Here is a 119,504-nt window from a genome sequence, read left to right on the forward strand (position 1 = left end):
TCCCCAATTTGCTGTTATCTGGGGTAGGCTGGGATGCAGGGGTGGTACAGGCTAGCCTCCAGCCTCTGTGCCAGTCAATCTGTAAATTAGGCTGTACTTTCTGGATGTCACTGAGTTGTGACTATTTTGTATCTGCTTATTGGGCCCCAAGCAGAGGCTTGGTTTAGCCCCAGTAGCTCCTGCCAGTTGTCTCTGTACCAGAAGCAGCTGACTAATGTCACTATGGCACAGGTTTTGTCCAAATCCCAGCTGTTCTCTTCCAGACCTCTCTGTGACAAGAACACCAGGACAGCAGGTCTGCCCAAATCCAAAATGTCTTCCACTAGTTCTCTGTATGATGCTGAAGTAAGCATGGCATCAGGCTCTGCCCAATTTCAAGATGTCTTCCACCAGACCTCCCTACAGGGGGACTTGGCGATGTCACCGAGCTGTAAGTTCTGCCCAACTCTAAGATGTCTGCCACCAGACTCTTTGTGCTATTGATGTCCCCGTGGTGGTGGGCACTGCCCAGTTCCAAGATGTTCTCTGGCCAATCCCAGCAGCCGCAGGGTTCCCAGTACTCACCAGGGTTCGGTGCAGGTCCTCCTCTTGGGTCTACTGCACACCATGCCGCTCACCCTCCCTGCGCTCTCAGCACAGCATGGAATGGTCAGAAAACTGCACAGCGTTCAGCTTCGGAGCTCCAGAGCCTTTCACAATTTCCTCTGGTGCAGTGGGGCAGTCCTGGCTGCTTCTCGGGGTCCCGGGTCTCAGTTTCCAGCAGTCACCAAAAGCCAACTCAGCTTTTCCTGTTGGGTCCACTGGTCAGTTTGCTGATTTAAAGGCGCAGGATTTGCAGCCTCCCGTAATCAGCCTTCACAGTCTCAGCATGACTTTAAATCCTCCAGCTGCGCTGTCTTGGTTAATAAGAATCATTATCCATTTGTCTGGTCCTCTCCATGTTGTCATATTCTTGCTTCTAATATGATTTCTCCGGAGAGACTCTCCACCCGATCCTCTAGCAAGCCGCCATTTTTCAAGCTCTGCTGGTTCATTTCTATCAATCAATGAGAAGCTAGAGAACAATGTGCTTTTCTTGGAACAGCAACTGTTGTAATAAAGGGGTAATAGAATGAGGATCAGGTTTAGCATACCAAAGGGGGAAAGTTAAAGTCCTTCAACATAGCCAGATGCACTTTGTACACCTCTTCAGAAGATATTTTCTTGTCTCAGGAGGCTATGAATATGAGCTTTCCCAACACAACCAGAGAACATACAGCTATTTGGGAGCTCTCTTGTGCCTGAGACTAATCTCACAGCCCATGTAGTCTGTTCCCCACAATAGTAAACTATTATTTCAAATCTCCTGTTCCCAACACAGAACTATATAATGAAGTTATCCTACTTCTGTGTATATACCTAAAGAGCTGAAATCAGGATCTCCTAGGCATATTTATTGGTACACTCATATTTGCATTGGATTTTAAGTATGCCAGGTATACAAAGAAATGAAAAGCATTACACGTGCTAGAACTGGCATCTCGATATTGCATTAGGAGCTTTGTGACTTAGGCACCTTATTTTTTGTCTAAGAAATGGAGATATGTTGATGGCAGCTACACCAAAGAAGTGAAGAAACTGAAGGAGAATTTTGAAAAGCATCAGTTGGACTATATCCCATAGTAAAGTCTCAAAATCTAACCAAATTTGGACCTTTGTTTTCCTTTAGGATACACTTTATATTCTTCATCTAATATTTAGATATCCTCTGAAGAGTTGGACAAAGAAAGATGTTTCCTGTTACTAGCATTCTTCCTCCAGCACTCTTGAAAATCTCAGGGACAGAGCTCAAAGGAGCCCCAGCTTCAGGAAAACTGGTGTTTCATTGCTGGACAGCAGCCAAGGGGCTGGAGGAGTCCAGGGAAAAGGAAGTATTTTAAAAGAGTTGGAGGCTCCCAGTGGGAATTCTTTGCAAAAGGCAATACTCTCTGTGCCTCTTGTTGTCTTTAATTTCCTGTGCCTCTTTTGTTTCTCCTGAAACATCCTGTACAAATTCTCTTTCTTTTGGGTGAAGAAATACTGCACCAGGACATGACTCTCAGAGAAAGTAAGAAATATGATTTAGAGAAAATATCAAGGCTGACCAGGAGACAGATGGGATGATGGAATCACAAGGCCTGGGGTACCAGAAAAGAGCACTTAAATCCTTAACCAACCTGTGAAGGGCTGCTCAGGTCTGGGGCATATTGCTGACATCAGAAGGTCCTTCTGGAGATGACAAGAAGATGGAGCATGTGGGAGAGGTTTTGGGAAGGTAGGACTACTTTGGTTCAAAGCAGCAAGATGAATAAGTTCAGTGTGGGGATTGGAGTGGACAGTTTTCAGGAGCCACGCAGAGTTATGAGAAAGCAGCAAGCAGTAGCACTGATTGTGCACTAGAGAGGGGGAGCATTCAGGGACACAGGATTATCATAAACTGACGATTCAAGAGAATTCTGCACTAATTCTTTATCGCTTAAAATAATTTTAATTTGAGTTGTGAATTTCTCCCCCTGTAATGAGGAGAAATGTCTTCTGATTTTGTTATTGCTATTAAATGACTTGCCTGACCCATATATATGTGTCATAGGAGAGTCTAGTTAGAGCTTTCTGAGGAGTACTACTCAAAAGTCTGGAAGCAATTGTGTTTGCATCAACACCCGGGCAGTACTTATGTGGATGTGTTTGTGTATTGACAATGTAAAGTTTAGAATGCTGTGCACCTTAATTTTGCATTGTTTGGTATGTGTATTATATTTTAATCAAACACGCAACCAAAAACTGAAGAAGTAGATGGTGCTGCTAAAACATGTCACTGGATGAAGAAGAGATGTTTGTTTTCTTTTTTTGGTTTCTTTGAGATAGGGTCTCAATCTGTAGTCTAGGCTGGCCTTGAACTCACCATGTAGCATAGGCTGCCCTTGAACTTGCAGCAATTCTCCTGCCTCAGGCTCCCAATTACTGGAATTACAAGCATTTACCACCATTTCAGGCTGAGATTTTTTTTTCTTAATCTAGAAATATTTTTCTCTTCCTTTGAAAGAGAAATATGACATGAATGAATCAAGCACTTTATATGTTAGAAAACTAAATGACAAAAGTTCCAACAGAATTTGATCACTGTTACTAGCAGTGGATACTAGCAGTTAGTAAAATTACATACATTAAAGGTAAGAAGCATTGTATTTTAATACATTTTCTGCAAGGATCAAAGAAATTTTAGTATATTCTGAAAAAGAAGAATTTTATGGTTTCTATTTAATTATTCCTGGATGGCACCACTCAACAAGTTCTGAGATCGAGTATTGTATAAACAAGGAAAGGTGGTTCACTTATTTATATCAAAATGGTAATTTCCTAGTAGTTCATAAGGTGAAATCATATTTGTTTACTTTTTAAAAAATTTAAAATGGGTATGCTGTAGCATTTGAAAATGTCAGTTAGAAAAGCAATTTTTTTCTCTGATAAACTGTGAGAAAAATAAAATGCAAATTATATAGTAAAGACCAATGAGAACTGTTTTCAAAAGGAAGACATATAAGGTTATAGATTACAAGAAATTACTATTCATACAATAAAAACTGTCTCTTTGATGCTTACCAGAGGCCAAATTTTGTTCTATAAATTTAAGATATATCAGGTTGAAAAAGAAAAAGGAAATTTTTATTAAAAAAGTAAGAAAGAACTAAATATCATTTGAGACAAAGGAGCACATTAGGACAAGAATGAAGTCACAGAATGGAAAATGTTCAATTTTAAATGACTTATAATTCCTCTCAGTTAACAAGAGATCTGCTAAGTCTTGCTGGCAGGCTACATAATTTCTAGGGAACTACTTGTGTTGAGCACCTCCAGGACAAAGGCAAAAATCATAGCCACGGGAGACACACTGGTGGGGAGATGGGCAGAAAGTGGTGAGCTCCCACCCTGCACCTGGAGCCTCCACACATGATCCTTTTGCACAGTGTTCGTCTCTCCGCTCATGCCCCAGCTTCTCCTCTGAGGGCATGTTCCCTGATTCACTGTCTCCCCCCCCCCCCCCCGCTCAAGTAATATGAGCTCTGGAAAAAAGATCCTTCTCAAGATGGCCTCAATCTATAGCATCCAAGAGTTCTCTGAGAGAACAGGTGTTTGATGGAGAACCCTGTTAACCTTTGGAATAAAATGCTCAGCAGTGATAGGTTGAGTAAAATGACAGTTTTCTGAAAAGGAGACAAGTAGCCAAAGCAAACTTGATTTTCTTCAAAATGACTAAAAACATATGGAAAACTCTAGCAATGCTGATCCAGAAAGAAAACAGGTGGGCAACCAGCTTTCTGAAGATCCTGAAATGTATGAGTTGAGGTTGCCGTGGCTGGATAAAGGGAGTATGGGGTAGGTCTAAAGGGAAGCTGCCCCTGAAGAAAGAGGGTTTACCCAGGAGGGGAAGGAGGGACCTGAAAATACTGGGGTAGCACACATCCTGGATCCTCTGTTCTTCTTTAGCTCTTTAGGCAGCAACTCTCTGCCTTACATCTGTGGCATCCAGAACAAGTACACAGCCTTAGGAATATCCAGATATTTTTCATTTCTTAGCACTGCTCCACTTGCAAAGTTTCCCCTGACCTCTCTTGGTCCTGTCACTGCAGATGCCTCACTCTGTGACTACATAGCAAGGATCTTATAATTTATGATGTGAACCTTTCTACTTTATTTTTCCCATTGTATCATGCAGAATTTTTGTTCCTATTTTTTTTTATTTTTGTCTTGTTTGCTTCAGTAAAGATGACACCTTACAACCAGGTTTTAGGCATTTGGTTTTTTAGAAAACTTCTGAAGATTCCCCTCAGTCTGCTATGGCACCTGGGTGTGGAGTCAATCAGTGCTTAGCTTTCCAGGAAGCAAATGCAAGGTAAAATTGTCATATGGTCAGGATGCAGAAGCAAGTGGATGTTTGTCTAGTGTTCACTAAATAAGAGATGGGATGCTGAGCACATAATGCTATCATTGTGGTCTATACAATTCCTCAGGTCTCTGAAAAGCAATTAAAATGGAATAAAAAAGGATAGCATCAAAGGTAAGGTTATGGCATTAGGGCTAGTGATTCATTTCCAATGGGGCAATAAAAGCATGCACAATTTTTGTGATATATTATGAGACACCAAGGGTTCCTAAAAGATGCACAACCACTATCTTCAAGATTGAGTGACACTAGTGAATGAACAAGGGCCCTTTTAAGGAGTGTTCTTGGAGGGCGGGAAATATACACATGCCCACGCTCCACATGAAATCATGGAAACCAACAAATGTAAAGGGAAAGGAACTAAAGAATGTCACAAAGAATGCAATGGTTGGTATTGCTGATACCTTTTGTCACGGTCACCTACTAGGGCATTATACTTTCGATCTGGCAACAATTAGATGAGGCCTATCCAGGGAAAAGATAGTAACACAGAAATCACCAGGGTGAATGTTAGCTCCTGGATATGAGGATTAGGGGCTACATTGTCTTATCTAAACTGCATAAGGGAAACATTAACAGTTTTTTGTATGTATGCATAATTATTTTCTTGACTATAATGGAAGGTTGGATCAACTCCTGGTAATTATAGTTAGAGACATGGGCTTAAATCTTGAATGTACCCAACACTTGCTTTGTGATGTTAGATGAAATATTTTATTTCATTTAGGTTATATAAATTATCCTCTCTGGACATTTTTGTGGATTGCAAACACTGAAATTGTCAGATTTTAAACAGTATGCTTCAACTATTTCTGGTACATGGGATGGTTACATAAAAGTGCTTTGCTTTTTTGTAATGGATGAACTTCTTTGTTTTGTGGAATGAGTTGGTAGTTTAAAATGAAAAAGAACAGATATATTGAGGAGTTGTAATAATATATGTTTGCAATGCATCTATAATGCAGCCTCAAAACCTTATGTGTAATTATATATTAACTGACTCTAAGTTCAGTAGGAAATCAAGGCTGACAATCAGGAAACACTGTATTTTCTGTTACCAAATGAGATAATGTTCTTTAATGACCTTATACTTCTGAACTCCCTAGTGAAGTTTTGCAATAATAACAATGTTCCTTCTTGTTTAGGTACTGTACAAAGGATACAAAATGTGACATGTTTGATGTAAAATAACTCACTTTTATTCAACAGTTAAATTTTATTACTTAAATATAGAGATTTATCACTCATTCTGTGGAAACAGTAAACTATAATGAGAAAATGTATCTTCCTTTAATGAAATCATGTTAAGTGTTGCATAGTTGGTATATATATATATATATATAGCCATGAATGTGAGGCCTGCACTTGAGTGTGATCAATGAATTTATAGGTAGACTACTGGAATAAAGTTTAGGTGTCTCAGAGATCAGATGAACAGATTTCTTGAAAGACTCATAAGGATGGTAATATGCTCACATGAAATGATAGATGACAGAGTGCAGAGGAAACTTCCTAAGGGAGAAAAACCATGAATGGATCCTTGAACAATGAACAGACATGAGTAAGGCAAGTAAACTTTAGGGTGGACATTACAGCAAGATAGGTTAATCACAGGCTACCTCTGGTCCTGAGAATAGCACAGGTTGAACACTCCCCCCACATTTATCCACAGCACATATAAGAAAAAATACAGGACGGCATGAACTATTTCATTATTTTTTAATCTTAAAGAAGACAATCTCATCAAAGATGCTCGAGCCACCCTACAACCATACAGTGGAAAATCCTGCCTCCTTCTTAATTGTGGAAATTCCAGGTTTGCAGTCCTTACATCTTTGGATGGCTGCCTCATGATTGTCATGTACATCATACCCTGCTACAAAACACTCTCATCATGACTGTAATTTTCATGGATTCCATTCTCCACGAGCCTATGTATTGCTTCCTGTGTATTCTGGCTGCTGTGGACATTGCTATGGCTTCCTCCATGGTACCCAAGATGCTGAGCATCTTTTGCTCAGGAAATGGCTCCATCAGCTTCAATGCTTGCTTTGCTCAAATGTATTTTGTCCATGCAGCCACGGCTGTAGAGATGGGGCTGCTGCTAGCAATGGCTTTTGATTGCTATGTAGCCATCTGCAAACCACTACAAGAGAATTCTCATACCTAAAGTGATTTTTGTAATCAGTGTGTCCACTGTATTCTGAGGTATTATATCTAAGACTCCACTGAGTTGGATGTTGAGTCTTCTACCTTTTTGTGGCTCTAGTGTGGTTCTCCATTCTTACTGTGAGCATATGGCTATGACCACGTTGGCATGTGCTGATTCCATGACCATCAGTCTCTATAGTTAAATTGCTACCTCCATTATTGTAGGCTCTAATATGGCCTTCATTGCTGCTTCCTATATCTTGATTCTCAGGGCATTGTTCAATCTTTCCTCAAAGAATGTTCAGAGGAAGGCATTAAGCACATGTGGCTCCCATGTGGGTGTCATGACCCTGTACTATTTTCCTGGTTTGGCATCTATCTATGTAGCCTGGGTAGTACAGGACACAGTGCCCTTGCATAGTCAAGTACTGTTAGCTGACTTGTACCTGATTATTCCACCCACTCTAAACCCCACCATTTATGGTATCAGGACTAAACAAATACATAAGAAAGTATGGAATTTGCTGATGTTCCCCTTTTAGCACTCTTAACAAGTTTAATGACCACAAATCTGTTCAATCTTTTAGCTTTCTAGCCAGATATAAGGATGGTTTAGCAATATATGGAATTGGGATTGTTTTGCTTAACACTAAAGAAATTTAGGGTGAAGGTGTATGAGATAAACTTTTATAGTTTCTCTGTATCATGCAGTGAAGAGGCTGATTCTTATATTGTAACATTTTTGATAATTTCAACTTTATCTGAATAAGGCGTAAGTATATAGACTTGAGAGTTTTTTCTCCTTAATTTTTTTATCCATTTTTCCAACACTTGTTGCCAAGTAGTACTTAGAAATTAATTGTTTGAAATCTTAGTTTGGCCTTCCCTGTACCAATCCCTCACTTACCCAGTTTATTAACAATTTTTTCCATTTATGATGTGCTTATATAGAAGCTATGAGTCTCTAAGCTTGCTTTCTGAGTAAATGATGAATCCTTTTTTGATCACATGTTCACAAGTAGACCACAATTATTATCCAGCCACAATATACGTCAGTTTGTCTCTGCAGATATAAACTTCTGATCAATTATAATACACATTTTGTACCATGCAGACTTGGAAGAGATATCTGAACTATAGTCATGAAGACATTTAAGTGCAGTGATGAGATTGTTCTCCTGTTTCACCTGGAGAACCAGTTTTTCTTGTTATTGTGATCTACAAGACAACCTTTAAATTTACCTACTATTGTAAACTAATTTGAGTCCATATACCAATTACCATCTCTTGTTTTTAAGCAACAGAATCTAAATCAATGTTATGTGGGCTTTAGACATCCTTCTTTTGCTTATTATGTGTAGATCAGTCTTTTTTATTTTTATTATTCTTTTTTATGTGTAGCTCAGTCTTAAGACACAAATGGGAGAGATGCAGTATAACAGAGATCCTTCTTGTGAGTACTATTGACAATTGTCCTAGGATATAAAGCTTAATGAGTAATAAATGTAATAAATTAAAATTGCAACATGTTTTTCCAGGTTCTCTGATCATAAATTTTTTTTCTTTCTATTTCCATCGCTTTGAAAATATTTTTACATTCCTTGTTTGCTGCTGTAACACAGACAACACTGTCTGATTCGTTTTCTCATCTTTCTTCTTCTCTCTCTGCCTCCCCCCATGCCACAATGCCCTTCTCATTAGAGAAAGAAGCATGTACCTACTTCTTACCATGTGTCCTTTATTTTGGTGTTTACTCATATTTTGAGTTTCTCATGTAAGAGAAAACATATGAGAGTCAAGCAGTCTCTTATTTCACTTAACATTATAATCTCAAGGCACATCCATTTTCCTACAACTGACTCAACCTCATATTTCTTTATGGCAGAATAATAGTCTGTTGTGTATAAATGCAACATCATCTTTAACCAGTTTTGGAGACATTTTATTGCCTTGTCTTCTCATAATGCTATTTGTTTGTTTTTGTGCTGAGTTTTTTTTATAGTGGAAGAATTTGTTGCTTTAGTTAATGTCTGCTTTTCAGTGATGAATTCTGAATATATCTAACTGTAGGCCTTTGACTCTGTCCTAGAATTCAATCACTTTGGTTTTACAGTAAAGAGGCTGCAGTGTTGGGTCACTATCAAGTTCTGTGACCATGAGGTATAAGATTTTTGATCACACAAAAGCTGTCTAGGTATTTGCCTATAGAGAAAACCAGTAAACAGCCACAATTAAATCATCTTAGATATAGTATTACATTCAGCAAAATTAATAGCACCAAAGACAAACTGGATATTGACATATCCTCAGAATCAATTGTACAATCTATAATTGTAATATTGCTCTAAGACAATATAAATACTGACCCACAAGTAAGTATTTATCAAATGGAACAACTTAATCTCCACTAACAGTAGAACAGTATTCGACACTAACAGCCCATAGCTGACTCTGAAAGTTCATAGCGATTAAAGGTTATATGAATAAAGGGGATGGGGACCAGGACTTGAGGAAGTGAAAAGTAAAGTTTGAAATATTAATCAATAGAAGATGAATGAGGGAGAGAAGCATGATCTTAGGAGAAAAACAAGATTAACAATATTAGATAAGAGTAACAGAAAAAAATGAATAAGCAAAAAGAAAGAAAGAAGTAAAATAAATCAACAAGGAAAAATATAAAGAAAAACACTGAAAAAAAAGAAAGACACAAAGGTAAAAAAGAAAAACTGAGACTAAATTTAAAGCTCTAAAATACAAAAAAAAAAAAAAAAAAAAAAAAAAAAAAAAAAAACCCAAAACAAATTAAGAGGAAAAAAAAAATGAAATCACTAAAGTAAAAATGCATTTTTTGTTTTTCAGTGAGTGGTTTTTTCCCAAGATGTGTGGTCTTGGAATATATGACATCACAGATTTTTTCCTTGGGCTCTTCTTGTGGCTTGTGCTGCAGGCCACATTTGTTATTTCTCCCTGGAGCTGTCAACTCTCCTGGCTTACCTTCTTTCCTGGGGTAATGTCTTCATCTATGATCCGGGTGGTTAATTGATCTGTGCCTCTAATGCCAATAGAAAATGAAATACATAATGAGCTTGGAGTTTGTGGGTGTTTTGGCCAGTAATGGAATCTGTCACCTCACAATTGGCCAGGGGTAAATGCTATGGTAGGGTGGGCTCCTTCTTAGCAGCCTTGTAGCACTGAAGACTGTAATTTAATGTACCTAATAGCTAAAGAGAATTTTCTTTCTGTTTCTGCTGTTGTTGTGAAATAAAATATGTTTTGGTGTTGCTGATTCAGTACGTATCTCAACATACTATAGAATACACAATGATTGATAAAATCTAATAGAATCAGGCCTATTCTCTAAGGTGTCAATATCTCTGCTCCTTGCCCTTGAACAGTTTAACTGGACTGTTGCATTAGACAATGTTATGTTCCTCAGTTTATAAAACAATCAAGGGAATATGACAACACATGTTTACGCTATAATATGCTCAAGCTAATTCAGTGGGCAGCTACTTTTAACTTGGCATTAGTGCACCTTCTTTCAATCTGGGGAACTGGGCTGCCAGAGGTGAGTTCCTGCACATCAGCTTGGCCCCGGTAAGTTTAATATCATGGCTCCCAGTGGTTAAGGACCCGCCCAACTTCCAGCCACACTAGACTAGCCTTGGGAGGTTTTGCGGCCTGACTAGACCATGCACAGTGAACTTCTTCAATCAAGGGAGCTGAGGGCATGGCAAGTGAGTTCCAGCACAATGATGCTTGCCCAGGGAGATCTTTGGACCATCATCCACAGTGGTTGGGTGCCCACCCAGCTTCCTAGAACATTGGAGGTGGCACAGGAGGTCCTGTGGGCCTGATTGGACCATTCTCAGCAACATCTATTCAGTGTTAGGAGCTGAGGGCGTAGGAGATGACTTCCAACCACCCAGGGGAGGCTTCAGAACATCACTTGAAACACAGAAACATAGGAAAATGACAAAACAAAAGACCAAAATGCAACCTCAAACTTCCAGCCCATCCCAACAAACCTTAGGAGTTATGTACATAGAAGAAAATATATACCATACACCTGAAACACCTGAAATAATAGCAACTAAAATAAAGAAGCAACTCCAGGAAGCTTTAAAGGAATTCAAATTAGAAATAATATCCCAGGTAAAAGAAGAAATGATAAAAGTAATGAAAGTGATGCTGAATACCTCTAAAGAAGACACAGTTAAAAAATTAGAGGAACAAAACAAAAAGATAGAATCCCTGTATGCACAATATAAGAAACAAATAGAATACATGAAGCAGATTCAAAGACATACACAAGAAATCAAAATTCCATTGAAAGTTGGCAAATCTGCCTCAACAAAAGTGAAGATAGAATTTTAGACATCAAGGACAAGATTGCAGCTAGTGAAGAGGAAAGGAAAGATCTTTTAAAAGTAACAGGGAATCAGGAAATAACAATTCAACAGCTGCAAGATGATGCAAAGAAAAACAACATAAGATTGATAGGGATAAATGAAAAAGAAAGAGACAACATAAAGGATGTCAAGAGGATATTTAGAGAAGTAATCACTGAGAATTTCCCAAACATGAGAATGGAAACTGACATCAGGATCAGTGAAGCATATAGAACTCCAAATACCCATAACCAAAATAAAACTACACCCAGACATATAATAATCACCATCCCAGAAATCCAACATAAGTGTGGAATATTAAAAGCTGTTAGAGAGAAAAGACAGATCACCTATAAAGGAAAACCTATCAGAATCATAGCAGACTTCTCAATACAAACAATGAAGTCAAGAAGAGCATGGAGTGAAGTATTTCAGATCCTAAAGGAAAATGATTTCAACCTAGATTGATGTACCCTGCAAAATTGTCCTTCAAAATTGATGGAGAAATAAGATACTTCCATGACAAAGAACAGCTGAAGAACTTTATGATCACCAAGCCAACCCTGCAAAGAATACTGAAAGACAGTCTAGATACACATAAGGAAAAAAAAAACACTAAGCAAGGCAGACAATTAAACAGAATGGAAAGATAAAGATTCAACAGCAGAAAGATAACTTGTCAGCAATAAATCAATATGTAACAGTTGTAACCATTAATGTAAATGGTCTCAAGTCACCAATTAAATGAAACAGACTGGCAGGATGGATGAAGAAACAACATCCAACCATATGCTGTCTACAAGAAACCTATCTAACCCAAAAGGATACTCATAGACTGAAAGCCAAAAGATGGAAAACAATACTTTATGCAACTGGACCCCCCCCCCCGCCAAAAAAAGTGGGGATAGATATTCTGTTTGCACATAATGTGAACTTCAAACCAAGAATGATCCAAAGAGATAAAGAAGATCATTACATACTAGTTAGTTGAAAACTTCAAGAGGAAGACATCACAATCTTAAATATATAGGCACCAAATTCCAGAGCACCTAGCTATACAAAGCAAGTATTAACAGAAATGAAAAATCAAATTAGCAATGACACAATTGTAATAGGAGACCTTAACACACCATTGACACCAAGGGACAGATCTACCAGACAGAAAATCAGCAAAGAAATAACAGAACTGAATTACACCTGTGAACAAATGGACTTGATAGACATATACAGAGTGTTCCATCTAACAACATCAGAATATACATTCTTCTCAGCAGAACATGGGACATTTTCCAAAATAGACCATACACTAGTCCACAGATCATATTTAAGTAAATGCAAAAGAGTTGAAATTATCCCATGAATGTTATCAGATCATAGCACCATGAAACTAGAAATTAATAACAAAAACTGCAAAACCCCACAAACACATGGAAATTGAATGATACACTCTTCAGCAATCAGTGGGTCACAGGGGAAATTAAAAAGGAAATTAAACAATTCCTACAAGAAAATGAAAATATAAATACAGCTTACCAGAATCTGTGGGATGCAATGAAAGTGGTCCTCAGAGGAAAATTTATTGCACTGCGTTCCCACATCAGGAAAACAGAATGAATACAAATAAACAATCTGGTGCTACACCTCAAACATCTAAAAAATGAAGAGCAAGTCAATTTCAAATCCAAAAGAAGAGAGGAAATTATAAAAATTAGGGCAGAAATTAATGCAATAGAGACTAAGAAAACAATGCAAAGAATTGATGAATCAAAGAGTTGGTTCTTTGAAAGAATAAATAAAATTGATAAGCCCCTAGCCAACCTTATTTAAAAAGGAAAGAAAAAACTCAAATTCATGCAATAAGGAATGAAAAAGGCAAAATCACTACAGACTTTGTGGAAATATAGAAGATCATAAACACCTGTTTCAAAAACCTCTAATCTCATAGGTTCGATAACACAGAAAAAATGGACAGATTCTTAGAAACATAAGAGTACAAAGCTCGGTCCAGAACATTCAAAATTGCTGAATAAACCAATTTCTATTAATGAAATTGAAAATGTAATTCAGTCCTTACCTACAAAGAAGAGCCCAGGCCCAGGCAGATTCACTGCGGAATTCTAGAAGGAATACAAAGAAGACTTAATGCCTCAAACTCTTCAATGAAATCAGAAGGGAAGCAATTCTTCCTAATTAATTTCTGGAAGCAAATATTACTGTAGTACCAAAACCTGACAAAGACCCAACTAAAAAAAAGAACTATAGACCAATCTCCCTAATGAACACAGATGCAAAAATCCTCAGTAAAATATTGGTTAAACAGAATGTAGCAAATCATCAAGAAGATTATACACAACTACCAAATGGGATTCATCCTAGGCATGCAGGGATTTTTGGCATATGTAAATCAATAAATGTAACCCACTGAAGTTAGGGACAACTATTTGTAAGAAGCTAGAGGCAGTTAGATAAGGTAGATCTCCAGTGGACTTGCTTTGAAATCTGTATTTCTCTAAATTGTTTTTTATTTTTTTTTAAAATGTTCTGTTCTGTTTTGATATGGTTAACCTTATCCTCTTAGAGATGTAAAACAAATAGGTGGGACTGATAATCATATTACGGAGCTTTTGTTCGGCCATAGAGCAGAATGGTTTGTAGGGTCATTTTTTTTTTGAATGTCATTCTATATACTTTAATTCTATAACCTGAACAGCCATTTCGAAGATGACAATTTGTAACTTATCAACTGGCAATTTCTTACCTTTTGTTTGTCTGTAATTTAGAATTATTTCTACCCCTTTTTTTTTAAAATCTCCATGTATTTTTTTTCGTTTCCATTTCTTTAAATAAAAAAAAAATAAATAAATGTAACCCACCATATCAATAGGGCAAAAAGTAAGAATCACATGATCATTCCTATACATGCAGAAAAAGCTTTTGATAAGGTCCAACACTCATTCATGATAAAAACCTTACAGAGAATTGGTTTAGATAGCCTTTACCTAAATATGATAAAAATCATCTATGACAAACCAGCAGCCAGCATCATATTAAATGGCCAAAAACTGAAAGCCTTTACCTTAAAATCAGGCACAAGACAAGGATGTCCCTTATCACTGCTCCTATTCAGCATAGTACTTGAAATACTAGCTAAAGTAATAGACAATAGAGAGAAATGAAAGGAGTAAAGATATGAAAGAGAAAGTTAAATTATCATTATTTGCAGATGACAAGATACTCTACATAGAAGAACCCCAAAACTCCATTGAAAGACTCCTAGCTATAATAAATAAATTCAGCAATATAGCTGGATACAAAGTCAATACTCAAAAATCAATAGCACACCTATACACTATCAACAAAATTACTGAGAGAGAAATAAGAGAAGCCACACCCTTCACACTAGCATCCAAAAAATGAAATACTTAGGAATTAATCTCATAAAAAAGTAAAAAATCTATACAGGGAACATTATAATACCCTGAAAAAGAAATGAAAGAGGATCCCAGAAAATGGAAAGACATCCTTTGTTCACGGAGAGGAAGAATAAATATTTTGAAAATGGCCATTCTACCCTGTTATACAGATTCAATGCAATCCCAATGAAAATACCATCAACATACCTCACAGATCTAGAGAAATGACTCCTAAAATTCATCTGGAATCAGAAGAGTCCTAGAATAGTAAAGGCTTAGAATTCTAAGCAGCAAAGGCAAAACAGGAGGCATTACAATCCCTGACTTGAAGTTATACTACAAAACTACTGTAATAAAATCAACATGGTACTGGAATAAAAACAGATCTGAAGATCAATGTAATAGATTAGAAGATACAACCACAACTATCAACACACTCAACCACCTTATCTTTGATAAAAGGGCCAAACACGTTCACTGGAAGAACGACAGTCTCTTTAATAAATGTTGCTGGAAAAACTGGCTCTCTATATGCTGAAAATTAAAACTATACCCATGCCTATCACCACACACTAAACTACAATCTAAATGGATCAAAGATCTGAATATTACAGCAGAAACACTAAATCTGTTGGAAGACAAATTAGGTAAAAATCTTGATGACACTGGGGTAAGTAGAGAATTCATAAATGGGAATCAAACTGCATGGGAAATACTTCCCAGAATCAATAACTGGGATCATGTCTTATTAAAAAGTTTCCACATGTCAAAAGAAATCTCCAGTGTAGTGAAAAGAAAACCCACAAACTGGCAAAAAATCTCAGTGAACTGTCCCTCAGACAAAGAACTTCTGTCTAGAACATATAAAGAACTAAAAAAAATCAGACCCCCAAAATTCAAATACCCAATTCAAAAATGGGTATCTCAGATGAATACAGAGTTCTCAGATGAAGAAATACAAATGGCAAATAAATACATGAAAAAATGTTCATCATCATTAGTCATTAGAGAATGCAAATTAAAACCACACTGAGATTCCATCTCACTCCTGGAAGAATGGCCAGGATCAAGAAAACTACTAACAACAAATGCTGGAGAGGCTGTGGGGAAAAAGGAACTCTCCTGCACTGTTGGTGGGAGTGTAGACTAGTGCAACTATTGTGGAGGTCAGTTTGGATATTTCTCAACAAGCTGGGATTGGAAGTTCCATTTGGTCCAGCTATTGCACTTCTAGGCATATTCCCAGAAGAACTGAAAATATCATACCACAGTGATATATGTGCACCTATGTTTATAGAAGCACAATTTGTAATAGCCAGATCTTGGAAATAACCTAAGTGTCCATCAACTGAGGAATGGATAAAAAGTTGTGTTATTTTTATACAATGGGTTACTACTCAGCTATAAAGAATGATCACATTGAGATATTTGTAAATAAATGGATGGAACTTGAGACCATATTCATAAGCAAAATAAATCACATACACATTTATAAATATGGTATAGTCTTCCTAGTGTAAGAAATGGTAAGAGTACTCCAAGTTTATGGTAATCATGATTCCCCATTACATTGCTTTGAAGGCTTATAATGTTTTCATTTATTAGTGGGAATGGTTTTATCCTGTTTTGTTTGATTTTATTATTTGTGGTGGTATGAACAGCTATTTTGAAAAAAAATAAGACATCATAATATCCAGTGCTGATTTAATATCATCTTGCTTTGAAGTCCTACTATGCTTTTGTTCTTCTGTTTCCATTGGTTTTATCATGTTGTATCTTATTGGATTTTATTATGTGTAACAGTATAAACAAATTTTTATGGAAAATGAAATAATATAGTAGCCATTGTCCATTTTCTGTTATTTGGTTCTGAATGACCTGTAATACTTTCCTTTTCTTGAATAGCTTTATACTATTTTGTTACATTTGATACTATTGTATATGAAGTATGCTCAACTATTTCAAAGAAAGAGACATTGTGGTAGCTACTGTTACATTGGGTTGTCTTGTGTTGAAATACTGTGTTGCTTAAATTGTTTGGTTATGATCTGCTTTGTTATGTACTCTTTTGTCTTAATGTCTTTAAAATAAAAAAATAAAAAAAGAACTTGGCTTTAATGTCTTAGGAGAAATGGCAGCAACATTTAATTGGTATTGAAATATTATATCTTTTCCTGGGCTGGTGTGATTCAAACTGTGTGTGCATATTTTCATATTCCACATGGTCAACCCCAAGTCATGTTCTAAAAGTTATTCAGTGAATTCTCCATTGTTAATTACTTTTAAAATTCAATTGTATATGTTCCCATCTGCTATTAAAATAACACTCAGGAGTTCATTTTGGGGGACATCAGAGTTATGCTGGGTTTCATGGTGCAATCACTCTCAACTTTATAACCTAACTTTTTGAAGGCATGGTTATGATAAGCAAAATGCTAAAGTAATTAAAATGAGCATTATCTTTACAAAAAGCACAATGTTTTGTGTCTTGGTAAAGTATAAACGAACTGTCAACATTTACAATTACAGCTCACTTGCATGGTGTCCATCAATTTGCACCATTCATGGAATGATACACTGCAAGTTGTAGCATTCAAAATACCCTACATAAAAACATACCATACAAATAGTACATTGTACTCAACATCATCCTTCAGGAGAGAAAATAAACCATGGCTGAAAACGTGAATAATTTATGCTGAGTCTATTTGACACTAAACACAGTGTGAGAAAGACTTCTAGAAAATGGTGGCATAGTAGACAACTGATTCTCTCTGAGATTCAGAATTAACACCAAAAAATAACACCTTATGTAAGAAAGAGAGAGGAGAGAGAGAGGGACAGACAGGCAGACACAGATAGACAGAGACAGAGACAGAGACAGAGACAGAGACAGAGACAGAGACAGAGACAGAAACAGAGACAGAAACAGAAACAGATAGAAGGGAGAAAGACACACACGTGGTTCTTGACAAAGAAGCTAAAAATCATACACCGGAGAAAAGACAGCTTATTCAATAAATGGTGTTGGGAAAACTGGAGGTTCACCTATAAAAGATTTTGTGTGGAACCAGATCACTATCTCTGATGCTGTACAAAAACCAAATCAAAATATATGAAAGACTCTACTGTAAATAAAATTTGAAAATTTTGAAACTACTAGAGGTAAACATAGGGGAAACACCACCTGATCTTGAAACATAAGAGGAAACACCACAAGATACTGAGGAAATGTAGGGAAAACTCTGTGAGATATTGGCATGGGCAATCGCTTTCTGAAAAGGACTCTATGACAGGAACATTGACAAATGTGATGGCATCAAATTAAAAAGCTTCTGCACAGTAAAAGAAACAATCAGCAGTGGAAAGAGCCTGATGAGTGGGATAAAATCTTTGCCTGCTATTCATCAGAGGAATCATATCCTGAATATAAAATGAACTAAAAAAAAAAAACCCAACAAAACACACACACAAATTCCTGCTCACACTCACATACCAATAAACAAGTACTCCAATCTGTAAAGGGGTCAAATGAGTAAACAGACATTGTTTTTAGAAAGATATACAAAATGTCAATCACTACAGAAAATATGCCCAACATTTTTAGTCATGAGGGAAACGCAGAAAGAAATATAATATAAATATAAATATATCTAAGAAATATAAATATAAATATAAAAACTACATTGAAATACTATTTTACTCCGGTTACAATGGCCCTTAACAAGAAAACAGCAACAACCACGAAGACAGCAAAATAAAAACTGGCAAGATTGCAGGGGAAATGAAACCTTCTTACACTGTTGTTGGAAACATAAATTAGTAACATCATTGTGCAAAAGAGATGGAAGTTAAAATTAAAAGAAATAATCACCTAAAAGTACTGCGAAGCTACCAAATTATACAGGTATTTCACTCCTAGGTACATGCTTGAAGGAAATGAAGTCAACCTAGAATAGAGATAACTGTATACCTATAATTATAACACCATTATTCACAGTAGCCAACTGATAGAATTAGCATAACTAGCCATTATCAGATGAATGAATAAAGAAAAACATAGGATATATACACAATGTGGTATTATTTCACCAGCAAGAAGAATGAAATCATAACATTCTGAAGGAAATGAATGGAAGTGGAGATCATCATGTTAAGTGAAATAAAACAAACTCAAAAGGACAAGCATCACCCACTTTTTTTCTCATATGTTGTGTCTAGACAAAAAGAGCAGATTAAGGTAGAAGTTGGAGTATTAGGGAGGAGAAATGCAAGCATGAGGAGGGAAAAGTTAACGGGGGATAGACATGGTATAGTACATTAGAGGTATGTGCAGAGGTGTCATGTTGAAATAGATAATTTGGTACAATATACGCAATTACAATGAAAATAAATTTAATTTAAAAGATGATATGTAAAACTAAGAAGCACATGAAAAGAAGCTCATTTGAGCTAACTGTGAGAAAAAAACAAATTAAAACTACAGTACGATACTAATTCATAGTGGAATAGCAACTTCACAAAATGGAAAAGAAGGGACAAAACCAAAACAACTGTGGATGAGAATATGGAACCAAACATCTGTGGACAGTTGGTAAGGATGTGGGATAGCATGCTTACTATGAAAGGGGCAACAAAATACTTTTGACAAAACCACAGATCAGAACTAACAGGGGCTAATCAGACCCCTGGATACCTCTGGGGGTGGAGAATTCAAAAAGACAGAAGACAGTATTCAGGGTTCAAATGGGAGTTTCCTTTTAGTTTACTAAATAGCTCCCTGATCTCTCTGCTGGACCAGTTCTATTAATCAGTGAGAAGCTAGGGGGTGATGTGCTTTTTCTTGGAACAGGAGCTGTTGTAATAATGGGATAAAAAAGGGGGATCAGGCTTAGCATACCAAAGGAAGCAAGTAAAATATCTTCAGCAGATATTTTCTTGTCTCTGGAGACTGTGAACATGAGCTTTCCCAATACAGTCAGAAAGCATATAGCTATTTGCAAGCTCTTATGCCTGAGGCAAGTCTCACTGACCAGTAGTGTGTTCCCCACAACAATAAAGTATTATTTCAAATTTTGTGTCTTCAACACAACTGTATACTGTACCCATCCCACTTCTGCTGTGTATATATCTAAACAGCTGAAATCAGGATCTCCTAGGCATAATTATTGGTACACTCATATTCACTCATATTCATGGGATTTATGTATGCTAGTTGTACTAAAAACTGAAAACCTTATGTTTCCTGGAATTGGAATCTCAACATTGGAGTACCAGCTTTGTTATTTAGGTACCTTATTTTTCTCTAAGAGAAGTAGATATGATGATGGCAGGTGTGTCAAAGGGTTAAAGAAACTGAAGGAGAGTTTTGAAAAATATCAATTGGAGCATATCCCATAGTAAGGTCTCAAAAATCTAACCATGTTTGTTTTTTGTTGTTGTTGTTGTTGTTGTTGTTTTTTCCTTTCAAGATGCACTCTATATTCTTCATCTAATGTTTATGTATCCTCTGAAGAGTTGAAGAGATGAAGAAGTTTCCAGTTACTATAATTTCTTCTTCTAGAACTCTGGAAGCCCCAGGGACAGGTCACAAAGGAGCACTGGTCTGGGAAAATTACTGTGTTTTATTGCTGGACAGCGGCCAAGAGGAGGTGAGGTGTCCAGGGTATAGGAAATATTTCAAGGTGTTAGAGGCTTCACTGGAAACTCTTTGCAGAAGACAATAATCACTGCTGCTCTACATGGTTATCTTTAAAAGTCGTGTCTCTTTTGTTCTTTCTCAAAGATTCTGTGTAAACTCCTATTATTTTGGATAAAGAAAAACCGTGCACCAGGCCATGACTCTCAGAGAAAGTTGAAAGCATCATCTAAGTAAAGTACTAGGGCTGTATAGGTAACTGACCAGGAGACAGATGGGATGATGGAATCACAAGGCCTGGGGTACCAGAAAAGAGCACTTAAATTCTCAACCAACCTGGGAAGGGCTGCTCAGGTCTGGGGCATATTGATAATATCAAGAGGTTCTTCTGGAAAGGATGAGAGGATGGAGCATGTAGGAGTGGTTTTGAGAATGTAGGACTACTTTGGTCCAAAGCAGCAAGATGGGTAAGTTCAGTGTGGGGATGGCAGGGGCAGGTGGCTGTTCGGCTGGAGAGGGGGAGCACTCAGGGGCATAGGATTATCACAAATTAACCAAATTCAAGAGAATTCTGCACTAGTTCTTTACCATTTAAGACTATTCTGAAATATGAATTCCTTCTCCTGTAAGGAGGAATGGAAATTCTTCAGGTGTTCTACGATTTCATTATTGCTATTAAATGAATTGCCCAAGCTACATGGATGTGTCTTAACAGAGTTTATCTACAGCCTTTTGAGGAGTCAGGCAGCAGCTGTGGGGCATCATAATCCTGGGTAGTGATTATGTGGATGTATTTGTGAATTGACAGTATAACGTTTATAATGCTGTGCACAGTAATTTCTGTAGTGGTCAGCATGCACCTTATATTTCAGTCAAACAATCAAAAATGAAGAAGCAGCCAGCACTGCTAAAACATGTCTCTGGCTGGACAAGAGGGTCTCAGTCTATAGTTTAGCCTGGCCTTGAACTCACTATGTAGCCTGGGCTGCCCTTGGACTTGCAGCAATCCTCCTGCCTCAGATTCCAAAGTGCTGTGACCTCAGGTATGCATCACCACCACAGGCTGAGCTTTATTTTCTTAATCTAGAAATATTTTTCTCTTTCTTTTATTGATTGTGTATAAGATGTGAATGTATCAAGCATCTCCTATGTTGGAAAAATTAAATCATAAAAGTTCCAACAGAATTTGGTCATGTTTTTAAGCATACAATTACTAACTAAAAAAGCATTGTATTTTAAAATATTTTCTGCCAAAATCAAAGAATTTTGCTCATGTCCCATGATTTAGTATATCCTGAAAAAGAATAATTTCATGTTTTCTATTTAATTATGCCTGGATTACATCACGCAAGTAATAAATTCTGACACCGAGTTCTGTCAGGTATAAACAAGGATAGATTATTTATTTATTTATTTATTTAATTTTAAAGACAGCAATTTCCTGGTAGTTTATAGGTAAAACCATATCACTTGTGTGCTTATTTACTTTTAAATTTAAAATGGTTGTGGAGTAGTATTTGAAAATGTGAGTTGGAGAAGCAAGTAGTTTCTGAGATACACAGTGAGAAAAATACAGTGCAATTAAATAGCGAAGACCAATGGAAAGAACAACTATTTTTAAGAGGAAGACGTATACACATGTGATAGTCCCTTTACACATTTGGATTATTAGAAATTATGGCTCATTCTATAAAAATTGTTTCTCATATGCTTACCAGAGGACAAATCACGTTTTATGAATTTAAGATCTATCAGAATAGAAAAAGAAAACGAAAAAGAAAAAGGAAACTTTGATTAAGAAAGTAACAAAGTACTGAGAGTCATTTGAGATAGAGGAGGAAATCAGGACAAGAATGAAGTCATAAGGGAAAATATTCAATTTTAAATAACTCATAGTTGTTCTCAGTTAACAAGTGATCTTCTAAGCCTTGCTGAGCTGGCCACATAATTTCTTGGGGTCTACTTAGGCTGAGCATCTTCCAAACACAGACAAAAATCATACCCACAGGAGGCATCCTGTGGAGGAAAGAGGGGCAGAAAGTGGTGATCTCTCACCCTGCACCCGGAACCTCCAGACATGATCCTTTTGCACACTGGCATCTCCCCGCCCATGCCCCAGCTTCTCCTCAGAGGGCATGTTCCCTGATTCACTCTTTTGTTTTTTTTTTCCCCCAAGTAATATGAGCTCTGGAAAAAAAAAGATGGCCTCAATCTATAGCAGCCAAGAGTTCTCTGAGAGAACAGGTGTTTGATGGAGAATTCTGTTAAACTTTGGAATGAAGTTCTCAGTAGCGATAGGTGGCATAAAAGGACAACTTTCTGAAAAGGAGACAAGTAGCCAAAGCAAGTGTCATTTTCTGCAAAAAAGACTAAAAATATATGGAAAGCTCTAGCAACGCTGATAGAGAAAGAAAACACGTGGGGAACCAGCATTCTGAAGATCATGAAATGTATGAGTTGATGTTGCCACGGGTGGAGAACGGGAGTGTGGAGTAGATCTAAAGGGAAGCTGTCCCCTGAAGAAAGAGGGATTTACTCAGGGCAGCCAGGAGAGGAAGGTGTGAGACCTGAGGATACTGGGGTCACACACATTCTGGATCCCCTGCTCTTCTTTAGCTCATTAGGCAGCAGCGCTCTGCCTTGAATCTGTGGCATCCAGAACATGTACACAGCTCTAGGAATATCCAGATAGTTTTTCACTCTTAACACCATTGCAAAGCTTCCCCAGCCTCTGTTAGTCCTGTCACTGAAGATGCTTCACTCTGTGGCTACACAGCAAGGTTCTTTTAATCTATGATGTGATACTTTCTACTTTATCTTGTCCATTGTATTTGCAGCATTTTTGTTCCTGTGTTGTTTTTTTTTTGTTGTTGTTGTTGCTGTTATTGTCTTGTTTGTTTCAGTAAAGATGACAGCTTCTAACCAGGTTTTAGGCATTTAGTTTTTTAGAAAACTCCTGAGGATTCCCCTCCAGCCTCCTATGGCACCTGGGTATGGAGTCAACCAGTGCTTAGCTTTCCAGGAAGAAAGTGCAAGGGAAAATTATTTGTCATACGGTCCTGATGCAGAAGCAAGTGAATGTCTGTCTAGTGTCACTAAAGAAGAGATGGGATGCTGAGCACATAACACCATCATTGTGGTCTATACAATTCCTCAGGTCGCTGAAAAGCAATTAAAATGGAATAAGAAAGGATAGCATCAAAGGGTAGGTTATGGCATTAGGGCCAATGACTCATTTCCAATGAGGCAGTAAAAGTATGCACAATTTTTGTGATATATTTTGAGATACCAAGGGTTTCTAGAAGATGAACAGATTTGTAGAATATCTTCAAGGTTGAGTGATAGCACTGAATGAACAATAGCCCTTTTAGTGTTCTCAGGGGACTGGGGAATATACACACGCCCGTGCACCACATGAAATCCTGGAAACCAAGAAATCTAAAGAGTAAGGAACTAAAGGATGTCACACAAGTATGTGACGACTTGTATCAGGTTCCTCCTCCTGGGACATTACATGTGTGATGTGGCAACAACTGGATGAGGCACTTGCAGGGAAAAGTCAGTAACAGAGATCATCAGGGGAAGCTCAGGTCCTGGCATGGAGATTAGGGGCTACACTTGTGTTATTTAAATTGTTCAAATGAAGCATCGACAGTTTTTTTTTGTCTGTATGTATAATTATTTTTCTGACTATTGATGGTACATTGGTTCAATTCCTGGTAATCATAGTTAAGAGAGAAATGAAGTTGAATCTTGAATATACTGAATACTTGCTATGTGATACAGAGTGAAATATTTTATTTCACTTGTTATATAAATTATCTTGTTTGGACACTTTTGTAGATTATAAATGGAGAAACTGTCATATTTTACTCTTTTCAACTATTCTTTGTTTTAAGGAATGAGTTGGTAGCTTAAAATGAAAAAGGACTTAGATACATTGAGGAGTCATAATGACATATGTTTGCAATGTATCTATAATGCAGCCTCAAAATCTTATGTGTAATTGTTTATTCACTGACTCTAGTTCAGTAGGAAATCAAGGCTGACAATCAGGAAATATTGATTATCTGTTAGCAAATGAGATAATGCTCTTTAGTGACTTTATATTTCTGAACTCATTAGTGAAATTTGGATTAATAATAATAATAATGTTTGTTCCTTCTTGTTTAGGTATGGTACAAAGGATACAAAATGTGACGTTTGATCTAAAAAACTCACTGTTTTATTCAACAATTAAGTTCTATTAACTAACTATAGAGATGAAATACAAACTATTATCTCTGATTTATCACTCATTCTTTGGAAATGGTAAACTATAATGAACAAATATATCTTCCTTTAATGAACTTGTGCATCGTAGCTAAGTGTTGCTTAGTTGGTATATATACGGCCATGAATGTGAGGCCTGCACTTGAGTGTGAACAATGAACTCATAGGTAGACTACTGGAATTATAAACTTAGGTGTCTCAGAGATCAGATGAACAGATTTCTTGAAAGGCTCATAAGGATGCTGTTGTGGCTCAACATGCAATGGTGGAGGACAGAGTGCAGAGGAAGTTTCCTAAATGAGGAAATCTATGAGATGATCCTTGAACAATGAACAGACATGAGTAAGGCAAGTAAACTTTAGAGTGGAAGTTACAGCAAGACGGGTTAATCACAGGCTACCTTTGGTCCTGAGAATAGCACAAGTTGAACATTCCCCCACGATTTACCAACAGCACATATAAGTATAAAACAGAGAGAACTGCATCAACTATTTCACTACATTTTAATCTTAAAGAAGATAATCTCATCTGTGATGCTGGAGTCACCCTACAACCACACAATGGAAAATCCTGCCACCTTCTTTCTTGTGGGAATTCCAGGTTTGCTGTCTTCACATCTTTGGATGGCTGTCTCACTGAGTGTCATGTACACGATGGCCTTTCTGGGAAACACCCTCCTTATGAGTATAATCTGCATGGATTCCACTCTCCACGAGCCTATGTATTGCTTCCTGTGTATTCTGGCTGCTGTGGACATTGTTATGGCTTCCTCCGTGGTACCCAAGATGCTGAGCATCTTTTGCTCAGGAAATGGCTCCATCAGCTTCCATGCATGCTTTGCTCAAATGTATTTTGTCCATGCAGCCACGGCTATAGAGACAGGGCTGCTGCTGGCCATGGCTTTTGATCGCTATGTAGCTATCTGCAAACCACTACATTACAAGAGAATTCTCACACCTAAAGTGGTGCTTGTAATCAGTGTCAGCACTGTATCCCGAGGTATTATATCTATGACTCCACTGAGTTGGATGTTGAGTCATTTACCATTCTGTGGCTCCAATGTGGTTTCCCATTCCTACTGTGAGCTAATGGCTGTGGCCAAGTTGGCATGTGCTAGTCGCATGCCCAGCCGTCTCTATAGTTTAACTGTTACCTCCATTATTGTGGGTTTTGATGTGGCCTTCGTTGCTGCTTCCTACATCTTGATTCTCAGGGCAGTGTTCAATCTTTCCTCAAAGATTGCTCAGCGGAAGGCATTAAGCACCTGTGGCTCCCATGTGGGTGTCATGGCCCTGTACTATTTTCCTGGTTTGGCATCTATCTATGTAGCCTGGGTAGCACAGGACACAGTGCCCTTGCATAGTCAAGTACTATTAGCTGACTTGTACCTGATTCTTCCACCCACTTTAAACCCCATCATTTATGGTATCAGGACTAAACAAATACGTAAGAAAGTATGGAATTTGCTGATGTTCTTCTTTTAGCACTGTTAACAACTTATGACCACAAATCTCTTCGAAGTAAAGATGGTTTAGCAATCTACAGAATTGGGATTGTTTTGCTTAACACCACTGCAATTTAGGATGAAGGTGTGTAGGATAAACTTATGGTTTCTCTGTATCAAGCAATGAAGTGAAGATGTTGATTCTTATACTGTAATTGTAATCTTAGTTTGACCTTCCTCATACTACTCCCTCACCCACCCAGTTTATTAACAGGTTTTCTTTTCTGATGTGCTTTTATCTCGATTCTCAGGGGATTATTTAATATTTTCTCAAAGAAGACTCAGCAGAAGGCATTAAGTACATGTGGAACCCATATAGGTGTCATGGCTCTATTCTGTCTCCCTGAGATGGCACTTATTTATGTAGGCTGGTTAAGGCAGAACACAGGACCTTTGCACACCCGATTGCTGTTACCTGACTTATACCTGATGGTCCCTCCACCTTTAAACCCTGTTATTTATCATAATAGAACCAAACAAATACAAGACATAGAGCATTAGCCAATGTTCTTTTTCTACCAGTCTTACAAGGTTTCTTGAATATAAAACCTTTCAGACCTTTACCCTTCCAGCCAACTTCAAGGGTCACCTAGATTTCTATGGAGCTTGACTGATGTTCTCAGGAGTTCAGACATTCTGAATTTCTATGTTGAAGTTGTCCAGAGTATCATTGGAAACTTTTCCAGCAAGAAAGTGAATCTGATTATTCTGATATTCTTAAAACATTTTTAATGGCTTGATTCAATCTATATGTATATAAAAAATAAAATGTTTGGACACATTATAGATTGAAGAATGTTCTTTGCTTAGCTTCTGATATCTATTTTATCACTAAATTCTACAAGTGTTTTGTTCTAGTAACAGACTGCTTGGTACTTCCCTTACTATACACTCATCTGAATGATTTTCTTAGAACTGTCCCTCCTTACATGTGTTTATATGGAAGATGTTGTGACCATGACCCTGCCCTCCCCTCTAGTCGATTGATAAGCCACATATTTTTGTCATTTGTTGACATCCAGACCACAGTGTCCTTTCCTAGCAGAAACGATTGTGGTTTGTCTGAGGAGACAGCCATTTTCCAACAGATGAATTTGAAAAGGGAAATATGTACTACAGCAACAGAAATATATATGCAGATCCGATGAAGAGATTGTCATCCGTCTAATTCACTTCGGATACTTAGTGATATCTTTTCCATTATTGAGTTCTATAAAATATTCCTATATGTTTTAAACTATATATTGTAAAACTGGTTTGAGTGCTAAGGCAATGTAAGTTTGTGTGATAGCTTTTATCTAGATGTCCCCGCAAGCCTCATGCACTCAAAGGTGGGGATTTTCAGAGGTAACTAGATCATGGTTGTGTGATATTGGGTCACAGGTGATACTGAATTAACCCACTAATTGGGTTTATAGTTGGCTGTGAAGACTGGTGGGAAGAGGTGGGCCATTGCGGGCATGAGCTAAGGGTATGTATCCCTCTTTCTGCTTTGATGGCTGCGGCTTCTTGCTTGCTATGCCGTGGACTCTTCTCTCTCTGCCATGCTACTCTGCCTTGGAGAAAAAGCCTACTAGACTGAAACCCCTACAAACTGTGAATCAAAATATTCCTCTTCCTTTAACTAGTGAGTGTCAGGTATTTTTTTTCCCAGAAAAAAGAAAATTAATTAAAATGTTCATATATAAGAAGGAGGGTCATTGCTGTGACTTCACCTGCTTATGTGGCTAAGAAGCCTTTTGAAGTGGGTTATTGAGTTTCAAACTGTTTGCAGAAGCTGAGGAAGTAGTCCTAGAATGTTGTAACGTAAAATTGACTGGAGATTCTGTTCAGAGCATAGAAGACCAGAATACTGATAGAATAACAGGCAGTAAAGACCAGGTTCCAGAACTGTCAGTTGGGAAGAAGTACACCAGCAGTTGGACTCTGGGCCATGTGTGTTATGTTCTGATTTATTTCCAGAGACTTGGTGGGAGACTGAGATTAAGAGCCATAATCTATTTTTTTGAGCCATAATCTATTTTGTGTAATTATGGGCTCGAACTCATAGAGATCCTTCTGTCTCAGTCTCCTGATTGCTGGGATTAAATTTTCAAGCCCAGCTGTACTAATCTTGAGGAAGAAATTTCAAGGTAGTCTAATGTTGAGGCAGTCACATGGCTATTGTTGGGGGCTTTTATCCCCCAATAGCTCTGCCTTGAGAATCAGCAGCATATAGCCCAGTTTTGAATTTGGCCAGAAAGGAATCTTTGGTAGAGTTGAGACTTATAAAGATAGAGCAGAGGAAAACTTGGTTGCTGAAAAGATTAGAATTGAAAACTACATATATTAAAGCCTTGGTTTGCGAAAATTCACTCAGTCTTCTCATAATCCAAAGCACTTAACTATCAAAGGAGTGGAAAAGAAAGAACTGGTTGTGATCATGTGATATACTACTACTCATACTGCAAGACATCATTTGTTTATCAAGCTGAATCTTATAAACATTTGCTTATCCTGTGGAACACTTGCACAAGTTACTTGCAATCAAATGTTTGACCGTACTTTGGAACAAGACAATAGCAAAATGGCCTGAGAGCATCATAAGAACCAACAGGACCTCATTCTTTGCAGCCTCAAAATTGCAAAGGTGAATTTACCTTAAGAAGAGAGCCCCAGGACACCGTGTTCCAGAATAGTAGCTGCGTAAGGAAGTTGTTCTTCAGGATTGGGCTTAGCCATCCAAGCACTTACCCTTTATAGCCAAGATATAAGGAAGCCTGGCTACTGCTCAAACTTGTGGCAGATCTTTATATCATCCAGATGGCTGGATTTAGGCACATGCAAAATGCAAAAATTGTGGATTAAGGAAGGCTTCCACGCAAACCTCAGGGAGGTCAGGCAGGGTACCTGTGAGAAGGCAGTGTGGAAATCTGTTAAAGCCAGAAGTGCAGTACAGGTCCCAAGCCAGAATCATGGATCATCTGAGGAAAGCTGCAAGTAATGAGCAGAGCCAGCCCCCGAGAGGGCATGATGGCTATAATCACTGGTAGTGCCAAAGTAACAGAGTCACCTATGCCATTTGGAGCTCACGTATTGTCATAGATTGCCCTGGGTGCTGAACAGGGAAGTGCAGGATTTAACGTTTGTCCTGCTGGATTTTGGCTTTCTTTGGTTCCATTTATTTCTATCCTCCATTTCTAGTTTTTGGAATGGGAATGTTTATCTTGTGACATTTTGTTTGCAGTGATTAACTTTCTTTTCATTTTTATAGAGATTCCAGCTAGGAGTTTGTCTTAAATATAAGAGAATTTGGACTTGGGCTTTTAAGTATTGCTGAAATATTGGGACTTTGGAAACTCTTAGAGATGGAGTAAATATATTTTGCATTATAGGATGAACATGAATCTTTTGGGAGCCAGGGTGGAATATTATGGTTTATATCTCAATGCTTCCCTAAGCTTCATGTGCTCATAAGTGGGGCTTTTGAAGGTGATTGGGTCATGGATATATAATACTAGACCAGTCCACTAACTGGGTTTATAGCAGGTTATGAAGTTAGAAGTGAAGCCTGGGGGAAAGAGGTGGGCCATTGTGGGTGTGATTAAAGGTGAGTATCCCTCTGCCTCCCTTGATGACTGCGTCCTACCTGCTATGTTGTGAACTCTCTCTCAGCCATGCTGCTCTGTCTTGGAACCAGTCAACTATGAACTGAGCATTTTATCCCATCAATAAAGAATGTAAATAAGACAGTTCGGTTTTGGACATCGTTCTTTTTCCTTCCCTGTTCTATCCTGTGTGGCTCAATATTAAGACACCGCTGAGAGAATTCAAACATAACATGTCGTTCCTGTTACAGCAGGGATTAAATATAACTCAGGCTCTTCTTGTTGGTACTACTCAGCAGATGTGTGCTAGGATGAAATGCTCCATAGATAATAACATTATAGAGAAACAAGTTAAAATGTCACTACTACTATTCTCCAGGTTCTCCAATTCTATAATTTTACCCTTTCAGAACATATTAAACTGAGGAATTCACATTTGTTAGAAGAGAAAGGTTACATATATTTGGTTATGCTACATTTGAAAACGTCAATACAAATTTTTAAATTGTGTTAAATTCAAAGTACAAAGAATGTACATATAAGAAGTTATTATATCTGAGTCTGATGGCTCTTTTTACTGAAGGTAGAAGTAATATTTACTCATATTTATGAAGAATCAGTGAAACAGGAATGGGAAGCATGCAAGGAAACATCTGACATGGTGTATATACTTAGAATATATTCCCAACACATTCCTAATTCTATAATTTTAAGAGAATTCTAGGTGCTAAGTACTATAATCCTGTGTGATTTAGTACTGATATGTAAAGTTTCAATTAGAACTACTAGTTCACTTTTTGCTAATAGCAGGCCTGTTTACATACTAAGTACATTCTATTTTTGAATATCAATTGAGTAGAAATCAGCCTCTTGAAAGTCTGTTAATAATGTGCTGACGTTCAAAAGAACAGTAAAAATAAATTTCTTATTACAACTCCCTACCATAAGAACAAGAACATAAAATAGCAAAAATTTTTCGACAAAATATTCATTTGAAAAAGTCATACTATTTTTTTCTACATTAACAGCCTGAAGAAATGAGTATGTCCATTAAACCAAGGAATATTTTATGTTTTATGTAATTTGATATAAAGTAATAGAGGTATAGCTTAGCCTGTATCCAAAACAGAAATTTCTTTCAAGAATTTCCATTAAGATGGCTGCCCTGGCAGCTTAATATTTCCTTCATGATGGTATTCCCTGAAATTATGGTGACCCACTTTTAAAAAAATTTATTTTAAAGAGAATAAAACCAAACAAAATAAAACAGAATAAAGCCAATCAAAACAAGACAGTGTGACACAGCATTTCAAAACAAGACAACAAGAAATCAAGGTTTACTATAATGCCTCTTCTTGTCTTCAAAATAGCTGCTCATACCCTCAGACACAGTAAAATCAAACAAAACAGAAACAGAACAGAGCCAATAAAACAAAAACAATGAATGAAATACAAAACTTCAAAACAAGATAGTTGTAAATCCAAAATGGCTGCCATAGTATATCGTGTTATCTTTGAAATAGCTGTCCATGCCATCAGATTATAATAAGATCAAACAAGATAAAACAGAATAAAACCCAACCAAACAAAACAATAAGAATGGTACAGGATTTCAAAACAAGATAATAGGGAATTAACAATGGCCACCACCTTTAGAACGAGATCCCTGCTGCATTGTGTATTGTTATCCTCTGAATGTATGATCAGACTACCAGCTTAAGCCTGTAATCAGTGAAACACTAAACACTGCAAGCATTAAGTTGTATTTTACTTCGTGAGCAATCATCACAGCCTGGTGCTTGTTGGGGAGAGGAATGTTGGCTCTTCTGGTCTTCCTGCCCACATACCAGAAGGGGCTGGCACCTGGCTCTCCCCGTCAGCCCACACATGGTGCTGACTCACAGGAGGTCTTAGCTTCTTTTTTACTTCTTGTTCTCCTTCCTCATTTGGGACCTACTGTTTATTGAACTGCATACTTCTCCAAGCATACTGGTTTCTTGCCATGGCTACTTCCAAACAGAAAATGCTGTGCCTCTCACAATACATGTAGATATGAGTCCTCTCTTATTATGTGAAGTAGCTGCTGTTTATTTAACTTGTACCTGGGATACATAGTAAACTCTCAATGTGTCAATTTTAAGAGATGATTAACTAGTTTCTAAAACAGTCAATTTATTTCTTGTGGCTATTTTCAAACCTGAGGATTTGCTTTGCTGTGTCACCCTTTAGAAGGGCTCAAGCCATTTTAACTTTCAGCCCCTTAAAGCTCAGGTAGTGCATCTCTCAGTCTATAAAACAAGGCTGGACAAAGCTGGCCGCAGCCTTGTGAATATTGGCCATATCGAGGTGAAGATGTCTCCCTACCATGGCCGGGAGCAGCACTGGCACTTTACCCTCATCTTGATGATTTGCCTCCTGATTTGGAGCACTTTTGAAAGTAACGATGAAAAAATTATCAAATTTGTTTCTGATCAGAAGTATAATTCAGTACCATCTAGCTTTTACTGCTCCTTTGAGCACCATTTGAGTCAGAAAATGGCTTACTTTTATCGTGATTCTAGGCACCTAAAAATTCCCTTACTTACTTAGATGTTACACACACACACACACACACACACACACACACACACACACACACAACACAGAATGAGTTACAATGGGTTAAACTACCCCACAGAGAAGTGTTTCCATTCCACGGGAATTTCAATGTTTTCACCTGGTCTTAAAAATAAGACAATGTAAAATAAACAAAATGGTATCATTTGACCTTACAATTTCTGGTTAAATGATTATTTAAACAAATAATCATTGCCATGAAATCAGTTTATAAAATGCAAAACACAAACCCCAAAAGGGAGGTTATTACTTTCTTAATTTATTCCAGCTTTAAATAAATGTATCATCCCCAATTATTTTATGTCTTCCAAGATTTGTCCTAATCATTTCATGGTAAAATAACAACATTGATTTGTCTCACCCTCTCCTTCTACTGCTAATGCTTAAGAAGAAACAACATGGGAGCAGGGTGGCAGAATGAATTTTATTTCACTCATTTTACCTCCCTCAAATGTAAACAGTGAATGCAATTAAAACAGAAAGATGATTTTTAATATTTGTTATTATGACCAACTGGAAGTCACTGTGTGTCTGTTACCTCACATACTATCTATTTTTCTGCTCCATCCTAACTTAATGATCATTATCTTCCAGTACCCATGGTGCCAGAAGCTGTCTTACATTGCATTCTGGGGAAACAACATGAAATTGGTATGTATCGTAGTCCATTGCAATAAGCAGAAACAATAATTCTCATATGCCTGCTTTGAAGCTTATTTCTAACACAATTACTTCCACAGCATAACCTTATGACTTGCAGTGGCTTATGTTAGTATAGCCTTGCGGCCACACACACCTACTCTACAGTCAGTAAGTCCAACATACAGTCTTAATTCTCTTCATTATCACATTTGATCCAATTCTATTTCTCACACACATGGCATTTAAAAATTTCTTTTCCTTTTCCTACATTTCTCTCCTCCACAGATTTAGAGAAGAGAAAAGCAAAGAAGATATTAAGTAGTTACAAGTACTGTGAAGATTCCCTTGGTGATTCAAAAGGTCTTTTAGCCTAACTGGTTGGTGGATAAGCATCCTTCTTGGTTAGCTGTTTTGCATTTTTTTCTTTAGTTTCTATCCTGAAGTTATAGCCTCTATTGTAATCCAGAGATAAAGCCATGCAAGAAGTTGCATAATATTCTCCTGTGGCTCATAGTGTGCCTCTGGCATGACACTTTTCCACCTGAAGGGCTCTAGACTGTCAGGAAAGGACCTAACAAAGTAAGGCATTACTGAGAAGAGACTAGTCATAACACCGTGAGGTGGGGAGGTTATCCATGGTTACCTTCCTATATCCCTGAGAAATGAGCAAAGTATGGCATGGGTCATGGATTTTACACCAATCTAAGAGGTAAGAGGTAACAATACATTGTTTTAGGACAAACTGCATCCAGTTTGCCAACAAAGATACCTTTAACCTCTTAAAGATGGGAGTGGTTCACATTTGACTTACGGAGCAATTTTTTTCAATCTTGCTTCAGTTGAATGCGAAAATGAGTTCACACTTTTTATAATCTTTCAAAGCTAAGAAGTAATTTGTTTCCTTAAGCCCATTTCAGTTATGTTATCCATAGAATGAAAATAAGAACAGGTTTTCTGCTTTTGCCACTTAGAGGTCTGAGACAGTGAACTATCCAGCCTGCACCCAAGGAGGTGATGCAGAGTGGCCTGCGAAAGTCCCGTGTCCCTAATCAGGAGGACAGAGTAAGGTCAATACAGGTTATATTCCAGTGAACCTTAGATGAAGCATCTTGACTGGCATCAGCATGGAAACCAGCTGTGGATATGGCCTTTATTTCTATGGCTCACTGGTTAGCTCTAATTGAAAAGTTCCCTGAAGAGTGTCTGTTTTATTTTTCTCATTGCCTTAATTATGGCACTGAGTGAGAACAAGGGAAGAGAGGTGTGAGAGGAATGCAGAGTAGATCTTCATACCAACAAGTTATCTTACCACTGTTCTGAGCTTAATTCACTGGTGCAATGCTCATTTGACTGAGTCATTTTATATGGGTCATTCAGTGACAACGGCCTAACAGCAAGAGACCATAGAGACAGGGAAAGGAGTAAATGGATTCTTTGGCCACATTCTTCAACTCACTTGTGGGCCAGGCCAAATTCTAAGGGCTCTGGTTGGGAAGGGAGCTCTCTTAGTCCTCACCACCCAGGGAACAGATGATCAGAGGAGCGGTGTGCTTGGCACCATGCTGTAGCAAAGACTAAAACATGGCAGGAGATGCCCAGGAAAAAGACAGGGGAGGAAAGTGAAAATGTGAGAGCCATCATCAGTCACATTATAGAAGGAGATATAATGGGACTTGTAATCTAGGAAGACTCCCACCCGCCACGGAGGGACTTGCAAGGACAGGAGATGGAATTCATCGGTGTCCCAGGTATTCAGTTTCCTTTCTCAGCCTTATCACCCAGAATCCACAGTAGGGAGATAAGAAGGGCACCTCCTTTTGGTCTATATTTTCGTTATACATTCTCAAGCCACATTCAGTCTCATCTTCCACCTCCACTTCCCAGGACCGCTAGCCTGAGGAGATGTACTGGTTTCCCAGGACAGGGTTATAGTAGTGATGTTTCTCAAGACTGTCAGGTAGCTTCTGCTGAGTGTATCCATACTGTACGCACTTTGTGTCCTTGGATATGATGAGGTAAGAGTAAGCAGCATCCGGATCCAAGTATACATTAGCTAAGAAAAGAAGATCCTGGTTGGCAACACTGATACAGAGAAGGGATACGAGTGGTCTCCTGATACAAACAGCCACAGGTTTCTCAGTGATGGACTGGGGTGGATTGGGCATTCAGAGGGCATCGAGCCATTTTATTTTTGTGGGACAGGTCCCTCCCTCTGCCTATCACAGTCTCTCCCAGCATGTATTACCTGCATATTTCTTCAGAACCTCTCTTAGCCCTAGCACATGGCAATCTGTCTTCAGCTTCAAGGAGACTGATTCTGGCAGCTGTAGGCTCCAAGACTTGGCCCCGGTAGAAGACAGTGAGTGATGGGCCCAACTCCTGTCTCGGCCACATGGGCCTTCCCTTAACACAGGGAAGAGGGGCATTGTCAGGAAAGCCTGTCAGGGGTTCCTCCCCAGCAAAGACTCAAGATGCTGATTGTTTGGCTGAGCCTCACTGCCTGTGACACAGGGATAAGGACTTTCCCGTCCCCATGTTGTGGGGTTAGGTGTGCACCTGATGCTGGGAGAGGAGGTGTGCTGCAAAGAAGAAAAGCTGACACTCAGAGCTGGGTGCCTCTGGGAAGGATTCTTTTCTTATTGGTAATACCTGAAATGAGTTTTCTCAAGTACAAAAAAGAAACAGGAAATAAGCAACAAAGCTTCTCTAGCCAATATAGTATAATGGGGAGGGTGCTGTGGATTAGCATCTTCTTTGTACAGGTATTGAGTCTGTGTTTCATTTCTGGCTCTGGCCATGTCACTCTATTCCTTACAGGGCTGTCTAGAAGCTCCAATAATGAAAACATACCTGGTTAGGACTCGCTGAATACCCTAGAAAGAGAAAAAACACAGCACATAAATATGTGCTCTTTCTCAGGAAGGGATCAGATGGATGCCAGGCTCTGGGATGCAGTTTCTCAAACAAAAAGGAGACAACATCAAGGCTGGAGTGAAATTGTATGAGGCTACGGAAGAGAAGCTTGTGAAAGGGTAGCGGAGCAAATCAGCTAGATGGCGGACTTCAGGTTTCACAGTGGGGGAGGATCTGAATGATGTCAGACTGTCTGAATGCCTGTGGCTCTCCTATTCCTGGCTGGCTGGATGGCCTCATCTACGAGACTACATCTGATCAGTTTAGCCACCAACTAGGACAGGAAAAAAACCGGCATTAGCTGGGGGCATACGGGATCCCTTGCTGGTAGGGAATAGGCCAACAGGCCTTGTACGGAACTAGCCAATACTGTCCTGGCTACTCCAAGTGCAGCTCTCACACAGACTTCCCAGGAAAGCCTGTTGCATGGCTGCAGGATCCAGTGGACAGGCATCCAAGATCTCTCTTTCAGCTCTGTGATCATCCTACACAGAACCCAGTTCTGACAGACAAGGTCTTCGTAATTCAGTTCTAGCTTATGCAACATTTCCCCATTCTCCTATTCCAGCTGGCCAGACCTGTAGCTACCTCCATGTCTAGCTGCCGACTTTGGAGACCTTTTTTGTTTAGCAACTGCTGGTACTTAAACTCTAATATGGTATCCCACTTTGGGTTTCCACCTGCATCTACAGAGTCAAGATTGCAATCAGCACTGATATTTTTAATGTAAGGGCTACCCACAATTGAAAACACTGGCCTGTGCATACATATACCCTGTGGAATGGTTTGGTGTATGTATGCACAGGCCAGTGGTTTTAAATACATTTTTGTATCATGCCTGTATTTTCAGTGCGATTTACCCCATGAGGTCAGGGGTAGAATTTTCTATTTGTGGCATCATGCTGGTGCTCAAAAAAGTTTGGATTTTATAGCATTTCACATTTCAGATTTTTGGATTAGGAATATTCAACATGTACTACTCTTTCTGACCAGGAGGATCCAGATTATCTTGGTACTATGAACACTAGACTATTTTTCCTTTTAAGAATAACCAGATGGGTTATACTTATAAAAGCAATGTAAGTTAACTGTATTGCTAGATGCTTTTTCTTCTTGCTGGTGTTGTATCTGTTTAAAGCACTATATTAGATTGCTTCAATATTATTCTGTTGATCAAAAGCTGCAAAGTTTCATAATTACTGGCTTCAAATGTATTGCAGAAATGATTTTCTAGTATTTTCATAACTGAAGTTAGGAAATACCCCTTGACTGGGAAAGTGAAGCAAAAAACTATGTTTTATTAGCATTGTACAAGAATGGTATCATAAATTAATGTGCATTATGAGGCGCATACTTTTCCTTTCTCATGTACGAGGACATCAGATCAGAGGTATCCCTATATCATAATCAAGAAACCAAAACTGTGAAGTTTCATGGCCCACTGAGGGCCATAAACCTGGTAAAAGTGTTAGGGTCCCAGGCTCTCTGACTTAAAGCCTTATGTTCTACCTCCCAGAGATGAGAAAGCCACAGAACAGAGGTGATGTAAACTCCTTGCCCAGGTGGCCACTTGCCTTCCAGTCATCAGTTTGTTTCTCTTCATTAACTTCCAGCACACAGGCCCCTCTTTCTGTCCTTTCCTCAGATGTTACAGAGACTCAAGGAGTTTCCAGTGCAAGAGGTAAACATGGGCCTAATGAGGAGAACTCAGGCAGCCTAGGCTGATAAGAAGCCCTCACACTGGTAAGTGATGGGAAAATCAGGGTCCGTCTGGCAACAGAGAATGACTGTAGAGAGGAGAGGAATGTAGGGGCAGATCTGCCCAGATGGCCCCCAGGGTAGTTCTCTGAGCTGAGAATCATGGTAACCCCCATAGTCCCTAAGTGTGAAGTGGAAGAAATGTCGATTTCCAAAATGTTTTAGAACAAAGTCCCTTGAACCCTGCTGCTCATTCATGTCTGTTTTTGGTCTTAAAGTAGGAAGCAGGGTCCTAGAATAGTGACACAAGGGATTTCCACTGGAACGCATAACATGTTTCTGTATCACTTATAATTCTAATCATGGTAATCATTTTATGAAAGAATAACTAAAAAAAGAATAACTAAGTACCAAACATGGTGTAAGCACTATACATGCATTAATAGAGTCCTCATCTATTGACCTTTATCCCATTTTACAGATTAAAACAATTGAGACATAGAAAGTCAACTATCTAAAGTCATGTAACTAGTAAATGGTTTGGCTGGGATTTAAACATGTTAGGATGTTAAAACCTCTCTACTACTCCAATATTTTCAGAACAAAATGAGTAAGTGTATACTTTTTTTTTTTTTTTAAGAGACAGGGTTTTACTATGTAGTTCAGGTTGGCTTTAAACTCATTTTGTAGCTCAGACTGGCCTTGAACTTGCAGCAATTCTTCTGCCTCTGCCTCCCAAGTGCTGGGATTATAGGCATGTGCCACAATGCCTGGCTAAGTGCGTACTTTTAATGCTTTAGAAACTTTTACTATGGATGAAAAAAGCTAATTTAGCAGATTTATCTTACATTTTTATTGCCTAATTTCAACTCTCCAAAGAAGAATTTAAGACCAGAACAGGGTCACTGATCACCAAATACTGGAATAATGGATCTTACAAAGATATGACAGCATAGACATCTGAGAAAAGAGCAAACAGGAACCTGAAGACAAATTCTCTGACCGAGTAAAAAAAAAAAAACAGCAGGTGCATAAACAAAGATGGCTTGTCCCAGAGAAAGGATACAAAACAAACAAACAAACAAACAAACAACATGAAAGGATTTGGGAGAGATAAAGAAGACTGGCCAAAGAGGAAAAAATGCCTAGCCTTTGATTTTCCTTTACCTAAACCCAAAGTCAGAAGGGACCTGAAAATATTGTATTAGGTACTGTGTGTATTAATGCATGTTTAGTGCATAAGTCACATCTGGCACTTCGCAAATCAGTCCCAAGGAACTCACTCAGGGTCCTTTACAGATCTAAAAATAAATTATGAACCCAAGTTTCTAAGCCATAGTTTTAAAGGAGTTTGACTCACACAATGTCAAGTGACTACTTGTTGTGCTGCTAGGAGAGGTTAGAAGGTTCTGATAGGTTAGTCTTGATTAGTGAATCTCAACCTCACACCCAAATTTAACCAAGCCATTAAGAATTCCAATAGAATCCAAACTGAGCTCCTTCCAAGTCTCATAACTAAAATCAGCTTTGGGTTACATTAAAACACGTTGGGACTTAGGGTGGAAAGTGAGGGAAGTTGGAAATAAGGAAATCAACAAAGTCTTGAAAAGAAAAAGTGTAACTCAGCATAACACACCTCAGGGCCCTGTGGGTGTTAGGAGCCAAAGAAATCAGCTCATAGGCTCTGGGGCTGGTATCTGGCCCTTGATATAGAGATAGCCAAATGAAGGGCAGAGGAGTGATCTTCCACCTTGTATTCCCAGGCAATGTCCTCCAAGGGCACAGCACAGTGGGCCTCATTCTCTGAGGCTCAGCTGTAGGCCTCACACACCATATAAGCCATCCTCTTTGCAGAAGACCTTTAACTGTGTCCCATGGAACTCACACATGTCATCTTTCAGTTTTATTCCTAGACATGGCCTTAGCAAATTGGCTTTTTTTACAACACTGGCCAGCTGCCAATTAACTCATAGGTTCTTTGGTTAAAGGGGACAGGAATAATTGCAGTTCTGGGATTCTCTTGAAACCTCCCAGAGTCCTGAGAGAGAGAGAGAGCTGTGATGTCCACAGTCAATGCTCAAGGGCTCCTTCAGGAAAGTCGTACAGATGGGACAGGCCACCTCTTCCTCAATAGCTTCCACTAAGACTGCCAGACTCACGGTTCCTCTCACATCTTCCTTGGAACATGAATAAAAGCAAGGAAAGGTAATGAAGGCTATAAAGAGTGAAGGAAAATATATGAGAGGAAAAAAAGTAAACATACAGGTCAATTAAATGTTAAGTAGTGACTGAAAAACAAACCTATCATTAGGATCATTTACTGATCTGCTGAATAAGCTTAGGCCTTCTCAATTGAACCTTTGGGTTATTTTACTCACACCATGGAAGGGATGTGTAGGGACACCCAAGTGAGTGGTGTTGGAAGTTCTGAGTTTTCATTTATTGGGGAAACTCTGATTCTTCTGTGTTTGCTCTACCAGACTATTCTCACTCCTATCATACTCTGTAAGTCAACATAGTTTCTCTTCAACTAGAGCAAGGTCACATAAAATGTGGTGTTTCTGCATCCAGAACAAGGTCCTAAATACCTCTAGCCTCATTCTCTGATATGTTTATGAGTACATTTAGGGTGAAAGGTAAATGCCAGAAGCCCATTGCCTATATGCAGTTTCCTTATGTTATACAAAACAGTGTAAAATGTAAGAGAAACAGGAGTGTTTTTCCTTGTGCTTGTAATTCTTACTCTCTTCTCTGGTGCTAACATACATATGCCAAGACATGCTCCTCAGTGGTATGTTAAAAGAAGAGATGAAATAATATCCCTTAGAAGATAAAAAACACACACACACACACACACAAAAAAAAACAAAGACCATGATCAAAATGATGAGTGGAGGAACTCATCATTCCAGAGAAACAACCAACCAACCAACCAGCCAATCCCTGGAACTTTTGTCAGTATCACATATGGATATGGAACATGAATGGTCAATGGCAGGCACTTGATGCATTTGGCAATATTTATGCATTCACTTTGTAAATTTATGTTACTAGACTGGCAAGTGTGAGATCTCAAGTTCAGTTCCCTGTATCAAAGACAACAATGACAGCAACAAAACCCCCCAAAAAACAAAAACAGTGCTTTAATGTTTGGTGAATACCTGAGAATTAAATGTAAACGCTGAGGTATAGCTGATGGCAGGCTGAAAGTGGAAGTTTTAATGTCCTCATTTAAAGTAGTGTGAGTGTAAGGGCCCCAGAAGCACTGCCTAATGCTCATGGAACAACAAACAGGGTGATATCTATCATTTAAAGTTCCAAAGATCAACACAGGAACAAAAATAGCAATTGCAAATGGAGAAGCTAGAGAAAAGCAAGGTAAGGAAATATAAAAAAGCTAAAGAAATGCAGTGGAAATATATTATTTTGATTTAGGGTCATACAAAGAGCTACATACGGAAAAATTAAAAGCAGTGATCTCCAGCTGATCAAGGTGGTACATGGCTGTAATGCTAGCTGCTCCAGATGAGACAGGAGGACAGGGAGTTCGAGGGCAGCCAGGGACTCTTCAAATAAAAAATAAAAAGGGCAGGCAATGTAGTTCAATGCAAAATCTTAGATTCAATGTTGGGTGCCTGGGGATCGAGGTGGTGGCTTCTGCAAAGATGATTGGGGATGAACAACTATTGCTCCTCAATAGAAGACCTGCTTTAATGTTTTTGATTACACAGAAATTACTTTAGTACAATTTAATCTGTTAGATTCTTGCTTGTGTCTTTGGCGGAGCGGCTAAAGGTTTGGGAAAGACTGTTGGGGAAGAAGACAGACGGGGAAGGACCCTGGAAGTAAAAGCAGAAGAGGGCAAAGGAAGCAGCAAACTCCCAGGACCAGAAAGAGCACCAGGATGTCACCTCTGTGCCACAGGGCGGGTCGTCCTGAAGACATGGGTGAGCGGGGTCTGGTAAGGTTAAAACGGAAAAGCCCTTTCACTCTATTTTTATTTTCCTAACCTACCCCATAAAATATGGCCTCCTTACTTGTTCGCGGATGCCCGTGCTTCACTTCCGAGTTCTTCATCCACGGCGACCTCTAGGGTACCGTTTTACTTCCTGTTCCATTCACATGTTCCCTAAAGTCACGGGAGCTGCCCCGCCCTATCAGAAACCCACAGTCCTGACTCAGTATTTCTTTCCTAGAAAAACCCCAAAGACCAGAAAGCAGGGCCTGGCTCTCTTTGTTGTTGGGAAGGAGTCCGCCAGCGCCACCAGTGTAAAATAAAAGCTGTTCACCGCTTCCAAATCCTGGGTGTCGCTTTGGTGTTTCTGCTTGCCGCGCCAAGGTGAGCTGACAGGACCTTTGCCTTTCAGCTGGGCTCGGGTCCCCATCCCCTCCTCGCGCAGGACAAGCACTGCGCGCAGGGAACTGGCAGTGGAGACCTCTGCAGTCTGCGGCTCAGGGTCGCAGCACCAGAAGCAAGTGGCCCCGCACATACCTGCCCGCCGGGCGCACAAACCCAGGACACTACCAAAGACTCGGGCTACACACAGCTTCTCTGCCTGGCTCAGACCGGCTCAGATCTCACCCACAGACCCGGAGCCCCCGAGCCGCAGGCAGAGTTCTCGCGGCGGCTCCGCCCACCTGGGCATGTCTTTGCAGGAACAGCCAATCACAGGCAGGTATCAAGACAACCGCGACAGACGGCAATGAAGTCTGAAGCAGTGAAACCTGCTCGCGTTTTCTCGCCGTACTGACTTTTCTGGTTTTTCAGCACACCCCCCCCCCCACCTTTTCGATTGTAAAAGGCGCTTAAGACTCAGTTTCAGGAACCATCAAAAAGTAGAAGTTCTCCAAATGCTCATGCTCAGCATTGAGAGGTACTTTTGGCAATCTTCATTTGCCAGGAAACTGCAGCTGTGAAAGAAACCGGATCTGAGTCTGACTCACTTTGGCGCTGGTCTAGGAAATCCCTTGCAAAACGTGCGACCTCTCCTGGCTGCAGGCTACACTTACTGGGTCACATTCAACTAGCCTCCTGTTTTTCCTGGCAAGCTTCAGTGCTCTGTTGCTCATCACTATTGAGACAACGCAACTTTGGAGTTAGAAGCAGGTACTGATGGAGGAGCCCCGGTTGCCCATGGTGATAACCTGTTCGAAAATGCAAACTTCTTTCTCCTCCTTCCCTCCCCCTCCTTGCCTTTTCTACTCCCTTGTTAGTTCATAACATCCCAAATAAACAACTTACTTCAGATCTACATTTTAGTCATTTCAGTTGTGTTTCTTGGGTACCCAGCCCAGGAAAAGTTCAATGACATACTAGGAACGTTACAGACAACTTAATGACACTTTATTCCCTTCTATACTATTGTCTTTGTACACCAGTGGGTATAGTCTTTCCCGATATTGTGGTATGTTTTGTGGCTTTTGCCAGTAGTTTAATAAGTAGTTTACGTTACTAATTCCTTGACATTATAGCTGTAATTTGGGATTACGATGGGTTATAGAATACAGACTCAGAATACTAAAACTTCTCTGGCCATGGAATTGATTTATCTAAACATGTAATTTGATTTCTTTAAAGTATATAAACATTTAACCCTAAAATTATATATGAACATTAGACACTCAAAAGGTAGCTATTGTTATTGGTTGTGCACCAGTTACTTTATGAATTTGTGTCAGTTAATTTTAATTATCAACTTGACTGGATTAAGAGACTCCTTGAAAGGAGATAGGATTATGCAAGTCTTACACTATTCGTGGATTCGCCCACTGATTTAATAGGAAGTGGGGCCTGGTGATACTCTCACTGGTCCTCTCTTCTGTGCTTTGATTTCTGACTTGTTCTACCATGACCTTTCACAATGATGTTCCTTCATTGGGGGCAGCTGAGCATGACCTTAACACATTCATGATGGAGGAGTAATTCATATGTCTTGCTGCTGGGTGGGTCTAATTTGAATTTGATTGTTCCTGCCAACGTGAGCCACTGGTGGTACTGCATGGCTGTCTCATCAGACAACTTGTGCAGCTTCTCAGGAGTCTTTGATTATAATAATGCAAAGAGAGATTGTGAGTTAGCAGACCAGCTGTCATCATAATGTAGTTCCTTAACACATTAAAATGGTATAAAAAATTGTAACAGCTAATTTGTGATACAGCAGTTATAAATGCATATTATATAATCAGTAATGGGATACTTAGTTGTAAGATTTTCATGTTAAAATTTAGAGAATTAATTATTGATAAACTTTACAAATATAAATAAGCTTCTTTTAAATTAATGAAATAACCTTGCTGATGGTTCTAATAATTTTTAGAATATTTGGGCAATAATTACTCAAATTTAAGCAGCTAACTAGACTCAGCCCATTTATAGATGTTTTATTAATTGTATTAGTAAAAGGATTGATAGAATGATTAGATTGTTTGTGCCACCAGTGCTACAAGCCACCCAATGAGCCAATCATGCATGAACCACTAGTGGTTTCAGCTGGCAGGAACATGTTAAATCTCTGAAACTGTGAGCCAAATTAAACCACTCTTCCTTTAAGTTGAGAGTGTCAGGTATTTTGTCCAAGCAATGAGAAAGCTGACTAATGTAGCATTCCAAATTTTACAACATCTATGTTATTTTCATCTACAAATGAAAATCCTAGAATGCAGATGTACCCAAGAGCCTAAGCTGAGATCGGAACCTGAGTGTTTATAAGTTTTTGTGAAAGTAATCACTATTTTCTTCAACTTTTTAAATGTGGCATCCACTTTGCTACAGCTGAGATCCAAACCCTTGCATTAGGAGTATTGATGAAAGTCTTCACTTTTTATTTCCATTTTATTTTCCTTCCACCGTAGTGTCTGCTTCACTCAGAGGTTTTGGAACATTTTATTTTTGATTATTCTGACTGAGTGTTCTCCTCAGTTATTTGCAGAATAGTATGAATACTCATCTTTTAGGCTGAAAGATGAATGTACACACAAACACAATAGTATGTGTGTATAAATATATGCACTTATACACATAAAGTATATGGTACATATATAAATATATGTCTTTAAATGCAAACTAAAATATAACAGTATGATTTACAGCAACTTCATTGGACTCATCTTGATTAGTCCTTTGCTTATTTGTAGATTTTAAGTGACTTGATGAGAGATGATCAGCTGTGTTTCAGGTTGGCAACCTCTATTTCTAGGACTGCTTCCCATCTTTAAATTGGAGATAACTATGTCTAGCTCATAAAATTAGTTTTGTACTAATTAAATTAAAAATTAAAAATGGTGGAGTAGAGATAAACAGCAAAATAAAACCGCTCCAGGATCTGAAATCAAGATATTTGGAAAACAAGTTGGTAAAGAGAAAAAAAGTAGTATATCTTTGGGAGATGGGAGAGAGCTAGTAGAAAACTACTACAGAGAAGTTGGAGAAATGGAGAACACAGGGGAAACAAACAAGCAGTCTGGAGAGCTGACCCCCGTTCCCAGGGAGAGGGACTGGTCTCTGCTGACACAAGGTAAACCTGGAGAGGTTTGAAAGTTCCAGGGAAAAACAGCCAACCAAGCTGGCAGTGATGGTCACATGAAAAGTCTACAGATATTGTAAAATGCAAAAAAAGTGCATAGTTTTACCCTGAAAGTGACACCTTATACATGGTGGGGTAAGTTGGAAGAAATCCAGTGTAGTGACCACCCTATTTGAAAGGATACAATTAAATAATTTTGGTAAAGTGTTAATTGTTCACCACGGAGCCACAGAACAAGTACAGAACAATGACATTTCAGTATTTCTGGGGTCACTGTAACATAGTGTCTGTGTGAGAGAGGGAAACAAGACACAGAAAAATAGAAACATGAGAAAACAAACAAGCAAAATGTCTCCAAAATTCCCATTGTGCCCACAGCTGATTCATGGGTATTGAGGGTGAGGAAAAAAAAAGCCACACGATTGACTTATTCAAAATGGTAAAAAGAGGAGGTTCTTGGGCAGCTCACAGAAGAAACAGATAAAGGACTTAGGAAATAAAAGAATCAGTGAGTTTACAGATGACACTAAGAAAAACATAGCTGAGTTTAACAAAATGGCACAAAACATGAATGACCAGTTTAGCAAAGATTAGAGTCCCTAAAAACGTCAGAAATCTAGGAGATTAAAAATTCTATTAAAAATATGGGCCACAGAAGTGATCAAGTGAAGATGGAGTGTCAGAACTAGAATATAGGACAATTTCTGGTGACCAACAACTTAAAAATAACAAGAACAATAAAAGCATGGAAAATCATATCCAACAGCTGCTGATCTTAGAAGACAAATGTAAGATCAATTAGAATTAGTGAAAAAACAGTACAGATGGTGTAAAATTTTGTTTACTGAAATAATAGCAGAAAACTTTCAAACATGGAAAATTTAAAATAAAGACAAGTAGAGCATATTAAACTCTGATAAAACCGTGATCAAAAGAACTTCAAATTTCAGAATTCCAACACAAGGGCAGAATCTTAATTCTGTTAGAGAAAAGCAGTGAATTACTTACAAAGTAAACCATTAAAATTACAGCAGATTTCAACAAAAATCTTAAAGGCTAGGAGAGCATGGAATGAAATGTTCAAGTCCTAACAGAAAACAACTTCCAACCCAGACTGATTTCATATATCCTAATATAACTATCTTTCATAATTGATAGATATATGATCTTTTCATGACAAGGAGCACTTTGAGGAATTCATGTTCCCCAAGCCAGTTCCAAAAAACTCTCAAGAGTATCCTAGAAAGAGACAATGAAAGCAATATGATAAAAATTCTAATGAAATGAAAGCATCAGATAAGGTGCATGGTTAAACAGAGATGAACAAAGGGAATAATCCACAGGATAATAAAGTATGAATGGTGATTAGCACACGTCAGTAATAATTTTTGATGTGAAGGGTTTCAATTCTCCAATCAACAGACACAGACTAGATGGATATGTCAAGAAACAAAACCAGTATGGTTTAATCCAAATAGAAATTCATAGGTTAAAAACAAAAAAGATGGAAAACTATTCTAGGCAAGAGAATCCTGAAAACAAGTAAGAGTAGCTATCCCATTTTAAGTCAAAGTGGACTTCAAGTCAAAATTGACCAGAAAAGGCAAAGGTCATCAATATTGGTTAAGGGAACAATTCAGCAGGAAGAGAATAATTATAAACATACAGAAACTGAACACAAGCACATTCAATTTCTTAAAACAAACAGTACCATATCCAAACATCAGAAAAACATCAACACAATTATAGTAGGGGGACCTCATTATTCCACTGTTGCAAGTATATCAGCTACACAAAAACTTAACAATGAAATGTCAGAGTTGAGCCATACCTTTTAAACAGAAGGACTTAATAGACATCTTCAGAGTGTTCCTTTCACCCAACAACACAATGCACATTCTTGTCAGTACCACATGGACTTTTCTGCATAATAGGCCATAAAAGCATGCTTAAATAAGTGCCAAAGAAGCAAAATTACTCATATATATTATTAGATCATAATGCAATAAAACTAGAAATCAATGGTAAAAGAAATCACAGAAATTATTCAATCATTTGGAAATTAAACAATATAAGCAATAAGTCACAGAAGAAATCAAGAGAGAAATTAGATCAGTGATGACAAACCTTTTAGAGATTTCAGTGATACAGTCTGCTGTGACATACATGCCACAGATTTGCTGCCACTTAGAGAGTTCCTAGAATAAAACAATAATGCAGGTACAAAGTAGTATCTATGAAACACAATTAAAGCAGTCTAAAGAGGAAAGTTTATAGGTGTGGATGATCACAGCAGAAAACTAGTCCAAATAAATAACATAACAATGCACCTCAAAATCCTGTAAAAACAAGAATAATCCAAATCCAAAGCTAGTATGAGGGAGGAAATCATAAAGATTTGAGCAGAAATTAATGAAATTGAGACTAAAACAATACTAAGAACCAATGGTTTGAAGAGCTGGTCCTTCAAAAGAGATGTAAAATAGACAAATCCTTAGTCAGTCTCACCAAAAAAAAAAAAAAAGCGGGGGGGGGGAGACCATATCAAAGTAATTAGAAATCAAAAAGGAAAATCACAACAGACATCACCAAAATCCAGATTATATTCCTACTTCAAAAGCATGTACTCCAATAAATTAGAGAATATAGAGGAAATGGATAGATTACTAGATGCATATGTATTGACAAAACTGAATCAAGAAGATTTAAAAGTCTTGAATGATCCAATAACAGGTAATGAAGCAGTAACAAAAAACTTACCAACTGAAAGAAAGTTCAAGATCTGATGGAGTCACCATTTAAGTCCTCAATAACATGATTTTTAAATTGCATGTATTTTCAATACACAATATGATAATTCAATACATGTGTACAATATCAACCCTTTTGCTCTTAAAGTTATTCTCAGTTTTGAGTGTGCATCACAATAACAAGTAGTTCAGCATTTTGATATACCACTACAAGTGATTGTTATGGTTTGCATCCAAGGTCTCATGGGGCTTTGGAAGGTAATTGCACGATAGGGACACTATACTTATCAGTGGATTGATCCATTGATAAATTCATATCTAAATGTGCTGTTAGAATGTGGGTCCTGGTTGTAAGAGATGTATTACTGAGGGCATGCCTTTGGAGGCAACTGTCCCTGAGAAACAACATCAATGATCAGCTAAACCCAGTGATCTATCAATCCACCATTCATAACCATAAGAAAAAAAAAATGAAAGCTGGTAATGTAAAAAGAAAAATCCACGAAAACCAAAAATCTAGGACTTGGAAATGGGGGACACATCTGAGAAACTAGGCTAAAAATGGCAAAAAAGAACTTTTGCAAAACAGATTCATACCTTATGAGAGCTGAGAAAATGTTATTGCCTTAAAGCGAGCACAAGTTGATACAGAAGAACAGGGAAAGAGAAATGAACCATTAGAGATAATGATAACAAGACAGAGTGTACAAATTTTATGTGGAAAATTCTTTTCTCCCTGACTTCATTTCCATGTAGAAGAATTTCCATTACAATAGAGATCTTGGCTTCATTGCCTCTCCTCTGCCGCTGAGTGATATTGTAAGTAAATTCTGGAGAAGGAAGAAGCCCTTGTAGCTTGGTGCCTCTTCCCAGTTTTGGCTGGCTCTGCCTGGCTTCAGAACATACACACTCTCATCTGCTGTCTGCCGTTCCAGGAGAAATCCACCTGCAGAAAGTAGGGAAGTCTGTGGTCTTGCAACTTGGAATGTAATTAATTGGATAAATTTAATTCAGGGTTGAAGAACAGGAAGTCACAATAGGTCACATATCAAAGCCCTAAGCATTTTTTTTCAGTAAGAACATCTATATTTTGATCTTTATTTGCCTAACTCTTGCATCAATTGCCAAGAGAGGAAACACACAGACTATTTGCTTGAATTTCTGGAACTCCAGTGTGTAAATTGAAAAAAAACAAAAAACAAAAACTAGAAAAAGCTGAACTGAAGCAGGGTGAACATTTTCCTTCTGCACACTACTCTGGGAAAATTCCTTGAGTTTAGTGTCTATCATTTTTGTTTTCCAGTGAATAAATATTGACTTGGCCAGAACTGATAAAAGACATGGAAGGCAAATACAGGCATTCCAAAAGGAAGAAAAGGAGGCAATGTAGCAGGTGAGTAAACTAAGTGAAAAAGTTAAAGAAAAACAGCAGAAAGTGTCCATAAGCGAAAAACATATTTCAAGTCATACAATGCTCTTTAATACATAAAATAAAGGTTCTATACCTAAATAAATCCTGGTAAGATTTCTGAATGCCAATAGAAAAGGAATTCTGGCATGCATTTAGAGGGATTTGCCTACAAAAAAAGCTAAACTATACTGGCTAGCATGTAAATGCCATTAAAGTGGACATTTTGTTCTCTTCACTGATTTGTCTGGTCTCTTCCATTCCTTAGAAGAGTGCCCGTCACATGATAGGCATGAAAAAATATATGCATGGATGAACTAACTGCATCAATAAGTCAATGCCATCTCTAATCTGAGGTCATAAAATATTCATTTACATTATTTCAGGAAATTTGTTTGCTTTGCCTATTATATTTAAAGACACATTCCACAAAAATTGGTACTTGTGAGGCTTCAAGTTTCATTTTTTTCCATATGCATATTCAGTTGTTTCAATGTCATTTAATAAAAATAATCTTTTTTCCATATTGCTTTGTGGTGTTATCTTTATCATATAATAATTGATCATCTATGAGTAGATGTGCTTCAGGGATTTTATTTCTATTCAGTGATAAGTGAGTCTCTTCAATATTACACATTCATAATTGCATTAAAGCAATCCTTGATATTTGGTATAGCAAGTCTTCCTACTGTGTCTTAATCTTTAAGAGGGGTATGCTAGTTTTGACAATTTATATTTTTATGTATTTTAAAAATTAAGCTTTTTCAAGTTGTACAAAATAATCTGTTCAGGTATTATTTGGATTCTGTTAACATTGTAGAGGAATTTGGTTGCAAATTAAACTCTTCATGCTATTTACTTTTCCAATAAAAACATAGTGTTTATTTATGTTTCAAAATGTGATACTTCATGATTATAAATATTTGTAGATATAGTAAGATATTTCAGTACATGTATGCAATGTATAATAATCACAGCAGGATAGTAAGTATATTTTTCACCTCATTATTTCTCTGCATATATTGAAATATACAGTAAATTATTGTTAACTCTTGTCATTTATAGTTCTAGTGCTCTATAACACTGGAACTTATGCTTCATAACTAATTTTGTACTAGTTAACCAACCTTTATCTCCTTTTCCTTGTACCTTTTCAAGCCTCTGATTCCCAATTTTAAACTCTATATCCATGAGATCAACTTTCTGAGCTTCCAGGTACGAGAACACATATCGTTTGTTTTTCTGTGGCTTGTTTAATGTAATGTCCTTTAGTCTCATTCTTACTGCTGCAGCTGACCAGATTTCATGCTTTTTATGGTTTAATAACATCTCACCATGTTTATATGTCACAATTTTTTTACCCACCCATTCATTAAAATCCAGTTTCTTCTAAGGATAGTTTATGGTTGTTTGTATAAGTCCGCCATTATTTGTTAGATTTATTCTTAGACATCTGATTTTTCTATGCTATTGTAAATCCTCTTAAAATCATGTCTGCTTTTTACAGAATTACAGTGACATTTCATACATCAACCTCAGATTCACCAACCTTCCTGTGTAAGAACCGCTAACTTTGCGCCAATGGAGCACCAATCACCAACCTTTCTGTGCTTAGTAATTCTAATAATTTTTCAATATATTTTTTAGATTTTTCTGTATATTCAATAGTTAATTCACAAATAATGGCTAATTTCTTTTTAAGATATCTCATGCCATATGTCTCTTTTTCTTGCTTTATTACAGGTTTTTAACACAAGGAATCATTTCTACCTTAAAGTAAAATTGTGTTATTTTTTTAATGAAGGGTTTTGTATGTGACATGTACATCAATCTTTCCTAATAAAACTTGATGGAAATAGTTACAGATGAAATTTGAATACTTGAACATCTTACTACAGGAAAAGATTTCTTTTTATAAGCAACATGTGAGTTTTTAGAATTTAGAGTAGATCTACAAAGACACTGACTACTCCAGACAAAGAAAAGTTTGAGCAAATGCTAGGGATTGCATGTAAGGACAAAGAACTTTCATATGAGGAACTGAGAGGATGCCAGAGCAGGACCACAGCCAAGAAAAACTGGGTATCCTGGAATGGGACTGAGAATTAGACAGGTTCATATCATTGAGAAGCTTCTATCCTGAGTATTTGAGTATAGCCTTGGCCAGAATTTCCCATCATTGGCCAAACTTTGCCACATTCTGTTTATAATGAATCATTTTATTTTTGTGAAAGGTACATAGGGATAACTACTATTCTTAAAGTCATACCAACGTCAGTAAGATACTGTTCTTATTATTGTAATGAGTGGAAAAAATGCTTAGAACTTTTCACGAAAAATCACCATTTAAAAATTGCACCCACTTAGCACTTGATGCCGTTTCCAGGAATTCAAGGGTACCTATCCCCAGGGCATGCCTTTTTGTGAATTGTAAGTGAACATCAACAAAAATGATACTAATTTCTATGAGTGAGGAAAGGAGGACTATATACATACCCTGGACACCCATATCAGTGTCCGTTTCCTTCCCTAAGAGAAGATGATAAGAACTATTTGGAAGTATAAAATTTGTCTCTCTAGTCTCGGAAGCTGAGTTAATAATATCCAAAATGTACAGTAAATATTGTGAAATGAGAAGAAACTGTTCAAAAGGAAAGAGAAACTGGAATGGGGGAAAAGGAGAAAAAGAAAAGAAAAGAATACATACAAGATAGTTAAAACAGTTATACTGCCAATTTTTATAAGTTCATTGGAAATAAAGATTTGTTCTTATATTGGTTGGTCAACTTTTCCTGCCTATATCTTGCAATATGAACAACTACTTTGAAGATAACAATAACCATTGTTACTCTCCTACTATCTTGTTTTGAAATTTTGTATCGCTATTTTTACTGTTTTTTCTCTTAAAAAATAAAAAATCAAAAAGAATTGGAAAAAATAAAATTCAATTAACCTCGTAATATTAAACACCATCTGTGAAACAAAGGGAAAAAGACTAAAGTGGTCCCATGAAGATTAGGAGTCAATAAAGTCTAAAGAAGGAAGTTTAAATAGGCACTGAGAGCTAAGAATGGATTAGAACAATGAAAGGGGGGAGTGATTATACCATGAAGAAAAGTTGTATATGTGAAGGCTGAAAACAAGAAAAAGAATTAAAGTGATGGGATCATTTTGCTGCATCTAGGACACAATATACAAAATACTAGGCATAGTGACTATAGATACAAATGGAAAAAGTTGAACTGGGTAGACTCATGGAGGTCTTTTGAGTTGGATTATGTAATGTGAACTTTATTCTTTAATTTTAAATGTAAGAGAGGTTACCATCTACTGAATTTATGTTTGGAAGATCCTGCTGGAGACTGGCATTGGTGGGAAAACTCTTTAGAGAGACTGACTAGTGAACAAGTTATTCTGATGATATAGGAAAAGATTATCTTGGGTTGGACTGGAGTAAAGTCATAGGAGATGGAGAAAAATCATCTGATTCACAGTATTTCTAGGACATAAAGTAAAAAGCATTTGTGACTGATTATATGTGGTTAGGAGGGAGAGAAAGGAGGGAATAGGAAAAGATGGTGAGTTGGTTCTAAGCTTCTAGGTTGGGCAACAGAGTCATTTTTATGACTGTGAACAGAAACAGGGAACGTGATTCAGACTGGGAACCAGACATAATCAGCTTAGTTGATACTGAATTTTGAAATGACTTATATGTTGAGTCTGAGAAGCCAGATGAAATTTTACATCCAATGGTCCACACCATTCTTAAATTTAGAGGAGTGGTCTGGCCTCCTTGGGTGATAGAAGCTATGCAAACTAGTAAAACTGCTCATTGTTGCTGCATAGAGAGAGAGGACAGAGCATCTACCTATGTTATAGCCTTAAGCATGTGAGGAGTATAGGACAGGTAGCCTCTCCACTAATCTCATCCTGTTGACATTTACTTGTTTTCAAACACCTCAGGCTCCTAAATGCACATTTAAAAAATGTGGAACTATAAATTCTTCACATATTGTCCATTTCACTTTCTGTTCACAGGCAAGCATCTTAAAAGAGCTTCCTCCATCTGCTTTTTCCATTTCTTCCCAAATTATTCACTCTGCATTCGGCAGTATTAAAAAGTGTTTCTGCCAACACATTCAAGCAGTTCTCAAGGCAACCCATCACCTTATACTTTACTCCTAAGACATTTGGATTCTTTTGGATCTCATTTGGATTCTTTCCTACTACATTGGCTCTTCTAGTTTTTCAAAGAATAACAAATATTCTCTGAAGAATTGCTTGTGTCTTTTTTTCCCCCTTTTGGTACCAGGAATTGAACTCAGGACCTTGCACTTACCAGGCAGGCACCTGAGCTGCTGAGCTATATCCTTGCCATAGTGTCTTATTATTGAAATCAAATTGAAGTTTGGTGTGATTCATTCATTAGTAATTGGACTCAAGTTTCTTTGCTGACACAGCCCTACATTAAGATCACCATGCTACACAGCCTGCTTTCTGGAGGGACAGAAGAAGTGACTGGTAAACAATTAGAGAAAGGGCAGTTTGAGATGAGTGGGAGAGAGGTGATAACCTGTGTTGATCACAAGACTGCAGCTCTCCAAAGTGACCACAAGAGGACAACATTAAAAAGTGAATGACCAGCCTGTCCCAGTGCTGCTCTGGATGCCCTAGAATGATGTGTTCTGAATGTGAGCAGCAGTAGACTTGCCTGTACTTCCGGGCGACTCCATTCCGGTAGCTCTTCTCTTCCAGGCCTGTTATTTCTCTTCTCTCCTATCCCCCAGGCTCAGAAGAATAGTGTAAGATTCTCAGTTTTCCCTGGACACTAGTGTGGAGCTAAGGTTTCAGTTTGCTCCATGGTGACCTTCATAGTCCCTGAGGCCCCCAGAAGAGATACATATGGGTGATGCCCAGGGCTGAGGCACTGACTACAAACCTGCTAGACCTGGAGCAGGGAGGGCAGAGAAGGGAAAATTGTCTTGGCTTTGGGAAGTCTGCACATCAGGCACTGCATAAGGAAGCTGAGTCTTTGATAACACTATCCAGCTATCGGACAGACTTGCCAGCCATCAGCCTTTCCACGTCACGGTAGCCTGGATAGCAGACTAAGTCCAGTGACCTAGCCCAAGTGGAGTTTCTTCAAGTCTCTCTGAGGCATTTTTCAAGCTTCACCTTATTCCTTGGCTAGAACTGCCCAGTTTAGCCTCTTAGTCTTCACTTAAGAAGTGGAGAGTAAGGGGAATTAATTCAACAAGGAAAAATGTAAAGTGTGTGTGTGTGTGTGTGTGTGTGTGTGTGTGTGTGGTGACTTGCAATGAATGATGGTAATTGCTAATGAAGAAAGAAACTGAGAAGCTGGGCTGGAAAGTGAAGTTAGACTCATGCTGTGGAGAGCCTTGTATACAGATCATAAAGTTCTCACTCTGTCTTGAAGGCTAAGAGAATCACCTGCATCTTGCTAAGCATGCTGTGTAGAGGCAGGAGTGTGGAAGATGGAGTTTAATGGACTGGGTTTGGAGTAAGGGGCATGAGCCAGAAGGATTTTTATATACTAAAGGCTTGCTGTACTGAGATTGAGGAAGAGAATATGTGTCAAATAAGAGGAAAGGCACGCCTAGATCAGTTCAAAAACCAAAGTCACAAACAGGGGTGAAAGAGCAGATAAGTCAAGATGGGGCTGGCTAGCTGCCCTGACTTTGGTGACCTGGATGCTGGGTGACACCATTCACTGAGCTCAATACCAGAGCCAAGGTACAGCTTTGAAAGGGGTCTTATTCAGGGGAAGATAATTGTGAGCCTCATGGACAATTCTGGTGGAAATATCAAGCAGATGGTAGTTTATATTTTTGGATCTCAGTACAAGAGCTTAGAGCAGAGGTCAGAAAGAAGTAGGGCCCAGAGTAATGTGAGATCATCAAGGAGAGAGAGTGGAGGAAGTAGTGTGTCTGTGACTACCAGATAGTGATGACAGCTGCATTGTATGATTCTCTCTCCATATATGGAATGCATCTGGCTTCTGTGTCCCACTCCAGCCAGTACAATTTGCTAGTGACTCTCATGAGGGCCTGTGATTCTCATGTGAGTTTTGAGACATCTTGGTGGCAGGTTTGGTTTTATACTTTGTCAGGGAGTGGGAAATACGATTCATTTTTACCATACTTCCTCACTCCCAGGATGTCAGAACAGCTTTCCAAAATTTTCTCTGGTTAAGAATAAAATCACTTAGGGAAAAGGGACTTGTGTTTTTTTTGAAACAAAATTTTGATTATCTGGAGCAAGTCCTGAGGTGGTAGTTGCAACTACTTGAGATGATTATATCAGGAAAATTTGAGAAATGCCATACAGACCTAAATATTAACCTATCTTGAAATCAAGTCACAAATTGTGTCTGTGCCTCCTGGTCAAAACCAGATTATAGTGAGTATTAAAGTCAATCACACACTGAAACTCTGACTCTGGACCTAAATCTATCATAACCCTAACATGCACCAGAAGAGCTAGGGTTACCGTAGAGACCTCTGCACACCTGTCTACATGGATGAGGAGCGGTTAAGAGTGCTGGCTTGGTCAACAACATGAACTTTGAAATTAAAGGACTTTTAAAAATATGTTTAATGAATGGGCATGTACACATGGAGACTAATAGCACTAGAATTGCTTTGTACAACCCCATCCTGAGCCTTTGGGAGTCTGGGTAAGATCAGGGGTATTTAGGAAGGTGTGTATAAGGAGGATCAAAGTAGAGAGAAGCTAGAGTTCAGAATTACTAGCAATACTTAGTCCTGTTTACCACTGCTACTGTTCCACTGTTTTTCCCTTAGAAGTGCTTTTTCTTCTTTGAGATGTGACTGAATATTTCTCTTTTTACCTTTCCTAGACCCTGGATTTGGGATGCAGAAGTTACAACTCTTAGTCCCCGTCATGGCTACTCCAAATGGAACTCTGGTCCACCCAGCCCATTTCCTACTGGTGGGCATCCCTGGCCTGGGGCCTAACATACACTTTTGGTTGGCTTTCCCACTGTGTTTTATATATGCCTTGGCCACGCTGGGAAATCTGGCCATTGTCCTCATCATTCGCGTGGAGAGACGTCTGCATGAGCCCATGTATCTCTTCCTGGCCATGCTTTCCATCATTGACCTAGTCCTTTCCTCTGTCACTATGCCCAAGATGGCCATCCTTTTCCTGATGGGCATCCAGGAGATTGAGTTCAATGCTTGTCTGGCCCAGATGTTCCTTATCCACGCTCTGTCAGCCATGGAGTCTGCTGTCCTGTTAGCTATGGCTTTTGATCGCTTTGTGGCCATATGCCATCCATTGCGCCATGCTTCTGTGCTCACAGGGCCTGTGGTAGCCAAGATTGGACTAGCTGCACTGACCAGGGGATTTGTATTCTTTTTCCCACTGCCCTTCATCCTGAAGCGGTTGTCATACTGCCGAACACATACTGTCACACACTCCTTTTGTCTGCACCAAGATATTATGAAGTTGTCCTGTACCGACACCACAGTCAATGTGGTTTATGGACTCTTCATCATCCTCTCAGTCATGGGTGTGGATTCCCTCTTCATTGGATTCTCCTACATCCTCATCCTGCGGGCTGTGTTGGAACTGTCCTCTCGAGGGGTAGCACTTAAGGCTTTCAATACCTGCATTTCCCATCTCTGTGCTGTCCTGGTCTTCTACGTACCACTCATTGGGCTCTCAGTTGTACACAGGCTGGGTGGTCCCACCTCCCTGCTTCACGTGGTCATGGCTAACATCTATCTACTGCTTCCGCCTGTAGTAAACCCCATTGTCTATGGAGCCAAGACCAAGGAAATCCGCTCAAGAGTCATCCATATGTTCTCCCTGGGTGATAGGTGAGAAGGACACCTGTCCCAGGGTCTTCAATATGACCAAAGAGGCGAGGATTAGGGTCTGTAGAATATCACAGAGCATCCAACTTGCTGGGCTGTCTGCTTTCTGTTAGCTAAGTATATCTTATTTCTGTTCCCAAGAATGAATCAATATAGAATTGATGCACAGGCCATCCTGATCCTGGAGAATAGAAGTCATTGCTTCTATAATCCCTCTTTAGGAGTGGCCTTGCCTTTTCTTTCCTTTCTAATTAGAAAATATGCATAGCTTTGAAATTGGAAGGCTATAAATGCCACAGGTAATGATTCATTGATCTATGCTTTTCAATTCTGTTTGTTCCTATGTCCTTGTTGGAGAATCTGTGTTGGCCATAAAACTTATTGCTTATGTCCCCAAGTGATTGCATAGTTATAAATAAGGGTTAGTGAAGATGTTTAGTGTAATAATTGGAGGAATCTGTAACAGGAGAGGAGGTAGTCAACATAATGTGCTTAAGTTTCTTGATGCATGTGTGTTTTTGTGGAGTCTGCCAAAGTCCTCACTATAACTGTATGGGATGCAATGGGCATAGCTGTAGGTGGGTGTGTTTAGGTGGATATATGTACTTGTGCGTGTATGTGCATGTGTGTGAGAGAGAATGGATGGATGGAGGAGAATGGAATATGTGCCACCTGTGTCCTGGTGAGGGTGGTAGCTGTACTGTGGCATATATATGTTTTTATAAGTTTTGTTCCTGATTAAACCTTTACTGTATTTATGTGGGATCTGAGAGTTGGTATGTGAGAATCATCTATGTGAGAATGTTGCTATGTGTGTCTGTTTGGTGGGCAGTGTCTTTATGTGTATCTGGTGAAAACGTTGCCTGAGATTTAGAAAACTATATCTTTCCTTGTGATTTCAAGGATGTAGAATGTGGTGCACAAATGTGTGGACTACATAGTGTTGGGATGGTTGTACCTTTTGGCATTTATCTTTGGGCAAATGCCTATTGTGAAAACTATATGGGTAGAGGGATGGGATTAAAGAAGATTAATCATAAGTAGCAATAATACTTTTCTATGTTGAGAGATATGCCTCTAAGAAATCTGAATTCTTGGTCTGGGCTCAGCCTGAGGTTATATGCAGCTCAGTCTCTGGGAGTGAAGACAAACATGGTACTTCTGTGTTCTATCTTCTTAAAGGCCAAACTATACTTTCTAAATCTTACACACAAGGATTTCAGCGTTTTGTCACCTTCCCTGCCTCCAGATGTTTTTACTCAAAGATAAATACCACATATACTGAGAAGTGCAGTCATTCCAGTACTGCACAGGGTACACATCTGTACAGCAAATTCCACGTTAGTCTTCCAAGGCATTGGCCTCCTTAGGGGCCTGTCTTCCTTCCTCAGAATCAGGCTGTAGTATCTTCACTTTCTTCTCCCTTTTTACTGGTTTGCCAAATATATTTGAAAGGGCTTGACTAAGGAGAGTCTGTCAACCTTTGTGGGAGATTATTGACAGGGACAGGACAAATGTGGGACTCTGAAAAACTTTGGCATCTCATACAGAGCATTTTACTGCAGGTACATCTCATTTCTAATTCTTGAAATCAGATAAAAATCCACATTCATAGAATTACAGGTAGAAAGCAGTGTATCCATGATTAATTTGAAGCAGAGGAAAGAATTCTGAAATGAGTCTTTTAATGGCATGCCTTATGTTTATAGTGATGATGACATTTTAGAGTTTTCAGTGATAACAAATAGCCATTTGCAGCACATGTGCCATAGATTGGCTACCATTGGATTATAATGTCTCTAAACCTCATTTTTTTCTGTGTAGTATGAAACTGCAATAGTAGTGATATTGTGAATATCTTTTATAAACTGTGAAGTGTTGTAAACATGTATTAAATGATCGCAATTACAGTTGGTCTATTACACAAATTTTTGAGAACACCATTCACATCATGGTCTATGTGAATAGGGCTCTGAAATTTTGCAATGCTTTACCAGTGTGTCTGTATGTGGTTATCCTGATTTATTGTTATTAATCATAAAATTCTTTATCTCTTGATAAGTTGTTTTCAAAAATGTTCAGGGAAATTGAAATGCATTTCCTGGGACTTGATTTATAAATGAAATTCAAAGGAAGCAAAACTCTGACAAGCATTTCCTTTAGAAAGTTAATATCTTTACCAGAGAAAGAGACATTGTTGGGTGGGAATTAAATGTGAGGGTATAGATTATAGTCACTTTGATTTGGGAGTCAATTACTTAACCTTCTGCACTTTAGACTCTGTGGGGTGGTTGTAAGGGTTAAATACAGTACCGGGTCTAAATATACATGAAAAATACAAAGTGATAAAGAATGTTGGTGAAAATTCTAAATAATCAAACTGACAAAATGAGGCTTGTTAATTCATCTTAGGAAATAAATAGCATTCAAAGTACAGTAGTCCTCACCTTTCATAATAAATTCATCTTTCAAGACTAGAAGTTATTCGCTGGTCTAGACTGAAATGTTACTGGATTTAGATGATCTTGTGGCCTTTTTTTCCAGAGATTTGGACATCTTTGAGTTCTCTAAAATTCTTTTTTTGGATAACTTCTGGGTTGCTGTTGTTCTGTGGAAGACATGATGTAACTGCGAGACTGTATCAAGAGCTTCCAGTCTCTGTGTGTCTCTCTAACATAAATACAAACTGATATAAATCAACTGGATGCTTATGCTGCTGTCATAGATCTTTTATGATGGCCATCTGTTTCTTCTTTATTGTAGCATTTAAATATCCATGTGAGAATTGTCGGTCTCTCCTGAGTGTGAGAACCGCGCCTTATGCTTCTTTATGTTTTCAGAACCTGCAGCTAAAGGTGCAAGATGGCTATCTGGCTAAGATTGCTCAAAGAGTAAAACGCAGGGTTGTTCCGATTCACTTTAAGAAAACAGGTTCACTCTTGTTTCCCTATCAGTCTTTTTCTCTTGTACCTTTCTCTCTAAATTATTTTCCTTCGTTTGACCTGTGCTGTATGAAGTCTAAACAGTACTTTGCCAAGCTATTAATGATTGGCTAAAATCCATAAGTAACACTGTATGTTAGATAATGTTTTTACTCACGGTTTACAGGTAAGCAAACCAAGACTCTAAAAAGTTAAGTGGCTACCAAAGGTCATAAAGCTGCAACCAGGACAGTGACTCAATGTCAATTCTTTTTTCACTTAAACCTAGATCTGAAGATTTTGTTACTATGTGTTAAAAAGTACAAAAACTTTTATTGGTGGGGTAACCTGAAGACCATGCCCTTGTGTTGTACCCCATTGCAGTGTGACATCTCTCTCTGGCTTGGCCCAGGAAAGGGCCTTTTTAGTATTTACTTATTTATTTATGGCAATTAAAGTCTCACAACCATCTTTCCTAGGACAGATAATTCTTTAAATAGTACTCACAAATTTTCTGCTCAGATTTTAAGAAGCCAAGGGGTTCCACATTCTCTCCCTGAGACCTTACCATTTCCAAGCTCATCGATGGTTTATACAGTAGAATGGTACACTTAGTCTTGAAAAACACTTCTGACAAATTTTAGAGGCCAAATGAGAGACTGTGTTCCTTTCTTGTGTTTACCACACTTATCCCAGCTGGGAATAAGTTTACCTCAAAAGTTAAGGTTGTCTCTAATCTTCTAAAGTGGTTCTTTCTTTAGCTTTGGGAAGCTTGCTCACAGGCATGTACTGATCAGTACTTGGTGTATACTGAATTTTTGAGGAAGACTTTCTACTTATTTCTGGTGTTCTCTCTCCATGTGTATCTCTCATCTCTGATATTTTACCATCAAATTATAACTGGATTGGTCTTCCTGAATCCTTAATTTATCACCTCACTTCAAGGAGTCTTCTAGATTCTGCTTGGATTCACTTTGCCTTTGCTGCAAATCTTTCTCAAGACAGCAAGCTGGCAAACTGTAAACACGTTTGTCTATGTTTTCTCGTGCTTTTTTGTCCTTCACTGATCCACCCAGAATCTTGCAAATTATTATTTTATATAAGTCATTTACTTTTTCATTCCTTTAGGTTGATATTATTACTTCCTGTTATTCCATCCCAGGAAATAGAAGTCCCTAGGGAACTTTGAAAAAGTCTTTGTATCTTCTAAGTTTATGGGGGGAATCAGTGGAGGCAACAGAGATGTAACTAAGGTAATGTGAGAGTGTCAGGCTGCAACTTCTACAGGGACCAGACGCTCTTGTAATCAGTAATTTTGATGTGGTGTGAGTTACTATGGTCTTGTTTGACATTATTTTTATTGTGTTAGCATGCCTTACGTTGTGAACTTGTAACTATGACACTGATGAGTTAAAAAATAAGGGTAAACCATGCAAAAGTCATGATGTTTTCTTTATTACAGACAGAGTTTTAATGTATTTCAAAATTTAAGGTATTCAGTTTCACATTCAAATGGTTCTCTGTCTAAAAATTATCTTACTATTTTTGCCTTTAAGAGGGATACCAGATTGCACTGGTCTTATATGGCTGGGTTGGGGATGGAGAAGGTTAAAGAAAAAAATTCTCCTTCAGCCAGCAATTTAGTAAATTAAGGCTAGGGAATGGGAGAAAGTATCCCTGGGGACCCATGTAATGAGTTGTCCAGACACAGAAGCCAGAGCCTGGGAGACAAAGAAGCCCTAGAGCTTTGGGAAGGGAGGTTGGATCCATTGGATTTGGGGTCCATCAGAGGAAAGGCAAGGGAGACAGAAAGCTTCAGATGAGAAAAGGCTGACATTTAATCATGGATAATCTTTGAAAACTTACTTTCTATTTCCTTGGACTAAGTGTGATAAGGTTATGAAGAAATTTGGAAAAAGACCCTTAGAAAGACCATAAGCAAAAATTGACATTCATTAGCCTTTTTTACTCTAACTGTACACTGAGAACTGACATATGTATGCCAGCTGTCAAAGGCTTACGTAAGGCAGACTTTAGAGATTCACATTACCCACTGCTCCTCCTTCCCCACACCACTCAGACAGCTTTGTAGCAGGTGGATGCTGAGAAGAAATCCAAAATTACAGTCGGCTTGTGAGGGATGTCTGCTGATGGGCTCTGGAAAAAAACCCTGCATGCCAGGTAGGGAGGAGGAGAAAAGAGGAGGGAAGATTGAGAATAAATAACTGTGGCCAGTGAGATCTAGGAGAGGAGGTGGAGACAGAGAGGGCTGGGCTTTACATCACAGCCTGCTAGACCTCTTTGGGAAGAGAGCTGTAAAGAAGGACACACACTCCTGTACGCAGCTGAGGTGAGTGCAGAACAGAGGGTATATGAGAGCAGGGGGGTAACCTGTAGCTGTGGATCTCCCATTAGAATAAGAAACCAGGCTGTGAAGAATCAGTGTACAGGTGGGGCTGGGGGATGTGGAGGAAGCTTTCCATCCAAAGGGTGACACTCTTAGTAACTTCCATGTTTGTGCGTGAAGGGAAATGTTGGGTGTTCAGTGTTGCGTAAGAAAAGTTTTCAAGCAATTTTTATAATGACCAGTGTGCTGGGACACTCATCTAAATCCTGGCAGGCATAAATGTGAATGGACAGAGGACATTTTTGTTGGAGTTATAGTGGGATTGGACTGGGGTTGAATTAGTTTAAGAGTGTGGACAGGTCCAACCCTGGTATTGTTAGTGTGGCTGAAACTCAGTCTGTGACTGAAGATCAGGCTTTGGGTAGCATTGTCTTGTAGGCTCTGAACAGGGTAGGTGTTCATCTTATACCATCCTGTATCAAGAGGTAGGATGTGGCTGAGATTGAGATGTAATGATATTGCTGGAGCTTCAAGATTGGTTTAGTCTGAGCCTAGTATCAGGGTTCAGTCTTCACCCTGTTTAACAGGTGGCTTAGTGTCCACTCTGCAGTCACCTCTGCCTTTGGACTCTTTTCTTTAGCCATGCTAAAACGCTTGCAGCTTTCCAAACAAGGTCTCTTTTCTTTTGCTTTGGGTCTTTGCCTTTTCTGGAGTGCACTTTGAAGAATAAATTAGATCAAGTCCATCGTTTAAATCCCTCAATTCATTCAGAATTAAGCCAAAGCTCTTTCCATGTCTCACAAACCACTGTCCCCTGACCTGATCCCTGCCATTCTCTAACCTAATCTTTAACTCTCCAGTGTTCTGGTCAACTTAATCTTTCTGTTCCATAAACTACTAGACTCAATCTTGCTGTAAGACCTTTTCCTCATGTTGGTACCCATGCTGGTGTGCTTTTACCTCCAACCTTGGAGGGTTGACATTTTCTCAACATGTAGCTTTCGTGTCACGTGTTGAATCCTCAGAGAGGCTTTCTTTGTCCCTGTCTCAGCTCCACTTTTATCCTATCATTTCATCTGGTCCTCAGGACGTGTACACTTTATCTGAAAATTTCTTGCCTATTTCTTTACTTTTTGTTGTTGCCCTCTTAGGATGTGAGCTTCACAAAAGAAGTGATCTTTCCTATTTTATCTACTGTTTGAACTCCAGTTTTGACCCTCAATTATGTTTTTTGTTGTCTTCTGCTGTCTCTACACTCACTAACTGTCTGCTAACTGCAACTGGTTCTGCAAGCCATGACTCAGTATCACCTCTTCAAGGGAGCGCTCTGAGCCTAAAAATTTGGTGAGTTATGGATGTCTTTACTTCTGAGATTTGGTGCTTATTTTGTCCTAGTACTTACCACAATGTGCAATAGTGGTTGAGTGCTTGTCTCAGTTTCTCCTCACATCAGAGTGATGGACCTCTGCCTTTGTTTATTCTCTTCTTTAGTGACTAAATGCAGTGAAGCAAACTCAGTGGCTTCAATATCTTTATCTGCCAAATGGGATGATTACTTGACAGACTGGTGAGAGGCTTTAATTAGATAAGAAGGAGATACTTGGCACAGAGCAGTCAGTCAGTTAGTACTTGTTGAAAAATATCAGTATACTGATTAAAATTCCATGTCTGGCATTTCCTTTTTTTTTTCATTTTCCAGACGGCAGGCCTAAACCACACTAGTTCTGCAAGGTGCTGACAAGTAGGCCATGCTTTGCAAGTCCCCAGAACACTTAACTGGTCCTACTCAGAAAGTGGTAGTGGTGGTGGGGACTTGAACTCTATAAGTCTGCATAGGGGTATTTTAGGGGAATAGTGTAGGGTGAGAACTTCACAATCATTTTTAAGTTAGAAATTGTACACTCACCTTATCATTATTATCTTAGCAGTTTAAAAAAGATTGACCAATAATCTGCAAAGGTTGATCTGCTTCATCAGATCCAAGCAAAGTATGGGACATAGTGGATGCAGATAATTTGAGTGTGTGTGATTCTTGGAAATATTATCCTTATAAAGCATAAGGACAATGTCTTCCTGCCCAAGAATCAGGTGACAAGCTCCGGTCTTCACGATCACAGCATCACCCTTGGGGCCAGTTTCACCTCTCTTGGTCTGGTGCTAAGAGTCAGAAGCATGTCTGAGCTTACCCTCAAGGGTTTTCTCCTCCAAATTTCCCCACGGACGCTGGAATCAGGTCTTCAAGTCCCAATCAATTACTCTGAGCATGGAGCATAATATGTGGTTAACCTAGGTAATGACAGAAGCCACAAATCCTGTCCTTTTTCCTCTTTTATCTGTTTCACACTGAACCTAAGTGGGGAGAGCTGGTCAGGTGTCATGAGCTGTGAAATGGTCCCTTGATTCATGAGCCCTTTATTTTGGATGTCTTAGAAATTAACATGAACATTGTCCTTATAAAATATCTGACTATTCTTAAGGAGACTGGGAGACTGAGAGAGAGGCAGGTTAACAGCCTGAAATGCTGAAAAACATAAGGATTTGGCACTGAGGGCTCTAACTAAGCTTCAATATCTTTATCTGCCAAATGGGATGATTACTTGACAGACTGGTGAGAGGCTTTAATTAGATAAGAAGGAGATACTTGGCAGAGGACAAAGCTTTTTAATCACCACAGAGGGGCCACCCCATATCACAGTTAGAAGAGTTAGGGCCAGAAGAGGAGGAGGATGGCTTGAGTTTCCACTTAGGAAAGTCCTCTTTCCTGCCCTGTTAGCTCTCCTTCTAAGACTGTGCCTGGGCCAGTTGTCCAACTTACCAAGCACCTCTTGTACCTTGCACCTGAGTAGTTTTTGTTAGATTCCAGACAGTACAGCACAGCACAGCTGAATCCTAGAATAAGGGAAAGCATTCAGGTCTTAGAGTTGTCAGGGTGAAGTTTCTACTTTACTAATCAGCTGTTAAACACTAGGAATGCTATTCAAATTCTTGGAGCCTCATCTTTTTAATCTATAAAGTAAAGAAGACATACGGCTCTCCTACCATGCAGAATTGTCATTGAGGTACAGATAATATCTTGACGGTTGGTACAGTGGCATTTTATAGGCACTCAGTGATCTATTAATACCACAGAAACAGAAAAATAGTGTTGGAGGTGATTGGTGGGACAGAAGAAAGATGAAGAGCCCTGGTCCTTCACTCCACTAGCTTTTCCACGGGTCTGTGAGAAAGAAGGAATTCAGAGCTGAGGAAGAACGTGGAATGAGCCAGTAGGGTAGAGAGCGCTGAGCTGGCAGTAGATGGCAGTGTTCTGAAGGTCAGAGAAAAGGCAAAGAGAGGCCGGAGGCTTCAAAATGGATTTCCACTCTGTATAGTTGGTGGCTCCTGCTCCTTAGTTCCTGAGAAAAGGTTAAGATGTTCTTTATAATTCTCCAAAGAACATATCAGGAACTTGGTAAGACAGTTTGACTTTTTACAGAAAAATTTAAGCACTAGGCTGCTCCCTGGGGATTAGGACAGTGTGTGGACTGTCTAAAAAAATATACTTTCATAGTTTATTTTTTCTTAATTGTGTTTTGTTTTTAAAATAGAATGGCTTAGTTCCAGCTTTCTTCTGAGCTATAAACCATCTCTGAGTGTGTGCAAATGTTTCTATTTACTAGCAGATGTTGAGGATGGAAGGCCACCTGGAAATTATCTCTTCTCTCTCCTGTCTACTGGGGATACTGGGGTGCCTCGGGGTGGCAGTCTGAACAGTGATATTTGGACTTTCTGGCTGGCTCCCTTACCACGCCTTCATTTTTTTTTCTGCTGCTATTTTCTCTCTAGCCATAGCTTCCCAAAGCACCTCTCTTGCAAGTGAGCTGACTCTCTTTTTGAATTCTTGCATCTCTAGATCAGTACCCAGTCTTGCCATTGTGAAAAATTGATTGCTATCAGTGTGTGTATGTGTTTGTGTGTAAAACAAATATATAGAGAGATTAAGTGATTAAAGTGATAGACTAGGGTAAATACATTTTTGAAAGATTCATATATTTTTATGGAATATACAATTTTATGGAAAATGCCCTGTGACTATTTTATAATGTCTTCTGATATTTCATATAATTTTACAGCAATGCTATGAGGTTATTATTATTTTCTATATTTTTCAGAGCCGTGACTTGCATTCCTAGACCCAGAATTCTGCTGACCACATCTATCTACCCTCTGAGGCTATAGGTTTGCTCATGGTAGTCCGTGATGCTTTTCCTAATACTTATATTTCCCAACACAGCACACTTTATATTTTGGGGAATCTTCCTATTCTAGCAGATAAATTTCTGTGAAATTGTTAGAAGGCAACAATGTCTGGCCTTCGGAAGCATCCGAACCTTCTTGGTGATGTCTCCAGGTTAGGAGTCTCAAGTCTCCATTCTTTTCAGTTTAGGCCATGTACATATCCTCTGCATTTATGTTGCAGCTGTGCTGATTTCTGCACATCCTCTCATGTCCTTTGGCTCCCTGAGTTAAAAAAGACTCTTCTGTTTGACCCAGAAAATTCTTGTTCTGAACTTGAGACTACCCTGAACTGAAATTTCAAACATTTTTTACTCCCTCTCGAAAGTCTAAGTTCAGACATCTGGCAATGCTACCTACCGTTGGCTGTGTTATCCTCATTAGATGCTTGTTGAAGGATTCATTTATTGATAAAGCTTATTTTCACCTTCAACAAACATTAACACCAATTAATAAATATAATAGGATCTTTGGCAAGAAGGAGTTCATTATCTAGCAGAAGTAATATAGTCATAATTATATATTATATTATTGCTAGGGTGGGATATGTAAAATGAGATCTAATCAAAATACTATGGGAGCATAAAAACATTTAATTATGTCCAGGGGAAATTAACATTGGAAACATAGCATAGGATAGAGAAACTAAGTCAGGATATGAAAAATGAGTGTATGTGTGTGTGTGTGTGTGTGTGTGTGTGTGTGTGTGTATGTATGTGTGTGTGGGAAGTCACAGAGGAAGATTTGATGTGACAGAGGGACAAGGAATTAAAAAAGGCACAGTCATGGATATTAGTGCTGTGTTTATGAGGAAGCATGAATTGTATTCTGGCTGGAGCACAGGGGCCATGGCGAGGTGTGTGAGGAGAAATCTAGAGTCATACTAAACTCAGAAAGACAGAGTGTTAAGTTTTCAAGAGTACTTTTTAAAACAATAGACAGTGGTCTAGTTTCATCTGGTTAGATTTCTGGGACTGTATTGAAGAGGAAGCTTACACTAGAGGTATAACCTGATAGAATCATGGTCTATTAACTGGTGACTATCATAATAGAAAAAAATAAAATCTGGAGGAAAACAGCCAATAACAGTGAGAGTGATTTGTCATACTTTGTGTATGCAAGATGTTGTGCTAAATGTTTTGCAGGTTTTATCTTATTTAATCTTTATCTTGGCAGAGGTTATTAGCATCTTAAAGATGAAGAAACTTAGTCTTAGCAAGTTAAATGATCAGCCCTGTGTTGCACAGCTAAGGACTGAGATTATAATTTGGGATTTATTTCAAGGCTGGTTCTCTTATTAGCTACACAATAGTAGTTCCAGAAGAGTATCTGATGTACTTCACAGTAGGCCAGGTGGACCTTTTTAATGAGATTTTAGAATAATGAATCTGGATCACGAAAGAAAATTTAGGACTCACTAAATAAATTTGAGAATCAAGTTTATTCACAATAAAATGAATTTACTGAAAGGGATGACATGGTCAAAGAAGAGAATATAGTAAAATAAGAGTATCAAAGATTCAAGACCAGGAACAGAGTACAGCTGTGTCTGTGATGTATTTGTGCAAACACATTTAAAAACTGCAGTGCACCTTATCTGATTAGGTGTGCATGGATATTTCCTTGCAGAAATAAGGAAGGATGGTGTGGAATACTAAATTCAGAAAGACAGACTGCTAAGAGTTTTTAAGAGTACTTTTAAAACAATAGACAGTGGGAGTTAGATAACTCTCTTAACAGAAGGATACAGTCTGAGATAACCTGAATCTGATATCCACCTGAGTAATATCTCCATTTTATAATTAGGCTCAGTCCAGATTCAGCCTGAACCCTGCTATGGGATAGATTATTTTCCAGTGCTACTAATGCCACCATTTCAAGCTTTGTATCCTAATTAAATCAGATCCACACTCAAGCTGGATGGGTCTCGTAGAAACAGAACATGAGAAAGATTCTTGGTCAACTGACATAAGTTGGTCCCCTGTTAATAAGAGGGATTATATTCCAAGATTCCTAGGGGATAGTTGAAATGGAACTCTATATATATATTATGTCTTTCTACACTTACATAGCTATGACACACTTTCTCCTTTTCACCTAAAAGAATCCTTTGTGGTTTCTCTTTGGAATGCCCAAATTGCTAGCATCTTTACTCTTCCAGTTAGAGACAAGGAAACTGGATTTTTGTATATCCATGTGAGGCAGTGCTTAGCATTTAGCAAAGACAGTTCTCTCAAGAAGAGCTGTGGGCACTTAACATTCAACATCCACTGCAGATGGACAGGTGACAGGAGACAGGTGCTTTGGACCTGGGTGCAATATCAATGGCATCCACTGTGGTTATCATTTTTTTCTAACATACACTGAATAGTATGGACAGGTGTAAACCTTTGAGTAGACATTTGGGCATGGTTGAATTATAGAATTAGAATTAGGGATTAAATTAGTGTCAGGTTTTTTATTGGAATCCGTTTTATCATAATAAAGTTGTTACTAGTTTTGCATTAAGATTGAAATAGCATTTAATCATTTAATGTTAAAATTATAGTTAGTGTTAAAGTTATGGTTAAAATTATAGTTAAGGTGGGGTGATAAATAGATTAATGATGAGGTTAGGTTTCAGTGTGAATTTGTGTTAGTACTAGTATCACTATATTTATATTGGAATTCATTTTAGGATAGTGAAATGATATTAGAATTTACTATTAAGCACAAGGGAGTAAAAGGATTGAATAGGGAAAAGGAAGTAACTTTATATATATATATTTATTATTTATTTTTCCATGTATGTATGTATGTATGTATTTGTCTGTCTTAAATCAGTGTGCATTCATTAAATAGCCTTTCTTTGAGTACTAAGTAACTTAAAATATGATTACGATTTTGTCTTAGTATTTCCCTTGTTATGAAGATTGACTATGCAGATGGGCTTATGGGGTTAGTAAGTAGGAGTGTGTGAATTTGCATTTGGTACTTGACTTAGTGTTAGACCAGGACCACAATTTGGATGGGCAATAGAATTAGAGTTTGAATAAGACAGTATGACATCAGGACTAGGGAGCTGTGGTTTTAGAATTCTTGAGAACCTGACGATGACTTATCTTTGCATTCCAGCCTCTACGTACCTGTCATTGGTCACAGCCCAGATCCTTCACTATGGTGGACCCTGCTGGCAATGAATCCAGTGCCACATATTTCATCTTAATAGGCCTCCCAGGCTTGGAAGAAGTTCAGTTCTGGTTGGCCTTTCCATTGTGTTCACTCTACCTTATTGCTGTGTTAGGTAACTTGATGATCATCTACATTGTGCGGACTGAACACAGCCTGCATGAGCCCATGTATATCTTTCTTTGCATGCTTTCTGGCCTGGATATCCTCATCTCCACCTCATTCATGCCAAAAATGATGGCTATCTTCTGGTTTAATTCCACTACAATCCAGTTTGATGCTTGTTTAGTACAGATGTTTGCCATCCATTCCTTATCTGGCATGGAGTCCACAGTGCTGTTGGCCATGGCCTTTGATCGCTATGTGGCCATCTGTCATCCACTACGCCATGCTACTGTGCTTACGTTGCCTCGTGTTGCCAAGATTGGCATGGCTGCTGTGATACGGGGTGCTGCACTGATGGCTCCCTTGCCTGTCTTCATCAAAAGGTTACCCTTCTGTGAATCCAATGTCCTTTCCCATTCCTACTGCCTACACCAAGACGTCATGAAGTTGGCCTGTGCTGACATCCGCGTCAATGTCATTTATGGCCTCATTGTCATCATCTCTGCCATTGGCCTGGATTCCCTCCTTATCTCCTTTTCATATTTGCTTATCCTTAAGACTGTGTTGGGCTTGACACGTGAAGCCCAGGCAAAGGCATTTGGCACTTGTGTCTCCCATGTCTGTGCTGTTTTCATATTCTATGTACCTTTTATTGGATTGTCTATGGTGCACCGTTTCAGTAAGCGGCATGACTCTCTCCTTCCTGTTATCATGGCCAACATCTATCTATTGGTTCCTCCTGTGCTCAACCCCATTGTATATGGGGTGAAGACAAAGCAGATCCGACAGCGTATCCTTCGTCTTTTCCATGTAACTACACATTTGACAGATTCCTAAGGGGCACTGTACAACTTGGTTTTCATTTAAAGTCCTTCAATTCAGATTCGTCATATCAATGTTTAGGAAGACAGTATCAAGAAAACAAATCTCCCTTAATAGAATACAACTCGGATCCTTAAAAAAATGCAACCTACTGGGGATTCTTCACATGAAAAGAGATGGCAGGACCATATACCTCCAATTTTTATTTTCCATTTTAGGTTACCCTTTGATTTTTCTTCCTGTAATTAAAACTCTGGCATAGTGGTGGCTGGAGGTTTATTACTTCTCATTTTATCATCCATTCCAGATTGAAATTGCTTCTGCTGGTGGTCCACAGGGTTCTGAGATAAGGGCAGTGTACCAGAAGGACATTTGCCAATGTCCTAAGCATAGTAAAAGGAAAATAAAGACAACAATCCAAAAAAATTAGATCACCTAGGCTAAGACACTAACTTCCTTTTCAGAATTCTCAGTATTTCTTGATTTCATGAAAAGAGATATACCTGGCTTTCCTTCTTCAAGACAACCTCCACAGTGAAGACAATTACTTTTCTTCTGGGCACTGGGCCCTGAAAAGAAGGTTGAAAATAAAGCCTAAAGAAAACCAGATCAGCCTATAATTTTTTCAGAGAATGAAAGATAACACACTTTTTTCTGAGAATATCCACAGTCTATGGACTCTCATTTACTCATTTAAAATTTAAAATCAAACTTTTAGATTAGGCAGGAATACTATCAACATTCTCATTATATCAATGGAGAAATTGATGTTCCATGGAGATGAGCAAATTACATAAGATCATATAAGCTCAGGAAAAATGAAAGTTTTTCATGCCCTACTTTATACTATATGACAGGATTGATACACAATGGTAGGATAGTGTCTTAGGCATTTCTAGAGTCTTGCATTTTCTAGAGGAGGTATTTAATTCTGTCTATCACTTATGCTATATTGTACTGGGGAATGTCCTGATGCTGGGTCTCCTGGCTTTAATTCCAATCACTTTGGTTCTTTGTTCTGGTTTAGTTGCCACTGTGCCCATGTTGTGGAAGCAGGAGTGTGCTTGGAGAGTTCTTTAACAGTGGTTTATTTGGAAAATATTGTGATTAACAGTGGAATCTGGGACATCTGAGAGACCTTCCAGGAAGAGAAGCAGCTGAAACCATCCAGCAGCCCACAGAAAAATAGCAAGGACTTGTTACCACAGACCAGAGTCAAGAACAAGAGACATCATGAGCTTGAGAGGGCCAATAGCCCAAGTAGCAGGACTGGAAGCAAGAGTGAGAGAAGGATGGATTGGAAGAAAGTAAAGAGAGTGTGTACATGAGCACTACTGGTCTCCACACGTCCCCAGGGCTATGAGCCATCCTGCAGGGGAAGTTAATAAGATGAATGTTGTTTAGCAACATCAAGGTGAAGAACAATGAGGAATGCATCCCTGCTGGTTGTGCTTAACGTGAATTTGGTCCTGTGGCCCATCTGGGAGTCATGCAAGCCAGACATAGCACTTAGAAGTATGGTGTTCACTGAAGGAAGTACAGTATAAGTGGAATGAGCAGGAACTGAGATCACTGCCCATGAGGAGAGCCCTAAGAGACCCAAAGTGAGGCAGGTGAATGTGAGAGAAGGCAGCACAATGAAGAGTAGGGTGCATTGTCAGGCAGAATTTTCTTGCCATATCTAGTGGCACAGATGTTTATCTGGTGAAGAGGCATAGAAGCAGCATCTATAATTTCTTAGATTGTGATGCAAGAGTTGTGGCCAATGTAGATTTGGGTAGACCCGGGTGAGTGGTGGCCAAAAGAACTAGGACCATGAGATGGGGTTAGTGTAGGCTTTAGTCACTTTGAGTTATATGGAAGATTAACTGATCTCTCAGACTTTCCCTGACATTGGAATTGAGACAGAGATAAAGAAAGGGAAAAGATGCATGGTTTTCTTGTAAGAAAAGCAATATATGATCATTGTAATAAAAGCAACATAATGTGGCAATGTAAAAGAAATAAAAAAATACAATAAATATCCCCAATAAAGTTGTTTCCTTTAAAGAATTTAAACACATTGTTAGTGTTTTTGTTTCAGATTTTAGATATGCATCTGTATACACGCTTCTGAATGGGCATAAGATAAATATATGTGTCTATTTTATGTTTATAATCCTTTGGAGGCTTAATGATGACGAATTAGACAGACCCATTTAAAATGTTCCTAGAGATATAGTCATTATTCTAAATTTTAGGAGGACAAGAATTCATGAATTTGGTCCTGACTGACAGAATTATTTCATGAGTCTAAATACACACACCACCACTACCACAACCACCACTCCCTTCCTGATGTTTAGTAGGAATCTCCTAAGCTCTAAGCCGGAACCCTGGTGATTTATTTTATGAATACTCACTGGAGTTTCCTGTCAGGGTCTAGAGTAAGAACTACGACGAAAACAAAACAAAAAAACAAATAAACACAAACAAAAAAACAAAAAAAACCAAACAAACAACCCCCCCCCCCCAAACCGTGCTGATCTTTTTAGGATCTTCTTAGGAGATTTGGTTGCAATGTTCCCTTGAAAGGTTGAGTCCTCCTGCTTCTCCCCTGCTGTGTCAGCCTCTTGGGTCTTTAGCAGACCCTGAGGAAGTCTGAATAGTAGTGCCTAGGTTATTTTTCTAGATTTTTATCTAAAAGGGTTTCGTAAACATGTTTTGTGATGTTCATTCTACTAGAGATTTGCCATTGGTCCCATGCACTATTTTTTTTTTAATGGTAGCAAAATTTTATTAAAGGTAGTAAAAGAAATACACTCTTCATAATGAGTTCATGCCAAGTACAAGCAGGAAAAGAACTACACCTTACAGGGTGAGAGTGGGCCACTGTGCTAAAACAAACACAGTGGTCCACAGTCTTCTTTTTAGCTTGAACATCTCTGTTTCAGTCCTAAATCCCAAGTAGTTTACGGGGGTTTTGCCAAACACGACTCTGTCTTAATCCCCTCCTTATAATTCATTAAACATCTTCTATTGTCTCCTAAATAGAGCCCAAACTACTTAGAATAACAGATTACAGTAGGTTTCCCTTCCCTCTTACACCTGTTTTCAATCTATCTTTTCCATTGTATCTCTAGTTTTCCACAAATCATGTTATTCTGCTATTTTATAATACTTTTTTTCAGTGTCGTGTACATTTTTTTTTCGCTTGGTATTCACATGGAATCTAATCCAGTGGCACTCTTTTACTCAGCTGCATGCCTAGCCCTTTTCAATTTTTATTTTGAAACAGAATCTTGCTAAACTTGTGATCCTTCATCACTAGCCTCCGCCATACCTGGAATTACAGGTGTGCGCACCATTCCTGGCTTGACATCACATCGGTCTAATCCTCTGTTTAACTGTTTCCTTTGAAATTTTTGTGCCATTTTCTTTTAGTAATAACTAATAAAATGAAGTTCTTTGTGAATCCTCAAGCCAAAAAAGTGTTCATTCTTTGGTGTTTCTAGAATTTTTGTACCACTTTACAACTGGATTATTTCTAGTTCAAAGTTTGTGGGGTTATTGAGTCACTGAGCTGTATCTATTTAAATTAGGGAACCATTTTGTGCCACTCATTTTAAGTTATGCTAAGCTGGCCTTGGACATGTGGATGCTTAAGACCTTCCCCTTCTACGATGTCTGGGCTTCTGGACTCAGGCAGACTTAAATTTGGGAAATGACCACATGCTTTTTCAGTCTTAGTTCAGTATTGCTGATCTTTGTTTGTCTTTTAGGCACAAACCCTCAAAGTTCTTGCCTGGAGTCTTAGAGCTTTTTACTTTAACTTGATTCAAAGGAAATGAAGCTGATACAGAATTAAATTGTGTCCTTGCTTTTCATATTCCTAAGGGAGCCAAAAATAATGTAGAGCTTTTAACTCCAAGTGAAATAATGTGAAGGATGGGATGGGGTAAGAAAATCTAGAGATCTGAAATGGGGACATAACGAATAATTCCTGAATGTGGTTAAAGGAAGAATCTGCTGAGGCAAGTGGCACCATGGCACATGACCAACACATTTATTTATCTAATAAAAATTTTTGGAAGAAAAGACAATAAGATAAGGGAATTTGTCAGGAAGAGTAAAACTAAGGAGAAGAATGAAACAGAGAGCTTGATCATAGGGAACTATTTACTACACTCTCTCCTAACAGTAAGTGCTAACTTGCTCCTGATTTTGAAGCATTTTTTATTTATTTCTGATACTGAAGTTATAAGTCAGAGTGGTAATATAAAGAATTTTAACTGGTTAGTCTTCCTTGTTCCAGTGTTGTTCATATGTCCAACATATATCTAGTGAACAATTTATAACATTAACTTGTTTTATAAAAATATATTCGATGTGATTTTCATTTACTAAGTACAAACCGAACTGTTTAGCACAATATGTGCAATCCTGTGCAGATTGGTCACTTGTCTTTATGGATTTATCTCCTACCATTTTTTTTCAATCCCATGACACAGAAATGTGTAAGAAAGATATAATAAATGGTAGAGAGACAAAGGTAAGCAAGAAAAGAAATATTTCTTTAAACATGTTATTCGAAATGTGGAGACTTCTTTGCGGAATGTGATGTTTTCTAGATATTTATTCCACTTACTCTGCTTCTATTTGGCCTAGAAAACTGCGTGAATTTTTCAATGTGAAATAAGATTATATTTAGTGTGGAAGTTTCCAAAACTTCCCAGTCAACTTTTGTCAACTATTGATTTGGTATCCCTAATAATCTCTTACACAGTGCTTTATTAAAGGCCTCTGTTAGTCCATAATCTGGGTGGTGCCTTTACATGTCTTTTGCATGGCACATGATTTTAAATTTCTAGAGTTCAGGATCATATTTCATATATTTATAAGTCTTCAGTCCTTCAAAGAAGCAATTATCATGGCTTCTTTACAAAATAAATATTGAACCTGACTTGAAACATAAATAAAATTGGGATGGGGGTTCTTTCTACTATCTTAGAATAGACTAAGAGTTTGCTGAGGCTAACTGGTTTCCATAAATACCAGCAGTTTCTTTTATTTTACCTAGATATTATGTCCCACATGACATCAGCTGTGACCTTTCCTCTGCAGAATCCTAAGGATGACCTCCCTGATGGGCTTGGACTTGATGCTATAGATGACAGGGTTCAGCACAGGGGGCACCACCAGGTACACATAGGCAACAAGAGCATGTACGAGCTGGGGGAGGTGCCTCCCAAAGCGGTGGATCATGGACACACCTATGACAGGGATGTAGAACACCAGCACAGCTAAGATATGGGAAACACACGTGTTGAGGGCGCGAACCCGCTCCTTGGGAGATGCCAGCCCCATCACTGTATGAAGGATAAGGGTATAGGACAGGACAATTAGCAAGGAGTCTAGACCCACAGTGGACAGAACCACATACAGCCCATACAGGATGTTGACAGTAATGTCAGCACAAGCCCGTTTCATGACATCTGCATGGAAACAGAAAGAATGTGATAAGACGATTTTGCCAGGGCAATAGTTCAGTCGCTTCAGCAAGAAGGGTACTGGGAAGAGGGACAGAGTGGCTCGAGTTACAATGGCCATTCCAATTCTGATGATGACATTATTTGTGAGAACCGCTGCATAGCGCAAAGGGTTGGAGATGGCCACGAAGCGGTCAAATGACATGGCCAGGAGCACAGAGGACTCCACCACAGAGAAGACGTGCAAGAAGAACATCTGGACCAGGCAGGCATTGAAGCCGATGTAGGCGTAGTCAAACCAGAGCACTGACAGAGTGGTGGGCAGTGTGGACAAGGTGAGCCCCACATCACTGAGGGCCAGCATGGACAGGAAGTAGTACATGGGCTGGTGTAGGTTAGGGGTCCTCTTCACAGCCAGGATGATGAGGCAGTTTCCAGTGAGTGCCACAGTGTACATGGACAAGAAGGGGATGGATATCCAGCAGTGAAATGCTTCTAGGCCTGGGAGGCCAACCAGGAGGAAAGCTGGTGGCTGGAAGAAGGAGATGTTTATATAAGACTGTGTATGGACCATCTTTGGATAGATTCTGAGGGATCTAGAAACTGTGTCCTCTTCAATCTGTACAGACTCTGAGAAGATCTAAGATAACAGAAAAAAGCAAGTTAGTATTGAAACAGAACTCTAAAATCTAGTTTCATAATTGATTCCTTCATTTACTGATAGGTATGAAAGATAATATTGAAAACAAGTAACCCGCTGCCTGGTCTGTTGTGTTTATTTCAGTTAGTGTTCTAGTGCAATTACTTGAATTTTCTTACATTATAATAAAAATCATAAATCCCTCTTTGAATATCTGGTTCCTTTCAAACACAGGATTGAGGCCATAGAGTTATAGCAAAACTACAAGCATAATCTTGCCTTTCAAAAGCCTAACATTTTTTATATTTAAAGAGAAAAAAAAGCAAACAGTTAAAGGGTACAAGTAATACAGAATTTCAAGAAAAAATATACAGTAAGAAATCACTAGTTAATAGATTACATATTGTCATCTTATTATTAGTTGTTCAAATTATAAAATTAAAGCATACATAGTGGACATTGAAACAGTGAGATTACAAACAGTTCTGTTCAATGATCCAACAAAAACTTAGTAATATGGTTTTCTATCTTACACACACACACATATATATATATATATATATGCAGTTATATACTTTAGATCATTTTCTTTTCCTCTCTTTTTTACAATAACAATTACACATTTTGGGTTTTATTACTCCCAAAGTTCTTATTAATTTTTTTTAAGAGAATAAAACCAAAGTCTAATATTTTTAAGGTTGAAATCTGGTGTGACCTGGTAGAATGAAATTTTATATATCAGTAAATAGTAATTGAAATTCAGACAATCTAGTCAGTGTCTATTTTTTGCCCAAATTGAAGGTGTGTTATTTCCATGTGCATAGAGATAAGTGGAAAGTGCCTGTTTGGAAAGATATAAAAATAATTGAATTAGATTAACTGAGAAATGCAAGGAAGTATGAGAGATTGCATGGCCTCACAAAAAGTGTCCAAGAGAGGGAGTAATTGCTTTTTTCCCCTTATGTTTTATATAGTCAATTATTCTTGAGCTTGTTCATTTTTCCTGCCCTTAGATTTCCTTTGATACAGTTTTGAATTCCATGCTTTATGGAATACAAATTCCATGATTTATCGTCAATGGATTTCCCAATGTTCAGAATTAACGGAGATCCTGAACAGTGCCATATTTACCCTGCATAATGATATAGCTTGGGAAACTGAATATCAAGAACTGTAGCAGCTGATTTCTGGTGAGAGGCTCACATACTACAGTCTTAGAGTTTGGATGAACCTTTTTCTGATTCCAAACCAAATACTCTTCCAGTGGCCTCTTCTGATGGGACAAAATATGTGAAAAATTAAAGTGCAATGCACCACAGACATGATTTTTGTTGTTACTGTAGGTAGGGCTTGAACACTTGGAGGGGGAGCACAGATATAAAATATATTGGACGGAGAAATTGAATCAATAAGAAAAAGCTCACCAATCTTAACATTCTACATTTCATCTGATATCAAGCTGTAATACTATAGCTCTCTATTGGGGATTTTCACTGGATTTTGTAAAGTAGGGTATGGATAGATGAAATATATGAAATTCCTTGTTGATATAATGAAAATACACTGTTCAGAAAATTAGCCAAATTCCCCTTCTCTGCACATTCACACAAAACTCAAGCATATGTGATAATCATCTACTTGTGTAACATGATTGCTTCCTCTTACAAATCAGCCCCGATCCCAGTATCGGAAGACTAGGGAATGCATCTCATCTTTTGTTACCCTTTTCTTCATATGTTTATAGACTTGGTTAATCATTATATTATTTATTCATTCCAACAAGAAAATGTTGATCTGGATTTTACTTCATTTTAGGCACTGCACTGTGCAAGAGTTATGTGTTAACAAACAAAACCAGATGGCTGCTATAGTCATGGATCGTGTAGTCTAAAGAGAAAGATAGAAAAATTTCACAGGGAGAACTAATTGTAAGGTGAAAAACATATTCATTGGTACAAGGAAAGCTAAGAATTGTGGGGTGAGGTTAACACATGGAGTGTGGCGCACAGTGGACTGACTTGGTGAGGGTTGTGTGAACAACAGCGCTCTGAAATGATGATGCTTAAGATCAAAACAATGAGGAAGCTTCCATGTTGAAAGCAAGGAGAGTGTAGACAGGGAACAGTAGATAAAATAAGATTTGCATCCCTGAGGACTCCTGTGTAACAGGAGAGTTAAGTAGGTGCTGCTTTCCATGAGCGTGGAGACCATATCAAGTGGATGTTAGTTGAGTACACAAGGCAATCATTCAAGGATTTTAGGCAGAGGAATGATATAACCAAGTCAACCTCTGAATATCAGCTATATCATCCCTAAAGCAGGAATAGTAATCCTTCAGAGTCTACATTTCAGAATAACTGCAAGGAAAGATGAATCAAATATAGTGAAAAAATTTGAGAAATACTGTGCAGTATTGCATAATAGTTTCTCATAATGTCATTTTGCTTACAGTTTCTTAGGACAGCTGCTTGGCTGTCTTCCTTGCCTATAATCTACATCTACATTACCACCTCTTCTCCTCTCCCCAACATGCCCTAGAGATTTCTCAAACTGTCTAATTTTGTCTAATTGTCTCTTCTTAAAGCATCACATTTAGAATTGGCTCACCCCTGCTCCATACAACTTCATAATCATTTTCTATGCCAGTCCTCTTGTACCTTCATATGGAGTTCAGTGCTGGCATATTCAGGTGTCTGGAACTGGAAAACCTGAAATAACTGCATGTCTCTCAACTGTGGAAGTTGCAATAACATACAGCATGAGGCAGAATGAATTTCAACTTTTGCAAATGTAGTTTACAGGCAGAAAAGAGGTTTCTAGATTCAGTAAAATCACAAAATTGTGTATTCTGGGTATATGTGGCCCACTCTAGGAATTTCAGTCATGTTTTGATATTTAACAGTGCTACGGTACTCTAAATAAGTTTCATATGCTGTGTGCTGGAGCACAACTTTGGTATACTATCCCTTAGTTTTGACATAACATTGTAAGATAGGTCCAACCTTTTCCATTTCATACAGATAGAGACATAGATAAATCCATTGAGTTGGTAGGATAATTCATTTTTGATTCTGTTTGATACCAAATACTTCATTTTAAAAGAATGAAGCACACTGTTTGTCTAAGATCATGCAGGATGTCAGGCTAATTTTCTTGCATTGTGCTCAACTTTATCTGTAAATCAGGGGCTTGAAATGGATCCTATCTTTTGAACTTGGACCTGCAGTAATTGCAAGATTCAGTGTTTCTAAAATATACTTCTCTTTTACTTTGCCACTTCATTTTTCTCTGATTAAAAAAATAAGCTATTTTATTCAAATAAAACTACAAATCACAAATTTATTCCTCTAACTTTACCTGCCCAAGAGTATTCCTGCTCTCAAATTTAAAGTTTTTATCATTTCATTCATTCATGCATTTAAATAAGCCCCACAAATCCACATACACAATAATTTCTGATTTATCCTTTTCCTTAACTAGTTTAAGTCTAAGACTACATCTGGTTTCTGTCATTCTTTTCTTTGATTTTTCTTTTGGGGGTGAAGAGGATGAGCCCTCCAGCACTCTGGAAATAAAGGTCTGAGTGTGGGCCCTCATTACTCACCCTGGCTCCTGTCCTAGGCTGCCTGGTTGTGCCACATCCTATAGAAACCCAGAAATACCCTCCTCTACATTTCCTCTCATTTATTCTACTACAAGAAAATGCAGCCAATCTCCAATAAAAAGGGCTTCACCTCGAAGAAATCTCTCTGCTCAGGTTTCCCCCTGAGGTGTGGATGCAGATGAGATGGTCTGAGGGAGCGGTGAGGAGAAAGTTAACTTCAGAGACCTTAGAGACATGAACATCCAGAACTCTAGCCTAGCCTTCCTGAGACATATTTTCAACAAGTTTGGATCCTGCAGCGGTCTACTCTCACTTCTTTTCCTCAGTTTAAGAGAGCGTATCTTTCTATTTATTGGAAGGAGGCACAGTTAGATAACTCTGGAGTCAGGCTGCTGAGAATTAATAACTAAGTTAACGATTCACTAAGTCCTGAGAACAGAATGGCTCTATCAAAGAAGAAAAACATTATGTACTGAAAGAGCTCTAAAAAAACCTGAAGAAATAGGATGTTTGAAGATGAACGTTGAGAGTGCTGACCAAGGTATTAGAGATAGGACTCAGCAAATGTTCAGAGTGCCCTGGTAATATGAAATTTTGATTAGCTCCTCAAAAATTCAGCAGGCTGTGACGTTAGTGAAGTTTTTACAGACTTAGCAGCCTGTTCTGTCAGCATAGTTTTCAGTGGTAAGGACAGTTATTTTACCTGATGGTTCCTACTGTCAAGAGAAAGGTTTAACACTTGCTAGTCTTTGACTTTCAGGCATGGTACACTTAGAAGTAATTCTTTGGCCCCTCCATCAGGCAACCTGATGGGTTGCCTAGAAAAAGAGAGGGGCTAGGCAGTAAGTTCTGCCTGTAGTGAAAGCAGTTTGGATGTTTGTGTTACATTATGTGATAAAATCATAACATGAACTGTAACTGTGGTGGATAAGGAAAAGGTATGAAGTGTTTATTAATTCCTAAGAGGACATGTAGTAGGTATGCACACAAGAAGGATGAAAGTCTCCTGGATGTGGAAGTGTTGACAAATTCATTGTCAGGAGAGCACAGAAAGAGGATAATAAATGCTATCTAAAAGGATTCTTTTAAGACCCTGTTTACCTTTCAGATTGGATCATGGCTCATGGAGGCAGACCATGTCTGTGTTCAAATGGAGATCCAGTTTTCTTGGCACAGAATGGAAAAGTTGTACTTGTGTGAACCTGGCCTTCCCCTCCGTCCTCTGCCCTACAACTGTGCTGTCTTCTCTCATCATACCAGGCCACTGGCTTTTATGCATGCAGCGTCCTCCTCTCTCAGTTTTCAGTGTCTGCCTCCACTACTGTTTTGCTATTTCCTCACAACACCCCAGTCTACCATCTGCAAAATATAACCCTTCTTTTTCAAGAGCTCAATGAGAACCTGCAGAAAACTTCTGAAGTTCTACTGTCTTACCCATTTTTAGCTGATATCAGTAACTTTTCAATTGTTATTATACTTCTTGTCTTTCCACTAAAATGGACTATGAGGCTCTCAAAAGAAAAATTGTTCCCAGAGTCCAGTTGTTTGGAAGCCTAAGAATCTTAAAGAGGCACAAATAGCATTTGTTCTGATTCATGAATGAATGATTAATACAATAAAAAGAACAGAATATCTTTAATTACCATTTCCTATGTACTATAATCTATATTAATCAAAATGATCATTATAATATTATGTTATAAACTATAATTACCATTAGTTATCATAGAAGGTACCAAAGAATATGCACATAAGTAATTTGATTCTCTGCTATCCAGAACTCTGCACACACATTTAACAATGTTGATACTACACTGTACTAAACATTTTCCTATTTATATATTTTATACATGTACCAAATTTGACAAGGCAACATAGGAATAATGTCTTTGTTCCTGGTACCTTGCATCGTGCAAAAAAGTTGGCATTGAGGAAATACATATGATAAATGAGGCAATAAATGAATAGAAACAAATTATCAGGACTAGGGTTATAGCTTAGGCATAGAGCATTTGCCTATCATGTGTGAAGCCCTGAGTTTTCATAGTAATAGCATAATAACAGCATAATCATAATAATGATTTTTCATCCCAATCTGGTACTTCCTTTGCTAGATGCTGGCAGGAAAGTTAGGGATAGGATTTGGCCCATCCAGAAGTTGCTAATTTTTTAGTTGTTTACTAAGTACTTTGCAGATCTTAAAACTTGCGAGTAGCTGGCAGTGTCAGCTATGACATTTTCCCCTTAACACTCTGAGTATGGCCTCCCTGATGGGCTTGGACTTGATGCTATAGATGACAGGGTTCAGCACAGGGGGCACCAACAGGTACACATAGGCAACAAGAGCATGTACGAGCTGGGGGAGGTGCCTCCCAAAGCGGTGGATCATGGACACACCTATGACAGGGATGTAGAACACCAGCACAGCTAAGATATGGGAAACACAGGTGTTCAGGGCGCGAACCCGCTCCTTGGGAGATGCCAGCCCCATCACTGTATGAAGAATAAGGGTATAGGACAGGACAATAAGCAAAGAATCTAGACCCACAGTGGACAGAACCACATACAGCCCATACAGGACGTTGACAGTAATGTCAGCACAAGCCCGTTTCATGACATCTCCATGGAAACAGAAAGAATGTGACAAAGTGATCTTGCCAGGGCAATAGTTTAGTCGCTTCAGCAAGAAGGGTCCTGGGAAGAGGGACAGAGTGGCTCGAGTTACAATGGCCATTCCAATTCTGATGATGACATTATTTGTGAGAACCGCTGCATAGCGCAAAGGGTTGGAGATGGCCACGAAGCGGTCAAATGACATGGCCAGGAGCACAGAGGACTCCACCACAGAGAAGACGTGCAAGAAGAACATCTGGACCAGGCAGGCATTGAAGCCGATGAAGGCGTAGTCAAACCAGAGCACTGACAGAGTGGTGGGCAGTGTGGACAAGGTGAGCCCCACATCGCTGAGGGCCAGCATGGACAGGAAGTAGTACATGGGCTGGTGTAGGTTAGGGGTCCTCTTCACAGCCAGGATGATGAGGCAGTTTCCAGTGAGTGCCACAGTGTACATGGACAAGAAGGGGATGGATATCCAGCCGTGAAATGCTTCTAGGCCTGGGAGGCCAACCAGGAGGAAAGCTGGTGGCTGGAAGAAGGAGATGTTTATATAAGACTGTGTGTGAACCATCCTTGGATAGATTCTGAGGGATCTAGAAACTGTGTCCTCTTCAATCTGTACAGACTCTGAGAAGATCTAAGATAACAGAAAAAAGCAAGTTAGTATTGAAACAGAACTCTAAAATCTAGGTTCATAATTGATTCCTTCATTTACTGATAGGTATGAAAGAGAATATTGAAAACAAGTAACCCGCTGCCTGGTCTGTTGTGTTTATTTCAGTTAGTGTTCTAGTGCAATTACTTGAATTTTTTTACATTATAATAAAAATCATAAATCCCTCTTTGAATATCTGGTTCCTTTCAAACACAGGATTGAGGCCATAGATTTATAGCAAAACTACAAGCATAGTCTTGCCTTTCAAAAGCCTAACATTTTTTTTCTTTAAAGAGAAAAAAAAAACAAAACAAACAGTAAAAGGGTACAAGTAATACAGAATTTCAAGAAAAAAATATACAGTAAGAAATCACTAGTTAATAGATTACATATTGTCATCTTATTATTAGTTGTTCAAATTGCAAAATTAAAGCATACATAGTGGACATTGAAACAGTGAGATTACAAACAGTTCTGTTCAATCATCCAACAAAAACTTAGTAATATGGTTTTCTATCTTACACACTTATATATATATATATATATATATGCAGTTATATACTTTAGATCATTTTCTTTTCCTCTCTTTTTTACAATAACAGTTACACATTTTGGGTTTTATTACTCCCAAAGTTCTTATTAATTTTTTTTGAAGAGAATAAAACCAAAGTCAACATTTTTAAGGTTGAAATCTGGTGTGACCTGGTAGAATGAAATTTTATATATCAGTAAATAGTAATTGAAATTCAGACAATCTAGTCAGTGTCTATTTTTTGCCCAAATTGAAGGTGTGTTATTTCCATGTGCATAGAGATAAGTGGAAAGTGCCTGTTTGGAAAGATATAAAAATAATTGAATTAGATTAACTGAGAAATGCAAGGAAGTATGAGAGATTGCATGGCCTTACGAAACGTGTCCAAGAGAGGGAGCAATTGCTTTTTTCCCCTTATGTTTTATATAGTCAATTATTCTTGAGCTTGTTCATTTTTCCTGCCCTTAGCTTTCCTTTGATACAGTTTTGAATTCCATGCTTTATGGAATACAAATTCCATGATTTATGGTCAATGGATTTCCCAATGTTCAGAATTAACGGAGATCCTGAACAGTGCCATATTTACCCTGTATAATGATATAGCTTGGGAAACTGAATATCAAGAACTGTAGCAGCTGATTTCTGGTGAGAGGCTCACATACTACAGTCTTAGAGTTTGGATGAACCTTTGTCTGATTCCAAACCAAATACTTTTCCATTGGCGTCTTCTGATGGGACAAAATATGTGAAAAATTAAAGTGCAAAGCACCACAGACATGATTTTTGTTGTTACTGTAGGTAGGGCTTGAACACTTGGAGGGGGAGCACAGATATAAAATATATTGGACAGAGAAATTGAATCAATAAGAAAAAGCTCACCAATCTTAACATTCTACATTTCATCTGATATCAAGCTGTAATACTATAGCTCTCTATTGGGGATTTTCACTGGATTTTGTAAAGTAGGGTATGGATAGATGAAATATATGAAATTCCTTGTTGATATAATAAAAATACACTGTTCACAAAATTAGCCAAATTCCCCTTCTCTGCACATTCACACAAAACTCAAGCATATGTGAAAATCATCTACTTGTGTAACATGATTCCTTCCTCTTACAAATCAGCCCCTGATCCCAGTATCTGAAGCCTAGGGAATGCATCTCATCTTTTGTTACCCTTTCCTTCATATGTTTATAGACTTGGTTAATCATTATATTATTTATTCATTCCAACAAGTAAAGGTTGATCTAGATTTTACTTCATTTTAGGCACTGCACTCTGCAAGAGTTATGTGTTAACAAACAAAACCAGATGGCTGCTATAGTCATGGATCTTGTAGTCTAAAGAGAAAGATAGAAAAATTTCACAGGGAGAACTAATTGTAAGGTGAAAAACGTATTCATTGGTACAAGGAAAGCTAAGAATTGTGGGGTGAGGTTAACACATGGAGTGTGGCACACAGTGGACTGACTTGGTGAGGGTTGTGTGAACAACAGCGCTCTGAAATGATGATGCTTAAGATCAAAACAATGAGGAAGCTTCCATGTTGAAAGCAAGGAGATTGTAGACAGGGAACAGTAGATAAAATAAGATTTGCATCCCTGAGGACTCCTGTGTAACAGGTAGGCTGTAGGCAGTACAAATGGAGAGTTAGGTAGGTGCTGCTTTCCAAGAGCGTGGAGACCATATCAAGTGGATGTTAGTTGAGTACACAAGACAATCATTCAAGGATTTTAGGCAGAGGAATGATATAACCAAGTCAACCTCTGAATATCAGCTATGTCATCCCTAAAGCAGGAATAGTAATCCTTCAGGGTCTACATTTCAGAATAACTGCAAGGAAAGATGAATCAAATATAGTGAAAAAATTTGAGAAATACTGTGCAGTACTGCATAATAGTTTCTCATAATGTCATTTTGCTTACAGTTTCTTAGGACAGCTGCTTGGCTGTCTTCCTTGCCTATGATCTACATCTACATTACCACCTCTTCTCCTCTCCCCAACATGCCCTACAGATTTCTCAAACTGTCTAATTTTGTCTAATTGTCTCTTCTTAAAGCATCACATTTAGAATTGGCTCACCCCTGCTCCTTGCAACTTCATAATCATTTTCTATGCCAGTCCTCTTGTACCTTCATATCGAGTTCAGTGCTGGCATATTCAGGTGTCTGGAACTGGAAAACCTGAAATAACTGCATGTCTCTCAACTGTGGAAGTTGCAATAACATACAGCATGAGGCAGAATGAATTTCAACTTTTGCAAATGTAGTTTACAGGCAGAAAAGAGGTTTCTGGATTCAGTAAAATCACAAAATTGTGTATACTGTGTATATGTGGCCCACTCTAGGAATTTCAGTCATGTTTTGATATTTAACAGTGCTACGGTACTCTAAATAAGTTTCATATGCTGTGTGCTGGAGCACAACTTTGGTATACTATCCCTTAGTTTTGACATAACATTGTAAGATAGGTCCAACCTTTTCCATTTCATACAGATAGAGACATAGATAAATCCATTGAGTTGGTAGGACAATTCATTTTTGATTCTGTTTGATACCAAATACTTCATTTTTAAAGAATGAAGTACACTGTTTGTCTAAGATTATGCAGGATGTCAGGCTAATTTTCTTGCATTGTGCTCAACTTTATCTGTAAAATCAGGGGCTTGAAATGGATCCTATCTTTTGAACTTGGACCTGCAGTAATTGCAAGATTCAGTGTTTCTAAAATATACTTCTCTTTTACTTTGCCACTTCATTTTTCTCTGATTAAAAAAATAAGCTATTTTATTCAAATAAAACTACAAATCACAAATTTATTCCTCTAACTTTACCTGCCGAAGAGTTTTCCTGCTCTCAAATTTAAAGTTTTTTTATTGCATTCATTCATGCATTTAAATAAGCCCCACAAATCCACATACACAGTAATTTCTGATTTATCCTTTTCCTTAACTAGTTTAAGTCTAAGACTACATCTGGTTTCTGTCATTCTTTTCTTTGATTTTTCTTTTGGGGGTGAAGAGGATGAGCCCTCCAGCACTCTGGAAATAAAGGTCTGAGTGTGGGCCCTCATTACTCACCCTGGCTCCTGTCCTAGGCTGCCTGGTTGTGCCACATCCTATAGAAACCCAGAAATACCCTCCTCTACATTTCCTCTCTTATTTATTCTGCTACAAGAAAATGCAGCCAATCTCCAAGGAAAAAGGGCTTCACCTCGAAGAAATCGCGCTGCTCAGGTTTCCCCCTGAGGTGTGGATGCAGATGAGATGGTCTGAGGGAGCAGTGAGGAGAAAGTTAACTTCAGAGAGCTTAGAGACATGAACATCCAGAACTCTAGCCTAGCCTTCCTGAGACATATTTTCAACAAGTTTGGATCCTGCAGCGGTCTACTCTCACTTCTTTTCCTCAGTTTAAGAGAGCGTATCTTTCTATTTATTGGAAGGAGGCACAGTTAGACAACTCTGGATTCAGGCTGCTGAGAATTAATAACTAAGTTAACGATTCACTAAGTCCTGAGAACAGAATGGCTCTATCAAAGAAGAAAAACATTATGTACTGAAAGAGCTTTAAAAAACCTGAAGAAATAGGATGTTTGAAGATGAACGTTGAGAGTGCTCACTAAGGTATTAGAGATAGGACTCAGCAAATGTCCAGAATGCCCGGTAATATGAAATTTTGATTAGCTCCTCAAAAATTCAGCAGGCTGTGACATTAGTGAAGTTTTGACAGACTTAGCAGCCTTGTTCTTTCAGCATAGTTTTCTGTGGTAAGGACAGTTATTTTACCTGATGGTTCCTACTTCAAGAGAAAGGTTTAACACTTGCTAGTCTTTGAATTTCAGGCACACATGGTACACTTAGAGGTAATCCTCTGGCCCCTCCATCAGGCAACCTGATGGGTTTCCTAGAAAAAGAGAGGGGCTAGGCAGTAAGTTCTGCCTGTGGTCAAAGCAGTTCGGATGTTTGTGTTACACTATATGATAAAATCATAACATGAACTATAACTGTGGTGGATAAGGAAAAGGTATGAAGTGTTTATTAATTCCTAAGAGGACATGTAGCAGGTATGCACACAAGAAGGATGAAAGTCTCCTGGATGTGGAAGTGTTGACAAATTCATTGTCAGGAGAGCACAGAAAGAGGATAATAAATGCTATCTAAAAGGATTCTTTTAAGACCCTGTTTACCTTTCAGATTGTAGCATGGCTCATGGAGGCAGACCATGTCTGTGTTCAAATGGAGATCCAGTTTCCTTGGCACAGAATGGAAAAGTTGTACTTGTGTGAACCTGGCCTTCCCCTCCGTCCTCTGCCCTACAACTGTGCTGTCTTCTCTCATCATACCTGGCCACTGGCTTTTATGCAAGCAGCGTCCTCCTCTCTCAGTTTTCAGTGTCTGCCTCCCCTACTGTTTTGCTATTTCCTCACAACACCCCAGTCTACCATCTGCAAAATATAACCCTTCTTTTTCAAGAGCTCAATGAGAACCTGCAGAAAACTCCTGAACTTCTACTGTCTTACCCATTTTTAGCTGATATCAGTAACTTTTCAATTGTTATTATACTTCTTGCCTTTCCACTAAAATGGACTATGAGGCTCTCAAAAGAAAAATTGTTCCCAGAGTCCAGTTGTTTGGAAGCCTCAGAATCTTAAAGAGGCACAAATAGCATTTGTTCTGATTCGTGAATGAATGATTAGTACAATAAAAAGAACAGAATATCTTTAATTACCATTTCCTATATACTATAATCTATATTAATCAAAATGATCATTATAATATTATGTTATAAACTATAATTATTATTAGTTAATCATAGAATGTACCAAAGAATATGCAGATAAGTAACTTGATTCTCTGCTTATCCAGAACTCTGCCCACACATTTAACAATGCTGATACTACACTGTACTAAACATTTTCCTATTTATATATTTTATACATGTACCAAATTTGACAAGGCAACACAGGAATAATGTCTCTGTTCCTGGTACCTAGCATAGGGCAAAAAAATTGGCATTGAGGAAATACATATGATAAATGAGGCAATAAATGAATAAAAATCAAATTATCAGGACTAGGGTTATAGCTTAGGCATAGAGCATTTGCCTATCATGTGTGAAGCCCTGAGTTTTCATAGTAATAGCATAATAACAACATAATCATAATAACGATTTTTCATCCCAATCTGCTACTTCCTTTGCTAGATGCTGACAGGAAAGCTAGGGATAGGATTTGGCCCATCCAGAAGTTGCTAATTTTTTAGTTGTTTACTAAGTACTTTGCAGATCTTAAAACTTGCAAGTAGCTGGCAGTGTCAGCTATGACATTTTCCCCTTAACACTCTGAGTATGGCCTCCCTGATGGGCTTGGACTTGATGCTATAGATGACAGGGTTCAGCACAGGGGGCACCAACAGGTACACATAGGCAACAAGAGCATGTACGAGCTGGGGGAGGTGCCTCCCAAAGCGGTGGATCATGGACACACCTATGACAGGGATGTAGAACACCAGCACAGCTAAGATATGGGAAACACAGGTGTTCAGGGCGCGAACCCGCTCCTTGGGAGATGCCAGCCCCATCACTGTATGAAGGATAAGGGTATAGGACAGGACAATAAGCAAAGAATCTAGACCCACAGTGGACAGAACCACATACAGCCCATACAGGACGTTGACAGTAATGTCAGCACAAGCCCGTTTCATGACATCTCCATGGAAACAGAAAGAATGTGATAAAGTGATCTTGCCAGGGCAATAGTTTAGTCGCTTCAGCAAGAAGGGTCCTGGGAAGAGGGACAGAGTGGCTCGAGTTACAATGGCCATTCCAATTCTGATGATGACATTATTTGTGAGAACCGCTGCATAGCGCAAAGGGTTGGAGATGGCCACGAAGCGGTCAAATGACATGGCCAGGAGCACAGAGGACTCCACCACAGAGAAGACGTGCAAGAAGAACATCTGGACCAGGCAGGCATTGAAGCCGATGAAGGCGTAGTCAAACCAGAGCACTGACAGAGTGGTGGGCAGTGTGGACAAGGTGAGCCCCACATCGCTGAGGGCCAGCATGGACAGGAAGTAGTACATGGGCTGGTGTAGGTTAGGGGTCCTCTTCACAGCCAGGATGATGAGGCAGTTTCCAGTGAGTGCCACAGTGTACATGGATGAGAAGGGGATGGATATCCAGCCGTGAAATGCTTCTAGGCCTGGGAGGCCAACCAGGAGGAAAGCTGGTGGCTGGAAGAAGGAGATGTTTATATAAGACTGTGTGTGAACCATCCTTGGATAGATTCTGAGGGATCTAGAAACTGTGTCCTCTTCAATCTGTACAGACTCTGAGAAGATCTAAGATAACAGAAAAAAGCAAGTTAGTATTGAAACAGAACTCTAAAATCTAGGTTCATAATTGATTCCTTCATTTACTGATAGGTATGAAAGAGAATATTGAAAACAAGTAACCCGCTGACTGGTCTGTTGTGTTTATTTCAGTTAGTGTTCTAGTGCAATTACTTGAATTTTTTTACATTATAATAAAAATCATAAATCCCTCTTTGAATATCTGGTTCCTTTCAAACACAGGATTGAGGCCATAGAGTTATAGCAAAACTACAAGCATAGTCTTGCCTTTCAAAAGCCTAACATTTTTTTTCTTTAAAGAGAAAAAAAAAAACAAAACAAACAGTAAAAGGCTACAAGTAATACAGAATTTCAAGAAAAAATATACAGTAAGAAATCACTCGTTAATAGATTACATATTGTCATCTTATTATTAGTTGTTCAAATTGCAAAATTAAAGCATACATAGTGGACATTGAAACAGTGAGATTACAAACAGTTCTGTTCAATCATCCAAAAAAACCTGGTAATATGGTTTTCTATCTTACACACTTATATATATATATATATATGCAGTTATATACTTTAGATCATTTTCTTTTCCTCTCTTTTTTACAATAACAGTTACACATTTTGGGTTTTATTACTCCCAAAGTTCTTATTAATTTTTTTTGAAGAGAATAAAACCAAAGTCAACATTTTTAAGGTTGAAATCTGGTGTGACCTGGTAGAATGAAATTTTATATATCAGTAAATAGTAATTGAAATTCAGACAATCTAGTCAGTGTCTATTTTTTGCCCAAATTGAAGGTGTGTTATTTCCATGTGCATAGAGATAAGTGGAAAGTGCCTGTTTGGAAAGATATAAAAATAATTGAATTAGATTAACTGAGAAATGCAAGGAAGTATGAGAGATTGCATGGCCTTACAAAAAGTGTCCAAGAGAGGGAGTAATTGCTTTTTTCCCCTTATGATTTATATAGTCAATTATTCTTGAGCTTGTTCATTTTTCCTGCCCTTAGATTTCCTTTGATACAGTTTTGAATTCCATGCTTTATGGAATACAAATTCCATGATTTATGGTCAATGGATTTCCCAATGTTCAGAATTAACGGAGATCCTGAACAGTGCCATATTTACCCTGTATAATGATATAGCTTGGGAAACTGAATATCAAGAACTGTAGCAGCTGATTTCTGGTGAGAGGCTCACATACTACAGTCTTAGAGTTTGGATGAACCTTTGTCTGATTCCAAACCAAATACTTTTCCATTGGCGTCTTCTGATGGGACAAAATATGTGAAAAATTAAAGTGCAAAGCACCACAGACATGATTTTTGTTGTTACTGTAGGTAGGGCTTGAACACTTGGAGGGGGAGCACAGATATAAAATATATTGGACAGAGAAATTGAATCAATAAGAAAAAGCTCACCAATCTTAACATTCTACATTTCATCTGATATCAAGCTGTAATACTATAGCTCTCTATTGGGGATTTTCACTGGATTTTGTAAAGTAGGGTATGGATAGATGAAATATATGAAATTCCTTGTTGATATAATAAAAATACACTGTTCACAAAATTAGCCAAATTCCCCTTCTCTGCACATTCACACAAAACTCAAGCATATGTGAAAATCATCTACTTGTGTAACATGATTCCTTCCTCTTACAAATCAGCCCCTGATCCCAGTATCTGAAGCCTAGGGAATGCATCTCATCTTTTGTTACCCTTTCCTTCATATGTTTATAGACTTGGTTAATCATTATATTATTTATTCATTCCAACAAGTAAAGGTTGATCTAGATTTTACTTCATTTTAGGCACTGCACTCTGCAAGAGTTATGTGTTAACAAACAAAACCAGATGGCTGCTATAGTCATGGATCTTGTAGTCTAAAGAGAAAGATAGAAAAATTTCACAGGGAGAACTAATTGTAAGGTGAAAAACGTATTCATTGGTACAAGGAAAGCTAAGAATTGTGGGGTGAGGTTAACACATGGAGTGTGGCACACAGTGGACTGACTTGGTGAGGGTTGTGTGAACAACAGCGCTCTGAAATGATGATGCTTAAGATCAAAACAATGAGGAAGCTTCCATGTTGAAAGCAAGGAGAGTGTAGACAGGGAACAGTAGATAAAATAAGATTTGCATCCCTGAGGACTCCTGTGTAACAGGTAGGCTGTAGGCAGTACAAATGGAGAGTTAGGTAGGTGCTGCTTTCCAAGAGCGTGGAGACCATATCAAGTGGATGTTAGTTGAGTACACAAGACAATCATTCAAGGATTTTAGGCAGAGGAATGATATAACCAAGTCAACCTCTGAATATCAGCTATGTCATCCCTAAAGCAGGAATAGTAATCCTTCAGGGTCTACATTTCAGAATAACTGCAAGGAAAGATGAATCAAATATAGTGAAAAAATTTGAGAAATACTGTGCAGTACTGCATAATAGTTTCTCATAATGTCATTTTGCTTACAGTTTCTTAGGACAGCTGCTTGGCTGTCTTCCTTGCCTATGATCTACATCTACATTACCACCTCTTCTCCTCTCCCCAACATGCCCTACAGATTTCTCAAACTGTCTAATTTTGTCTAATTGTCTCTTCTTAAAGCATCACATTTAGAATTGGCTCACCCCTGCACCATGCAACTTCATAATCATTTTCTATGCCAGTCCTCTTGTACCTTCATATCGAGTTCAGTGCTGGCATATTCAGGTGTCTGGAACTGGAAAACCTGAAATAACTGCATGTCTCTCAACTGTGGAAGTTGCAATAACATACAGCATGAGGCAGAATGAATTTCAACTTTTGCAAATGTAGTTTACAGGCAGAAAAGAGGTTTCTGGATTCAGTAAAATCACAAAATTGTGTATACTGTGTATTTGTGGCCCACTCTAGGAATTTCAGTCATGTTTTGATATTTAACAGTGCTACGGTACTCTAAATAAGTTTCATATGCTGTGTGCTGGAGCACAACTTTGCTATACTATCCCTTAGTATTGACATAACATTGTAAGATAGGTCCAACCTTTTCCATTTCATACAGATAGAGACATAGATAAATCCATTGAGTTGGTAGGATAATTCATTTTTGATTCTGTTTGATACCAAATACTTCATTTTTAAAGAATGAAGCACGCTGTCTAAGATTATGCAGGATGTCAGGCTAATTTTCTTGCATTGTGCTCAACTTTATCTGTAAAATCAGGGGCTTGAAATGGATCCTATCTTTTGAACTTGGACCTGTAGTAATTGCAAGATTCAGTGTTTCTAAAATATACTTCTCTTTTACTTTGCCACTTCATTTTTCTCTGATTAAAAAAATAAGCTATTTTATTCAAATAAAACTACAAATCACAAATTTATTCCTCTAACTTTACCTGCCCAAGAGTTTTCCTGCTCTCAAATTTAAAGTTTTTTTATTGCATTCATTCATGCATTTAAATAAGCCCCACAAATCCACATACACAGTAATTTCTGATTTATCCTTTTCCTTAACTAGTTTAAGTCTAAGACTACATCTGGTTTCTGTCATTCTTTTCTTTGATTTTTCTTTTGGGGGTGAAGAGGATGAGCCCTCCAGCACTCTGGAAATAAAGGTCTGAGTGTGGGCCCTCATTACTCACCCTGGCTCCTGTCCTAGGCTGCCTGGTTGTGCCACATCCTATAGAAACCCAGAAATACCCTCCTCTACATTTCCTCTCTTATTTATTCTGCTACAAGAAAATGCAGCCAATCTCCAAGGAAAAAGGGCTTCACCTCAAAGAAATCGCTCTGCTCAGGTTTCCCCCTGAGGAGTGGATGCAGATGAGATGGTCTGAGGAAGCAGTGAGGAGAAAGTTAACTTCAGAGAGCTTAGAGGCATGAACATCCAGAACTCTAGCCTAGCCTTCCTGAGACATATTTTCAACAAGTTTGGATCCTGCAGCGGTCTACTCTCACTTCTTTTCCTCAGTTTAAGAGAGCGTATCTTTCTATTTATTTGAAGGAGGCACAGTTAGACAACCCTGGAGTCAGGCTGCTGAGAATTAATAACTAAGTTAAAGATTCACTAAGTCCTGAGAACAGAATGGCTCTATCAAAGAAGAAAAACATTATGTACTGAAAGAGGTTTAAAAAACCTGAAGAAATAGGATGTTTGAAGATGAACGTTGAGAGTGCTCACTAAGGTATTAGAGATAGGACTCAGCAAATGTCCAGAATGCCCGGTAATATGAAATTTTGATTAGCTCCTCAAAAATTCAGCAGGCTGTGACATTAGTGAAGTTTTGACAGACTTAGCAGCCTTGTTCTTTCAGCATAGTTTTCTGTGGTAAGGACAGTTATTTTACCTGATGGTTCCTACTTCAAGAGAAAGGTTTAACACTTGCTAGTCTTTGAATTTCAGGCACACATGGTACACTTAGAGGTAATCCTCTGGCCCCTCCATCAGGCAACCTGATGGGTTTCCTAGAAAAAGAGAGGGGCTAGGCAGTAAGTTCTGCCTGTGGTCAAAGCAGTTCGGATGTTTGTGTTACACTATATGATAAAATCATAACATGAACTGTAACTGTGGTGGATAAGGAAAAGGTATGAAGTGTTTATTAATTCCTAAGAGGACATGTAGCAGGTATGCACACAAGAAGGATGAAAGTCTCCTGGATGTGGAAGTGTTGACAAATTCATTGTCAGGAGAGCACAGAAAGAGGATAATAAATGCTATCTAAAAGGATTCTTTTAAGACCCTGTTTACCTTTCAGATTGTAGCATGGCTCATGGAGGCAGACCATGTCTGTGTTCAAATGGAGATCCAGTTTCCTTGGCACAGAATGGAAAAGTTGTACTTGTGTGAACCTGGCCTTCCCCTCCGTCCTCTGCCCTACAACTGTGCTGTCTTCTCTCATCATACCTGGCCACTGGCTTTTATGCAAGCAGCGTCCTCCTCTCTCAGTTTTCAGTGTCTGCCTCCCCTACTGTTTTGCTATTTCCTCACAACACCCCAGTCTACCATCTGCAAAATATAACCCTTCTTTTTCAAGAGCTCAATGAGAACCTGCAGAAAACTCCTGAACTTCTACTGTCTTACCCATTTTTAGCTGATATCAGTAACTTTTCAATTGTTATTATACTTCTTGCCTTTCCACTAAAATGGACTATGAGGCTCTCAAAAGAAAAATTGTTCCCAGAGTCCAGTTGTTTGGAAGCCTCAGAATCTTAAAGAGGCACAAATAGCATTTGTTCTGATTCGTGAATGAATGATTAGTACAATAAAAAGAACAGAATATCTTTAATTACCATTTCCTATATACTATAATCTATATTAATCAAAATGATCATTATAATATTATGTTATAAACTATAATTATTATTAGTTAATCATAGAATGTACCAAAGAATATGCAGATAAGTAACTTGATTCTCTGCTTATCCAGAACTCTGCCCACACATTTAACAATGCTGATACTACACTGTAATAAACATTTTCCTATTTATATATTTTATACATGTACCAAATTTGACAAGGCAACACAGGAATAATGTCTCTGTTCCTGGTACCTAGCATAGGGCAAAAAAATTGGCATTGAGGAAATACATATGATAAATGAGGCAATAAATGAATAAAAATCAAATTATCAGGACTAGGGTTATAGCTTAGGCATAGAGCATTTGCCTATCATGTGTGAAGCCCTGAGTTTTCATAGTAATAGCATAATAACAACATAATCATAATAACGATTTTTCATCCCAATCTGCTACTTCCTTTGCTAGATGCTGACAGGAAAGCTAGGGATAGGATTTGGCCCATCCAGAAGTTGCTAATTTTTTAGTTGTTTACTAAGTACTTTGCAGATCTTAAAACTTGCGAGTAGCTGGCAGTGTCATCTATGACATTTTCCCCTTAACACTCTGAGTATGGCCTCCCTGATGGGCTTGGACTTGATGCTATAGATGACAGGGTTCAGCACAGGGGGCACCAACAGGTACACATAGGCAACAAGAGCATGTACGAGCTGGGGGAGGTGCCTCCCAAAGCGGTGGATCATGGACACACCTATGACAGGGATGTAGAACACCAGCACAGCTAAGATATGGGAAACACAGGTGTTCAGGGCGCGAACCCGCTCCTTGGGAGATGCCAGCCCCATCACTGTATGAAGGATAAGGGTATAGGACAGGACAATAAGCAAAGAATCTAGACCCACAGTGGACAGAACCACATACAGCCCATACAGGACGTTGACAGTAATGTCAGCACAAGCCCGTTTCATGACATCTCCATGGAAACAGAAAGAATGTGACAAAGTGATCTTGCCAGGGCAATAGTTTAGTAGCTTCAGCAAGAAGGGTCCTGGGAAGAGGGACAGAGTAGCTCGAGTTACAATGGCCATTCCAATTCTGATGATGACATTATTTGTGAGAACCGCTGCATAGCGCAAAGGGTTGGAGATGGCCACGAAGCGGTCAAATGACATGGCCAGGAGCACAGAGGACTCCACCACAGAGAAGAAGTGCAAGAAGAACATCTGGACCAGGCAGGCATTGAAGCCGATGAAGGCGTAGTCAAACCAGAGCACTGACAGAGTGGTGGGCAGTGTGGACAAGGTGAGCCCCACATCGCTGAGGGCCAGCATGGACAGGAAGTAGTACATGGGCTGGTGTAGGTTAGGGGTCCTCTTCACAGCCAGGATGATGAGGCAGTTTCCAGTGAGTGCCACAGTGTACATGGACAAGAAGGGGATGGATATCCAGCCGTGAAATGCTTCTAGGCCTGGGAGGCCAACCAGGAGGAAAGCTGGTGGCTGGAAGAAGGAGATGTTTATATAAGACTGTGTATGGACCATCTTTGGATAGATTCTGAGGGATCTAGAAACTGTGTCCTCTTCAATCTGTACAGACTCTGAGAAGATCTAAGATAACAGAAAAAAGCAAGTTAGTATTGAAACAGAACTCTAAAATCTAGGTTCATAATTGATTCCTTCATTTACTGATAGGTATGAAAGAGAATATTGAAAACAAGTAACCCGCTGCCTGGTCTGTTGTGTTTATTTCAGTTAGTGTTCTAGTGCAATTACTTGAATTTTTTTACATCATAATAAAAATCATAAATCCCTCTTTGAATATCTGGTTCCTTTCAAACACAGGATTGAGGCCATAGATTTATAGCAAAACTACAAGCATAGTCTTGCCTTTCAAAAGCCTAACATTTTTTTTCTTTAAAGAGAAAAACAAAACAAAACAAACAGTAAAAGGGTACAAGTAATACAGAATTTCAAGAAAAAAATATACAGTAAGAAATCACTAGTTAATAGATTACATATTGTCATCTTATTATTAGTTGTTCAAATTGCAAAATTAAAGCATACATAGTGGACATTGAAACAGTGAGATTACAAACAGTTCTGTTCAATCATCCAACAAAAACTTAGTAATATGGTTTTCTATCTTACACACTTATATATATATATATATATATATATATATATATGCAGTTATATACTTTAGATCATTTTCTTTTCCTCTCTTTTTTACAATAACAGTTACACATTTTGGGTTTTATTACTCCCAAAGTTCTTATTAATTTTTTTTGAAGAGAATAAAACCAAAGTCAACATTTTTAAGGTTGAAATCTGGTGTGACCTGGTAGAATGAAATTTTATATATCAGTAAATAGTAATTGAAATTCAGACAATCTAGTCAGTGTCTATTTTTTGCCCAAATTGAAGGTGTGTTATTTCCATGTGCATAGAGATAAGTGGAAAGTGCCTGTTTGGAAAGATATAAAAATATTGAATTAGATTAACTGAGAAATGCAAGGAAGTATGAGAGATTGCATGGCCTCACAAAAAGTGTCCAAGAGAGGGAGTAATTGCTTTTTTCCCTTACGTTTTATATACTCAATTATTCTTGAGCTTGTTTGTTTTTCCTGCCCTTAGCTTTCCTTTGATATAATTTTGAATTCCATGATTTATGGAATAAAAATTCCATGATTTATCGTCAATGGATTTCCCAAAGGTCAGAATTAACGGAGATCCTGAACAGTGCCATATTTACCATGTATAATGATATAGCTTGGGAAACTGAATATCAAGAACTGTAGCAGCTGATTTCTGGTGAGAGGCTCACATACTACAGTCTTAGAGTTTGGATGAACCTTTGTCTGATTCCAAACCCAATACTCTTCCAGTGGCCTCTTCAGATGGGACAAAATATGTGAAAAATTAAAGTGCAAAGCACCACAGACATGATTTTTGTTGTTACTGTAGGTAGGGCTTGAACACTTGGAGGGGGAGCACAGATATAAAATATATTGGACAGAGAAATTGAATCAATAAGAAAAAGCTCAGCAATCTTAACATTCTACATTTCATCTGACATCAAGCTATAATACTATAGCCGTCTGTTGCGGATTTTCACTGGATTTTGTAAAGTAGGGTATGGATAGATGAAATATATGAAATTCCTTGTTGATATGATAAAAATACACTGTTCAGAAAATTAGCCAAATTCCCCTTCTCTTCACATTCACACAAAACTCAAGCATATGTGAAAATCATCTACTTGTGTAACATGATTGCCTCCTCTTACAAATCAGCCCCTGATCCCAGTATCTGAAGCCTAGGGAATGCATCTCATCTTTTGTTAGCCTTTCCTTCATATGTTTATAGACTTGGTTAATCATTATATTATTTATTCATTCCAACAAGTAAAGGTTGATCTAGATTTTACTTCATTTTAGGCATTGCACTCTGCAAGAGTTATGTGTTAACAAACAAAACCAGATGGCTGCTATAGTCATGGATCTTGTAGTCTAAAGAGAAAGATAGAAAAATTTCACAGGGAGAACTAATTGTAAGGTGAAAAACGTATTCATTGGTACAAGGAAAGCTAAGAATTGTGGGGTGAATTTAACACATGGAGTGTGGCGCCCAGTGGACTGACTTGGTGAGGGTTGTGTGAACAACAGCGCTTTGAAATGATGATACTTAAGATCAAAATAATGAGGAAGCTTCCATGTTGAAAGCAAGGAGAGTGTAGACAGGGAACAGCAGATAAAATAAGATTTGCATCCCTCAGGACTCCTGTGTAACAGGTAGGCTGTTGGCAGTACAAGTGGAGAGTTAGGTAGGTGCTGCTTTCCAAGAGCGTGGAGACCATATCAAGTGGATGTTAGTTGAGTACACAAGGCAATCATTCAAGGATTTTAGGCAGAGGAATGATATAACCAAGTCAACCTCTGAATATCAGCTATATCATCCCTAAAGCAGGAATAGTAATCCTTCAGGGTCTACATTTCAGAATAACTGCAAGGAAAGATGAATCAAATATAGTGAAAAAAATTTGAGAAATACTGTGCAGTATTGCATAACAGTTTCTCATAATGTCATTTTGCTTACAGTTTCTTAGGACAGCTGCTTGGCTGTCTTCCTTGCCTATGATCTACATCTACATTACCACCTCTTCTCCTCTCCCCAACATGCCCTACAGATTTCTCAAACTGTCTAATTTTGTCTAATTGTCTCTTCTTAAAGCATCACATTTAGAATTGGCTCACCCCTGCTCCATGCAACTTCATAATCATTTTCTATGCCAGTCCTCTTGTACCTTCATATCGAGTTCAGTGCTGGCATATTCAGGTGTCTGGAACTGGAAAACCTGAAATAACTGCATGTCTCTCAACTGTTGAAGTTGCAATAACATACAGCATGAGGCAGAATGAATTTCAACTTTTGCAACTGTAGTTTACAGGCAGAAAAGAGGTTTGTGGATTCAGTAAAATCACAAAATTGTGTATACTGTGTATATGTGGCCCACTCTAGGAATTTCAGTCATGTTTTGATATTTAACAGTGCTACGGTACTCTAAATAAGTTTCATATGCTGTGTGCTGGAGCACAGCTTTGGTATACAATCCCTTAGTTTTGACATAACATTGTAAGATAGGTCCAACCTTTTCCATTTCATACAGATAGAGACATAGATAAATCCATTGAGTTGGTAGGATAATTCATTTTTGATTCTGTTTGATACCAAATACTTCATTTTTAAAGAATGAAGCACACTGTTTGTCTAAGATTATGCAGGATGTCAGGCTAATTTTCTTGCATTGTGCTCAACTTTATCTGTAAAATCAGGGGCTTGAAATGGATCCTATCTTTTGAACTTGGACCTGCAGTAATTGCAAGATTCAGTGTTTCTAAAATATACTTCTCTTTTACTTTGCCACTTCATTTTTCTCTGATTAAAAAAAATAAGCTATTTTATTCAAATAAAACTACAAATCACAAATTTATTCCTTTAACTTTACCTGCCCAAGAGTTTTCCTGCTCTCAAATTTAAAGTTTTTTTTATTGCATTCATTCATGCATTTAAATAAGCCCCACAAAGCCACATACACAATAATTTCTGATTTATCCTTTTCCTTAACTAGTTTAAGTCTAAGACTACATCTGGTTTCTGTCATTCTTTTCTTTGATTTTTCTTTTGGGGGTGAAGAGGATGAGCCCTCCAGCACTCTGGAAATAAAGGTCTGAGTGTGGGCCCTCATTACTCACCCTGGCTCCTGTCCTAGGCTGCCTGGTTGTGCCACATCCTATAGAAACCCAGAAATACCCTCCTCTACATTTCCTCTCTTATTTATTCTGCTACAAGAAAATGCAGCCAATCTCCAAGGAAAAAGGGCTTCACCTCGAAGAAATCTCTCTCTCTGCTCAGGTTTCCCCCTGAGGTGTGGATGCAGATGAGATAGTCTGAGGGAGCAGTGAGGAGAAAGTTAACTTCAGAGAGCTTAGAGACATGAACATCCAGAACTCTAGCCTAGCCTTCCTGAGACATATTTTCAACAAGTTTGGATCCTGCAGCGGTCTACTCTCACTTCTTTTCCTCAGTTTAAGAGAGCGTATCTTTCTATTTATTTGAAGGAGGCACAGTTAGACAACTCTGGAGTCAGGCTGCTGAGAATTAATAACTAAGTTAAAGATTCACTAAGTCCTGAGAACAGAATGGCTCTATCAAAGAAGAAAAACATTATGTACTGAAAGAGCTTTAAAAAACCTGAAGAAATAGGATGTTTGAAGATGAACGTTGAGAGTGCTCACCAAGGTATTAGAGATAGGACTCAGCAAATGTCCAGAATGCCCGGTAATATGAAATTTTGATTAGCTCCTCAAAAATTCAGCAGGCTGTGACATTAGTGAAGTTTTGACAGACTTAGCAGCCTTGTTCTGTCAGCATAGTTTTCTGTGGTAAGGACAGTTATTTTACCTGATGGTTCCTACTTCAAGAGAAAGGTTTAACACTTGCTAGTCTTTGAATTTCAGGCACACATGGTACACTTAGAGGTAATCCTCTGGCCCCTCCATCAGGCAACCTGATGGGTTGCCTAGAAAAAGAGAGGGGCTGGGCAGTAAGTTCTGCCTTTGGTGAAAGCAGTTCGGATGTTTGTGTTACATTATATGATAAAATCATAACATGAACTGTAACTGTGGTGGATAAGGAAAAGGTATGAAGTGTTTATTAATTCCTAAGAGGACATGTAGCAGGTATGCACACAAGAAGGATGAAAGTCTCCTGGATGTGGAAGTGTTGACAAATTCATTGTCAGGAGAGCACAGAAAGAGGATAATAAATGCTATCTAAAAGGATTCTTTTAAGACCCTGTTTACCTTTCAGATTGTAGCATGGCTCATGGAGGCAGACCATGTCTGTGTTCAAATGGATATCCAGTTTCCTTGGCACAGAATGGAAAAGTTGTACTTGTGTGAACCTGGCCTTCCCCTCCGTCCTCTGCCCTACAACTGTGCTGTCTTCTCTCATCATACCTGGCCACTGGCTTTTATGCAAGCAGCGTCCTCCTCTCTCAGTTTTCAGTGTCTGCCTCCACTACTGTTTTGCTATTTCCTCACAACACCCCAGTCTACCATCTGCAAAATATAACCCTTCTTTTTCAAGAGCTCAATGAGAACCTGCAGAAAACTCCTGAAGTTCTACTGTCTTACCCATTTTTAGCTGATATCAGTAACTTTTCAATTGTTATTATACTTCTTGTCTTTCCACTAAAATGGACTATGAGGCTCTCAAAAGAAAAATTTTCCCCAGAGTCCAGTTGGTTGGAAGCCTCAGAATCTTAAAGAGGCACAAATAGCATTTGTTCTGATTCATGAATGAATGATTAATACAATAAAAAGAACAGAATATCTTTAATTACCATTTCCTATATTCTATAATCTATATTAATCAAAATGATCATTATAATATTATGTTATAAACTATAATTATTATTAGTTAATCATAGAATGTACTAAAGAACATTCAGATAAGTAACTTGATTCTCTGCTTATCCAGAACTCTGCCCACACATTTAACAATGCTGATACTACACTGTACTAAATATTTTCCTATTTATATATTTTATACATGTACCAAATTTGACAAGGCAACACAGGAATAATGTCTCTGTTCCTGGTACCTAGCATAGGGCAAAAAAGTTGGTATTGAGGAAATACATATGATAAATGAGGCAATAAATGAATAAAAATCAAATTATCAGGACTAGGGTTATAGCTTAGGCAGAGAGCATTTGCCTATCATGTGTGAAGTCCTGAGTTTTTATATTAATAGCATAATAACAGCATAATCATAATAACGATTTTTCATCCCAATGTGGTACTTCCTTTGCTAGATGCTGACAGGAAAGCTAGGGATAGGATTTGGCCCATCCAGAAGTTGCTAATTTTTTAGTTGTTTACTAAGTACTTTGCAGATCTTAAAACTTGCGAGTAGCTGGCAGTGTCATCTATGACATTTTCCCCTTAACACTCTGAGTATGGCCTCCCTGATGGGTTTGGACTTGATGCTATAGATGACAGGGTTCAGCACAGGGGGCACCACCAGGTACACATAGGCAACAAGAGCATGTACGAGCTGGGGGAGGTGCCTCCCAAAGCGGTGGATCATGGACACACCTATGACAGGGATGTAGAACACCAGCACAGCTAAGATATGGGAAACACAGGTGTTCAGGGCGCGAACCCGCTCCTTGGGAGATGCCAGCCCCATCACTGTATGAAGAATAAGGGTATAGGACAGGACAATAAGCAAAGAATCTAGACCCACAGTGGACAGAACCACATACAGCCCATACAGGATGTTGACAGTAATGTCAGCACAAGCCCGTTTCATGACATCTGCATGGAAACAGAAAGAATGTGATAAGACGATTTTGCCAGGGCAATAGTTCAGTCGCTTCAGCAAGAAGGGTACTGGGAAGAGGGACAGAGTGGCTCGAGTTACAATGGCCATTCCAATTCTGATGATGACATTATTTGTGAGAACCGCTGCATAGCGCAAAGGGTTGGAGATGGCCACGAAGCGGTCAAATGACATGGCCAGGAGCACAGAGGACTCCACCACAGAGAAGACGTGCAAGAAGAACATCTGGACCAGGCAGGCATTGAAGCCGATGAAGGCGTAGTCAAACCAGAGCACTGACAGAGTGGTGGGCAGTGTGGACAAGGTGAGCCCCACATCGCTGAGGGCCAGCATGGACAGGAAGTAGTACATGGGCTGGTGTAGGTTAGGGGTCCTCTTCACAGCCAGGATGATGAGGCAGTTTCCAGTGAGTGCCACAGTGTACATGGACAAGAAGGGGATGGATATCCAGCCGTGAAATGCTTCTAGGCCTGGGAGGCCAACCAGGAGGAAAGCTGGTGGCTGGAAGAAGGAGATGTTTATACAGGACTGTGTAGGGATCATGCTTGGGAATTAGCTGAAGACTATTAAGAGGGTATGGTGTCTTCAATTTAAGAGTATACCTAGGGAGAAAAGATGAAGTTATCAGAAAATAAAAGTAATATAGATATATATGCATATAGTTTAAACACAATAGTAAATATGACAGGTGTTGAATAGATTTAAAAGTGTAAATCTTTAATCATTAAAGTATCTTCTAATTGTGTGAAATACTGCTTTGTTCACAACTGAACAGAACAATACTTTCTTCAAAAGTATGTGAAAGTTTCCTGAAAAGCTCAAAGGAATCATCTTCTTTTTTCAACTGCAAATGATGAGGTCATGGATAAGTAAACTGCAAATGTTCTGACAAAGTATGAAAGGTAAACAGCATGGTATTGTTATGCTTTTAAAGCCCCAAGCAAGTAATAAATAATTAAATAATAAATAAAGCTAACAGTCAAAATATAAACCAATTTAAGAAATACAGAAACAGCTACTAAGATCACCTTTGGCAGAAATTTAAAAACCCATTAGAAATTAGCCTTTGGGGAATTTACTATGATCATTGGGGTTTGCAATTATTTTAGATCTGAGCAAAGTGATCAAGTCACTTTGAAGGCAGGAATGACTAGGTGTTCTGTGGGGTCCATCAGGGGTGTGGCTATTACTTTGTGCTGGAAACACATCAAATGAAATTGAACTTCTGTCAATACTAGAAAATATGGAACTAAAAAAAGCAACTGAAGTCATTTTAAAAAGACAAAAAAGTCCATTTAAAAAGGATTCCAAGGCATAACTGAGCAAGGATAAGAACTACAATGGGTTGGAACACATTAATTGTGCACTAATTCGCACTGCTCAATGGTTAATGAAATTAGGTGCTCAGTATCACGGCAAGTGGTAAATAACTTTCTCTTATTTTATAAATTGTTGCATGACATAAACAAAAAATTGATGAATTTACAGAAGCCATATATCTAATAAAAATAATAGAATTATAGTACCATTTTTTAAAGTCCAATGAAATAATGGGAAAAATCAAGGATCAATACCATCATCAAATGAGAGAAACTAAATATTTGAACATAATAAGCCTGGCTTATAATTAACTACCAGTTTACAAGAAATAGTGGAGAAATCAGGCAAGTAGTCATGAACATAGAAGAAGATACAGTCAGAAAAAAATTAAACGAGAAGAAAAAAATGCCAATTTCATCCACAAACAGATTTTAAGAAAAATGAAAAGAAAGATAGAAAACCGATCTAATAATTAGATACTTGACACGTATTTACCAAATGCAGTATATAGAATTGGGCTGGATCTTGTTTTGAGCATAACAAGTACAAAAGTGACTAACAAACAAAAACACTTTTATAGGATAATTAGGAAAACTGAAAAGTAACACTAGTTGAATTTTTGATATGATTATACTATTGTAACTGTCTTTCACTATCTGAAAATTGTTTTTAAAATGTAGAATGAGCAGGGATCAAAAGGAAAAAGAAATAAATTTGTTTATATATACATAAAATAGTTAAGATGATTATAATACTAATTCTGTTAGTTCTTGGAAAAGAACAGTTAATACTCTTATGATTAGATCAAATATGCATGTTTATATCTGATAATCTAAGCAACTGTTTTGAAGACAACAATCTGCAATGTTATAACCATTGTTAAATTCCTATCATCTTGTTTTGAAAGCTTATGTTGTTGTTGCTTTTTAGGTTTTTTGTTATTCTTGCTGTTTGTATGTCTCTTGTTTTTTGTTTTTCTTTTCTGTTTTTTCTCTTTAAAATAAAAATATAGAAGGAGATGATGACTTAGTGAGGACCATTTATAGCCACAAAAGTAGCTAAGAACTGATGATTATAGGGTTAGAATACGGTTATATAGACCTTTATTTTTTCCCTAATTTGGAATATTTTGTTTTTTCATAGTGAAATATTACTAAAATTAATAGTATTTCTGTATAAAAGTGACAACTTTCAGGGTCAGAGTTAAATGTGGAGATTTGTGGGAATAATTATCATCACTTTCACATTTAAGTGAGAGTAAGAAATAAAAAAGTCATTAATTCACAAAAATAGAATGGGATACAAAGGATTCAAATAGATGAAAATGGGAAGAATACTAAGAAACTGGCAGAAAAAATTCAGTGTTTTGTAGAGAGGCTAGGTTACAGTCCCCCTTTAAAAGACTAATTTAGAGTTGAAAAGAGCAAGAATGAAGAGTGGCACTGCAAACAGGATGGTTTTATGAAGAGCAGCCTCAAACTCTTTTGTCTTAGCTGCACTTTCCACTCTTGCAGGCAAAATTTCCAGAAAAATTCTAGCAGCAAGGGTCTGGACTCCAGGATGCTGTATAGAAATGAAAGATGGGCAGAACTGAGAGCAAGCTATTTGAGTAAGGTGTAATTACCCAGTTCTTTCCTACTTCACTCAAAGATTCTGGAAATCAGGCTTGTTCTACACCACCTGACAGGCATGTTGGGACCTTTCCAGCTGGAAGAACGTGACGGGGAATGTTTATGGAGAAATGCCGGTCCAGATGAGGTCAGGTGAGCAATTGAACTGCTGCTCAGAATGCTAGATGGGAGAAGAACTGGACACATCCTCTCATCAATCTCTGTAAAGACTGAGGTACATATCTCCTTGGAAATATGGTCTGGGATCCCCATTTTTATCCGATATGCAAACCTCCGTACTGTGGAAAGTCGATCTGTTTTGCTCTCTTGCTCTCTCTTAGGATAGAATCATATCTCATTGTTCCAGACTATTTCTCCTTCTTTTGCTTTGCAGACAGCCCCTTCCAACTGATACCATCAGAGGCTGAGATGCTTGGAGTCATTTATTTGGGAAAAGGAGAAGGGAGTGATGTGTTGCGCTCTAGGTACTCACCTTGGCTATTGTCTCAAGTTGCCCTGACACTCACATTTTGCAGAAACGCAAGCTGATTGAGGTAATGGGACTGAGTTTTATCTCACTGCACAGGGCTTTTTTAACGGTGTCACCTGACTCTAGGGAAGACCAGGCACAGGAGTCATTCCACTCAGGTCCCTGGAGAGTGGGAGAGTTGTGCCTGGCTTTGAAATCAATGGCAAAATGTTTGGAGGAATTAAACAAAAGAAGAAAAGGGAGTCTAGAATACTAGGCTGTACAAATATCCCCTCAAATTTAGATTATCTTTTGAGGTTTTCAGCTTTTGTGGCTCAACTGAATTTGAAATCTTCTAGGACAGTATTTCAAAGACTCTGGGCCAGGTCTCAGGATGAATCCTGCAGAAGTTTGCAGTCTTTGTCACAGGTAGGCACATGGAGGAATGTGGCTGGGATCCCAGCACTGGCTGAGCCAGCCTAAGTCAGGGAAAGCTTGAGAGGAAATAGAGAGGGACAGATTTCTGAAAGACCCACAGATCCTGTGCTGCTGAGCTCTCAGTTCATTCTGGGACAGATACTAGGGCTGAACACATGAATTCTCAGAGGTGAGCAAGCAGATTCTAACCACACTTCTAGGTTGGCACTGACCTATCAAATCAAGGAGGTTTTATAGGGAGAAACAGTAGACAGTGGAAAAAAGAATAGCAGTCTAGTCAAACCTGCATTCAAATGCTTAAGTCTATTGCCTCACACTCCAAGCTCCTTCTTCATTCTGCCTCACTTCTGAAGGATTCCCATAATTCTTTTGACCTCAGCGCTTTTGAATCAAATGGGGCTATTATGATTCACCTGGAGCCACTTTGTTTCGCTTAAAAACATTAAATTTTTATTGGTATGTCTTTTCAGTAAATAATGATTATGTTCATTTTGGGGAATTGGTACATGAGTACGACACATCTTAATTATTTTTACTCCTCTCTTGGTTCCCTATCAACTTTATCTCTTTGTTACCTATTATCTGTATTTTATTTTGTTATTTAAATTATTCATACTTTGGGTTTCTCATACAAGATAAACTATGCAATATTTAAGCCTGTGTGTCTTATTTATTTCATTTAACTTTATTAAGATGCATTCATTTACTTAAAAATGACTCAAATTTATCCTTCTTTATGGTAGAGTAGAACTTCATTGGGAATAAATACTACAATTTCTTATTTGTTCACTTGTTGGCAGACAGAGAGGCTGTTTCTAAGATTTAGCTGTTATGAGTTGTGCTGCTCTAAACATAGGTATGTATCATTATACTATGTCTTTGATTCTTTTGGGAAGATACATAGAAAGGGATTAGCTGGGTCAAATAGAATTTCAATTTTAGTTTTTTGAGGAATTTCCATCCTGCAGATTCCACAGTGCTGGTTCTAGTTTGCATTCCCACCAACCATGGCAAAGTTCCTTTTTCCCCACAGAGCGTGTGACATCAAAAAGTGCAACAATATTTGCTGTTCCTGGATAGGTGGAACAAATATCAAATCAGCCATACTATCAAAACTGATATGTAGATGTAATGCAGTACTAATCAAGCTACCAATAATATTTTTCATGGAATAGAAAAGTTAATCTAAAATTCATATGGAACTGGGAGAAACCCAGAATAGCAAAAGAAATCCTGAGAAGTGGGAGCAAATCCGGAGACATCACAATTCCAGGTTTCAAATTGTATTACAAAGCTGCAGTGATAAAAATGGCACGAAAACAGACATGAAAATAAATGGAACAAAAAAGAGGAGACAGAAACAACCCCAGCACATTCAGTTATCTAATCTCTGACAAAGGGACTAAAAACATATGTTGGAGGAATGATAGCCTCTTTACAAATGGTGCTGGGAAACTTGGTATACATATGCAAAAGACTGAGCTAGACTCATATCTCTCACCATATACGTACTAAGATAAAAGCACAATGGATAAAAGATGTAAACAGTTTTTATTTTCAAAAAAATAGCTTTATGGGCATATTTTAAGTATACATAATGGTCACATTCATCATAAGAAATCTGTACCTGTGCATGATATAACTTATTTTTTTCCCTGTTCCTCTACTGACCCTTCAATCTCTCTTCCCCTCTATATTTACAAAAGCTTTGTTCCTATTTTTCCTTTCTTTTTCATTTTTATGTACTTTTTCCTTCTTTACTCTCCATCTGCCTTTTTCATTATTCCCTTTGCCATTTGAACATATTTTTCCATTTCACAATATCTATTAAATATTTTGGCCCTTATTTACACTTGCAGTTTCTTACACTAGGAAGATAATGTCATATTTATAGGTGTGTCCAATTTATTTCACTTAAGAATGTGGTTTCAAGATTCATCAATTCAACTAAAAATGTTTTAAGCTTATCCTTTTTTATGGCAGAGTAGTACTGACTTGCATTAAAAAAAACATATTTTCTTTAATCTAATCAAGTTGTTGGGCATTTGAGCTGTGTCCCAGATTTGGCTATTACAAACTGTGCTGCTATAAACATGAATGTGCCTCTATTGCTGTGGTATGATGATTTTAGTTTTTTTCAGGAAGGTGCCAACAATCAAACTAGCTAAGGTCAAATGAAAACTCCAGTCCTAGTTTTTTGAGGAATCTCCACATTAATTTCCACTGTGGTTGCACCAGTCTACACTCCCATCAACAGTTTTGTTATTGGTTGATTTCCTGGAAATAGTCATTCTTTCTGGGGTAAGATGTAATCTCAGAGTTCTTTTAATTTGCATTTTGTAAATGACCAAAGATATTGAATACATTTTCAAAAATTTATTTGCATTTATATTTATTTCTCTGAGAAGTGTTTATTTAAGATGCTCATTTTTGGATTGGGTCTTTAAATCACAAGAGGACTCAAATATTTTTGAGTTATTTATATATTCTAGATAGTTATCCTTTGCCTGAGGAATAGCTGGAAAACTTTTTGCCCCATACTGTGGGCCGTTTCTTTACTCTGCTGTGTAAAAGCTTCTTAGTAAGATGAGATCCCAGTTGTTGATTCTTTGTGGTATTTCCTGTGTGATTGGGGTGTGGATAATAAATCTTTGACTATTCCAATATCTTCAAAGGTTCTGCCTATTCTATCTTCCAACAAATTTAATGTTTCATTTTAATATTTAAATAGTTTAAAATATTAAAATAAACACTAAATTTACTGAAGACAAAACAAGTAAATCTCTTAAAGATATAGAAATAGCAATGACTACCTGAACAGAATACCAGTTGCACAAGAAATAACATCGAGAAGAGATGAGTAAACTTACAGAAAAAAATTATGTAAATTTGAAAATTTAAATGAAAAACACAATATGAGAATGTAAGTTGTGATTCTTCTCTTTCAGTGTTTAATCATCACCATTTTTCTCAGTCTGCTCCCTCTAATCTCAGTAGCTCTTCTGATGTCACTCCCAACTTCACAAAGAAAAGCAAAGCCTGCAAATGCATCCTCTCAAAGCTTCCTTCTACCTCCGATTGTTATTTTAATCATTTCTATATCTACATCCACATCCTGCCACAAAGAAAATGAATGTGTTTCTTCAAATTCATTTCTTCTCTTTAAGTATAAAACTTCTTTGTTGACTGCCTTTCACTTGTAAAAAAATTCTGAATGAGGTATAATGGAATCTAAGGGTTAAAAAATAAAGCTCATGCTGCGATGGTTGTAGTTTTTTTTTTTTTTTTTTTTTAACCAAGGTTTGAACTCACAACCTCAGGCTTGCCAGGCAGATGCTTATGCCACTGAGCTAAATCTCTAGCACTGGTTGTACATTTTTATGCATTTCTAATTCAAAGAGATTCCATGTGTACATTACCCAGTTCCCTCATAGGCAACGTTGTGCAAAACAGAAATAAAATAATAAAGTCAGGGTATTATATTGAAAGTACAGAATGCACACACACTAGCGTAATACAGACCATATGTCAGTAAAAGTATTAGGCAGAGAAATTCAGGAAGAAAACAAAAAGGCATCCAAATCAGAAAGAAAAAGATAAAATTTTCTTGCTTGGTATAACAATAGCTAATGATGAAAGCTGTGTCCATCTCAGTAGATAAATTGATAATAAGAATATGATACACAAAAGAATATTATTCACCCTTTAAAGGAGAAATTTCAACAAAACTCAAGTTACACTGGAAGTTCTTCAAAGAATCAACAACTGGAATCTCATCTTATTAAAACATTTTTGCACATCAAAAGAAATCACTAACAACAGAATGACAGCTCACAGAATGGGAAAAGAATTTAACCAACTATCTCTCAGACAAAGGACACATATTTAGAACATATGAAGAAAAACAAAAAAATTAGGCTCCCAAAATTCAAAGACCCAATCCAAAAATGGGCATCTGAGATGAATATATACTTCTCAGATGAAGTACAATGGTAAGTAAATATATGAAAAACTTTAATATCACTGGTCATTCGAGAAATGCAAATTAAAACAGCACTGAGATTCCATCTCCAGAAAGAATGGTTATCATTTAGAAACCATTCCCTCAAGCAATAACAAATGCTGGCAGGAATGTGGGGAAAAAGAACACTTTCTGTATTGTTGGTGGGAGTATAGACTGGTACAACAGTCACAGAAGGAATGAAACCACAAGATGGCAACTTCCCTGTTCCTAAAAACTGCTTTTTGTACTTGGAGGTGTAGAATCCCAGGAACGGACACAGAAGGATGCTCAGAGACTGGTGGAGACAATAGTTGCCAGTGGACAGATTATGAATCAAAGAATTCAGGTCCCTTGAACTCTAGCAGTTTCTAGACAAACCAGAATTATCCACAAGGTCCACCTGCACTGGTCGCCTAGGTGCAGACTCATTTACTAAGACTTCCAGTCATAACCAACCAGCCCTCTCTTTCCCCATAGCTGCTTAAATTATTTTGTTACCAATAAATGAACAGATTTGGTGTGCTTCCTGTTTTCTTATTGGTCAACCTACATGCAATAAATCTCTTGTTTGGCAAAATCTTATGCTTTAGTAATGACTTCTGTGTTTGTTGGGCATGAAGCCCTTGCTTGGTATCGCAGAGAATAGAAAATAGTTTTCTAGGGAGTGGATGGTAGAGGAAATGGGAGTACAAATTTCAGTTATGAGGAGTAAATAAATTCTGTAGCTCTTTTGCTGTTAACTATGGTGTATTGTATAGCTGGATTTTCTAAGAGAGTAGGTCTTAAATGTTCTTATCACAAAATGGCAACCGTGTGATATGTTAATTAGTTTGATTGTGGTAAGCATTTCACAATGTACACTATATGTCAGAAGACCAAGTTTTACACCATAGATACAATTTCGCTTGTCACTTATACTTTTATAAAACTGGAAAAATTATCTTTTCTCCTTAATCAAATTGTAAATCACTTAAAATCCCTGCATCCTTCATTATTATTCTAGCCAGTTCTAGATTATTATTATTCTGGCTACTACTACTGTGCAGGCTCTGGCCAACCTGGCCAGGTGCAACCTGCCATAGCCTCACCTCTGCCCTGCGATGTGCCCCTCCCACTCTCCACTTGGGTTTTGTCCTTTGATGCTATGGCACAGTGGCCCACAGGAATCCATTGAATTACTAAAGTAGAGGCAGTTTTTCAGTGCTGGGATTTAATGCTCTGTTGGTAATTACGAACTAATGGAGTATAAGAAGGAAAATTACTTTTCTTTTGATTACACTGGGAGGAAGATGCTGAGACAAATACTAGGGATTCCTAAGAGACATGGCAACAGTTGTACACTGAGTGGACAACTATGTAACGCACCTTTGTTTTTGTTCTCCTTTTCCCCTGCATCAATTCTACCATTCCTCTTAGTTGGGCACTAGATCTGATCTTCCACAGAGCAGCACTTAGATGTTCATTTCTGTTAAACCCAAAGGAAGAAACAGCTTATGTTCCAGCAATAAAAGCTTCTTGCAGTATCAGAAGTCATCTGTTTAATGTCTCTATATATTCCCTTTGGTTTTCTCCATTTATTTCCCTCAAATCCAATCGGGCCTCAGTTTAAATATCACCTGTTCATGAATCTCTCTTACATCCCCACAGCAAAGCAAAGCTTCTCTCTCTCTCCCTGTCTCTCTCTCTTTCCGTGTGTATGTCTCCCTCCCTTTCCCTTCCTCCTTCCCTTCCTCCCTACCACTCTTTGTCCCTCTCCCTGCCCCACCTGCCCTCTGGGTAGCCATTGAACCTTCAAATCCTTTTATGGGAACAGAGGGCTTGCTATTAATAAATTTTGTTTTATATGTCACCCACTATAGTATGCACTATTGTTTATTTTTGTATTTCCTTCATATTTCAGGGCATGGAACATTATCCATGATTCCTGAATGTTCATAATTGATTGGAATTAAGAGATAAATCCTGGGTACTAACTTTCACACCAGTGGAGAGATTTGAATGGTGATAACTATTGGAAAGAATCTAAAATACATGATGCTGATAAAATCTTGTTGCAAATATATATTGAGCATAAATCTTTCAACCAGTAATAAAAAAAGCCTAGGGAAATCTCTAGTCCCAGAAACAAGGAAATTTATGTTTTTCTCTTTTTCTTATCAACCCAGGCTGGGATAAATGATGTGCTTTTTTGGAGGTGGAGGTTAGATTAAATTACTGGGGGATGGGAGCTGTCCTAGTCCTCGGGCAACTAGGGATTGCGGCCTTTTAGGGGACCTGGCTACCTAAACTGGTGCCCTCCACTGACTAGGCCAACATAAACATGGCTGGGAATAGGGCAATGTTGTCTTGGTCCTCAGTCCCTGGAGACTTTGTTTCACTGGGAAAGATCTTCTCACTATAGTGATCACTTGCTTAAGACTCCCAATTTTAGAGGGCTCTTAGCAGGAGCTGGTTGGATTAGTTGCCTCAGCTCTCCCCATGTCAGGAGGAATCCAGGAAAGTCTTCTAGATATTAGGATTAAAATGCAAATACATTTCTAGACCTCTGGTCTGTGACAGAGACATAAGCAGGGGCCATAGCCCTTCCTTTAGTTTACCATCTTCTGACATGTGGTCACACTTAGCTGAAGCAACTGTAGAAACTGTTCTTCTATTAGCCTTCCTCTTCCAGTGCACAGATTACTTAGCTTTCCCATCCCATCTCATTTAAATCCCATTTTCCTCAGTGGAAATTCTTCTTTCCTTTTTTCATATACCATCCATATTTCTGGAGGGAGGGAGGGAGTGAGGGAGAGAGAGAGAGAGAGAGAGAGAGAGAGAGAGAGAGAGAGAGAGAGAACTTGTGATACTGGACCTTGAACTCAATGCATTCACACTGAGCTACTTCTTCAGCCAGTTTTATTTGCGACAGAGTCTCACTAAATCACTAATTGCCCAGTTTGTGCTTGAACTTGCAATCCTTAGTATTGGGAATGGCAAGTGTGTGCTGCCTTCCCACCTGATTGGGAGACTCATTATTAAATCCCAAGCTCTCAGCTCATTTCACTTGGTGAGAGTTGTAAGAAAAACTATGACTTGCTTGTCAGGGCCCCGGGTATATTCCTATCTCCCACTCCCCACACACACATCTGTGAGGCAAGGATTATTATCCCTTCTATGGTAATAATAATGGCACATATTTGTTGACTTCATACTATGTATTGAGTACTATGCTAAATGTGGTACATGGCTTATGTTACACACAGTTCTCAGAAAAGCACTGAGAAGCAGATTTAGTTATTATCCTTAGAAAAACAGACGAGGGAAATGAGTCTCACGAAGAATGAATTGACTTGATGACTCACAGAACATCTGTGCTTTCTGTTGGGCCCAGCTTCCTTTTAGAGAGCTTGTATATACCTACTATGGCGGAAAATCCCATCTCTGGGTGCAGTTTTGATTTTTGGAAAGAGCTCAAAGTGGCAGAATCAGAGACTGGAAGATCAAGTAGAAAAATGCCATGTTTGGGGAGACAGCAGCTGTGCCTGTAGGGAAGGGGCTGGCTGTCTCATGTGGACAGAGGAGGTTCTCAGGGAAGCCCAAGAATATCAGTCCTGTCAGGCTTTGGAATTGTCTGTGATTTTATAATAGTATTCAAAGAATATCATATTGGAACAGAACTGGAATTTAGAGATTATCTAATGCAACCATTGTGTTAACCCAAAAGAAATTATGTGAATTAGCTAACATCATGCACCTAGTGGCAGAATAGGAAATACAACTCAGAGCTCTCAATTTCTATCCCAGGGCTCAGTCCTCTCTTCAATATGGGATTCAGGGCATACTAAATTTCTGCTCCTCCCTGGATTTTTCTCTGGACTAGCTCTAAGGTCACATAATATGAAATAGGAGACAGTCATTAAAAAACAACTCAACACAAGGCCTCTGATTAACTGTACTATATGTTTACTTAAAATTTTTCCAAGAAGGTAGATTTTTTTCTTTTTATTTTATGAAAAACTAAAAATTTCATGACCAAATAATAAGAGAATAATAGTATTATTACACTGTGTATCATCATCTTGAAAATATGTTAGTTTCTCAGTACAAGACATAAGCCAAAAAGATTCTTACAAAAAACAAATGAGTAATAATACAAACTTTCTTTTCAATGAACTAGGGTAAACTGTTAGTATGAATGAAATGGATTAGCATATATGTCAAAATACTCAAAAATGGAACATGTAATTTGAGAAGTATTGAATTTCTCTCTACTTCCTATTTATCCCTTTTTTATTTTGCTCTTTATTTGTATATTTAGTGTTTCTCATATAAGAGCAGCTATGTGTGTCTGATTTATTTTACTTAACCTGTATTCTTAAGTTGCAAGCACCTAGCTGTGAATGGCTCAAGTTTATCTCTTGGAAGCATAGCACTCCATTGTAGAGTGCTCTTGATGCAAAATAACAACAACTGGTCAGGAGAAAGCTCTTGGAGATGACAGGTAGTTTCAGGAGTGTATAGTAATATACAAGTCCATCAAATTGTATGTATTAAATAGCTACAGCTTCTTGAATATCAATTGGATCTCAATAAAATGGTTTAAAAATTAAGGAGCTTCTCATGTATCTTCACGGAGTAGAATCTGTGAGAGTAGGGATGTTTGGTTTAACTCACTATTATTCTTTGTTCCTGTCAGAGGAGACATGGAAACTTTGGAAGTCAAGGATCCTGTGTTTGTGTCTAAACCCTCCTTGAGATCTGAAGGGTAGCTGTTACACTGCACCCAAATTTCAGACAGAAAAACACGGGGACATAATTTATCTAGAATTACTTCTGGCCAAAGAAGTCACTTCTCATGATTTTTTTTTACCACTTACTTGGGCTCCTCCAAAGCCTGCTGTTTAGGCTGCGATTGTTATCAAGGGTAATATAATGAGATGTGAAAGAAGACACTTCAATATCAGAAAGACCTGGTTTCAAGTCCGGACTCTGCCTTTCATGACAGAATGACTTTGAGAAACTTGTATCACCTCTTTGAGGCTCTGTTTCCTGGCCTTCAGAATGGTCACTGCAAATCTTTATTTGTAGGATTATATAAGTAAGGTATTATTATAGTACAGGATGAATAGTAGGATTTTAATGGTGATAGTTTTAAGTGGAAGAGACACATCAAATTCTACATTTCTCAAATCTTTACACCTTTCCTTTAACCTGCAGAGAGCAAATGCCCTTGTTTCCCAAGTCACGCCTTCTCAGCTCACCTCTGACTTTACTGGTAGTTAAGTATTCTGTTTTTACATCACATACTATGTCCATCCTTTGTTTTGACTGACTCTGCTTTGTTTTTTCACATTTGGTTTTATTCTCTTCCAAAAAAAAAAAGTAATGAGAACTGTGGGAGTAATAAAACCCAAAATGTGTAAATGTTATTGTAAAAAAGAGAGGAAAAGAAAGTGCTCTAAATGATACAACTGCAAGTGTGTTTAAGTATATAAGACAGATGAGCATATTACTAAGTTTTTGTTGGATCATTGAACAGAACTGTTTTCAGTCTCATTGTTTGAATGTCTACTTTGTATGCTTTAATTTTGGAACTTGAACAACTGTTTCTAAGATGACAATATGTAACCTATTAACTAGTGATTTCTTGCTGTTTATTTTGAAATTCTGTATTACTTGTACTCTTTTACTATTTTTCTGTTCTTTAAATAAAATAAAACAAAATAAAAAAAGACAGACACTTCCATTCATTTTATTTCCCACTTCAAATAGGTGCCCTTTCTTTTTGTTTTTCTGCTTTAAAACTTTCTTTAAAGCACAAACTGAAAATACAAGTATTGAATGCTCCAGGGCAACTCTCAGTTGAGTAAGAATGAATTGATGCACAAATGTCTCAGACCTTCTTTTGGACAGAGGATTCACCCAGGCATCTTGTACAGAACTCCTGGCAGACTCAGGCAGTGACCTTGGTAATAGACCTACATTGAATTTTCTCTCCTGGTGTCACTTTTTCTGCTCCCTGACTTCTGTCTCCCAGAAGAATGTCTTATTTATAGTATTTCATCTAAGTCCTTGGCTTAGACTCTGCTTTGGTGTGCACTCACACCAAAACAATGGACACTTCTTAAGCAGGCTGCTACCTCATGCTTATACAGTTCTCATATGTTTACCATTTTGCTGAAGATCACCATCAAGAGACTGCCAGAGACATGCCTCCAGTCAGACAAAGCTAGTTTTATTAAATTACTGCAGATAGGGAGTACTTATTGAAGAACCATTAAGTGCTTCAAAAGGAAGACTATTTATAGAATGGGGCTCTGGGGTTAACCAGAGAAAAGTTTCTGATTGGATTCTTCAAGGATCTTGTGTTTAGAATTTATGAGTCATGCAAAATGAACAATTAATCTGTCTTTGGCCTTGAAGCATGTGATTTAAGCAAATATGTTTTACAAAATTTTGAATTTGGATAATTCGTATGTCTACAAATATTAGGCTGGATGATCAATCTATTTTGTTTTTCATTTTACAGGTTTTAAGAGTTTTCCTTCAAATTTCAGTTCTCCCTCATAGCTTAGCTGCTCAAAGGGAGAATTTATTCTTCTGTCAACCTTCAGGTCTCTAAAAGGATGGATGGATAGACAGATATATAGACTGAAATAAGAGATGTAGAGAGAAAGAGAGACTTACGTTAACAGTTGGTCTCATGATCTCTTTCTGCACTGTTAGTGGGAGTGGAGGATTGTAGAACCACTGTGGAAATGGTTGGTGGAGATTCTCAGAAAACTAAAACTAAAAATTCCATTTCATCCAGCTGTTTTTCTATTTATGGTATCTTCCTGAAAGAATTAAAAACATCATATCATGGTTATACATGCACACTCATGTTTACAGTAGCACAGTTTGTAATAACTAGATCTTAAAAACAGGCCAAATGCCTATCAACCAATAAAAGGTTTTTTAATACAATGAAGTACTCCTGAACCTTAAAGAAGGATAAATTTAAAATATTTCTAGCTAGATAGATGCACCTTGAGAATCATACTCTTAGGTGAAATAAATTGGACACAAGTAAATATCACATTGTTTCTCTGTTGTGAGAAACCAAAAATGTGAATAAGAACCAAAATGTATAATAGATGTTGTGAAATAGGAGGAATATATTTAAATGGGAAGGAGAACTCAGGGTGGGAGGGGAGGAAAGGAAAAGGGAAAAAACATGAAAAGAGAAGGAAAAAATGGAAACAAAGCTTTTGTAAATAAGGAAGGAAAGAAGTTCAATGGAAGGGAGTGGAATGAGAAAAAAAGAAGAATCAAGATATATCACACACAGGTACAAATTCCCTATGATGAATGTGATCATTATATATAAAATGTATCAATAAATTCAATCAATTAAAAAAAGAAATTGCTTGCATGATTATAAAGGTTAGTGAATCCAAAATCTGTAGGATAATCTGGCAAGGCAGACATCCACTTGCAGTTTAAATTTGCCAACATTGCAGTTTAAATTCTAAAGCTGTGACTGATGCAGAATACTCCCTTAGCAGAGTGAATATTCTATTAATTCCCTAAACTGATTGGATGAGGCCCATATTACGGAGGGCAATGTGGTTTATTCAAAGTGCACTGATTTCAATGCTAATGATATCCAAAAACATCTTAATGGAAATAT

At 38.2% G+C, this 119,504-nt stretch overlaps 9 protein-coding genes, 1 long non-coding RNA gene and 1 pseudogene across 11 annotated transcripts; 5 read left to right on the forward strand and 6 right to left on the reverse strand.

The window, feature by feature from the left end:
• Nucleotides 1-6,694: 6,694 nt before the first annotated feature.
• LOC101788472 (olfactory receptor 52I2-like) lies at nt 6,695-9,305 on the forward strand (annotated as a pseudogene).
• Nucleotides 9,306-25,325: 16,020 nt separating this feature from the next.
• LOC100720672 (olfactory receptor 52I2-like) lies at nt 25,326-26,309 on the forward strand. Its single transcript, XM_003463428.4, has one exon. The coding sequence runs from the start codon at nt 25,359-25,361 to the stop codon at nt 26,307-26,309; it is 951 nt and encodes a 316-aa protein (XP_003463476.2). The 5' UTR covers nt 25,326-25,358.
• A 6,156-nt stretch (nt 26,310-32,465) lies between these two features.
• Nucleotides 32,466-41,902, reverse strand: LOC100720935 (E3 ubiquitin-protein ligase TRIM68). Its single transcript, XM_063256612.1, is given in 6 exon segments — nt 32,466-34,735; nt 34,738-34,916; nt 34,918-35,227; nt 35,420-35,513; nt 36,488-36,642; nt 36,645-41,902. Coding segments are annotated over 6 exon segments (1,062 nt in total). The 5' UTR covers nt 36,913-41,902; the 3' UTR covers nt 32,466-34,679.
• An 86-nt stretch (nt 41,903-41,988) lies between these two features.
• Nucleotides 41,989-51,145, forward strand: LOC134477708 (uncharacterized). Its single transcript, XR_010049857.1, has 3 exons — nt 41,989-42,124; nt 50,625-50,681; nt 50,974-51,145. It is a non-coding gene; the product is annotated as an uncharacterized LOC134477708 (long non-coding RNA).
• A 5,215-nt stretch (nt 51,146-56,360) lies between these two features.
• LOC100721208 (olfactory receptor 51D1) lies at nt 56,361-57,335 on the forward strand. The gene has a single exon (XM_003463430.1). The coding sequence runs from the start codon at nt 56,361-56,363 to the stop codon at nt 57,333-57,335; it is 975 nt and encodes a 324-aa protein (XP_003463478.1).
• A 4,969-nt stretch (nt 57,336-62,304) lies between these two features.
• LOC100730143 (olfactory receptor 51E1) lies at nt 62,305-73,024 on the forward strand. 2 transcript variants are annotated; one of them, XM_063256613.1, is made up of 2 exons: nt 62,305-62,430; nt 69,986-73,024. In XM_063256613.1, exon 2 carries the CDS (start codon nt 70,028-70,030, stop codon nt 70,979-70,981), a length of 954 nt encoding a protein of 317 aa, XP_063112683.1. In that variant the 5' UTR covers nt 62,305-62,430; nt 69,986-70,027; the 3' UTR covers nt 70,982-73,024. The 2 variants fall into 2 exon arrangements, with proteins under 2 accessions (XP_063112683.1, XP_013000846.1); XM_013145392.3 differs by lacking the exon at nt 62,305-62,430 and adding an exon at nt 62,451-62,599.
• A 3,021-nt stretch (nt 73,025-76,045) lies between these two features.
• On the reverse strand, nt 76,046-78,199 carry LOC100721484 (olfactory receptor 51I2-like). The gene is made up of 2 exons (XM_003463431.3): nt 78,179-78,199; nt 76,046-76,966 (listed from the first exon to the last, which is right to left on the reverse strand). The coding sequence occupies exons 1-2, from the start codon at nt 78,197-78,199 to the stop codon at nt 76,046-76,048; spliced, it is 942 nt and encodes a 313-aa protein (XP_003463479.3).
• A 4,232-nt stretch (nt 78,200-82,431) lies between these two features.
• Nucleotides 82,432-87,999, reverse strand: LOC100721763 (olfactory receptor 51I2-like). Its single transcript, XM_063255661.1, has 2 exons — nt 87,698-87,999; nt 82,432-83,931 (listed from the first exon to the last, which is right to left on the reverse strand). The coding sequence occupies exon 2, from the start codon at nt 83,863-83,865 to the stop codon at nt 82,903-82,905; it is 963 nt and encodes a 320-aa protein (XP_063111731.1). The 5' UTR covers nt 83,866-83,931; nt 87,698-87,999; the 3' UTR covers nt 82,432-82,902.
• A 1,433-nt stretch (nt 88,000-89,432) lies between these two features.
• On the reverse strand, nt 89,433-90,795 carry LOC100722044 (olfactory receptor 51I2-like). Its single transcript, XM_003463433.4, has one exon. The coding sequence runs from the start codon at nt 90,757-90,759 to the stop codon at nt 89,797-89,799; it is 963 nt and encodes a 320-aa protein (XP_003463481.4). The 5' UTR covers nt 90,760-90,795; the 3' UTR covers nt 89,433-89,796.
• A 5,886-nt stretch (nt 90,796-96,681) lies between these two features.
• Nucleotides 96,682-98,848, reverse strand: LOC100722317 (olfactory receptor 51I2-like). Its single transcript, XM_003463434.5, has 2 exons — nt 98,828-98,848; nt 96,682-97,602 (listed from the first exon to the last, which is right to left on the reverse strand). The coding sequence occupies exons 1-2, from the start codon at nt 98,846-98,848 to the stop codon at nt 96,682-96,684; spliced, it is 942 nt and encodes a 313-aa protein (XP_003463482.4).
• Nucleotides 98,849-103,590: 4,742 nt separating this feature from the next.
• Nucleotides 103,591-114,460, reverse strand: LOC100722867 (olfactory receptor 51I2-like). Its single transcript, XM_013145275.2, has 3 exons — nt 114,448-114,460; nt 108,879-108,919; nt 103,591-104,511 (listed from the first exon to the last, which is right to left on the reverse strand). Exons 1-3 carry the CDS (start codon nt 114,458-114,460, stop codon nt 103,591-103,593), a joined length of 975 nt encoding a protein of 324 aa, XP_013000729.2.
• Between the last annotated feature and the right edge of the window lie 5,044 nt (nt 114,461-119,504).

Source organism: Cavia porcellus, unplaced genomic scaffold, assembly GCF_034190915.1.
Source record: "Cavia porcellus strain 051 isolate PalLab524CR breed Dunkin Hartley unplaced genomic scaffold, mCavPor4.1 scaffold_9, whole genome shotgun sequence".
Classification (NCBI taxonomy): Eukaryota; Metazoa; Chordata; class Mammalia; order Rodentia; family Caviidae; genus Cavia; species Cavia porcellus.

What these genes read in the sequence shown, in the direction of transcription:
- LOC100721208 (XM_003463430.1), top strand. Translation starts at nt 56,361, where the DNA reads ATGCAGAAGTTACAACTCTTAGTCCCCGTCATGGCTACTCCAAATGGA.
- LOC100722044 (XM_003463433.4), bottom strand. Translation starts at nt 90,759, where the DNA reads ATGGTTCACACACAGTCTTATATAAACATCTCCTTCTTCCAGCCACCA.
- LOC100722867 (XM_013145275.2), bottom strand. An exon ending in TTTTTGATGTCACACGCTCT is followed by an intron (nt 104,512 to 108,878) that starts GTGGGGAAAAAG and finishes TCCTTCTTCCAG; the next exon opens with CCACCAGCTTTCCTCCTGGT.
- LOC100722317 (XM_003463434.5), bottom strand. Translation starts at nt 98,848, where the DNA reads ATGGCACTGTTCAGGATCTCC. An exon ending in TGGCACTGTTCAGGATCTCC is followed by an intron (nt 97,603 to 98,827) that starts GTTAATTCTGAC and finishes TCCTTCTTCCAG; the next exon opens with CCACCAGCTTTCCTCCTGGT.
- LOC100721484 (XM_003463431.3), bottom strand. Translation starts at nt 78,199, where the DNA reads ATGGCACTGTTCAGGATCTCC. An exon ending in TGGCACTGTTCAGGATCTCC is followed by an intron (nt 76,967 to 78,178) that starts GTTAATTCTGAA and finishes TCCTTCTTCCAG; the next exon opens with CCACCAGCTTTCCTCCTGGT.
- LOC100721763 (XM_063255661.1), bottom strand. Translation starts at nt 83,865, where the DNA reads ATGGTTCACACACAGTCTTATATAAACATCTCCTTCTTCCAGCCACCA.
- LOC100730143 (XM_063256613.1), top strand. Translation starts at nt 70,028, where the DNA reads ATGGTGGACCCTGCTGGCAATGAATCCAGTGCCACATATTTCATCTTA.
- LOC100720672 (XM_003463428.4), top strand. Translation starts at nt 25,359, where the DNA reads ATGCTGGAGTCACCCTACAACCACACAATGGAAAATCCTGCCACCTTC.